Raw genomic sequence first — 127,943 nt, 5'->3', positions numbered from 1 at the left:
TCCTACTTTCCTCTACCCCAGACCCAGGCACAGGTAGATTTTCCCAGATTTAGTCAGTGCATCCATTCCAACCTGCTCTGGAAACTTTGAGATGATAGGCAGATGGTCAAACTTCTCATGGTTGACCAGCTGTTCCAATTGTCTCTTGCATCATCATAAAATTATAATGTTTTTGATTATATATTTCTGTTCACTACATTGACACATGGGATTACTTGATGCTCACACTTGAAGGTAGGTACTAAGAGAACTAAATGTGGCAGGAAGTAGTGGACAATGGGGTGGCAACCCCTGGAGGGAAGCAGCTAGATTCGGAAATTATTGTATTAATACTATATTATTGGTCCATATCGTTAGACCAGTTATTGGTGCTAATGACTTGGAGGGCCCCCGGTAACTGTTTTCCAACTTGCAATAAGGACACAGACCGGGACCAGCTATGTAATTTGCAAAGTCTGGCACAAAAGGAATATGCCAGGCGCTTTGACAAAAACAAACAAAAAAAGTAAGAATTTCAAGATGATATCAATAGAACAGTAAACCTTCTAAGTACAGGGCCCTGTGCAATGGCACAGGTCACATACCCATGAACTTGGTCTTGATAAGGCTGCACACAGAAAAGTCTAGAGGAGAGGTAGAATCATATTTCCTCCCCAAAATATCTCTACTATTTCCTGTTTCATTTCAAGCTACATATTCCTTGAGGGAAACTTGTCCTTGGATGTTTTCATGGTCAGCTAATTGCTTCTCCAGGTATTATGCTCAGGTACGCTGTTAAGTTCCCTAGAGGGAACAGGAGATGAGTTGACACAGAATCCATGGATGCCACAAGAAATCAGATGCGGGTCTCAAATGGTAACAGCCTTGTGATCATTGGTCAAAAAGGAGCATGTCCCATCCTGAGCCCTAAGTTAGGAGTGATCTCCTTCTACAAGATTCTGGATAGAAGCAGTGTAGCCCCATATCTGTATTGTTCACTTAGCCACGCTCCTGATCATTGAGGGCTTCCTTCCACTTGCACCTATGCTGTGAGCCACAGTCTGCTCCACCGCTTGTCTCCACCTGCAACCCTGGAAACACAACTTTCCACCCAGGATCTTGCTCCTTCCACATAGTCAGAAGCAGAGAGATAAATGTGGACATAGCCACAGCTTCCTTTTTTGTTTTCCTTTGATTCTTTCCATTTCACACACACACAGAAATGTGGATATAATGAATTTTCAAAAGGTGTGGGGTCATTAAGAGACATTCTTTGAATTCTATAGGAGTCTTCTTGTGGGGCTCAGGGTGTTTTCTGCTGCTCAGATCTAGATAATCTCAAAGCTCAACTTATTAAAATAGTGCAGAAATAATAACAGTAGTTTAAAAGAATCGTTCCTCCATTGTCCTGTTTCTTCTACATATCATCTTGGTAACGTTGGTGGATCCATTTCCTATTGCCTCCATAACAAATTCCCAAAACATTAGTAGCTGAAAACAATATAAACTTCGTCTCCTGCAGTTATGGAGGACAAGAGCATGGTATTAGTGTTATGGAGATAAAATCAAGGTCCTGCAGAGCTGTTCTTTCTGGAGGCTCCAGGAGAGATTCCATCCCTTGCCTCTTACATCTTCTAGAAGCTGCCAGCTGTCCTGGGCTTGTGACCACATCACACCAATCTCTGCTGCTTTCATCACATTGCCTTCTTGCCTCTCCTTAGAAGGACCTTTCTGATTACCTCTGGGGCCCACCCAGATAATCCGGAATAATCTCCCCATCTCAAAGTCATTAACTTAATCACACCTGCAAAGATGCTTATGGAATAAGGTAACATTCACAGGCTCTGGGGATTAGAGTGTGGCCATCCTTCGGGGGGCCACCATTCAGCCTGCCACATTTGGGTGAGTTAACCTCTCTGCAACTCACTCCCCTAATCTTTAAAATGGAATACCTTCTTCAGACGGTCATTGTGAAACCAGATAAATTTGTACACATGAAGTGGTACTCAAACCATAGTGATCAATAGGTATTAGTTAGAAGTAGTAATAGAACCCTCTATGCTAGTCTCATAGATTACCCTTCTAAGGTTCACCTACACATCAGAGATGCTGTCTTAATCAGCTTGCACAACCATAATACCACAGCCTGGGAGCAGGAACTACAGGAATCCATTTCTTACAGTTCTGGAGACTGGGCAGCCCAAGCCCAATGTGCCAGCCAACTTGTTTCCCTGGGGAAGGCTCACTTCCTGATTTCCGAATGGCACTGTCTCACCGTGTCCATACATGATGGACCAGGGAAGCAACTCTCTGCTATCTCTTCTTACAAGGGCACAAATCCCGTCAAGAGGACCCCAGATTCATGAACTCATGGAAACCCACTTACCTTATCCCCAAATACCATGATGTTGGGGGTTAAGGATTCTGGAGCCTTCTCTCTTGGTGCCAAATACTTCTACTTTCTTCTCTCTTGGTGCCAAACACTTCTACTTTGTAACAATCTCTTTTAAGTGGATATCACCCAAGGTTTACTGGTTTCTCCCCACTCACCCCACCCTAAAGGGCACTGCATGAAAACAAAGACTCAGCACCTCCACAGCCTGTCTACCAGGATAAGGGATCTGGATTATCTATACCCCTGCACTCACATGGCTTTAATGAAATTGTCTTCTGGCTCCACGGATGTGCAAGAAGAGCTGCCTCTTGCAGGCTAATGGCAGCCATGTCACAAAAGAGATATAGGTGTTAGGTGTGACAGTGCACTTGGGGCTGAATCCCTGAAAGGAAACATTGAACAAACCCTCATGAAATAAGGACCATGCCCCCCAAAGAGACTTTTACTGACTTCCACGATGTTATATTCAGTTATGAACCACAACCATTCAGTCCTGTTCTCAAACAGGTCTCTGCTTCCTCCTAAGGCTTCTCCGAAGATCTGCCAAAAGTGACCACTCAGAATTTGTGTCTTCACCAGAGGGTCACAGTCTTGGAGCTTCAGGGGAAAAAATGTAGGACGTACTCTGAACTACTGTTGCCTCAAAGAGACTCTTCAGAGCAGGTTTCCAAGATGGCAGCTCTGACTCAATGCTCAGACTGTGCCAGTGAGCAAAGCCAGGACTACTGGGACTGTCAGTCTGGAAGCATATGTACCTCGTGAAATCAGACGACTGTCTCAAGATCCAACAGAGTAAGAAGTAATGACATAGGACTGAGTGAACGGATTCAAGATGTGCCATTGTGGTTATTTGTTTGGAATATTGATGGCATTCTGTTTGATGTTCTACTTGTATGGCTATGTGTGGAAACCTTATTTCTTTCTCCTTAAATGAATTAGTAGACTGTGTATTTGTAAACCCACAACCACCATCTTTAAACGTTACCTCATCTTCACATACCGTCAAAATTGAGAAACAAATGCTTCTACTGAGTTTCATTCACTTTCATGATGATAGAACCATTTGCATAGGGTTAATAAAAATCTGTCCTCTTGTTTACAAAGATACCATTGGAAAAATCAATTCTGCAGCAAGGCCATATGTACAGTGTGATATCTGAGAGTGACTGTTGTTTAATCAAAGACCATCAGGCCACTGCTAAGGAGCAATTGTTGGTGTTACATGTGGAGCTAATGTCTCCAAAACCTTCATAAAAAACTAATATGATGTGTGGCTTCCAGGATCCCAGTCTCTCGGGTAATAAGGAAGTCCACTCCCAGGTAGTCCAGAAACCCAGGCAAATTTTGGAGACCTCAGGAAGAGGGAAATTCACTGAGATTTATGGGTACAGCATGCAAAGTTTATTGGAAAAAGTGTTTGGACGTTGGTTTCCTTCTCCTAGGATAGAAGAATGGCAGGGGCTTTGAAAAGTCTGATTCAAAACTCATTTTGAAAATTTCCAAAAGAAGTTTATCCTTTGGAATTGATAGTTGCTTAATATGATTAGGCTCTAGATTTCCCAAGCAAACTCAAGGAGGTTTTTCCGGTTAATTAAGATTCTTGCTGCATCTGTATAAATAATCAGGCCATGCATAGTAAAAACAATCTTCTAGGATCAACAATACTTGTCAGAGACTGTTTATGATCACAAAGTAGAGAACACTATGAAAATGATCCAAAACTTAGAAATAGGCAAGAGAGATTACTGGAGTGTTCTATTAGTCTGTGTGGTGCTGTGCTTGATGATCCGCTGTGATATTTTACAACACTTTAAGGACAGAGAGAATTTTTGCACATCTCTGCCTTGGAGATACTCAGCGAATTTTCTGTCTGGTGGAATATAGAACTCAAAAATTACATGTTACTACTCTCTTGAACACATCAACCCTTGATTTCAAATGAACTTTGTGTTTCTGTTTGTTTGTGTTTTTTGTTTTATTCTTTGCTTATTTGTTTGTTTTTAACTAGGTTTCACACCCAGCATGGAGCCCAAACTTAAGACCCTAACGTCAAGACCTGAGCTGAGATCAAGAGACAGATGCTTAACTGATTGAGCCACCCAAAGAAACTTTGAACCAATTATAGAATAAAACTGGATCTCTCCTTAAGCCATGAATTGAGCAAAATCGTTGATGTGTTTATACTTGCCCAGGAGTCATGAGTTTGCTTTTTTTGAAAACTGTGGATAAGAAAGAGAGGGAGAAACAGCTTGATCCAAGCCTTGGAGGTGGAAATAACACTCGACACAGGCAGAGAACAGCTAACAATTTGGAGTGCAGGAATCATTACCAGCCTTTACTGAGGGCCTACTGTGTGCCAGGCACTATATCATTATCACATTCATTCCTTACAAAAGTGTAAAACGGATATTAACGAGAACAATGATATCTAGAAGAATCTCATTCTTGGAAGAGGAGTTGAGACTGATTATAATGACTGTTGAATACCAGGCCAAGGAATGTGGATTCTAAGCCGTAGGCAGTAGAAGATTTCCAAGAAGCAGAGACCTAAGAAAACTATCCCAATGGGCTTAACCTGGTAACTGCAACTAGGACTGGAGAGGAAGAGATCAGGGGTACTGTACCCTCACTGCACACACTGTCCCTCTCTTACCATATCGTAGGTTGAATTGTGTCCCTCTAAAGAAGTCCTAACTCCTGGTACCTGAGAATGTGACCTTCTTTGGAGCACGCTCTCTGTGATGTCATGTCATGAAGTTAAGGTTGAGTCCTACTCTGATGCCTGGAATCGTTTTATTCACAGTGAGAGAAGTTTACACACAGATACACACAGAGAACACCATGTGACAAAAGAGGCAGAGATTGGAGCGAAGCACCTAGAAGGCAAAGAACAAAGCAGGCCAGCCAGCACCAGAAGCTAAGACGCAGCAAAGAAGGATACTTTCCCAGAGCCTTCATGGAGAGTATGGCCCTGGGAACGTCTCGGTTTGGCACTTGTAGCCTGTGCCAGAGAGACAGTAGCCATAACAATGAGACAGTAAGTTTCTGCTCTTTAAGCAACAGTTTGTGGTCATTTGTTACAGCAGCTCCTGGGGGAACTAATATAGATTTTAAGGCCAAGAAGTAGGGTCCTGCTCTGGTAATTACCAGTCGTTTTGAAATTGAGTAATGCATGGAGGCTCCAAGAATTCTGAGGTACGTGATAAAAAGAAAGGCCTAAGAGGATGTCGGTGGTAGGATGAACATCAAGGTCACTTTCTGGTGAGGTTCCTGAGAGAGGTGGGGACCACGCTGCTGGACATTGGAGGGACGATGGCACTTGCTATAAATGGCAGGGGGCAGGGAGGCAGGCTAAACTGAGGTGGGCTGCTGGGTGGAGAGTAGACCATGTAAGTGATGAACTTGAATATTTAGCTGAGGAGAATTCCGAGAACAGTGTGGAAGGTGCGGCCTGGTTTCTCCTTGCTGCTTCTAATGAAATGAGTGAGGAAAGAGAGTGGTGGCCTATCTCCAGCCAAAGAGCACCAAGATGGCCAGCTGCCAGCAGAGCCCAGGAAGAAGCAAGCAAGGTCCTCCCCTCAAGGCTTCAGAGAGCACACGCCTCTGCTGGCATCTTGACTTTGGACTCCAGGAGCTACCACACAATCCATGTCTCAGCTGTTTCATCTGCAGTTTGGCCGACCTGTTGTGCAGTGCTAGGCATCCAGTATGTCCCCTCCACCTTGCCCCTGCCTGCTTTCTTGTCCCATCCTCTGAGAAACCCAAAGGTCTCCCCTTCTGTGGCACGGTGTGAACAGGGCAAATCTTCTAGACTACGTTCTTCCTCATTCCCGCCACATTTCTGGCGCAGACGGACCCCAGGTCTCCATGATGAGAGAGAGCTTGTAGCTTTCTCAGAACTTAGATTTCAGTCCTCTGAAGAATTTTCTTTTTGGAAACAATTATACAACACCAAAACAAACCTAACAACTGTTTCTTTTAAAGAGACACACAGGAATTTAAGGCCTGGGAGTGGGGTTAAGGCCTCCTGAAATCTGAAGGCAAACAGGCAGACCTTCAGGGCTCCATGAGCTGGGGGGTCACAGGTAAAAGCAGGCCCCCGTCCCAGCAGCAACAATCAATCCCTCACTCTTACAGAATACCAACACCGCACAAAAAGACTATTTTCTCTTAATCAGTAAAAATGTCTCCTTAATATATGAAAATCAGTCACTGGAAAAGTCTGTGGGCCTGATTCTGCCACTATCAAGATCTATGGCTTGGAGAAAACCCAAACAGAAACAGACCCCAAAAAACCACAATCCCCATGTGCCCCAGTATCTTTATGGATAAGAAGTCCCAGATTGTCTCAATTCAATGCCTCCTACAGAACAGCATCATGTGAGACTATCTGGGCCTCTCGCAGTGAGGACGAATCCCAAGACTCTCCCCCCGTCATGATTCATTAGCCTGGGCCCATGTACCCACACAACTTCTCAGGTGTTGGTTGGCTCTAGTTATAAATCTCCAGGTGGAACAAGGGCCTGTGGCCGCCAAAGGGAGACCCTGAGGAGGACCCAGTCCCAAGACTCCTGGCTGGAGGACCCAGGTGTGAATACGAGTATGGACCTTCTTTCCCCAGGGATTTAGCATCCCTGGGCCATCAAAGTAATGGACACTTACAGATGGTTATGGACATCACCTTTATTTACCAGCCAGCACCAACAGCCATGAACACAAGAAGCAAAGGCACAGGCATGTTTCACCCCGAGTTCTCTGCTACTCTCCACACACACAGCATCCTTCCTCACTCATCTGCCTAGACTTTCCAGTCCCACGCCTCCAAACCCCACAGCCTTTGCTTGGATGGCCCCTGGATTCTTAGCCATTCCTAGGTACCAACGGTGGAAGAGTCGGTTCAGGAGAATGGGGGTCAGGGAAAGAACTCACAGGCTGCCAGGACCAGCCGACAGCATTCAGTGATCTGCCCTCTCTGGGATTTACAACAAAGTTGGCACGGTTTCTGCTGTTACCTTCGTTTCTTTCTTTTGGTTTCAACTTGACATCTTTTATTGCTTCACTCATATCTTTGTGGAGTGTCTCGAGTGCTTTATTACAAATGATAAACACGGTAAGTAAATCTTTAACGAGGGATGAAGGAAAGACTGTTATATTTATGGCACCATATCACAGCACAGTTTTTTCTGTTATTGTTTCCCACAGTCCCTTGCATTTTCAAGAAATGGGCAACAGGGTGATTTCTCGTAAATTCACTCATGCACAGAAAAACATACATCTTACTTCAGCCCCAGCAATTTCCTGCCTCACCTCTCCCGAGTCTGTCTTCCTCATCAGGCCACAAAGGTGAGGTCACAGGTTCATGTCTTCTCATTTGTGGCTGCTCTTGTGCTCAAAGGGACTGAGGCAGGAAGGCGGGGCCAAGGAGGAACCCCACCATGGAGGTCTCACTGGACTCTGCACAGGTAGCTTTTCCCATCTCTCCCCAGGCTGGTGCTGGCCTGAGGATGAGGTGGACGTCTTCCTGGGAATCTCCAACCAGGGCCCGTTCAAAGCAAGCACAGCAGCTAGATCTTTTGACCCTGACGTGGGCTGAACAAGTCAGTTCTGCTCTTTATTAGAACAGGTGCACACGGATGCAGCTATCTTCCAAATATTTGACCAATTTTTCTACTGGTTGTTTGTTCATTGAATGATTGATTGATTGATTGATTGAAATTTATTAATTTTGAGAGAGAGAGAGAGTGAGGAGGCGAGGGACAGATAAAGAGGCAGAGAGAGGATCCCAAGCACACTCTCTGCCAGCACAGAACCCGGCGCAGGGCTTGATTCAAGAACTGTGAGATCATCATTCTGAGGTGAAACCATGAGTTGGATGTTCAACCAAATGAGCCCCCCAGGTCCCCCCAACTTTTAAAAATTTTTCACTCAAAACATAAATAGCTAACAAACAGCCGAGCAGCTTTATTATTTTGACTATTATTTATTTATCAGGAAGATATAGAACGTGAAAGTTGCACTGAAATGACTCATGTCCAAGCTGTGAAAGAATATAAATGACTCTTTGGAAATACAGGGAGAGGCCAGCGTCTCTCACCCTCTGCAAGTTCACCATATCTGCAGTTAGTAGGACAGCGGGACTCCATATAAAGACGGCTGTCTGTAAGATGGTGGTAACTGCTGCCTGGCTCCCTTTTGACGCTGTTTCATTTAAATATAATAAGACACCTGAAGGGGAAGACAAAAGGAGGCAAACTCCAGGCAGCCAGCAGGAAAGAAGAAGAGGGGAGTTGGCATGTGACCAGAGTTTGACCCAAAACTAGGACAGGCTTCCATATGCCCTGGAGGAACCCTACAGACCTAGTACTGGTGGGACAGCCATAAGTGGTACAAGGTATAGATTTTCAAATGTATTCACTTACCATAAGCTGCTTCCTCCCTTCCAACACACACTCAGCTCCTCTGGAAGGAAACTGCATTCTGGCAGGTGTGGCCGAGAAGCTGGGGCTCCCTGTCCCCCAGCCTTCCAGCAAGAGAACAGTATCTTGGGAGGAATCAGCTGGAGATCAGTAGGTTTAACCGCCGGATATAGTATGGACAGACAGAGTGGTTAGGGAAAGACACACAGAGTGGGGCTAAGACTACTGTCAACCCCTGGGACTGTGCAGACCCAGGCTGCATCCTCTGAGGACAGACACCAGAGGTTTCACCCTGCAGGGGAAGCAGACTCACCGGGAGAGTCCAAACAAACATGCAAACCCCCTGCACAAAGTTGCAGTGAAGCGCCAGAGCAGATATCCTTGTCTTATCTCTGATCACAGGGGCAAAGCTCTCAGCCTTTCATCACGTATGGTACCAGTGGTGGGAGTTTTCACACTGATTTCCTTCAGTTCTTTCAACATGATTAGAATTCCTCTTTGGAAGCCCTGTCTCTGAATCCAACATCCAGGGCCTCTGCCAGGCAATTCCTGTGGCCTCAGTTTTTCCAGTATATGGGTCACACCTTCCTGTTTCGTTGTACATCTTACAGGTGTTGTCAAAAACTGGGTATTTTAGGGAACATGGTGTAGTGAATCTGGATACTATTCCCTTTCTGCCTTTCTAGGCCCTGATTTGCTGTTGTCTGTGTGTCCATAAGAATACAGAAATCGCTGTTTTAAACAACAAAATAGAAATTCTGCAGCGGAAAAGTATGACTGAAATGAACATTTTACTAGTGGAGCTCAACGATAGATTTGAATGGCTAGAACAAAGACTCAGTGAATTTGAAGACGTAATAATTATAAACACACATGAACTTGACAATTGAGCCCCAAAACACAGGAAGCAAAAAATTACAGACGTCAAGGAGAAATAGACACTTCAACAACAAGCTGTAGACTTCAATGTCCACATTGACCAACACGTACTACAGCTAATCAGAAGGTCAAAACAGAAACAGAAGATGTGACCCACAGATAAACCCAACTAGACCTAACACTAGAGCACCTTACCCAACGAAGTAGATTATGCATTCTGTTCAGGTACACAGAGAACTTTCTCCTAATATGACCAATAGGCCATAAAATGGGCCTCAATAAATCTAAGAGACTTGAAATCCTAGAGTATAACAGGGGGTAAGCTCCTTTACATCAGTCTTGGCAATAATTTTTTGGATTTGAACACAAAAGCAAAGGCAGCGACAGATAAAATGAACAAGTGAGATTACATCCAACTAATACGATTCTGCCTGGCAAAGGAAACCATCAACGATACTAAAAGGCAACCCACTGAATGGGAGAAAGTATTTGCAAATCATATATTTGATAAAGGGTTAATACCCAAAATACATAAAGAACTCATATAATTAATAGCAAAACCCCAGCAATTTATTTAAAAGGACAGAGGAGGGGCGCCTGGGTGGCGCAGTCGGTTAAGCGTCCGACTTCAGCCAGGTCACGATCTCGCGGTCCGTGAGTTCAAGCCCCGCGTCGGGCTCTGGGCTGATGGCTCAGAGCCTGGAGCCTGTTTCCGATTCTGTGTCTCCCTCTCTCTCTCTGTCCCTCCCCCGTTCATGCTCTGTCTCTCTCTGTCCCAAAAATAAAATAAAAAACGTTGAAAAAAAATTTTTTTAATAAAAAAAAATAAAAGGACAGAGGAACTAAACAGGCATTTTCCCAAAGAACATACAGGTGGCACATAGGTGCATGGAGATGTGCTCAGTATCACCATCATCAGGGGAAACGCAAATCAAAACCACAATGAGGTATCCCCTCACACCTGTTAGAATGGCTATCATCAAGAAGACAAGAGGTAACAAGTGTTAGGGAGGATGTGGAGAAAAGGGAAGCCTTGTGCTCTGTGCATGGGCGCAAATTGGTGCAGCCACAGTGGAAAACAGTATGGACGGTCCTCCAAAAATTATAGGTAGCATTACATTTGATCCGGCAATCCCACTTCTGGGTATTTATCCAAAAGAAATGCAAGCAAGATCTCAAAGAAAGATCTGCACTCACAAGCTCCAAGCAGCATTGCTCACAATACCCAAGTTGTGGAAGCAACCTAAGGGTCCATCTATGGGTATATATATATATTGTTCTGTGAAAAGAAGAGGAACATCTTGTCATTTGCAACAACAGGGTCGAACTTCAGGGCATTATCCTAAGCGAAACAGGTCGAACAGAGAAAAACAAATACTGTATGATATCACTTTTATGTGGAATTTTAAAAAGCCAAACTGATAGAAATGGAGAGTAGAACGGTGGTGACCAGGGGCTGGGGGATGGGGGGATGGGGAGAAATTGGTCAAAGAGTACAAAGTTCCAGTTATAAGATGATTAAGTTGTGGGGATCTGACGTGCAGCAGAGTGACTATAGTTCATCCCAGTGTATCATACCTTAATAGTTACAAGAGAGTAGATGATCTTAAATGTTCTCAGTCAGAAAGAGTAATGGTAAATATGTGATGTGATGCAGGTGTTAGCTAATAATACTGTGGTGGCAATTATTTTGCAATATAGAGGGTATCAAATCAACACATTGCACCCTTTAAAATTACAGTGTTGGGGCGCCTGGGTGGCGCAGTCGGTTAAGCGTCCGACTTCAGCCAGGTCACGATCTCGCGGTCCGGGAGTTCGAGCCCCGCGTCAGGCTCTGGGCTGATGGCTCAGAGCCTGGAGCCTGTTTCTGATTCTGTGTCTCCCTCTCTCTCTGCCCCTCCCCCATTCATGCTCTGTCTCTCTCTGTCCCAAAAATAAATAAACGTTGAAAAAAAAATTCTTTAAAATTACAGTGTTACATTTCAATTATATCTCAATAAAGCTGGATAGCATGTGGGGGATAAGGTAGGTATCTTCACTAGAGAGAATGAACTGGCAAGACTGGCTAAAAATCAGGCCCCAGAGCATTAGCTTCAGGTTAACTGAAAGCCCTCACTACACACGGGGAGAGGTGACTCCAGAAACTGTAAGTGAGTTGGGCAAGATCGCAGAGTTGATTCCAGAACAAACCAGGTCCAGGGCACATAGCACCATACGCTGTTGTAGCCTTCTCTCCACACAAAGTCTGGCTATTTTACTCACGGCTATTTTCCTCTCTCATGACCTCCTGACAGGAGAAACAGACACTTGGGCCAGAGATACCAACTTGAGGCTAGACTAAGTCTCCTATGAAAATTCCATCCTCTTCCTGCTGTCTGACCTTTAATAGCTGAAAAGACCTCTTTTTCTTTAGGAATGAGGAGATGGCAGAGAGGACCACATTGGTGGCCCTGTCCACACTGATGTCCAGTCAAGGATTCCTCCCTGATTCCTGGGGAAGGAGACTCTCAAGAGGCCATTTTCTAGGAAAACACCCGAAGAGCAAAAGGCAACTGGACATAAGAGTGGTGGGCAGAGGCCAAAACTGAGAACAGGCCTCAGAAGTCTAAACTGCCCTTCACTGAGGTTAAAGCCCCTCCCGGAAACAAGATGTGGTGCCACAGCGACCTTCGGAAAAGATCAGCACAGCCCCAAGCAGGGGGTGGGTTGCGCACTGGAAACAATGCAAAGGCACCCCTCGCTGGCCCATGTCCTGTCCCTTTAAATCAGCACCACTGGGCCCTCCCTCCCTGGGCTCTGAGACTTCCTCCCTGTGCTGTGCTGGCAGGAACAGCCTCTGTACTCACAACCCAAGGCACAGCACCAGGTCGCGGGCCTCTGCAGCCAACATAGAGCCTGTCACCACTTCTGCTGGAAGGTGAGCACACACGGGGAGGAAGGGAGCCACCTGGGGCAGGGGGGAGTGGACGAAGGGGGGGGGGGTAGGAGGGCTGTAAGGAATTCAGGGCCTGGTTGCAGCTCACTGAGTGGGCACCTGCATTCTACTACCTCCCAGGAAGGGGAGCGGATCTAGAAAGAATAACTTCACCCTTGCAGGCTTTTCAGGGAGCTCTGAGTTTCAGAACAAGCAAGGGAAGAAGAAAGGTAAGCATCTTCTCCAGCCCTGGAGTGCGCACACTTTTACTTGGGACTACATACTTCGTCCTGCCCTGCTCCTCGCCTGGTCAGAAAGGTGTTTGCTAGAAGCACTGCCAGGGCTGAGCACGCTGGAGAAGGCTGCAGACACTCCCTCTGAGGGCATGTGCAGCCAAGGAGAGAGACATTTCTGAGGACAAACAAGTGCGTCTAACCTCAGAACACATCGCAGAGTGGAAATCGTGTCTGTGAGCCAAGCCCCACTCACACCCTCCACCTCCTCAGCCCTGTGCACCCCCAGGGACTTGCAGGAGCCAGCAACAGTTATGAACATGGTCTTCAGACCTCTGCAGTACACGTGCTTGTGTGTCCTTGCACATCCCTTCCCCCGCCCAAGCTGCCCAGGGCTCTGTGGGCTGGAGCCCTCTTCATCCCCACACACTGACTATAAATGAAGGGCTTGGACAGGATGAATGGCCCAGAAACTCAGAGCAGGGACCCAATGCATTAGAATCAATCAGGGGGTTGGGGAGGGTGCCTCGGTGGCTTGGTCCATTAAGCTTTGAACCCTGGGATGGATTCTGTGCTGTCAGTTCAATGCCTGGAGCCTGCTTTGGATTCTTCGTCTGCCTCTCTCTTTCTGACTCTCCCCTGCTCGAGCTGTGTCTCACCGTCTCTCAAAAAAATAAGTAAACAGTAAAATAAAATTTTTTAATAAAAAAAATCCCTCAGGAGGAGGGGTGAGAGATACCAGTTTTTTAACGTTTATTTATTTATTATTTATTTATTTATTTGTTTTTTTATTTTTTAGACAGACATATGAGCAGGGGAGGCACACATGAAGAAGAAGGAGAGAGAATCCGAAGCAGGCTCTGTGCTGATAGCAGAGAGCTATCAGCACAGAGCTATCAGCACAGAGCCTGATGTGGGGCTCAAACCCACAAAACATAAGACCATGAGCTGAACCAAAATTAAGAGTCAAACACTTAACAGACTGAGCCACAAAGGCACCCCCTTTTTTCTTATTAAAGTACACATCTATGAAACAAAAGGTCAAATATATATTTTAAAGACTCCCATAAATACTTCCAAAAGACAGCAGGTTCAGGAAGCAGGGGACTACATAATATCTAATCGCATTTAAGATGCTAGGAGTCTCCATGTTCTACATCAGTCAATGACTCCAAGCCTCTAAACCCCAGATGTCAGCTCTCAGAAACTCTGGAAGAATTTTTCAAATCCCATCCCAAACCATCACAAACCTTGGGAAGTCCCATAGGGGCCAGGAGTCCAATGGATTTCCTAGAGCACACTTGGTCAGTTGCGTCATCGATAAGGACTTCTTGCTTTAGCTAAACTCTTGTTCTTTGCACTGAATCTTCCGGCTGTTTCTTCAGTTCTGCTGTGCAGTCAGTTATGGGAGTTTGCTAATTGTTACACACAAGATCACTACTCACCTGAGGCCTGTGGGATCAACTTTACCAAGGGCTTTGGGGAGCCGAAAGTGGCGTTACACAGAAGACAAACCTGTCATCTAACGGGTCAGAGACAAGTTATCAATCAACCCTTCCCTTTGCTTGTCCTTGTGTGTTGCCCATGGGACACAGCAGTAGCCAGGTGTTGCCATGAAGAGGTAGCATTTGAAATGGATGGCGGAGCACAGACAGGACCTAGACAGAAATGTGGGAGAGAATGAGTGGTCATGGGGGTGAGCGCACAGGCGGGCTGGAAAGGCCCTGAAACCTGTCCTCTGTGGAGCAGCTGACCCAGAAGGGGAGTGAGTGGGACACAGGGCTGGCGAAGCAGACAGAGCAGAACTGCGCCCTTGTGACCAGGTCCTGGTGAGATCAAGCAGACTCCATCACTGAGTGGCTAGCTGTAGTAAATCCTGCCGGACTTGGGGTCATCGCTTAGTTTCAGAGGCCTCAGATTCGGGGCAGGAACACCAGGAGCCGGAAGGGAGTGTCCCATCTCTCCAGCACACAGGTCATATTTCCACAAATGACACAAGCCAAATTCTTTGGTCTTCGGAGAGATCACAGGTTCTTCACATCAGCATGGGAGATAGGTATCTTTCCTAATTTTCAAAAGCAAACTGCAAACTCTCTTCTTGTCCTCCGCGCCCCCCCTCCCCGGCCCATCCCCGGCCAACCGCCCTAAGGTTGTTCCCCAAATCACTGAGCAGAATTTCTGATTCTCACGGTTTTCCAAAGTCTCCTCTGGCTGTGGAATCTTCTGGGAAAACTTTGTGCCTACAGTTAATGCCACTGACATAAATTACCTGGGAAATTCTCAGCTAAGGCTCACTCACTGACACAGAGGACGGGTTATCACTTCCCCTCTGTCATTTGCATTCAGGGTCCCTGAAAGGACCAACGAGGCTCACCAAAGATTCTCATGGTTTGGCTCCAACACCAACCAGGTCCTTCCAGGGTTCTTCCCCAAATTCTGATGTTCAGAGGACGGCAGGAAGCATGACCTTTCATTGGGATGTCACCAGCTCTTTGGACCTTGCCTGAGCCACCTTAGGTAGTTATACCTATTCGATAAACGAATGAGTGATTGAAGGAATGAAGGAACTAACAGTTTGTGTTTGGAACTCTTTCAGGCAGGCATGGGAGGACGCAAGATGGCCAGGGATGAAAAAAATGCCTGTGGTAAGAACTGATCTCAGTGTGTACTTGCCCCTAGGCGTCAGCTCTGGGTCCCAAGGCCATGGGCTAACTCAAGACTGAACAGAGACATTGGGGCACCTGGGTGGCTCAGTCGGTTGAGCGTCTGACTTCAGCTCAGATCATGACTTGCAGCTCGTGAGTTCGAGCCCCACATTGGGCTCTGTGCTGACAGCTCAGAGCCTGGAGCCTGTGTCAGATTCGTCTCCTTCTCTCTCTGTCCCAACCGACTCACATTCTGTCTCTGTCTCTCTCAAAAATAAATAAACATTAAAAAAAAAAAAAAAGACTGAACAGAGACAATCCTAGACATGTCCCCATGCTGGGGTGAAACAGCTAGAGCCCCAACTTTGTATTTTTGCTGGACCTCTGCCCCTGCCCTACTGTAGGATATTAAGTGCCTTGACTAGCCGTGCCTTGGGTCCCAAAGGGTACAATGAGGATAATACATCTACTCCGATCCCCACAGAAGATGTGGAGGGTTGAGATCATGGGCTAGAGGGAACACGGTTTACCAGGTAGACTGTGTCAGTGAACAAGGATGGAGGGTTAACTGTGTCTTACTGGAAGCAGGTTTCCTAGAGAGAAGAGCGAGGAGGAGGGGAAGTGGAGGAAGGGAAGAAGCAAAGAGATCCTGTCACCTAATACTCTGAGCAACCCTGGGAGACAAAACTCTCTGTCACCCCTCCCATTATGCAGAAGACGTTGAACGCTTAGACTAAACTGGCCCAAGGTTCCACAGCTGGCACATGCGGGGCTGTGATTCCAACCCGGGGTGTCTGGGACTCCAGACAGCCCTTCACTCCCAGGCCTTCTGTGCCCTCCCGCATCTCCTCACTGGGATGGCCCCTGGGAGAAGTCTGGCAGAGGCCTGGGAAGTCGTCAAGCACGGAGCAGCTCTGCACGGTGCGGACGACCACAGGTAATGTCAGTTGAAGTCATGGCCTGAGACCTTCGAGGGGGACCCTCCAGAGCAGTGGGCACCCGGTGCCGGAGCATGGATTGGGGGGCAGGTGCACGCACTGGAGCCAAAGATGGAAGAAAGGTGGCTAACGATGCCCCCGGAGTCGCACAAGCTCTAACCAGAGCGCCTGGGAAAGGCCTGGTTGGACAAGCAGAAGCGGGAGGCGTCGGTGCCCTCCTCCGTTCAGGAGGCAGCCCGGAGCCCCGGTGGAGCAGGACGCGCGCTCTCAGGCCGGCGGCCCACGCCTACTCTGTCCTCACAGGTTCCCAGGACCCAGACGACCAGCAGCCGCAGGCGCAGGAGCGCAAGCTCAGGCTCATCCTGGCCGGCAGGACCGGAGTGGGCAAGAGCGCCACGGGCAACAGCATCCTGGGCCACAGTCTCTTCCCGTCCAGGCTCGCGGCCACCCCGGTGACCAGAAGCTGCGCCCTGGGGAGCCGAAGCTGGGCCGGGTGGCGCGTGGAGGTCACCGACACCCCCGACCTCTTCACCGCCCAAGGCCGGCACGCGGACCCGGACTGCACCGAGCGGGCCAGCTGCTACCTGCTCTCGGCGCCCGGGCCGCACGCGCTGCTGCTGGTCACGCAGCTGGGCCGCTTCACCGCCCAGGACGAGGAGGCGGCGCGCGGCGTCCGCGAGCTGTTCGGCGCAGGCGTCTTGGCGCGCGCCGTGCTCGTCTTCACGCGCAGGGAGGACCTGGAGGGGGGCTCGCTGCACGACTACGTGCGCGCCACCGACAACCGCGCGCTGCGGGCCCTGGTGGCCGAGTGCGGCGGCCGCGTGTGCGCCCTGGACAACCGGGCGGAGGGCGCCGAGCGCGATGCGCAGGTGGGCGAGCTGCTGGGGCTGGTGGAGCGGCTGGCTCTGGAGCACGACGGCGCGCCCTTCACCGACGATGTGTACGGCCTGGCGTGGGCCCGGCGCCACGCGCGTCCCGAGGACACGCTCCGCCTGGTGGCCACGCGGCTGGTGTCCCGCGGTCCGGGGCGGGGGCGGCGCCGGCTGGAGGCCGGCGGTAGGGGTGGCAGCGGGCGCTCCAGCTCCTGGAGGGGGAGCTGTTACCTGTCCTGCTGCTTTTCCCGTGGGGGGGGGCCAGACCCAGATTGAAGGCGTTGCCCTTCCAAATGCGGGGAGCCTGCAAGGAGAGGAGGTGGGTACAAGGCGCCGAGAGAGACTTAAAACCAATTTCAAAGGAAACGTGGAGTTTCAGACTGCGAGTCTTAATGACGCAGGAAGCCTTGGACACTATATCGACTTTACAAAGGCTCAAGTTGACTTTTAGCGTTTAGATGTCACTTTTGACTATAAGTACACTATTCAAATAAATGTGGTTAACTTTCAAATGTCCTTAATTCATTTTAGTAGTTTGGATGCATTTTTCTTTCTTGAAAAAATAGTGAAATGACTGGTAGTGTTTTGTAGAAAGTGGATTCATGGCAAAGGGAAACAAACATTTTTGTGTGTGTGTGAGCATTTATCAAAACGTAGACACTGTCTTAGCTTGAGTTGCTATAAAAAAAAAAAAAACAATGGGAAAGCTCTCAGTTTTTCCCCATTGAGGATGATATTAGCTTTGGGCTTTTCATAAATGGCCTTTATGGTGTTTAAGTATGTTCCTTCTATCCCAACTTTCTCCAGGGTTTTTTTTTAAGAAAGGATGCTGAATTTTGTCAAATGGTTTTTCTGCATTGATGACAGGATCACATGGTTCTTTTCTTTTCTTTTATTAATGTGATGTAGCACATTGATTGATTTGCATATGTTTACCAGCCCTGCAGCCCAGGAATGAATCCCACTTGATCATGGTGAACAATTCTTTTTATATGCTGTTGATTTTGATTTGCTAGTATCTTACTGAGAATTTTTGCATCCATATTCATCAGGGATATTGGCCTTTAGTTCTCTTTTTTTTGTTGGGTATCTGTCTGGTTTAGGAATCAAAGTAATGCTTGCTTCATAGGATGAGTCTAGAAGTTTTCCTTCCCCTTGTATTTTTTGTAACAGCTTGAGAAGGATAAGTATTATCTCTGCTTTAAATGTCTGGTAGAATTCCCCAGGGAAACCATGTGGTACAGGACTCTTAGTTGTTGGGAGATTTTTGATAACTGATCAAATTTTCTATTTCTTCCCGTTTGAGTTTTGGAAGTGTGTGGGTGCTTAGGAATTTGTCCATTTCTTCCAGGTTGTCCAATTTGTTGGCATATAATTTTTCATAGTATTCCCTGAGAATTGCTTGTATTTCTGAGGGATTGACATCAGGATCACGACAGGGATGTCCACTCTCACCGCTGTGTTTGCCATGGTGTTGGAAGTTCTAACATCAGCAATCAGACAGCAAAAGGAAATCAAAGGCATCAAAACTGGCAAAGATGAAGTCAAGCTTTCACTTTTTGCAGATGTCATGATATTATACATGGAAAACCCGATAGACTCCACCCAAAGTCTGCTAGACCTGATACATGAATTCAGCAAAGTCGCAGGATACAAAATCAATGTACAGAATCAGTTGCGTTCTTATACACCAATAATGGAGCAACAGAAAGACAAAGAAACTGATCCCATTCACAATTGTACCAAGAAGCATAAAATACCTAGGAATAAACCTAACCAAAGACGTAAGATCTGGATGCTGAAAACTACAAAAAGCTTATGAAGGAAATTGAAGAAGATACAAAGAAATGGAAAAACATTCCATGCTCATGGATTGGAAGAATAAATATTGTTAAAATGTCAATACTACCCAAGGCTATCTACACATTCAATGCAATCCTAATCAAAATTGCGCCAGCATTCTTCTTGAAGCTAGAACAAGCAATCCTAAAATTTTTATGGATCCACAAAAGACCCTGAATAGCCAAAGTAATATTGAAGAAGAAGACCAAAGCAGGAGGCATCACAATCCCAGACTTTAGCCTCTACTACAAAACTGTAATCACCAAGACCGCATGGTATTGACCCCAAAATAGACACATAGACCAATGGAATAGAATAGAGACTCCAGAATTGGACCCACAAAAGTATGGCCAACTAATCTTTGACAAAGCAGGAAAGAATATCCAATGGAAAAAAGTCTCTTTAACAAATGATGCTGGGAGAACTGGACAGCAACATGCAGAAGAATGAAACGAGACCACTTTCTTACACCATTCACAAAAATAAACTCAAAATGGATAAATGACCAGAATGTGAGACAGGAAACCATCAAAACCCTAGAGGAGAAAGCAGGAAAAAACCTCTCTGACCTCAGCCACAGCAATTTCTTACGACACATCTCCAAAGGCAAGGGAATTAAAAGCAAAAATGAACTTTTGGGGCCTCATGAAGATAAAAAGCTTCTGCACTGCAAAGGAAACAAGCAACAAAACTAAAAGGCAACCAACAGAATGGGAAACGATATTTGCAAATGACATATGAGACAAAGGGCAAGTATCCAAAATCTATAAAGAACTCACCAAACTCCACACCTGAAAAACAAATAATCCAGTGAAGAAATGGGCAGAAAACATGAATAGACACTTCTCTAAAGAAGACATCCAGATGGCCAGCAGGCACATGAAAAGATGCTCAACATCACTCCTCATCAGGGAAATACAGATGAAAACCACACTGAGATACCGCCTCACACCATCAGAGTGGCTAAATGAACAAATCAGGAAGCTATAGATGCTGGAGAGGATGTGGAGAAACAGGAACCCTCTTGCACTGTTGGTGGGAACGCAAACTGGTGCAGCTGCTCCGGAAAACTGTGGAGGTTCCTCAAAAAATTAAAAATAGAACTACCCTATGACCCAGCAATAGCACTGCTAGGAATTTACCCAAGGGGTACAGGAGTGCTGATGCATAGCAGCACTTGTACCCAATATTTATAGCAGCACTCTCAACAATAGCCAAATTATGGAAAGAGCCTAAATGTCCATCAGCTGATGAATGGATAAAGAAATTGTGTCTCATATACACAATGGTATACTACTTGGCAATGAGAAAGAATGAAATATGGCCTTTTGTAGCAATGTGGATGGAACTGGAGAGTGTTATGCTAAGTGAAATAAGTCATACATACATATACATACATACATACATATGTTTTCACTCTTATCTGGATCCTGAGAAACTTAACAGAAGACCATGGGAGAGGGGAAGGAAAAAAAAAAACCATTAGAGAGGGAGGGAGCCAAACCAATAGAGACTTTTAAAAACTGAGAATAAACTGAGGGTTGATGTGGGGTGGGAGGGACGCAGGAGGTGATGGGCATTGAGGAGGGCACCTGAGCACTGGGTGTTGTACGGATGAGCACTGGGTGTTGGGATGAGCACTGGGTGTTGTATGGAAACCAATTTGACAATAAATTTCATATTAAAAAAATAAAAAATTAAATTAAAAAAAGCACAGACTGGGCCACTTCTAAATAGCAGAAACATTTTCTGCATGGTTCTAGAGGTTGGAGGTCCAAGATGGAGATGTGATTTCAGTCAGGATCTGGTGAGAGACCTCTCTGGGTTGCAGGCTGCTGACATCTGGCTGTGTCCTCACATGGTGGAAGGGATGAGTCAGCTTTCTGGGGCCTCTTGTAGAAGGGCACAGTTCTCCTTCATATGGGATCTACCCTCTTGACTGACTCAACTTCCAAAGGCCCCAGCTCCTGAAACCATCCTCTTGGGCACGAAATTTTCAATATATAAAACCTGTTGGGGGACACAAACATTCAGACCAAAGCAGACACTGACCCTCCTTAATACTGTCCTAGTTCTTATACCCGGCTAGATCTGGCCCTTTGTGACCCTTGGATGTTTTATTATCACCCGTGAAAGTGATGTCAGGGTCATACATATTAATGTTTACTTCTGATACATCGGTTTATTTCCTTTACAATAATTTACTGCCAAAAAAGAGAAATAACTATACTGAAAATAAAACAGTTCCCAAGTTTCTAACATTTATTATGGCTGATGTCTTTCCAAAGTGAGGTCGAAATTTGGGGAATGTCTTCATTGTGCTTCTCAAATGGATTACTATGCAAAAAAAAAAAAAAAACCCAAAACAAACAAAGAAAACAAAACAAAGCAAAACCCAGAGGTCGTCTCACACAATGGAGAAAGAGGGAGCCACAGGTGCACTGGGGGAAAGCTCCAGACCCCTGACATTCCACTGCTATGGTGGTACCATGGAGTTTAATGGGGGTAGGCTAGCCCATGAAAGTGCTTGACCGCCACATCACTAGAAAATCAGATGCCATCCTTAGGTTGTGTAACCAAACCCATAGGGTTTCCTTATTGCTCTGTCACAATGTGACAAAACACTTTCAAGGAAGTTAGCTCCTCTCTTCAAATCAGCCAAGCTCTAGTCCGGAGGTGTGGATGCAACAGGAGGCACCTACTCACCTGGCCCAGGGTCAGGGGCTGGAAGGAAGGTGGTGGTGGTGGGAGGAGGGGGGCAGCTCCATGTGGAGAAGGTGGTTGTTGGGGGGACCCCTAAGGCTATCCTAGTTCCACGTGGATTAAAAGGGCCCGCGCGCGCCTGTGCTTAGATGCCACTAGTTCCTGGGGCGCCAGAATGCGGGTGGCAGGTTGGACTTCGGGGTTGTGGTGAGCTGTGGTCAGGAGGCTGAGGGCCCCGGTGGCCCTTGCAGTGAGCTGGGCTCGGTGAAGTGCCGCTGGGCGGAAGTCCGCCATTAATCTCCGTCTTTAGGGTCCTCAGCAGCCCTGCGGGGCTCACATGGGGGCACTGAGCGATGAGGGATCCCTTTGGTAACCCGGCAACTCGGGAACCCGCGGGGCAGCAGGGAGGGGGCCGGGGTTGGGGGGACGGCCGCCGTCCCCAGCTCTGCCTCCAGGGCCGCGTGTGCACGAGCACGCACTGTGGGGCTGACTTTAACCCGTCATTCTTTCATTTCATGTTGTCTCGTGCACACGTGTCCACACACGCCCTCCAATTGTTGTTTGTTTCTGTCTTGTTTGCATATAGAAATGGGATTTAAAGTAAATATAAGTATTATGGCTTTTAAATTCGCATACAGAAATGTATGCTTGAATCAAAGGAAGGCTTCGACACCCACGGGTAAGAAGCCCTACTTGGGACATGGCGAGGGCGTGTTAGAAGGAGTAGCGGAGAGAGCAGGGTGTGGCACGTGGCCCCACACTTGTGTCTGTCTCAGAGCCATCCCCTATGCACCTGCTCCAAGAGGTGGGGCCGAAAGGGGTTCCGTTTCTTTATTAACATGATCACATGAATGTTCATCTTGATAGCTTTCATGTATGATGAAATAATATGATAAAACCACTTTGTAGGTTAAATTCCATAAAACTGTGATACAGAATCATCAAATCCAAGAGGAAACTTTTCGTAATAGTAAATACTCATAAATTTAAAAAAAGGATTTCATAAACAGATACATTTCACACTCATACATACTCCACAGGTATTATTCACAATAATAAATACTGCACATTATTGTGTGTATATTCCTGGGAGCTAGTGGAAGTATAAGGTAGGATATGATTACATGCCAGTTACAAAGTGCAAATGTGGAAAGATACCAATATCTATAGATACAGATATATATCTACATCGAGAGAGAGAGATAGGTATAGATATTGATATCTTTCCACCTGGTTCGGTTTCTCTTGAGAACCCTAGTACAGTCAGACCTACTGAGAAAGTCCAGGTCCCCAGGCCCAGGTGCACGGGCCATGCTTAGACTCAGGCTGGAACAGGACAACAGACATATGTGCTGCCCTGCCCCCACACGCCATAGGAGCAATGATTGATAAGCACCAGCCATCCATCACGGGCCTGGAGAGACTCTGGGAAGCAGAGTGTGTAGGGATGACTGGAAGCTGAAGGTAAACGAGATGAGAACACTGAGTAAAACCACATGGCATCTGAGTGCCCACACTAAGCTCAAGGCACCCTAGAGAAATATGGGGCCTTAGCTGCTCCATCGATAATTGTAGCAACAATCCCAACCGGTCCAACTCCCTGTGGGCTGACTCAAATCCCACCCTAACAGCCTGATGGAGGACAAGGGATTCTGTATCTAGGCATCAATATTATTTATTTCATTTGCTACTTTCCTCCTATGTCTACAATTTAATAAAATTATGAAACTTGTTTTAAAAGCAGGAGAACAAAAATAAAACACAATCAACAGGGTAGACTCACAAAAAGTCCAGAAACTGAACAGGGATTTTAAAATAACAACAAGGACTGAATGAAAACTGGACAACATGAAATAAAAGATGGGGAAATTTCAACAGACAGATGAAAACCATAAGAATCAAACATACATGGTAGAAGTCAAAAGCACTATCAGAGATGAAGTGTTCCCTAGCAGGTACATCAGTCAACACAGTTGACTCAACATGAGTCAGTGAATTTGAAGAAGAGAGAATAGAAATTCTTCAAATGAAAACAAAAGTTAAAAATGAGTGAGAAAAAGAAAAAGAGAAGAGAGTATCCGGAAGCTGCAAAGCAAATCAAACAGGTTAACACACATGTATCTGAAGTACCAGAAGAAGAAAAAAAGAGAATGAACAGAAGAAACATTTGAAGAGCTAATGGTTCAGACGTTTGTAAAAACAAGGGAAGACACCAAGACACAGATCCAAGAGTCCCAGAGAAGCTTGAGCAGGATAAATACAGAAACAAACAAATAAAAATCTAGACACTTCATACTCAAACTGCAAAAAAACAAAGATAAAGAGTAAGACTTAAAAATAACTGCGGTGTAAAAGGCACATTATATTAGAGGAATAAAGATTGTAATTACAGATGATTCCTTGTCAGAGCTTGCAATCCAGAAGACAATTGACTGACATCTTTATATTACTGAAAGAACAAAAGTGTCAGCCCAGAATTCTCTAAGCCATAAAAATAGCTTTCAAGAATGAAATATGGCCCTTTGTAGCATCATGGATGGAACTGGAGACTGTTATGCTAAGTGAAATAAGCCATACAGAGAAAGACAGATACCATATGCTTTCACTCTTATGTGGATCCTGAGAAACTTAACAGGAACCCATGGGGGAGGGGAAGGAAAAAAAAAAAGAGGTTAGAGTGGAAGAGAGCCAAAGATAAGAGACTCTTAAAAACTGAGAACAAACTGAGGGTTGATGGGGGGTGGGAGGGAGGAGAAGGTGGGTGATGGGTATTGAGGAGGGCACCTTTTGGGATGAGCACTGGGTGTTGTATGGAAACCAATTTGACAATAAATTTCATATATTAAAAAAAAATTTAAAAATAGCTTTCAAATATAAAAGTGAGCTAAAGCCTGCCTCACAGAAGCTGAGCAGATTCACTGTTGACTTACCTGTGCTACAACAAATATTGGAGGAAGTTCCTCATCCAGAAGGAATGAAGGTGATACCAGACAGAAATTTGTATTTACCTAAAGAAATAAAAAGCTCCAGAAATGGCAAAAAGGAAGATAATACAAAAGACATTTTGTAGCTTACATTTTATAGCTCTAAAAGATAATTGTCTAAAACAAAAATAGTAATAGTGTATGGAGGGACCTACAACGTATGTGAAAGTCAGGCATGACAACACCCAGGAGGCAGAAATTGTTAAGTACACTAGTGTAAGTTCCTTAAACGACATGTGAAGTGGTCTAATAGTACTTCCATGTAGACTGTGATGAATGGTCTAAACACCCCGGAATAAAAAGCAGGGACTGTAGGACTGGATTAAAAAGTAAGGCCAACCACATGCTATTTAAAAGAAACTCACTATAAATATAACAAGTGCATTACTTTTTTATCGGTGCCTAACAAATGACCTCCAACTTAGCAACCTGAAACAACATATGCATATTGGCTCCGTCTCTGGGGGTCTGGAGTCTAGGCAAGGCCTGATTGGATCCTGTGCTCAGAGTTGCTTGAAGCTTCAGTCAACGAGTCAGCTGCTCAGTGGTGTCCTCTGTGGAGTCCAGGGTTTTTTTCCAAATTCACTCAAGTTGTTGGCAGCATTGAGTTGCTTGTGGTTGTAGGACTGAGTTCCTCCTCCCAGAGGGTCACCCTGGCTGTCCCTCTTGATAGGCAGTTCTCAATACAGATATTCAACATGGATATTCTCTCCAGTGGGAGAATCTCTTGCTTTTAAATATTTTTTGATTAGGTCAGACCCACCTGGTATAATCCCACCTCCCTTTTTCCCCTAAAGTTTATTTATTATTTTGAGAGAGCCCGAGATAGCACAAACGGGAAGGGGCAGAGAGAGAAGGCTAGACAGAATCCCAAGCAGGCCTTCCACTGTCAGCATGGACCCCTACTCAGGACTCAGACTCAGGAAACCATGAGATCATGACCTCAGGCAAAGGAAACCAATAGTCAGATGCTTGACCAACTGAGCCACCCAGGCACCTCATTAGCATTTTTTTGAAAGACATAGAGAAGGATACAAAAGGTGACTCTCCTCTCTCTGGCTCAGAGGAGAAAGTGCTGATCCCTCCACCTTCACCCCAGGGAAGCAGAACCTCTGCTGCAAGCCCTTCATAAATGATCTCCTCATGAAAGAGTGATTGATCTGTTTCAGAATGTGAGAATGTTAGGATAGTTCAGTAGACCACTTTTTCCTGTTATGTTTTATTTTTTAAAAACATGAAACAGATGGTACTTTCTCTGTCTTAGCTTACTGGGGCCAGACGTGACCCACACTTTTGGTCCCTTATTCCATTCTGTATACACAGCAAAGATATTCTTTCTGGCAGGTCCCAGCTGAGTCACCTTCTTGGACAGTAAATCTGGTTGTCAGATGGCCCCAGGGTGTGCGACTAGCTCTGTTCCATTCAGGGAGAAGAATAAAGTTTTCCAGCTTTGGGTTTTGGCCCCTGCTCTGGTCTCCACTCCCTCTTTATTAGGGAGTCCTAGACTTTGGATAGAAATCTGGCATTTTGCCTTATTTGATTTAGTTCTTTGCATGTATACTTGAGAATCTTGGAGACGAGGAGTCTTCCGTATTCTGAATCTAGCTGGTAACATTTGGAACGAGGGAAATGCCTTGAATATGATTGAAATGACTTTGTCCCTTTCAAATGTGAGATGATTTGCTACTGGGTGGTCACTCTGAAGGTATGGTCCCAGAAGAGCAGCATGGGCAACACCTGCGAACAACACAACGTGTAGGGAATACAGATTCTCAAGCTCCACCCCGACCCTACTGAATCAGGCTTTGTACTTTAACAAGCCTTCCCAATGGCTCTGATACATGCTAATGCTTCACACAGTATAGAGAAAAACCTGAAGAAACAGCTTCTAGACTAAAAAAAGAAAAGAAAAAGAAAAAAGGATTTGTGAAAACATGACAGCCTTGTAATGCAGGGTGTTGGTGTTTCTTTACAAGGGATTGCCTATAGTCTAGCACTTGTCCAATTTACATGACAAAGCCCAGGGCTCCCTTGCTGCCCAATAGAATTTTATATGGTAGATGTCCAGATGACAGAAGTTGAGAACACTCTGTCTTCTTCTAGGGGAAAGAAAACAGAGAGGAAGAAAGAATAAACCAATGAGACATGTGTCCCAGATTCCACCTCTCCAGGTTCAGAAAGCAAGAGGTATATTGTCTTTTCCTCAGTTCATGGAGGAATGAAGAAGCATGAAGAATTGTATGAAAATTTGGTTGGGAGATTGTCAAGGGAATTCACCATGACGGTGAGAACGAGGTAGCTGTGCAGCATCTATGTTTAATTTTGCTATGTAGGCTGTTCCCCGTGTACTCCACACTGCTCCACAAGAAGCAATTGACTTAAAGTCTAAGGGACTCATTTCCATAAGCCTGCCCAAAGCATTTTTCCTACAAAAGCAACTATTAACTCAAGAGGAATTAAAAATAGAATTAAAATCTCCCTATCTCATTGTCCTTTCTCACAAATCTGTATCAGAGAATTGGTGCTTAAGAAAATGTGCACACCAATGAGAAAGAATGAAATCTGGCCCTTTGTAGCAACGTGGATGGAACTGGAGAGTGTGATGCTAAGTGAAATAAGCCATACAGAGAAAGGCAGATACCATATGTTTTCACTCTTATGTGGATCCTGAGAAACTTAACAGAAACCCATGGGGGAGGGGAAGGGAAAAAAAAAAAAGAGGTTAGAGTGGGAGAGAGCCAAAGCATAAGAGACTCTTAAAAACAGAGAACAAACTGAGGGTTGATGGGGTGTGGGAGGGAGGGGAGGGTCGGTGATGGGTATTGAAGAGGGCATCTTTTGGGATGAGCACTGGGTATTGTATGGAAACCAACTTGACAATAAATTTCATATATTAAAAAAAAGAGGGAAAAAATAAAAATAAAAAAAATAAAACAGGTCTTTTGGAAACAGCCTAAAGATGGATCTTGTTTTCTTATTCATTCTGTTAGCCTATGTCTTTTGACTAGAGCATTTAGTCCATTGACATGTAGAGTGAGTACTGAAAGATATGAATTTATTGCCATTGTGTTGCCTGTAGAGTTTGAGTTTCTGGTTGGGTTCTCTGGTCTTTGTTGCTTTTGTCTTTTTTGCTTTGGTTCACCTTTTCTCCCCTGAGAGAGTCCCCCACACAATTTCGTTCCAGGCTGGTTACTGGTCACAAACGTCTGTAGTTTTCCTGTGTCTGGGAAACACTTTATCTCCCTTTCTATTTTGAACGAGCAGCCTTGCTGAATGAAGAGCTTTGGGCTGCTTATTTTTCCAGTTCAGCACATTGAATATATCCCGCCACTCCTTTCTGTCCTGCCAATTTCTGTGGATAGGTCTGCTGAGAACCTGATCTGGTTGCACTTGTAGGGTAAGGGCTTTTTTCCTTTGCTGCTTTCATAATTCTTTCCTTGTCTCTTTATTTTGTGAATTTGAATATGAAATGATATGTTGATAGTTGGTTTTTTCTTGAATCTGATGGGAGTTCTCTGTGCTTCCTGGGTTTTGATGTCTGTCTTTCCTCAGGGTAGGAAAGTGTTCTGGTATGATTTCCTCACATAAACCTTCATCTCTGTGTTCTCTGTCTTCATTTTCTGGGACCCCTATTATTCAGATGTTGTTCCTTTTTAATGAGTCACCACATTCTCTAAATCTTATATCATGCCCTTTGCCTTAGTTTCCCTCTTTTTTTTTCCTGCTTCATTAACCCCCATAAGTTTGTCCTCTGCATCATCGATTCCCTGCTCTGCTGCATCCATCCTTGCCACCGTGGCAACCATATGAGATTGCATCTCAATTCTAGCATTTTTAATTTCATGATGGCAAATTTTACTTCTTTTATCTCCACAGAAAGGGAATCTATGCTTTTTTCAAACCCAGCTAATATTCGTATTATCGGGACTCTAAATTCTGGTTCAGACATTTTGCTTATTTGTTGGGAGCATTTCCTCCTGTCCTTTCTTTTCAGTGAATTCCTTCATTTTGGAAGAAGTAAAGGAATTATTTAAAAATTTTAAACAACACACAAAAAAATCAAATGAAGGATGCTAGATCCTAGGTGTGTTTTGGTCTGGTTGTTGAAAGAAGCTTGACAGAATAGAGAAAAAAGGGAAAGAAAGGGGGAAAAAAGGAAATAAAAAGTAGGAAAACATTTGATAATTAAAAACATGCAACCTTCCTTTGTCTCCAGCATCCATCCACTCCCCACTTCTACACTATCTGCGACCAAGCCATGAGGTGGCACCTCCTTTCTGAATTTCATCTCAGAAGGGGCTGTGTTTCCAAACCCCTCATTTCTGAGGTCCCTTAGTCGTGGACCCACTCCAACCCTCCGTGGGAGGGTCTTGCCAAGCAATGGCCAGGTGCTCGCCACCCCTAGGAACGCTCATGGGACCACCTGCTGCAGATGCCCAGAGCCTACAGCCAGGTACCAATGTGCCCCACAAGACTTTCACCCAGTCATGTAGCAGCAGCGTCTCAGGGATTGTGGTAAATCACAACACACATCTGGTGCCAGACTTCACTGCCCCATAATGCCTTTATTCTAAAACCAACAAACAGCTGTTCTCCAGGGTCCACTGGGACACTTACCTGTGGGGAGGCCACACGACCTCTACCAAATGTTCTCTTAGCAGGGGAACCGCTTCTCCCCACGTGGCCCTCGGAGCCCTCGGACCTCGCTCCTGGGGATTCACCCTTCCCACCAGATCACCACCAGGTAGCGAGGCACAGAGTTTCCAACTCTGGGCTCCCTTGTTTATAGGGCCCGTCTTCTTAATGGTATTGAAAATCTACTTTCTCCTTTCTTGCTTTCTTGTTCAGTCCCTTTTGGGTGTTTCCACTCTTTCTCTTTCTCTACAGTTGCCTTTTGGGGCAGTGTTTTCCTGTATTCTACCCCCTGTTTCTGTCCTATCTCCACAAGCAAAAACAACTCCCTATCCTCCATGGCTTCTCTCTCCCCCAAATCACCTCTCGTGCTGTGTACCTGCCAAGTTCTCTGGCTCAGGTTATGCAGATTGTTATGTTGATCCTCAGATAAATTTTCTAGTGTGAAAAATGCTTTTGTGCTGATCCGGCTGAATTTCAGGAATGAGAGAAGCAGAAAACTTCCATGCTACTCCATCGTCTTGGTCCCTTCTCCTGGAGAGAAGGGATTGTGAGGGATTGTGAGCTTCTTTGTGGTGTGCTTCCTTTATCCTCGAGATTAATTAAAAGTACAGTCTAAACTCATGGGTGTTTGAGGAAAACTGGGAGAGGTATATGTCCCTTTGGGCAAAATGGCTTTGAGCCTAGACAAGCCAATGTCAAGATGGCAGAGTGAGGAGAGTTGCCATAAGTCACATATGACCACCAGAACATATTGGTAGAACATGCAAATGTGCTTTGGGAAGCCTTCACATGGATTATGTGAGAAGTACCAAATAGAAAAGTAGAAAACAGATAGAGACACCTCCTACTCTTATCCATATATTAAAGGGGATTTTTGCTCCAGGAAAACCAGAAAGGTCTCTAAAGCCTTGGTTACACATAATTTCTATCAGTGCATAATGAATGAATCCAACGAGAAGGTGGTGTTTGACTGGCAGAGAGGTTGAGAATGTGGCTGGGAATTTCCAAGGAAAAGGAGGAGAGATGTGTTGAGGGTAGACCAAGACTAGCTCTGAAATCATCTTGAACTGTTACCAAAAAGTGAAACTCACACCTGTAGTCTTAGAAGAAGTGGCAAACGTAGGGCACCTGGGTGGCTCAGTCCGTTGAACATCCCACTCTCAGTTTCAGCTCAGGTCATGATCTCATGGTTTGTGGGTTTGAACCCTGCGTCAACTCTGCACTGATGTGTGGAGCCTGCTTGGGGTTCTCTCTATCACTGCCTCTCCCCTGCTCATGCCTCTAAATAAAAAAATAAATTTGAAATAAAAAAATAAAGAAAAAGAAATATCAAAGGTATTTTCCAAGAAGAAGTGGACTGAAAATTTATAGAAATATGACAGAACAGAAAACTTTTATTATAATACCAACTAGCAAGCAGTTCAGCTGGGAGAGGGTGGTATGTGCAGTAAGTTATGAAGGTCTGAGGTGGTGGAGGTGAAGTGGCAACAGTTAGTTTCACATGAGAAGGAGAGAACTGGTTATTCAGCAAATATGTTGCATTGAAGTCTGTCAAAGAGTTGCTGTAGATATATCTGAATACAGCAAACCGTTGTTGTCTTCTGTGTTGAATCTCCGTCTTTCAACTGCTCTTTCTGGCATTTCACTTAGTTGAGTTGTGAGAGGTCTATTTTCCAGACAACTCTTTGTTCTTCAGTGGGCAGCTGATAAGGAACAACTTGAGTCCCTCTGTAAAAATGTAACTAAATAAATTTCCATTCATCTGGAAAGAATTCTATAAGCATCTCCATCAATAGACTACCTAACACGAAGAACCAATCTTTGTAACAAACCATATGGGTAAGGTGATTGCCGGGTCCTCAAAGCAAAAATAAGTGAGTAGAAGCAACAAAGGGAGAGGATCCACCAATGTAAAAGGAATCTGGATTTCACTTGGGACAAATAGAGAAATTTTGGGGTCATCTTCTTAGAAGATCATCAATACCTTCTACTCTGGAGTTCCACAAATTGAGAATGCGTCCCTCCCCTGGTAAGTCAATCAAACATCTACCAATCACCACCAGTGAATCTGATTATACCCCTTCGTCCTGAGAGTCTGAGAGACAGAAGCAAGAGTGCTTCAAGGTTGGTGAATGAGTTCTGGGGTGAGGGGCTTGGCAGGGCCAGCGGAAAATGTGTAGCAAATCAGATCTTCTCATTCAGGTTAATCTTTCATAAACAGGTGAGAGAAGATAGGAAAAACCATCTGTACAGCTTTCATGATCAAGTCAACTATCTTATACTGATTATCATCTCTGTGTTTTTGCAGCTTTACGGCATATAATGCCTCTTTCTCAGCCAATTCCCTCTCCATTTGTTCCATTTGTTTCTGCTGCTCCAGTTTATCCTCCAGCTTTCTGATCTTGTCTTCAAACTCCTTTCTTATCTGCACTCTCTCTCTCTGGCTCTGGTGTGTAAAATTCTTGCATTTCTTGCATTTGTTTCTGAATCTCGTTGTCAGCCTTTTGGTACATCTTATTAGTGTAGCATCTTCCTTCATTCTCGGCGACAATGCGCTGGACCAGGGCGAGCAGCTGATTTCTCTGGGCCTCCTGCTCAGCTCCTGTCGCCTGATTGTTGAACATGCAGTAGCGATCACCAAACTTGCCCACCAACTCTAGGATACCTTTGGGTGCTTTCTGTAAGTAATCATGGAAATTGATGCCATCCAAGTCATCTTTCCGGGTGAATAAGAGAATCATGTATCTCCTAGCTCTGAGTCCAAATATTTGCAGGATCTTCTCCGTGGCCTTTCGCTCTTCCTGCGTGTACCGGCCCAGCAGGACCACCAGGAGCAGAGCATGAGGCCCTGGAGAGGTCAGGAAGATGCAGTGAGCAATCTCCTTGCAGGTGTCAGCATCCTGTGCCTCGGTGTCGAAAATGCCAGGCGTATCCACGACCACAATTTCTCTTCCCTGCCACCTGCTCTTCTGTTTCTTACAGGTCTTGGTGGCAGATGTTGCCGCAATGCTGGAATGAAACACTTTCTCTCCAAGGATGCTGTTGCCTGTGGCACTTTTCCCTCCTCCAGTCTTACCCACTAAGTCTAGTCTCAGCTGTGAATCTCTGCCATCTTGGTTTCTAAGCCCTGGGACATCAGGAAACAAAAGCCACAGCATTAGGATGGTAATCCAGCTGCTTCTCCTGCATGGCCCCCCATTTCCCCTCACACACATCCCTCCTCTGTAGCTGCACGGCCCTCCCCCCCATAAGTGACTGCGGCACTCCCAGAACTCTATAGAAGGCCCTTCTAGAGAAGCTTATTCGAAGCCTACAGAAAGCTTGACGTTCTCTTACAATACTTGGGGAATGCCCAAGTACTTTCCAGGATTTTCTGGAGCTTCTTACTCTTCCTTTTTGTAGCTAAGTAGCCCACAGAAGAGGAAACAAAATATTATAGTTTACAAAGAGAATTCTGAGCTGCTGCTGCTGGTAGCTATTCCTCATAAGAGCAATGCAGCAAGTAACACAAAATCTGACTTTGGGGCATCTCAGTGGGAGACTCCCCTCCCCATTTATATTCAAAATGGAACTTTGCTTCTTCCTATTAAGAAGCCAGCTAGGCAGGTTACACAAGCCAACTCACCCTTGTAGGGTACAAAATGGATGCCTGTGTGGAAAGACCAAGTGTCTTTTTCTATTTCATGTGTGCAACCATCCTGTCAGGGATTGTGACATGAGAGAACAGTATAATTTAACTTTAAAGTTTAAAAGCTTAGCTTAGAATCCAGTGAAGTTTTTATATTCTAAAATAAGGCATTACAGAATTATAGTCATAAATTACTGACATTTCTCCAAAGTTATTATAAAATCCCTTGATACTAAAAAAAATGAAAGAAAAAGAGCACCTGGGTGGCTCAATTGATTGAATGTTGGACTTTTGATATTCGCTCTGGTCATGATCCCAGAGTCGTGCGATTGAGTCCCACATAGGCTACACGCTGAGCATGGAGTCTGCTTAAGATTCTCTCTCTCTCCCTCTCTCTCTCTTTATCTCTCTCTCTCTGTCCCTATCCCTTTCTCTCTCTCTCTAAAAAAAATGAGGGGCTCCTGCGTGGCTCAGTCAGTTGAGCATCCAACTTCGCCTCAGGTCATGATCTCACAGTTCATGAGTTCGAGCATCAAATCAGGTTCTGTGCTGACATCTCAGAGCCTGGAGCCTGCTTGGGATTCTGTGTCTCTCTCTTTCTCTACCAAACCCCTGCTCTAGCTCTGTCTCTGTCTGACTCAAAAGTAAATAAGTATTAAAAATTTTATTAAAAACTTTTTTAAAAAAACGATCATATGTTTCAGTAATGCCACTTCTGGGTATTTATCCCAAGGAAAAAAACACTAACTGGAAAAGTTATCTGCATTCCCATCTTTAATGCAGCATTATCTACAATAGCCAGGATATGGAAACAATCTAAGTGTCCACTGATGGATAAATGGACCGAGAAATCATGGCATATATACACAATTGGATATTAGTCATCCATTAAAAAAAAACCCAAATCTTGCCATTTGCAACAGCATGGATGGATGTCAAGGGAATTATGCTCAGTGAAATAAGTCAGACAGAGAAAAACAAGTACTCTACGATCTCCCTTATATATGGAATCTAAAAAAGAAAAAACAAGACAAACTCACAGTTACAGAAAACAGGCTGCTGCTTCCCAGGTTGAGGGGATTGGTGAAACCGGGGAAGGGATCAAAAGATAAAAGATAAAATAAAATGAATATGTTATGACAACATACACATATATAGGCTAGTGGGAAATAGCAAGACTTGCTGGATGTATTATTCAATTGATGATTAAATCTACTTAAAGGAGATTAATTTTATTTTATGTAAATTAAAATTCAATAAAGCTGAAAAATTGCAGCATTTTAGTACAACTGGATGCATTTAGGATAATCCGTCATGGTAGATTTACATGATTTTTTTAAGTTATTCATTTACTTTGAGAGAGGGAGAGAGAGAGCATGAGCAGGAAGGGGCACAGAGAGGGAGAAAAGAATCTCAGTCTCCATGCTGTCGGTGCAGAGCCCAACACAGGGCTTGAACTCGCAACCCATCAGATCATGACCTGGACCAAAATCAAGAGTCTAAATTTAAACTCAAGACATCTAATGCACTGAGCCACCCTGACACCCCAACATGATTTACAATCACCTAAAACTGGCTACAAGCTGTCATCCTACCTGTGTCCGTGCCCCGTTACGATATGAATTTGTATCTTTTCTCATCCACAGATTGAGTCTATTTCTGCATCTTTTGGAGCTCAAAGCCTGAAAGGTTTTGCAGTTTGCCTTTTGACAATGTCTGCTTCTTTACACATTCTTGTTTCTGTTTTATAATTTGACACCTTTATTCAACCCATGTCCTCCCTCTCATGCATGTAAAAATATCTGTAACACTTTATTAGAAATGACATAGTAAAGAGAAGAAAGGATGATTCCTATGCACCTCACAGCTCAGTCCCCAGGAAGTCTGTAGTCTACAATCAACGTTGGCCCAGTTCCCAGAACCTTCTCACAAGAACAAGCACGGTTGTTGTCAATTTACCAGTGCACAGCCACACTTCTTTCTTGTCTTCACCGCAACCATTTCCTGCTGCATCTCCTTCTGTTTTTGTCTTCCGGTGACAAAGGGTTGTGAGCACCTCACAGCACACAAGGCTGAGGTGCAAGGTCCATGCCCCCTACCCAGCCCTGCAGTGGAAGCCTGTAGCATTTTGGTACAATTGGATGCAATTAGGATTATCAGTTGTGGTAGATTTACATGATTTTTCAAAGTTAATCATTTATTTTGAGAGAGAGAGAGAGAGAGAGAGGGAGATAGAGAGCGTGAGCAGGAAGGGGCAGAGAGAGCAATCTACAAACTGGGAGAAAATGTTTGCGAGTCACATATCGGATAAAGAAAGAACTTGTGTATATACTTGATAAAGATCTGACAAAGAATAGAATGTGTCAAGAACTCTGAAAATTCATTAATACAAAGACAGTCCAATTTAAAATAGAAAATACAAACATTTTTGACATAATTAAAGTATGTATACACCAGTGAAACCATCATAACAAGCAAGATAGCGAATGCATCCGTCAGCCACAAAAGTTCTTCATGCACCGCTCACCTGCCCATGTCCCTTAGGCACCATTTATGTGCTCTGCACAATATGCACAGCAAACTGTTCCTGATGTGAACATTTGAGTGGCCAGGCCTTGATTCAGAGCTTCAGGTCCTTAAGAAGAAGGTTTTCTTACCATCAATGCCACCTTCTGCAACATGGTCATTGTTGATCCCAAACCCCAGAGAATGCAGTCCAACTTAGGAAGAATTTCAGATAATCAATATACTTCTTAACAGGAAGAAAGAACTTCAGAACAATTGCCTCAGATATTCCATTTTGTATTTTTGTCCATAAACATAGACGAGGCCGAATATAAATAAATAAAATGAAATAAACATAGACAGACAACTGTTTTAAAAACTTACCAGAAATTATGCAACCTTACATCCCCATTCACAAATGATTACAAATGCACTCTGGGTTGTTGTTCATGGACTATGTGCACAGCACTTTGGCAAATGATCGCTGCCTCTGGAACATGCATCTTCAGGGCTCATCACTCGCAACGTCTCTGAAACTCTCTCAGCAGAGTCGTCTTCAGAGTTAAAGGCGACAATGGAAGACAAGTCTCTAATGTGTAGCTTCTTTTTGCTTCCAAACATTAGCATGCTTTGGTCACTCACCCTATTTACCAGATTGAGATTGTCAAAAATGAAATTCATTCTCAAAAGACCAAGTTGTGGTCTCTAAGTGTACTCAGAAATTTAGCCCCAGCCACGCCACAAGCTTGCCGGCAAAGTCACCCACACAGATGTAAAGATCATATCCATTTGCTGCTGTGCTCTTGACCGCCTGTCCTCTCCTCGGACTCAAGCATGTGGGCACTCCTTGGCACAGATTTTTAGCTGGTCAAGTCTTGGGTCTGATTGACCTTGAATAAGTAAGGCCCAGGGCACAGAGGGACCCTGACCCACCTGAGATATTGGAGGCCCTACTCCATCTCCCTGAATCTCTAGATTCTCTGTGATTTACATATAAATTTCCTTCCATGGTGGGATGTGGGAACTTCCTGTCAGTTCTCTGCACGAGCAAAGTGCCTGTCACCTGGATTCCCAGTGCTACACTCATAGGAAACACACCTCAGTTACAGGATTAGGATCGGCAAGATCTTGGGGTTCTTCTCTACTAGAATCTCCTCTCCATCAAAGTCCTCCTATGTGCAACTATGTGATTAAATAAGAGGGATGTCACAAGGACAGGGAGAGAAGACTCTTATTCTTTCCTCCCATCGGCCCTTCAAACTGGCTCCATCCGTGCCACCTGAAGGAAACCTTACACAGGTTCTGCCTTAAGCAGAAAACCTCTCCAATCACTATCGGTCACATTCATGTACTCAAATCCTCTAGTATAATAATCACACTCTCAATTTCACTGAGGGGTGGGGCGCCTGGGTGACTCAGCTGAGCGTCTGACTTCAGCTCAGGTCATGATCTCGAGGTCCATGGGTTTGAGCCCCACGTTGGGCTGTGTGCTGACAGTTTGGAGCCTGGAGACTGCTTCAGATTCTGTGTCTCCCTCTCTCTCTGCCCTGCCCCTGCTCATGCTCTCTCTCTCTCACACACAAATAAATAAACATTTGAAAATTTTTTCAGAAGGAGTTAACATGGCAGAGAAATAAGGGAATCTGAAGTTCCCTCTCCCTCAAACACAGAAATATTGAGGCAAGAAGGCTTGAAATTCCAGGAATCCAGGCTACAGAGTGACAGAAACATCTCCAGGGGCCCATGGGGACAATGGGATGGGCCATAGATGCGTGATTTCAAACTGGGAGAGATAGAAAAGGCAGCATAGGAACGGAGGGGAGGGATCCCCTTCTGCAGAAAGACAAAAGAAAGCAAAAGAGAGATTGCAGAAGTGGAAGGTTGTATTTGGACAAGAGAAAAAACATGGGTTGGGGAACAGAAAAAAATGGAGAAAGAACCAATTTTTAACTGCAGGCCTTTCTCCGGCCTCTTTGTGTACCTGGAGAGGAGGGGAGCCAGCCCAAGCTCTGTAGCCAGCTCCCAGGCACAGGTGGAGAGAGCAATCCCCTCCCTTGAGTGCTGTGGGAAGAAGGCAAATAGCCATTCCAAGGACAAAGGACACTGCAGGACCCCCCGCCACCCAGAGGCCCTTTGTGACCACACCCTAGAGAGACTGTGTGCCAGAACTGGGCACGTGGAGCAGGATCCTTTAAGACATTGGGGTTTGAATCCCAGCCAACTGCCTGGGAGACCCAGGATCCTGGAGCAGAACAGACTGCCCACTCTTGCTCCTTTGGCGCTGTGAGGACGACCTGAACAGAGTGGTCTGGGAAGCCTGGTCTGGGGAGGAGAGACTGGGGTGTCACCATTTTACTCCCCATCACCAACAAGGTGGGGCTTCAGGGAACGGACAATGGATCCACAGTGGAGGTGGACCTGCTCACACCAAAGCATGCCCCTCTGCACCTGGTAACTGTGTGTCTAACGGAGCAAAAACTCAACACTGACTGAACCAGACAGTCCCTCCTCCAGACCAGCACAGGCACTGGTTACAAGGCACCATCAGATATTGGTCCAGTAGTTTTGCATTCTCTGATTTGATTCTTGGTCAATTTTTATTTTAAGTATATATATACATATATATTTCTTCTTCTTCTTCTTCTTCTTCTTCTTCTTCTTCTTCTTCTTTCATCTTTTGTCTTTCTTCTTCTTCTTCCTCTTATTTCTTCCCTTCTCTAGGCTGGTTATTCTGGTTCTTGGTTTGTTTAAGCAGACATTTTTAATCTATTCTCTTTATGCCTCTTCTGTATCTCCTTTATTTTCCTCTCCATCTCTCTCTATGGAGTAAGCCATAAAGTTTCTCTGATCTCTGTTTGGTCAATTTTTTTTTCTTTTACTTTTCCCTGCCCCTGTCATTTCTCTCTTTCTATGGGATAAGGCCTCTTACACCACCACCACCCACATTAAATTTTTTTTTCCAGGGATACTTCAACAAACAAATCAATGCACTCCTGATGGAAGGTCCAAACCACCACTAGGATTAGGGAGATAAAGTAATCAGAGTCTCAACAACAGAGAGCACAAAACACACTCCAAAAATACCTCTTGAAGGGCCAGGCCCTGGACAACATTATGACCCCCTGTTTTAATATAATAGTCCTCACAGGAGCAAGACCCATAAGAAGCTATTAAAACACATAAGGGACAGAAAACTAGGCAAAATGATGCAACGGAAGAATTCTCCTCAAAAGAAATTCCAGGAGGAAATGACAGCTAGAGAATTGCTCAAAACAGATATAAGCAATATAACTGAGCAAGAATTTAGAATAATAGTCGTATTACTGGGCTTGAAAGAAGCATAGAAGACAGAAGAGAATCTATTGCCACAGAGATCAAGGAACTAAGAAATAGTCACAACGAATTAAGAAATGCTGTAAATGAGGTGCAAAATAAACTAGATGCAGTGACAGCAAGGATGACGGAGGCAAAGAGTAGATTAAGTGAAATAGAAGATAAAATTATGGAAAATGATGAAGCCAAGGAAAAGAGAGATAAGAACATACTAGACCCTGAGGGGAGAAATAGAGAACGAGGAGATTCAATGAAACATAATAATATCCATATCATAAGAGTTCCAGAAGAAGAAGAAGGAAAGAGAGAGAAAAAGGGAAGAAGGTTTACTTGAACAAATTATAGCTGTGAACTTCCCTTATCTGGGGAAGGAAATGGACATCCAAATCCAGGAGACAAAGAGAACTCCTTTCAGATTTAACAAGAATAGATCTTCTCCACAGAATATCATAGCAAAACTGGCAAAATACAAAGATAAGGAGAAAATTCTGAAAGCATCCAGGGACAAACGGGCCTTAACCTACAAGAGTAGACACATAAGGGTAGTAGCACACCTATCCACTGAAACTTGGCAGGCAAGAAGGGAGTGGCAGGAAATATTCAATGTGCTGAATAGGAAAAATATGCAGCCAAGAATCCTTTATCCAGCAAGGCTGTCATTCAGGATAGAAGGAAAGATAAAGGCTTTCCCAGACAAACAAAACCTGAAGGAATTCATGAACACTAAACAAGTTCTGCAAGAGATCCTTAGGGGGACTCTGTGAGTGGAATGCTGCAAAGACTACAAAGGACCAGAGACATCACCACAAGCATGAAACCTACAGGTAACACAATGTCACTAAATCCATATCTTTCAATAATCACTCTGAATGTAAATGGACTAAATGCCCCAATCAAACACATAACATATCAGAATGGATTAAAAAATAAATCAAGATCCATCTATATGCTGTCTACAAGAGGTCCATTTTAGACTTGAGGACACTTTCAGATTGAAAGTGAGGGGATGGAGAACCATCTATCATACTACTGGAAGTCAAAAGAAAGCTGGGGTAGCCATACTTATATCACACGAACTAGACTTTAATCTAAAGGCTGTAACAAGACATGAAGAAGGGCAATATATCATAATTACAGGGTCTATACATCAAGAAGAGCTAACAATTGTAAATGTTTATGCTCCCAACTTGATTGCACCCAAATACATAAATCAGTTAATCACAAACATAAGTGATCTTATCGATAGAAATTCTGTAATTGGAGGAAACTTTAATTCTCCACTTACAACAATGGACGGATCGTCTGGGCAAAAAAAAAATCAATGAAGAAACAATGGCTTTGAATGATGCAGTGGACCAGATGGACTTGACAGATATATCCAGAACTTTTCATCCTAAAGCAGCAGAATTTTTTTCGAGTGCACATGGAACATTCTCCAAAATAGATCAATCCTAGGACACAAAACAGCCCTCAACAAATGTAAAAGAACTGAGATCATACCATGCATATTTTCAGACAACAATGCTATGAAACTTGAGGTCAACCTCAAGAAAAAATTTGGAAAGCCTCCAAATGCATGGAGGTTAAAGAACATCCTACTAAAGAATGAATGGGTCAACCAGACACTTAAAGAAGAATTAAAACCTATATGGAAGCAAGTGAAAATGAAAACATGACAGTCCGAATCCTTTGGGATGCAGCAAAGGCAGTTCTAAGAGGAAAATACATTGCAATCCAGGCCTATCTCAAGAAATAAGAAAAATCCCAAATACAAAATCTAATAGCACACCTAAAGGAAGTAGAAGCAGAACAGCAAAGAAACCCCAAAGCCAGGCAGAACAGCAGAAGAAGAGAAATAATAAAGATTAGAGCAGAAATAAAAAATATAGAACGCCCCCGCCAAAAAAATACAGTAGAACAGATCAATGAATCTAATAGCTACTTTTTTTTCTTTTCTGGAAAAAACAAACAAAATTGATAAACCCCTAGTCGGGCTTCTCAAAAAGAAAAGAGAGAGGACCCAAATAGATAAAAAGCACAAATAAAAGTGGACAGATCACAACCAACATCACAGAAATACAATTGTCAAGGAATACTATGAAAAATTACATGCCAGCAAACTGGACAACCTGGAGGAAATGGACAAATTTCTAGACACCCACACGCTACCAAAACTCAAACAGGAAGAAATAGAAAATTTGAACACACCCATACCCAGTGAAGAAATTGAATCAGTTATCAAAAATCGAACAACAGATAAGAGCCCTGGGCCACATGGCTTCCTAGGGGAATTCTACCAGACATTTAAAACAGAGTTAATACTCATCCTTCTCAAGCAGTTCCAAAAAATAGACATGGAAGAAAACTTCTGGACTCATTCTGTGAAGCCACCATTATTTTGATTCCCAAACCAGACTGAGACCCCACTAAAAAGGAGAATTACAGACCAATATCCCTGATTAACATAAATGCAAAAATTCCCAACAAATTACTAGCAAATCAAATTCAACCACATCTCAAAAGAATTATTCACCACGATTAAGTGGGACTCATTTCTGGGCTGCATGGCTAGTTCAATATTCTCAAATCAATTAATGTGATACATCACATTAATAGAAGAAAGGATAAGAACCATATGATCCTGTCAATAGATGCAGAAAAAGCATTTGACAAAATATAGCATCCTTTCTTAATAAAAGCCCTCAAGAAAGTCGGGATAGAAGGAACCTACCTTAACTTCATAAGAGCCATATATTAAAAGCCCACAGCTAATACCATCCTCGTGGAAACAAAGTAACAGCTTTCCCCCAACATCAGGAACATGGCAGGGATGTCCACTCTCATGGCTGTTGTTTAACATCATGTTGGAAGTCCTAGCCTCAGCAAGCAGACAACAAAATGAAATAAAAGGCATCCAAATTGGCGAAGAAGTCAAACTTTCACGTTCCACAGATGACATGATACTCTACATGGAAAACCTGAAAGACTCCACCAAAAAGCTGCTAGAACTGATACATGAATTCAGCAAAGTCACAGGATACAAAACCAATGTACAGAAATCAGTTGCCTTTCTATATACCAACAATGAAGCAACAGACTACTTTCTTACACCATACACAAAGTTAAACTCAAAATTGACGAAAGACCTAAATGTGAGAGAGAAAACCATTAAAACCCTAGAGGAGAAAACAGGCAATAACCTCTTTGACCTGAGCCAAAGCAATTTCATGCTTGACCCGTCTCCGAAGGCAAGGGAAATAAAAGAAAAAATGAACTCTTGGGACCTCATCAAGATAAAAACCTTCTGCACTGCAAAGGAAACAATCAACAAAAGAAAAAGGCAACCAATGCAATGGGAGAAGATATTTAAAAATGACATATCAAATACAGGGTTAGTATACAAAATCTATAAAGAACTTACCAACCTCAACACCCAAAAAACAAATAACCCAGTGAAGAAATGGGCTGACAACATGAATAGACACTTTTCCAAAAAAGACATCCAAATGGCCAACAGACACATGCAAAGATGTTCAACGTCACTCATCATCATGGAAATACAAATCAAAACCACATGGAGATGCCACCTTACACCGGTCAGTGTGGCTAAAATTAACAACTCAGGAAACAAAAGATGTTGGCGAGGATGTGGAGAAACGGTAACTCTCTTGACTGTTGGTGGGAATGCAAACTGGTGCAGCCGCTCTGGAAAACATCATGGAGGTTCCTCAAAAAATTAAAATGGAACATCCCTACAACCCAGCAATAGCACTACTAAGAATTTATCCAAAGGATACAGGAGGGCTGATTCACAGGGGAACATGTACCCCAATATTTATAGTAGCACTTTCAACAATAGCCAAATTATGGAAAGAGCCCAAAAGTCCATCAACAGAAGAATGGATAAAGATGTGGTTTATATATACAATGGAATACTACTTGGCAATGAGAAAGAATGAAATCCTGCCTTTTGCAACAACATGGATGGAACTGGAGGGCATTATGCTAAGTGAAATAAGTCAGTCAGAGAAAGACAGATGTCATACGTTTTCACTCATATGTGGAGCTTAGGAAACTTAATAAAAGACCATGGGGGAAGGGAAGGGAAGAAATAATTTCAACCAGAGAGGGAGGCAAACCATAAGAGACTCTTCAATACAGAGAACGAACTGAGGGTTGATGGGGGTGGGGGAGGGGGGAAAATGGGTGATGGGCATTGAGGAGGGCACTTGTTGGGATGAGCACTGGATGCTGTATGTAAGTGGCAAATCATAGGAATCTGCCCCCAAAACCAAGAGGACACTGTATACACTGTATGTTAGCTAAGTTGGCAATTTATTGACAATAAATTGTCAAGTTAGCTATATATATATATATATATATATATATATATATATATATTTACAAAAACTTTTAAATATTACTGAAGGGTAAATCTTCTACTCTCCCTGGCATCCCTGGCATGTGCCTGCTCCCATAGAAGAACCTGCAGTGTAGACAGGGCTGCTTAGAGCTCTCCCCACGCTGCCATTCTCCTCCTGTCCTTGCCTTGGCTCTGATTCTTCATGGGCTGGAGGAGAAGAGGCAGAAACACTGAAGATGAGTCAAGTGTAGTCTGGCTTTGGTGGGGGTACAGTGGCAGCATTCTTAGTGGCTCTTTTCCCCGTGCAACACTGTTAATAGCCTTCAGAGTCTCCTCTGGGAATCTGAAATCATAAGCCCAACAGAAGGCCACTCTCTCCTCTCCCATCGCTTGTTTCAACGTCTGTTCCTAGTGCCGGACTTCCAGAACTCTGATGCACATACAAGCTGCTGGGATCCCTGCTGGGCCCCTGGGCAAGTCCCCTTCAAACTGGCTTTGGGTGCCTCCCTCCCATGTGGCCCCATTTGATATATGAAGAACACATACTTTTGCCCCCCTGTTAGTGAAAGTTCTGACTGCGTCCAAGACCTCCACCACCATGTGTACTCTGCTCCCTCCACAGAGCAAAGCAACAGCCTTCATGTATCCCATGACCACCAGGCAGCAAAGCCAAACTCCAAAGGACATACAACAAGTCTCTTAACGTACACCGTCCACACCCCTCTGGCAGTATCAAACTCCAGAGGCCGCCTCACTAGGTTTCAGGAGAGAGAGAACCTCCATCTCTCTGGACATGGCACGCAGAGACGACTCCCAGTGGGGCCTCCCTTACATAGTCACACGGTTACACCTGGGTCACCTTCTGCCCTGGGGAGACGATTCTGCCACAGATGGACTCCAAGAATTGACCAATACTAATTTGTCATTGTCCCTATAAATTAAATGTTCTAGTTTAAAAAGCCCTTTCCTCTTGGGATGCCTGGCTGGATCATTTGGAAGAGCATGTGACCCTTGATCTCATGGTCATGAGTTGGAGCCCCATGTTGGGTGTAGAGATTACTTAAATGCGTAAACCTACCAGAAAAGGTCCTTTCCTCTTGACTCCTTCAAATATCTATCAAATTAGTTGAAGGACTAAACCTCACAAAACTGGTTCTTGCTTCTTCCTTTGGAAATCCTATATGGATCTTCTAACATATAGCTTTGGACTGTGGGGTATTGGCAATTAGTAAAGATTCAACTGATATTAAGGTGAGATATTTATGTTACCCCGAGCCTTTCATATAGCCTTCTGACCCATTAACTTTTACGTCATTTACGTCATTTACATTGGACCCTACTTTGACATCTGATATTGAACTTGTCACAAACCTAACTGAACACTGTTGCTGCTGACTCTATCCTTCCCCTGAAAATCTTACCTGTCACCCTGCACTTTCCTGTTTCTGAATAGAAGTATGACCATCATACCCATCACCCACATGGACACATCCTACACATCCTTCACAGTAGACTTCATACCCTAAATCTTTCCTCAGGTCTTCCTCTATAAATCCTAGTGTAAATTCCCCATCATGAGTCATGACTATCACATATTTCAACAACAGGGATCATGCACACATTAAACACTGGAAATTCCACAGTCTTCAGCACTGAAATAGAACCACATTCAGAGAAAATTGGAATATAAAATATGTTAAGAGAAGTGAGTGAGCAATATTTCGATTGTGAAGTGAAGAGATAATGATTTATTTTATTTACTCGTTTTTTCTCTGGGTATGTCTTACCTTCCAAAAAAGAATCTAAGGTTGGGAGAAAAGAAATCAGCTTACATAAGCTGCACATTCAAATGGCCTGAACACAGGTTAATTGTATTAAGAATGTTTCTGCATATCTTGAGAGAAAATATCTTTTAAACGACTCTGAAATGAAAAGGACAGGGCAGGAATACTTTGCTCTTTAGACATACTATCACACAGATGAGTCACTTACAAGGAAGTACTTTTGAACATAAGTGCATGATGGCAAAGAGTACTTTGGTCTCACTTTGTCATTTGACACATGTTTTCTCATGAGAGGATTTTTCTTCTGTGTTGCTTTTACTGCATTCTGAATACTGGTGATGAATCTTAGAATGAGTGGGTATTTAGAATCTTCAATTTTCCAGACTTAATCTCTAATCCATCTCCCAAAAAGTCACTGATATGGTAAATACTCTCAGTCATGTTCACAGAAAAAAAAAGGACGAATAAAAATTCTAATAATTTGGATTTGGGATGTCTGCAATTCTTCTGAGTGACTGACAGTCACCCATCTAACTTTGAAGTTTCTCTATTATTTTAGCAAGACAGAACCTTTCATCTACTTACTGCAAATGTCACAGCATGGAAGGGTAAAGAGAGATTTTTCTGGTGTCAGGAAACAAGCACTAGAGGGAATGAAAAACCATCAACAACAATAAAAATGCTCTGATAGAGAACTGGGTACCGTAAGATTTATCAATCAGATTCTCACAGGAAAAAGATAGTCTGCTCTCATTAGGTACTTGGAGAAAGTGTAGAGAAGGGACCTCTTACACACTGTGGACACAGGGAATTTGGAAACCACAAGGACGGTGATAGTATCGATAAGAAAATTGAGGGGTGAAGAAAGACAGGAATGCAGAAGAAGAGTTGGGTAGAAAGGCCACCAAGGGAGGAGCTGTGACCTTTGGCGTAGGGTTGCAGTTAGTCAGAGATGGCCCTGCAGAGATAGAGGTGGGAGAATGGATACCCCAGCCATGCTTTTCTACCTCCACAGGGCCTCTGACTTGGACTTCCCATTGGCCAGCCAGGCAGAAGTCAGAGAGCAAGAGACCCCACCGATGTAGTGCAACTAGATCAGCCACAGGGGGCAACGAGCTAGGGTGAAGTGTGATTCTGCAGAGGCAAATGAAAACTATGTGACCCAGATGGGATTTTTCAGATACAATTGGAGACATTTTAAGTTACGATGGTCCCTAAAAAAGAAGTGAGAGAAACACAATAAGAGAATCCTGTGACTTTCAGATCTCCATGAACCACAGAACAATCTTTCCAAAGAAACCCGATACCTCCGTAACATAGTACTTGTGGCAATGCGGTGAAACGACGCATGTGCCCAGTGGTTCAGACACTTAACATGTGCAGGATTTCTGATTTGAATTTTCCTGAGTCTTTGAACTCTATATGCCATTGCCTGATTATGCCAACTTTGTGTGAAGAGGGACAGGTGGCAAGGGGAGGCGGTGGGGACTGAGAGCTGGGAAGACGCTTCATTCTGGTTAGTTCTCGCTGCATAACAAACCATTCTGAAGCTCACTGGTTAAAAACAAAAACCATCATTTATTTGTTCTCATAAAGCTGCCATTTGGGCAGGACTCAGTGGGAATGGATCATCTTTGCTTTCTGCAACTTCGCCTGAGATGGCGGGGCATCCGGAGGGCCCGCTTCCGGGACAGCCGGAGTTGCCTCATTTGCATGTCGGGAAAGTTGGTGTGAGTCACAAATGAAAGGTGAGCTGGGAAGTGGGCCAGTGACTTCAGGCCCTCTGCATGGGGGCCTCTCAAGAGGCAGCCTGGGCTTTCTCACAACATGACAGTCAAGTTCCAAGGGCAAGAACCCCAACAGGGCAAGGAAGCATTGCCCTTATGTAACCTTAGAGTCACAAGGTGCTGCTTCAACCATCTGCTATTAATTGAAATGGTCCCAGATCTGCCGAGCTCCAAGGTAGAAGACACAGGCCCCGCAACTCAGTGACAGGAGTAACAGGGTCAGGTTATAGGAAGAATAAGTAGAAGCTACTGTCACAGCTATCTATGGAAACTACAATCTACCACTATCGCAAATCATCGTAAATTCAGATGAAAAAATGAAATGGTCTTTACTACCAAAACATCTGCCATATTTTTGAAAGCACGCTCATAATCCCATTGGAACCATCTCTAAATAATCCCGTCTCAGCTTCTTCCCTGATATTTTTTATTTGTTCAGCATACTTCATCTTTAGCAATTTTATTTTTTCCTCCCGTTCTTCCGGTGATTTATCAGCATATTCCTTTTCTACTAGTTTAATTTCATTATTTAACTGATCGGTGTAGATCTTCTTCAGGTCTTCTTTCAGTTGCTTCAGCCTCTTCTCTGTGTCCTCGTAAACGGCATTGGTAAAGTAAGCCCCTCCATTGTTCTGCACCATCTCCTCTATCAGCTCCACCAGCTCCTGCACCTGAGCTTCCTTCTCCGCCTCTGAGGCTCTGTTGTTGAAGGCACAGTAGCGGTTCCCACACTCGCTGATGATGTTTCTTAGCTTCACATCTGAATCTGCCAAGAAGTCACTCAGGCTCTTCTCCTCTAAGTGATCTTTGCGAGTTAGCAACACGATCATGTGCTTCAAGGCTGGCTTCCCAAAGACAGCCTTGATCAATGCCACGGTCTTCTGCTCTTCATCCGTGTAGAAGCCCACCTCGAGGACCAAGATGATGGCGTGGGGCCCAGGGCAGGAGTAGAGGACACACCGGCTGATTTCCCTGCACGTGGTATTCAGGGTCTCCTTGGTGTCAAAGAGCCCTGGGGTGTCAACAACAACAAGTTTCCTCCCCTTCCATTCCTTGGATGCTTTTTGACACTTGGTGGTGACAGCACTGGGTGCAACTCTAGACTCAAAGACTCTACTCCCCAGGATGGTGTTTGCCGTTGCGCTCTTCCCACTTCCAACTTTCCCCACCAAAACAATCCTCAGACTGTTGTCTTGAGGGTCTTCCATGTCACTACCAGTGGCTGTGGGATGTAAAAAAGAGAAGGAGAAGAAAAAGAGTCAACGAAGGTAAGTGGAAACCATCACATTCCTCTTATCTCCTTTGTGTTTCTCCATGAAAACCTGCAGTAGTGTACTATCCATGTTGGTCTCATAAAGACGAAAAGATGAAACAATTCAATCACCATGGAAGAAACAATAAAGTAGTTAAAGAGTTCCCCTACAAAAGACTACCAGGTCCAGATGGCTTCATGGGGATCTCACTTAACCTTTCTTAAACTATTCCTGATGACTTAAAACAGAAAGAAATCTTTCCTGTTCTTTCTATGACATATGTATGATATTGATCCCAAAGGCTAACAAAGATTCCACCAATAAATAAAGCTACAGACATGTCTCATTTGCAAATACTAATGCAAAAATCCCAAATAAATTGTCAGACACTAAAAAGTAATACCCCACAATTAAATGTGATTTATTTCAGAAATAGTAGGGTGGTTCAATATGAGAAAATGGATTGTTACAACACATCCCCTTTAGTAGATTTAAGAAGAAAAATACCTTCATACAGGACAGACATTTCCCCAAATTCAACACTGTTTTAATAGATACTTCTTTAACCCGATTTTATAGAAATATAAATTTTAAAAAATTTGTCACCATTTTTTTCTCTGCAGCTAAAATAGTTGACCGTAAACTTCATTTGGATGAATGAAGAAAGGAAATTAGCCTGTACAGTCAAAAAAGAGAAGAACAATGAGGGAGGGCCAGCTCTACTAGATAGTAAAATATTTTATCCCCTATAATTAAGGCAGTAGGAAGTGTGTGTGAACAGAGACAAACCGAAAACAAAAACGGACAATTGAGAAATAGACCAAATTGGTCGACTATATTCATGAGTATCCAGTTCAATTGTATCGTGTTACATTTATCTTCCATAAGGCAGCATCTCACAGCAATGGGGAGACAGATGGACTAATAACCAGCATTGGGATAACTACAAAAACACACAGAAAAAGACAACACTGCACCCACATCTTCATGCCATTCACATGCTAAATACGTTAGAAAATACACACTAAAAATCAATCCACATAAATACTAGTAGAAATTCAGACAAAACCTTTGTAACCTAGGTGCAGGGCAACTCTCTAAGATTTGAAAGATTGTAAGGAAAAGGATTCATACATCTCAATACATAAAGATCTAGAATACAATGGGAGACAACGAACACCATAGACAATTAAAATACGAATGTCAGACTATATCAAAGAGGGTTAATTCTCCTCTTATACAAAGAATACATAAAGGTACAGAGATAAATGTCCAATAGCTCGACAGAAAATGGAGCAAGACATATGAATAAACAGTTCAAAGAAAAAAAAAGGAATGTCAATGCTCAACTATGTAAAAATATATGAACACTCACTTAAAGTAGAGAAATATAAACCCAACAAAGGAAAAGAAAAAACTAAATATAACAAATTAAAATTACACTGAGATACTATTTCTCCACTTACAGATTTGGCAAAAGTGCAAAAAATTTGCTGCTATAATCAGTTGGTAAAGGTTTAGAGGAAACAGGTTCTCTTCTCCATGGCTAATGAGAATAGAAAAACAGTCTAAACCTACAGGGGAGAAATTAGCGATATCATACAAATCACATATACATTTATTCTTGGATTGTGAGTCCCAATTTTAGGATTTATGCCTGTAGTAGTCAAGGGCAGGTCACCCCTAAACGTGCAACTTTGGCATACTATTTAATGTAAAAGTACCTTAAGACGCATCCTGTGTGGGAAGATTACTAAGACCCTCTTCTGTCCCCCTGCAAGCAGGAAACAAATCTCCCATGTAAAAGGTCCCCTTGCTGTCCAGGAGGTAAAGAGACACTCTCATGACAAGGGATGGGAGATTTAGAGCCAAGAAGACTGTATAAACAGCCCACTACTTTCTACTAATTTACTACCCCAGCCCAAAGTCTGTTTAGAATTCCTTCCTAACAGATGCTCCCAAAGTTTTCCTTCTTTTGTCAATCCCTCACAGATCCATCGTCTCTTTGCTAAAAAGTACAAAAACTGCCTGCCTTGGTCATCTCTCTTGGTCTTAGTTTCATTACTGAGCATCTGTGCACACTGCTTTTTTTTTTCTCTTATTAGTCTGCCTCAAGTGAATGTAATTCTTAGTGCAGCTGGAAGACGTTGAAGGGTAGAGGAAGAAGTTCCCCTTCCTTATATCCCAGAGCTATACTGACAAAAACACAGGAAAAGATTAGGCATATTTTATTCTCTGCATCACTATTTGTAATAATTAAAGACCAAAAATCTACCAAATGCCCACTAGTAGGGGTCTGATTGAATAAACCAAGGTACATACACACAGCGATGTACTATCCAACTGTAGAAAGGAATAAGAAATACCTCTCTATGCCGGGATGGAGAGATCCCCAGGATATTTCATTAAGCAAAAAAAAGGTAAAGTGAAGAAAATAATATTTAGTTTACTGTCATTTCTCTAATGGGGAGGAACATGAACTGTAGGTACAAAATACAACATATATTTCATGCACATGAAAAAGCAATGGCAGATCATCTGAACCGTCACCAAAGAAGTTACTGACAGAGGGATGGGAGAAATAAGGCGGGGGACAGGGTAGAAGCTGGAAACTACTTTGAATATACTTCGATTTCATAGATTTGTCTTGAAAGCATGTACTTCCTTCCTTTTGAGAGTTCAAATTACAGCTCTTTTCCTTTATGAAAGACCTACATGTGTACCTGCTGTTGCTGGCTGACATAAATTCAAAGAGGATTTTTCATTTGTGCAAAAAAAAAAAGCTGAACACGAATACAGCGTTCCGCATTTGTTTCACAGCCAGTTGAGCTAATAGAGAGGCCGAGTGGGCCGTTGTCCACGCCAGCTGCCAATCACCTTCCCCGGGAACCTCACACAGGGGTTCACCATCCAGCCACCAGAGCTGTGAGCCAGATGAGCATGTGGGCTTTCTCTCAATTGAATTTGTGCATCTGTTAACAAGTTGTGCCTAAAAGTATCAGAAACACATAAGGGAGGTTATTTGGGGGAGATCTGGGAATGCGCACCCTTTTTCCATGTACATTGATGGTAATTGCTGCTCTGCTTTATGTCATTTTGTTTCATAAAAGATTTCATAGGAACGTTCTGCTTGCAGATAGTGAGGAACATCTGTAAATAGCTTACATAATTATAAACAAAAACTATATTTTCAGATAACTAGTAAAAATCAAAAGCAAATGAAATACATAGTATTTGGTGTAATAGACAAACCACACAAAGAATTGGTCCAAGAAACTTGAAAATGCAGTTGCTTCATTGGCTATTGTCCTAATGGGATATAGTGTAAGGCCAAATAGGGGGAAAAACCGTCAAGAAAATCTTAAATTGCTTTCAGGAATCCTGTCCTATTCTTAGCTTTTTGTGCACATGTGTAGTTTTGAAGCCCAAGGACAAGCCCAGTGGCAATGAACACCCTTAGTGCCCATACTGTGCCCTTCAAATGCCATTTCCCACCAAAAACATTAGGACTCTTAGGAGAAGGTACCGAATCCATTTCTGGGCCAAGAAATGTGCAAGTGGATCCTAGACTATCCTAGTCACACTAAAAAGTGGGGATGCTATCAAAAACAACTCAGACCGTGGGACGCCGGGCTAGCTCTGTCAATACAGCATGCATCTCTTGATCCCACGTTCATGAGTTCTAGCCCCACATTGGGTGCAGAGATCACTTTCAAAAAAAAATGTTTGGATCTTACCGAAAGGACTACAGAACCAACTTGAAGAGGCTGACTGGACAGAGATGAGGTAATTTGAGTATCAATGAGAATAATAATTTCAATGGATTAAAATTCATCAAATATGTTGAAGTTCATGAATTCGTAACAATACCATCATCGTGAAAGAAGTGAAGTGTTCTCTTTGGGGTATGCTAGGAAATGATGTCATCAGTCTGAACATGGACAAAAAAGAATCAAGCATTCCTTTTGTCTTATTAACTACACCTTATGGAAATGAAAGTATGACTGAGGGGAACTTTCTCTTTAAAGGATTATGCCATCCAATAAATGAAGAAAGAATGATAGAATTATAATATTATAATTTGTGACCGTTAATGAAAGAAAGTTACTCTAAGCTATCATTACTGACTGCTACATTCCAGAAAGAGACAGAAGAATATATAAGGTGCCTTCTGATGGACGTTTACAACTGCACCTATGAAATATTGCAACCCAAATAACTAGGCAAGCCTTAATCTGATCAAGCCTCTCCTTAAATTTAAATTTATACAAAACACAGAAATTGGAAGAACATGTCATATGACGTCTTGAGGATTTAATGAGCAAAATGTACACTGTCCAATTATCTTGGAAAAAGGACCAACCATTTCTTAACCAAAAACATTTTACAAAAAGAAACAGGAAGGTGAAAACTTATTTATCAAATTAAATTTAAGAGATATGAAAGAATCAAAATTTATGAACCTTATTTGGAGCTGATTTCAATTTTAAATTCTAGGAGACGATCTGGGAATTGGAATACACCTGGTAATTTTTTGAAAATTTTAATTGCTTTCTAAACTCTGATTATGGTATATTTTAATGACCTTTATCTTCCAGACATACATATGTAAGTAATTACTGATGAAGTGATAAAATTTTTAGTATTCTAGTAATTTAGTACTTTTTAGTATTCTAATGTTTAAAGTGTATGTATGTATGTATGTATGTATGTATGTATGTATTTAACCTCTACACCCAGCATGAGGCTCAAACTCACAACCCTGAGATCGAGTCCCATGCTCTTCCCACTGAGCCACATAGGTGCCCCCACTCTGATTTTTGAAATGAGGAGATTGATGTGGCTCAGAAATGCTGAGAAAGTTGCCCAAGGTCACTGCGCTAATGGGCTTTGGGCAGAGAATGGATCCAATGCAAAGTATGTCTGACCCTACACTCATGCATAACCCTTGCACACTCTGGTCTCTTCTTGGTTCCTTCTCAGGTCCTTGATTCTACATTTCTGTTTACATTGGATCAGAAATAGATCCAGGGGAGGTAGATCACTCTCTGTCCAGAAACATGAACTGGGAGCAACCCTGGAAATAGGGAAGGCAACCAAAGGGATTCACACACAATGTTTTCTATAGAATAGCTCATTCTCTCCCCCATGGCACCCCTTCCTTACCTCCTCTGTTACACTGTAGATCACACAATTTCTCTGTTACATGTTGGAAAGGACACAGCCAGCTGAATTCTAGGCTTCCTGTGCCATTTGTGACCTGGGTACCCCGGGGAATTTAATAAAACCACACACAAACCGTCTGGGATTCAGATTTTCTTTCAGGAAAAAAGAGGGATTGGGACAGACTGCTCTCTAAATTGCCTTCCAGGTCTAAAGACCTGCCTTGAGGACACTAGTTTCCCACTAAGGGAAATGGATGGGGTGTCAGGCAGCACTCACTCTATCATGACAACAACTGATGGAAGATATGCTGTTTAGCAAGTTTGTCCTGCTAAATAGGAGATGTGTGGACATGGAGCAATCAAACTCCTTACTCCCACTCTTCCTCCCCCGGGACCCTGTGGCAGCGTCCTGTTTGCTGGGCTGCTGGCACAGTACTTGGTCCCCTCTCAGACCAGAACCCACACCCATGCACACCCCTGTGTCCTGCTGCCCCTCACGGCTCCATTGCTCTGAGGCTAGGCTCACCTTCTTTTGAAGGAGCTGAGTTCCCCATTGTTCTCCAAAGAATCTGTTTGAGCTGCTGCTCTTGCTTTCACTGTGAGGAAAATGTGTTTCATCCTTTAAACCTCTGAGGCAGGAAGCTCAGATTGGGTGGAGCTAGTGAAGAAACTATTTGGCTTTAAAGAGACAGAAATATTGCCCTATAATTGGAGGAGTGCTTTAGCTTTACCAAGGTGTAAGCTTTTTCTCCATGTGCCTGCTGTCACACCAAATTTTCCAAACCTATATTTGTTGTTTGGGGTTACACTGGAGGGTCCCAAAGGCCCTTATTACATGACACAAATCATGCACACAGAGCCAGGCATGGTGTTGGATCATCTTCCCTGCATGGCGTGGGAGACTCTGGGGTGATTCTAGGAAGAAGAAACTCAAATGCGTGGCTAGATGTGTCCAAATTTAGAGCCTGGGACACTTCCCAGTGATTGTGTCATAAGGGTTTTCATGAGAGTCTTTCATGAAGGTCTCAAGTTACTCATTAAAAATTTACCAGCCTTCAGGTACAAAGCCAAGAGTCTAAAGCATTGGGAGCCAAGAGGAAAAAAAGGAAGATGTGGCCTGGAAAAGTTTTCCAATGACCATACACCTTCTCTAGTTTTCTTCATATGGTTCTTTCAAGCCCCAAAATATGCATGACCTAACAACAAAAGATGCACCCAGGGAGGAGATCAAACTTTCACCTACAACCTTCCTACTTTCCTCTACCCCAGACCCAGGCACAGGTAGATTTTCCCAGATTTAGCCAGTGCATCCACTCCAACCTGCTCTGGAAACTGTGAGATGATAGGCAGGTGGTCAAACTTCTCATGGTTGACCAGCTGTTCCAATTTTCTGTTGCATCATCATAAAATTATAATGTTTTTGATTATATATTTTTGTTCACGACATTGAGACATGGGATTGCTTGATGCTCACACTTGAAGGTGGGTACTAAGAGAACTAAATGTGGCAGGAAGTAGTGGACAATGGGGTGGCAACCCATGGAGGGAAGCAGCTAGATTCGGAAATTATTGTATTAATACTATATTATTGGTCCATATTGTTAGACCAGTTATTGGTGCTAATGACTTGGAGGGCCCCAGGTAACTGTTTTCCAACTTGCAATAAAGACACAGACCAGGACCAGCTATGTAATTTGCAAAGTCTGGCACAAAAGGAATATGCCAGGCGCTTTGTCAAAAACAAAAAAAATTAACAATTTCAAGATGACATCAATAGAATAGTAAACTCTTCAAAGTACAGGGCCCTGTGCAACTGCACAGGTCACATACCCATGAACTTGGTCTTGATGAGGCTGCATACATAAAAGTCTAGAGGAGAGCTAGAATCATATTTCCTCCCCAAAATATCTCTACCATTTCCTAGTTTCATTTCAAGCTACATATTCCTTGAGTGAAACTTGTCCTTGGATGTTTTCATGGTCAGCTAATTGCTTCTCCAGGTATTATGCTCAGGTACGCTGTTAAGTTCCCTAGAGGGAACAGGAGATGAGTTGACACAGAATCCATGGGTGTCACAAGAAATCAGATGCGGGTCTCAAATGGTAACAGCCTTGTGATCATTGGTCAAAAAGGAGCATGTGGCCCCCATCAGTCCCATCCTGAGCCCTAAGTTAGGAGTGATCTCCTTCTACAAGATTCTGGATAGAAGCAGTGTAGCCCCATATCTGTATTGTTCACTTAGCCATGCTCCTGATCATTGAGGGCTTCCTTCCATTTGCACCTATGCTGTGAGCCACAGGCCTCTCCACCGTTTGTCTCCACCTGCAGTCCCTGAAACAGAACTTTCCACCCAGGATCTTGCTCTTTCCACATAGTCAGAAGCAGAGAGATAAATGTGGACAAAGCCACAGCTTTCTTTTTTCTGTTTTCCTTTGATTCTTTCCATTTCACACACACACAGAAATGTGGATATAATGAATTTTCAAAAGGTGTGGGGTCATTAAGAGACATTCTTTGAATTCTATAGGAGTCTTCTTGTGGGGCTCAGGGTGTTTTCTGCTGCTCAGATCTAGATAATCTCAAAGCTCAACTTATTACAATAGTGCAGAAATAATAACAGTAGTTTAAAAGAATCGTTCCCCCATTGTCCTGTTTCTTCTACATATCGTCTTTGGAACCTTGGTGGATCCATTTCCTATTGCCTCCATAACAATTTTCAAAACATTAATAGCTTAAAACAATATAAACTTCATCTTCTGCAGTTATGGAGGACAAGAGCATGGAATTAGTTTTATGGAGATAAAATCAAGGTCTTGCAGAGCTGGTTCTTTCTGGAGGCTCTAGGAGAGAATCCATCCCTTGCCTCTTACATCTTCTAGAAGCTGCCAGATGTCCTGGGCTTGGGGCCACATCACACCAATCTCTGCTGCCTTTATCACATTGCCTACATGCCTCTCCTTAGAAGGACCTTTCTGATTACATCTGGGGCCCACCCAGATAATCCGGAATAATCTCCCCATCTCAAAGTCATTAACTTAATCACACCTGCAAAGATGCTTATGGAATAAGGTAACATTCACAGGCTCTGGGGATTAGAGTGTGGCCATCTTTCGGGGGCCACCATTCAGCTTGCCACATTTGGGTGAGTTAACCTCTCTGCAACTCACTTCCCTAATCTTTAAAATGGAATACTTTCTTCAGACGGTCATTGTGAAACCAGATAAATTTGTACACATGAAGTGGTACTCAAACCATAGTGATCAATAGGTATTAGTTAGAAGTAGTAATAGAACCCTCTATGCTAGTCTCATGGATTACCCTTCTAAGGCTCACCTACACATCAGAGATGCTGTCTTAATCAGCTTGCATAACCATAATACCACAGCCTGGGAGCAGGAACAACAGGAATTCATTTCTCACAGTTCTGGAGACTGGGCAGCCCAAGTCCAATGTGCCAGCCAACTTGTTTCCCTGGGGAAGGCTCACTTCCTGATTTGCACATGGCACTGTCTCACCGTGTCCATACATGATGGAGCGAGGAAGCAACTCTCTGCTATCTCTTCTTACAAGGGCACTAATCCCGTCAAGAGGACCCCATATTCATGAACTCATGGAAACCCACTTACGTTACCCCCAAATACCATCATGTTGGGGGTTAGGGATTCTGGAGACTTCTCTCTTGGTGCCAAGTAAATCTAGTCACTTCTACATTGTAACAATCTCTTTAAAGTGGATATCACTCAAGGTTTCCTGGTTTCTCCCCACTCACTCTACCCCCAAGGGCACTGCATGAAAACGAAGACTCAGCACCTCCACAGCCTGTCTACCAGGATAAGGGATCTGGATTAACTATACCTCTGCACTCACATGTCTTCAATGAAATTGTCTTCTGGCTCCACGGATGTGCAAGAAGAGCTGCCACTTGCAGGATAATGGCAGCGGTGTCACAAAAGAGATATAGGAGTTAGGTGTGACAGTGCACTTGGGGCTGAATCCCTCAAAGGAAACATTGACCAAACCCTCATGAAATAAGGACCATGCCCCCAAAGAGCCTTTTACTGACTTCCACGATGTTATATTAGGTTATGAACCACAACCATTCAGTCCTCGTCTCAAACAGGTCTCTGCTTCCTCCTAAGGCTTCTCCGAAGATCTGCCAAAAGTGACCACTCAGAATTTGTGTCTTCACCAGAGGGTCACAATCTTGGAGCTTCAGGGAAAAACTGTAGGACGTGCTCTGAACTACTGTTGCCTCAAAGAGACTCTTCAGAGCAGGTTTCCAAGATGGCAGCACTGACTCAATGCTCAGACTGTGCCAGTGAGCAAAGCCAGGACTACTGGGACTCTCAGTCTGGAAGCATATGTACCTCATGAAATCAGACAACTGACTCAAGATCCAGCAGAGTGAGAAGTAATGACATAAGATTGAGTGAACGGATTCAAGATGTGCCATTGTGGTTATTTGTTTGGAATATTGATGGTGCTCTGTTTGATGTTCTACTTGTATGGCTATGTGTGGAAACCTTATTTCTTTCTCCTTAAACGAATTAGTAGACTGTGTATTGTAAACCCACAACAACCATCTTTAAACATTACCTCATCTTCATCTACCCTCAAAATTGAGAAACAAATGCTTCTATTGAGTTTCATTCAATTTCATCATGATAGAACCATTTGCATAGGTTTAATAAAAATCTGTTCTCTTGTTTACAAAGATACCATTGGAAAAATCGATTCTGCAGCAAAGCCATATGTACAGGGTGATATATGAGAGTGACTGTTGTTTAATCAAAGACCAGCAGACCACTGCTAAGGAGCAATTATTGGTGTTACATGTGGAGCTAATGTCTCCAAAACCTTCATAAGAAATCTAATATGATGTCTGGCTTCCAGGATCCCAATCTCTGGGAGTAAGGAAGTCCACTCCCAGGTAGTCCAGAAACCCAGGCAAATTTTGGAGACCTCAGGAAGAGGGAAATTCACTGAGATTTATGGGTACAGCATGCAAAGTTTACTGGAGCAAGTGTTTGGATGTTGGTTTCCTACTCCTAGGATAGAAGAATGGCAGGGGCTTTGAAAAGTCTGATTCAAAAATCATTTTGATAATTTCCAAAAGAAGTTTATCCTTTGGAATTGATAGTTGCTTAATATGATTAGGCTCTAGATTTCCCGAGCAAACTCAAGGAGGCTTTTCCAGTTAATTAAGATTCTTGCTGCATCTGTATAAATAATCAGGCCATGCATAATAAAAACAATCTTCTAGGATCAACAATACTTCTTGGAGACTGTTTATGATCACAAAGTAGAGAATGCTATGAAAATGATCCAAAACTTAGAAATAGGCAAGAGAGATTACTGGAGTGTTCTATATTTCTGTGTCGTGCTGTGGTTGATGATCCGCTGTGATATTTTACAACACTTTAAGGACAGAGAATTTTTGCACATCTCTGCCTTGGAGACACTCAGTGAATTTTCTGTCTGGTGGAATATAGAACTCAAAAATTCCATATTACTACTCTCTTGAACACATCAACCCTTGATTTCAAATGGACTTTGTGTTTCTGTTTGTTTGTGTTTTTTGTTTTATTCTTTGCTTCTTTGTTTGTTTTTAACTAGGTTTCACACCCAGCATGGAGCCCAAACTCAAGACCCTAAGGTCAAGACCTGAGCTGAGATCAAGAGTCAGACGCTTAACTGATTGAGCCACCCAAAGGAACTTTGATACAATTATACTATCATACTGGTTCTCTAGTTAAGCCATGAGTTGAGCAAAATCTTTGATGTGTTTATACTTGACCAGGAGTCATGAGTTTGCTTTTTTTGAAAACTGCAGATTAGAAAGAGAGGCAGAAATAGCATGATCCAAGCCTTGGAGGTGGAAATACCACTGGACACAGGCAGAGAACAGCTAACAATTTGGAGTGCAGGAATCATTACCAGCCTTTACTGAGGGCCTACCATGTCCCAGGCACTGACGTCTATATCATTATCACCTTCGTTCCATACAAAAGTGTAAAACGGATATTAACGGGAACAATGATATCTGGAAGAATCTCATTCTTGAAAGAGGAGTTGAGACTGATTATAATGACTGTTGAATACCAGGCCAAGGAATGTGGATTCTAAGCCGTAGGCAGTAGAAGATTTCCAAGAAGCAGAGACCTAAGAAAACTATCCCAATGGGCTTAACCTGGTAACTGCAACTAGGACTGGAGAGGAAGAGATCAGGGGTACTGTACCCTCACTGCACACACTGTCCCTCTCTTACCATATCGTAGGTTGAATTGTGTCCCTCTAAAGAAGTCCTAACTCCTGGTACCTCACAATGTGACCTTCTTTGGAGCACGCTCTCTGTGATGTCATGTCATGAAGTTAAGGTTGAGTCCTACTCTGATGCCTGGAATCGTTTTATTCACAGTGAGAGAAGTTTACACACAGATACACACAGAGAACACCATGTGACAAAAGAGGCAGAGATTGGAGCGAAGCACCTAGAAGGCAAAGAACAAAGCAGGCCAGCCAGCACCAGAAGCTAAGACGCAGCAAAGAAGGATACTTTCCCAGAGCCTTCATGGAGAGTATGGCCCTGGGAACGTCTCGGTTTGGCACTTGTAGCCTGTGCCAGTGAGACAGTAGCCATAACAATGAGACAGTAAGTTTCTGCTCTTTAAGCAACAGTTTGTGGTCATTTGTTACAGCAGCTCCTGGGGGAACTAATATAGATTTTAAGGCCAAGAAGTAGGGTCCTGCTCTGGTAATTACCGGTCGTTTTGAAATTGAGTAATGCATGGAGGCTCGAAGAATTCTGAGGTACGTGATAAAAAGAAAGGCCTAAGAGGATGTCAGTGGTAGGATGAGCATCCAGGTCACTTTCTGGTGAGGTCCCAGGGAGAGGTGGGGACCACGCTGCTGGACATAGGAGGGACAATGGCACTTGCTATAAATGGCAGGGAGCAAGGGGGCAGGGGGCAGGGAGGCAGGCTAAACTGAGGTGGGCTGCTGGGTGGTGAGTAGACCATGTAAGTGATGAACTTGAATATTTAGCTGAGGAGAATTCCGAGAACAGTGTGGAAGGTGCGGCCTGGTTTCTCCTTGCTGCTTCTAATGAAATGCGTGAGGAGAGAGAGTCGTAGCCTGTCTCCAGCCAAGGAGCACCAAGATGGCCAGCTGCCAGCAGAGCCCAGGAAGAAGCAAGTAAATTCTCCCCCTTGAGGCTTCACAGAGCGCACGCCTCTGCTGGCATCTTGACTTTGGACTCCAGGAACTACAACACAATCCATGGCTCAGCTGTTTCAACTGAAGTGTGGATGACCTGTCATGCAGTGCTAGGCATCCAGTATGTCCCCTCCACCTTGCCCCTGCCTGCTTTCTTGTCCCATCCTCTGAGAAACCCAAAGGTCTCCCCTTCTGTGGCACGGTGTGAACAAGGCAAATCTTCTAGACTACATTCTTCCTCATTCCCGCCACATTTCTGGCCCAGATAGACCCCGGGTCTCCCTGATGAGAGAGAGCTTGGGGCTTTCTCAGAATTTACATTTCAGTCCTCTAAAGAATTCTCTTTTGGGAAACAATTATACAACACCAAAACAAAATCTAACAATTGTTTCTTTTAAAGAGACACACAGGAATTTAAGGCCTGGGAGTGGGGTTAAGGCCTCCTGAACTCTGAAGGCAAACAGGCAGACTGTCAGGGCGCCATGAGCTGGGGGTCAGAGGTAAAAGCAGGCCCCAGTCCCAGCAGCAACAATCAATCCCTCACTCTTACAGAATAGCAACACGGCACAAAAGGACTATTTTCTCTTAATCAGCAAAAATGTCTCCTTAATATATGAAAATCAGTCAGTGGAAAAGTGTGTGGGCCTGATTCTGCCACGATCAAGATCTATGGCTTGGAGAAAACCCAAACACAAACAGACCCCAAAAAACCACAATCCCCATGTGCCCCAGTATCTTTATGGATAAGAAGTCCTAGATTGTCTCAATTCAATGCCTCCTACAGAACAGCATCATGCGAGACTATCTGGGCCTCTCCCATTAAGGATGAATCCCAAGACGCTCCCCACTGGCATGATTCATGAGCCTGGGCCCACTTACCCACACAACTTCTCAGGTGTTGGTTGGCTCTAGTTATAAATCTCCAGGTGGAACAGGGGCCTGTGGTCCCCAAAGGGAGACCTTGAGGAGGGCCCAGTCCCAAGACTCCTGGCTGGAGGACCCAGGTGTGAATATGAGTATGTGCCTTCTTTCCCCAGGGCTTTGATGTCCCAAGGGCCATCAGAGTAATGGACACTTACAGATGGTTATGGACATCACCTTTATTTACCAGCCAGCACCAACAGCCATGAACACAAGAAGCAAAGGCACAGGCATGTTTCTCCCCGAGTTCTCTGCTACTCTCCACACACACAGCATCCTTCCTCACTCATCTGCCTAGACTTTCCAGACCCAACTTCCAAACCCCACAGCCTTTGCTTGGATGGCCCCTGGGTTCTTAGCCATTCCTCGGTACCAACGGTGGAAGTGGCAGTTTGGGAGAATGGGGGTCAGGGAAAGAACTCACAGGCTGCCAGGACCAGCCGACAGCATTCAGTGATCTGCCCTCTCTGGGACTTACAACAAAGTTGGCACGGTTTCTGCTGTTACCTTCATTTCTTTCTTTTGGTTTCAACTTGACATCTTTTATTGCTTCACTCATATCTTTGTGGAGTGTCTCGAGTGCTTTATTACAAATGATAAACACGGTAAGTAAATCTTTAACGAGGGATGAAGGAAAGACTGTTATATTTATGGCACCATATCACAGCACAGTTTTTTCTGTTATTGTTTCCCACAGTCCCTTGCATTTTCAAGAAATGGGCAACAGGGTGATTTCTCGTAAATTCACTCGTGCACAGAAAAACATACATCTTACTTCAGCCCCAGCAATTTCCTGCCTCACCTCTCCCGAGTCTGTCTTCCTCATCAGGCCACAAAGGCAAGGTCACAGGTTCATGTCTTCTCATTTGTGGCTGCTCTTGTGCTCAAAAGGGACTGGGGCAGGAAGGCGGGGCCAAGGAAGAACCCCACCATGGAGGTCTCACTGGCCTCTGCACAGGATACTTTTCCCATCTCTCCCCAGGCTGGTGCTGGCCTGAAGATGAGGTGGACGTCTTCCTGGGAATCTCCAACCAGGACCCGTTCAAAGCAAGCACAGCAGCTAGATCTTTTGACCCTGACGTGGGCTGAACAAGTCAGTTCTGCTCTTTATTAGAACAGGTGCACACGGATGCTGCTACCTTCCAAAATTTTGACCAATTTTTCTACTGGTTGTTTGTTCATTGAATGATTGATTGATTGATTGATTGAAATTTATTTATTTTGAGAGAGAGAGAGAGAGAGTGAGGACGCGAGGGACAGATAAAGAGGCAGAGAGAGGATCCCAAGCACACTCCTTGCCAGCACAGAGCCCGACGCAGGGCTTGAATTCACAAACAGTGAGATCATGACCTGAACTGAAACCAGGAGTCAGATGCTCAAGCAAATAGCCCCTCACGTCCCCCCAAGTTTTAAAAATATTTCACTCAAAACATAAATAGCTAACAAACAGCCAAGCAGCTTTATTATTTTTCACTATTATTTATTTATCCGGAAGAAATAGAACTTGAAAGTTGCACTGAAATGACTCATGTCCAAGCTGTGAAAGAATATAAACCACTCTTTGGAAATACAGGGAGAGGCCAGCGTCTCTCTCACCCTTTGCAAGTTCACCATATCTGCAGTTAGTAGGACAGCGGGACTCCTTATAAAGATGGCTGTCGGTAAATCGGTGGTAACTGCTGCCTGGCTCCCTTTTGACGCTCTTTCGTTTAACTATAATAAATAAGACACCACAAGGGGAAGACAAAACGAGGCAAACTCCAGGCAGCCAGCAGGAAGGAAGAAGGGGAGGGTTGGCAATGTGGCCAGAGTTTGACCCAAAACTAGGACAGGCTTCCATATGCCCTGGAGGAACCCTACAGACCTAGTACTGGTGGGACAGCCATAAGTGGTGCAACGTATATATTTTTAAAAATATATTAAAGTCTCTTAAAGTTGTTCTAAGATCATTCAGCAAAGGAAGAAACACCTATTAAAAAAAAAAAGTCTAGGGGTGCCTGGGTGACGCAGTCGGTTAAGCGTCCGACTTCAGCCAGGTCACGATCTCGCGGTCCGTGGTTTCGAGCCCCGCGTCGGGCTCTGGGCTGATGGCTCAGAGCCTGGAGCCTGTTTCTGATTCTGTGTCTCCCTCTCTCTCTGCCCCGCCCCCGTTCATGCTCTGTCTGTCTCTGTCCCAAAAAAAAATAAATAAACGTTTAAAAAAAAAAAGTCTACTAAATAGTAGTAAGAACAGTGAGTCTGTGACACTTACCATATGCTGCTTCTTCCCTTCCAACACACACTCACCTCCTCTGGAAGGAAACTGCATTTTGGGAGGTGTGGCCAAGAAGCTGGGGCTCCCTGTCCCCTCAGCCTTCCAGCAAGAGAACAGTATCTTGGGAGGAATCAGCTGATGGTCAGTAGGTTTAACCACTGGGTATAGCACGGACAGGCAGAGTGGTTACGGAAAGACGCAGAGTGGCGCTAAGACAACTGTCACCTCCCGGGACTGTGCAGGCCCTGGCTGCACCCTCTCAGGAGAGACACCAGAGGTTTCACCCTGCAGGGGAAGTAGACTTCACCAGGAGAGTCTAGCCAAACACGCAAACCCCCTGCACAAAGTTGCAGTGAAGCGACCAGAGCAGATATCCTTGTCTTATCTCTGATCACAGGGGCAAAGCTCTCAGCCTTTCATCAAGTATGGTACCAGTGGTGGGAGTTTTCACACTGATTTCCTTCAGTTCTTTCAACATGCTTAGAACTGCTCTTTGGAAGCCCTGTCTTTGAATCCAACATCCAGGGCCTCTGCCAGGCAATTCCTGTGGCCTCAGTTTTTCCAGTATATGGGTCATACCTTCCTGTTTCATTGTACATCTTACAGGTGTTGTCAAAAACTGGGTATTTTAGGGAACATGGTGTAGTGAATCTGGATACTATTCCCTTTCTGCCTTTCTAGGCCCTGATTTGCTGTTGTCTGTGTGTCCATAAGAATACAGAAATCGCTGTTTTAAACAACAAAATAGAAATTCTGCATCTGAAAAATATAATAACAAATGAAAATTTGACTAGTGGGGCTCAACAATAGATTTGAATGGCTAGAACAACAATTCAGTGAATTTGAAAATGTAATAATTATAAACACACATGAACTTCACAATTGAGCCCCAAAACACAGGAAGCAAAAAATAACAGGCGTCAAGGAGAAATAGACACTTCAACAACAAGCTGTAGACTTCAATGTCCACTTTGAACACCGCGTACCACAGCTAATCAGAAGGTCAAAACAGAAAGAGATGTGACCCAGAGATAAACCAACTAGACCTAACACTAGAGCACTTTACCCAATGAAGTAGATTATGCATTCTGTTCAGGTACACAGAGAACGTTCTCCTAAATATGACCAATAGGCCATAAAATGAGCCTCAATAAATCTCAGAGACTTGAAATCCTAGAGTATAACAGGGGGTAAGCTCCTTTACATCAGTCTTGGCAATAATTTTTTGGATTTGACCACAAAAGCAAAGGCAGCGACAGATAAAATGAACAAGTGAGATTACATCCAACTAATACGCTTCTGCCTGGCAAAGGAAACCATCAACGATACTAAAAGGCAGCCCACTGAATGGGAGAAAGTATTTGCAAATCGTATATTTCATAAAGGGTTAATACCCAAAATACATAAAGAACTCATAAAATTAATAACAAAACCCGAGCAATTTATTTAAAAAGGACAGAGGAACTAAACAGGCATTTTCCCAAATAGGACATCCAGGTGGCACATAGGTGCATGAAGATGTGCTCAGTATCACCATCACCAGGGGAAACGCAATCAACACCACAATGAGGTATCGCCTCACACCTGTTAGAATGGCTATCATCAAGAAGACAAGAGGTAACAAGTGTTAGGGAAGATGTGGAGAAAAGGGAAGCCTTGTGCACTGTGCACGGGACGCAAATTGGAGCAGCCACTGTGGAAAACAGTATGGATGGTCCTCCAAAAATTATAGGTAGCATTACATTTGATCCAGCAATCCCACTTCTGGGTATTTATCCAAAAGAAATGCAAGCAAGATCTCAAAGAAAGATCTGCACTCACAAGCTCCCTACAGCATTGCTCACAATACCCAAGATGTGGAAGCAACCTAAGGGTCCATCTATGGGTATATATATATATATAGTTCTGTGAAAAGAAAGAGGAACATCTTGTCATTTGCAACAACAGGGTCGAACTTGAGGGCATTATCATAAGCGAAACATGTCGAACAGAGAAAAACAAATACTGTATGATATCACTTTTATGTGGAATTTTAAAAAGCCAAACTGATAGAAATGGAGAGTAGAACGGTGGTGACCAGGGGCTGGGGGATGGGGGGATGGGGAGACATTGGTCAAAGACTACAAAGTTTCAGTTATAAGATGAATACGTTCTGGGGATCTAATGGGCAGCACAGTGATTATAGCTCATACCACTGTATCATACCTTAAGTGTTACTACGAGAATAGATGATCTTAAATGTTCTCACTCAAAAGAAGAGTAATGGTAAATGTGTGATGTGATGCAGGTGTTACCTAATACTATTATGGTGGCAACTATTTTGCAATATAGAGTGTATCAAATGAACACATTGCACCCTTTAAAATTACAGTGTTATATTTCAATTATATCTCAATAAAGCTGGATAGCATGTGGGGGGATAAGGTAGGTATCTTCACTAGACAGAATGAACTGGCAAGACTGGCTAAAAATCAGGCCCCAGAGCATTAGCTTCAGGTTAACTGAAAGCCCTCACTACACACGGGGAGAGGTGACTCCAGAAACTGTAAGTGAGTTGGGCAAGATCGCAGAGTTGATTCCAGAACAAACCAGGTCCAGGGCACATAGCACCATACGCTGTTGTAGCCTTCTCTCCACACAAAGTCTGGCTATTTTACTCACGGCTATTTTCCTCTCTCATGACCTCCTGACAGGAGAAACAGACACTTGGGCCAGAGATACCAACTTGAGGCTAGACTAAGTCTCCTATGAAAATTCCATCCTCTTCCTGCTGTCTGATCTTTAATAGCTGAAAAGACCTCTTTTTCTTTAGGAATGAGGAGATGGCAGGACCACATTGGTGGCCCTGTCCACACTGATGTCCAGTCAAGGATTCCTCCCTGATTCCTGGGGAAGGAGACTCTCAAGAGGCCATTTTCTAGGAAAACACCCGAAGAGCAAAAGGCAACTGGACATAAGAGTGGTGGGCAGAGGCCAAAACTTTGAACAGACCTCAGAAGTCTAAACTGTCCCTCACTGAGGTTACAGCCCCTCCCGGGAACAAGATGTGGTGCCACAGCGACCTTCGGAAAAGATCAGCACAGCCCCAAGCAGGGGGTGGGTTGCGCAGTGGAAACAACGCAAAGGCACCACTCCCTGGCCCACCCGGCCCATGTCCTGTCCCTTTAAATCAGCACCACTGGGCCCTCCCTCCCTGGGCTCTGAGACTTCCTCCCTGTGCTGTGCTGGCAGGAACAGCCTCTGTACTCACAACCCAAGGCACAGCACCAGGTCGCGGGTTTCTGCAGCCAACATAGAGCCTGTCACCACTTCTGCTGGAAGGTGAGCACACACGGGGAGGAAGGGAGCCACCTGGGGCAGGGGGGAGTGGACGAAGGGGGGGGGGGTAGGAGGGCTGTAAGGAATTCAGGGCCTGGTTGCAGCTCACTGAGTGGGCACCTGCATTCTACTACCTCCCAGGAAGGGGAGCGGATCTAGAAAGAATAACTTCACCCTTACAGGCTTTTCAGGGAGCTCTGAGTTTCAGAACAAGCAAGGGAAGAAGAAAGGTAAGCATCTTCTCCAGCCCTGGAGTGCGCACACTTTTACTTGGGACTACATACTTCGTCCTGCCCTGCTCCTCGCCTGGTCAGAAAGGTGTTTGCTAGAAGCACTGCCAGGGCTGAGCACGCTGGAGAAGGCTGCAGACACTCCCTCTGAGGGCATGTGCAGCCAAGGAGAGAGACATTTCTGAGGACAAACAAGTGAGTCTAACCTCAGAACACATCGCAGAGTGGAAATCGTGTCTGTGAGCCAAACCCCACTCACACCCTCCACCTCCTCAGCCCTGTGCACCCCCAGGGACTTGCAGGAGCCAGCAACAGTTATGAACATGGTCTTCAGACCTCTGCAGTACACGTGCTTGTGTGTCCTTGCACATCCCTTCCCCCGCCCAAGCTGCCCAGGGCTCTGTGGGCTGGAGCCCTCTTCACCCCACACACTGGCTATAAATGAAGGACTTGGACAGGATGAATGGCCCAGAAACTCAGAGCAGGGACCCAATGCATTAGAATCACTCAGGGGGTTGGGGTGGGTACCTCGGTGGCTTGGTCCATTAAGCTTTGAGCCCTGCGATGGTTTCTGTGCTGTCAGTTCAATGCCTGGAGCCTGCTTGGGATTCTTCGTCTCCCTCTCTCTCTCTCTGACCCTCCCTTGCTCATGCTCTGTCTCACCGTCTCTCAAAGAAATAAGTAAACAGAAAAATAAATTTTTTTATAAAAAAAATCCCTCAGGAGGAGGGGTGAGAGATACTGGTTTTTAACGTTTATTTATATATTATTTATTTATTTGTTTGTTTGTTTATTTTTGAGACAGACATGTGACAGGGGAGGCACACATGAAGAAGAAGGAGAGAGAATCCGAAGAAGGAGAGAGAATCCAAACCCACAAACCATGAGATCATGAGCTGAACCAAAATTAAGAGTCAAACACTTAACAGACTGAGCCACAAAGGCACCCCCTTTTTTCTTATTAAAGTACACATCTATGAAACAAAAGGTCAAATATATATTTTAAAGACTCCCATAAATACTTCCAAAAGGCAGCAGGTTCAGGAAGCTGGAGAATACATAATATCCAATCACATTTAAGATGCTAGGCGTCTCCATGTTCTACATCAGTCAGTGACTCCAAGCCTCTAAACCTCAGATGTCAGCTCTCAGAAACTCTGGAAGAATTTTTCAAATCCCATCCCAAACCATCACAAACCTTGGGAAGTCCCATAGGGGCCAGGAGTCCGGTGCATTTCCTAGAGCACACTTGGTCAATTCCGTCATCGATAAGGACTTCTTGCTTTAGCTAAATTCTTGTTCTTTGCACTGAATCTTCTGGCTGTTTCTTCAGTTCTGCTGTGCAGTCAGTTATGGGAGTTTGCTAATTTTTACACACAAGATCACTACTCACCTGAGGCCTGTGGGATCAACTTTACCAAGGGCTTTGGGGAGCTGAAAGGGGCATTACACAGAAGACAAACCTGTCATCTAACGGGTCAGAGACAAGTTATCAATCAACCCTTCCCTTTGCTTGTCCTTGTGTGTTGCCCATGGGACACAGCAGTAGCCAGGTGTTGCCATGAAGAGGTAGCATTTGAAATGGATGGCGGAGCACAGACAGGACCTAGACAGAAATGTGGGAGAGAAGGAGTGGTCATGGGGGTGAGCACACAGGCGGGCTGGAAAGGCCCTGAAACCTGTCCTCTGCGGAGCAGCTGACCCAGAAGGGGAGTGAGTGGGACACAGGGCTGGCGAAGCAGACAGAGCAGAACTGCGCCCTTGTGACCAGGTCCTGGTGAGATCAAGCAGACTCCATCACTGAGTGGCTAGCTGTAGTAAATCCTGCCGGACTTGGGGTCATCGCTTAGTTTCAGAGGCCTCAGATTCGGGGCAGGAACACCAGGAGCCGGAAGGGAGTGTCCCATCTCTCCAGCACACAGGTCATATTTACACAAATGACACAAGCCAAATTCTTTGGTCTTCGGAGAGATCACAGGTTCTTCACATCAGCATGGGAGATAGGTATCTTTCCTAATTTTCAAAAGCAAACTGCAAACTCTCTTCTTGTCCTCCGCGCCCCCCCTCCCCGGCCCATCCCCGGCCAACCGCCCTAAGGTTGTTCCCCAAATCACTGAGCAGAATTTCTGATTCTCACGGTTTTCCAAAGTCTCCCCTGGCTGTGGAATCTTCTGGGAAAACTTTGTGCCTACAGTCAATGCCACTGACATAAATTACCTGGGAAATTCTCAGCTAAGGCTCACTCACTGACACAGAGGACTGGTTATCACCACCACTCTGTCATTTGCATTCAGGGTCCCTGAAAGGACCAACGAGGCTCACCAAAGATTCTCACGGTTTGGTTCCAATACCAACCAGGTCCTTCCAGCGTTCTTCCCCAAATTCTGATGTTCAGAGGAGGGCAGGAAGCATGACCTTTCATTGGGATGTCACCAGCTCTTTGGACCTTGCCTGAGCCACCTTAGGTAGTTATACCTATTCGATAAACGAATGAGTGATTGAAGGAATGAAGGAACTAACAGTTTGTGTTTGGAACTCTTTCAGGTGGGCATGGGAGGACGCAAGATGGCCAGAGATGAAGAAAATGCCTACGGTAAGAACTGATCTCAGTGTGTACTTGCCCCTAGGCGTCAGCTCTGGGTCCCAAGGCCATGGGCTAACTCAAGACTGAACAGAGACATTGGGGCACCTGGGTGGCTCAGTTGGTTGAGCATCTGACTTCAGCTCAGGTCATGATCTCGCAGCTCGTGAGTTCGAGCCCCACGTTGGGCTCTGTGCTGACAGCTCAGAGCCTAAAGCCTGTTTCAGATTCGTCTCCTTCTCTCTCTGTCCCAACCCACTCGCATTCTGTCTCTGTCTCTCTCAAAAATAAATAAACATTAAAAAGAAAAAAAAGACTGAACAGAGACAATCCTAGACATGTCCCCATGCTGGGGTGAAACAGCTAGAGCCCCAGCTTTGTATTTTTGCTGGACCTCTGCCCCTGCCCTACTGTAGGATATTAAATGCCTTGACTAGCCTGTGCCTTGGGTCCCAAAGGGTACAAGGAGGATAATAAATCTACTCCGATCCCCGCAGAAGATGTGGAGGGTTGAGATCATGGGCTAGAGGGAACACGGTTTACCAGGTAGACTGTGTCCGTGAACAAGGATGGAGGGTTAACTGTGTCTTACTGGAAGCAGGTTTCCTAGAGAGAAGAGGGAGGAGGAGGGGAAGTGGAGGAAGGGAAGAAGCAAAGAGATCCTGTCATCTAATACTCAGAGCAACCCTGGGAGACACAACTCTCTGTCACCCCTCCCATTATGCAGAAGACGTTGAACGCTTAGACTAAACTTGCACAGGGTTCCACAGCTGGCACATGCGGGGGTGTGATTCCAACCCAGGGTGTCTGGGACTCCAGACAGCCCTTCACTCCCAGGCCTTCTATGCCCTCCCGCATCTCCTCGCTGGGATGGCCCCTGGGAGAAGTCTGGCAGAGGCCTGGGAAGTCGTCGAGCACGGAGTAGCTCTGCAAGGTGCGGACGACCAGAGGCAATGTCAGTTGAAGTCATGGCCTGCGACCTTCGAGGGGGACCCTCCAGAACAGTGTGCACCCGGTGGCAGAGCATGGACTGGGGGCAGGTGCACGCACTGGAGCCAAAGATGGAAGAAAGGTGGCTAACGATGCCCCCGGAGTCGCACAAGCTCTAACCAGAGCGCCTGGGAAAGGCCTGGTTGGACAAGCAGAAGCGGGAGGCGTCGGTGCCCTCCTCCGTTCAGGAGGCACCCCGGAGCCCAGGTGGAGCTGGACGCGCGCTCTCAGGCCGGCGGCCCACGCCTACTCTGTCCTCACAGGTTCCCAGGACCCGGACGACCAGCAGCAGCCGCTGGCGCAGGAGCGCAGGCTCAGGCTCATCCTGGCCGGCAGGACCGGAGTGGGCAAGAGCGCCACGGGCAACAGCATCCTGGGCCACAGGCTCTTCCCGTCCAGGCTCGCGGCCACCCCGGTGACCAGAAGCTGCGCCCTGGGGAGCCGAAGCTGGGCCGGGTGGCGCGTGGAGGTCACCGACACCCCCGACCTCTTCACCGCCCAAGGCCGGCACGCGGACCCGGACTGCACCGAGCGGGCCAGCTGCTACCTGCTCTCGGCGCCCGGGCCGCACGCGCTGCTGTTGGTCACGCAGCTGGGCCGCTTCACCACCCAGGACGAGGAGGCGGCGCGCGGCGTCCGCGAGCTGTTCGGCGCAGGCGTCTTGGCGCGCGCCGTGCTCGTCTTCACGCGCAGGGAGGACCTGGAGGGGGGCTCGCTGCACGACTACGTGCGCGCCACCGACAACCGCGCGCTGCGGGCCCTGGTGGCCGAGTGCGGCGGCCGCGTGTGCGCCCTGGACAACCGGGCGGCGGGCGCCGAGCGCGATGCGCAGGTGGGCGAGCTGCTAGCGCTGGTGGAGCGGCTGGCTCTGGAGCACGACGGCGCGCCCTTCACCGACGACGTGTACGGCCTGGCGTGGGCCCGGCGCCACGCGCGTCCCGAGGACACGCTCCGCCTGGTGGCCGCGCGGCTGGCGGCCCGCGGTCTGGGGCGGGGGTGGAGGCGGGAGTGGGGGCGGGGGCGGCGCTGGCTGGAGGCCGCGAGGCGGAGGTGGCCGCTGGCGCTCCTGCTACTGGGGGGCGCACTGTTACTCCTCCTGCTGCTTCTCCAGCGGGGGGCTCCAGGCCCAGATTGAAGGCTCTGCCCTTCCAAATGCGGGGAGCCTGGAGGATAAAGGGGCTGGGTCAAGGCGCTGAGGGGAATTTAAACCCAATTTCAAAGGAAACCTGGAGTTTCAGACTGGGAGTCTTAATGACTCAGACGCCTTGGACACTGTATCGACTTTGCAAAGGCTCAAGTTCACTTTTAGCATTCAAATGTCACTTTTGACTATATGTAAACTATTCAAATAAATGTGGTTAACTTTCAAATGTCCTTAATTCATTTTAGTAGTTTGGATGTATTTTTCCTTCTTGAAAAAATAGTGCATTGACTGGTAGTGTTTTGTAGAAAGTGGATTCATGGCAAAGGGAAACAAACATTTTTGTGTGTGTGTGAGCATTTATCAAAACGTAGACACTGTCTTAGTCCGCTTGAGTTGCTATTAAAAAAAAAAACAATGGGAAAGCTCTCAGTTTTTCCCCATTGAGGATGATATTAGTTGTGGGCTTTTCATAAATGGCCTTTATGGTGTTTAAGTATGTTCCTTCTATCCCAACTTTCTCCAGGGTTTTTTTTTAAGAAAGGATGCTGAATTTTGTCAAATGGTTTTTCTGCATTGATTGACAGGATCGCATGGTTCTTTTCTTTTCTTTTATTAATGTGATGTAGCACACTGATTGATTTGCATGTGTTGCACCAGCCCTGCAGCCCAGAAATGAATCCCACTTGAAAATGGTAAATAACTCTTTTTATATGCTGTTGAATTTGACTTGCTAGTATCTTACTGAGAATTTTTGCATCCATATTCATCAGGGATATTGGCCTGTAGTTCTCTTTTTTTAGCTGGGTAGCTGTCTGGTTTAGGAATCAAACTAATGCTGGGTCATAGGATGAGTCTAGAAGTTTTCCTTCCCCTTCTGTGTTTTGGAACAGCTTGAGAAGGATAGGTATTATCTCTGCTTTAAATGTCTGGTAGAATTCCCCAGGGAAACCATGTGGTACAGGACTCTTATTTGTTGAGAGATTTTTGATAACTGATTGAATTTTTTATTTCTTCCCGTTTGAGTTTTGGAAGTGTGTGGGTGCTTAGGAATTTGTCCGTTTCTTCCAGGTTGTCCAATTTGTTGGCATATAATTTTTCATGGTATTCCCTGAGAATTGCTTGTATTTCTGAGGGATTGAGATCAGGATCACGACAGGGATGTCCACTCTCAGCGCTGTGTTTACCGTGATGTTGGAAGGTCTAGCATCAGCAATCAGGGCGGCGGGCGCCAAGCGCGATGCGCAGGTGGGCGAGCTGCTGCCGCTGGTGGAGCGGCTGGCGCTGGAGCACGACGGCGCGCCCTTCACCCACGACGACGTGTACGGCCTGGCGTGGGCCCGGCGCCACGCGCGTCCCGATGACATGCTCCGCCTGGTGGCCGCGCGGCTGGTGGCCCGCGGCCTGGAGCGGGGATGGAGGCTGGAGGGGGACGGGGGCGGCGCTGGCTGGAGGCCGCGCGACGGAGGTGGCTGCTGGTGCTTCTGCTGCTGGGGGGGCGTGCTGCTGCTGGGCCTGGTGTTCCCGCGTGGGCCCCTGGCCTTGCCTGAGGGCCGTCCTGAGTGACCCTGTTAGAAGGACTTTGACCCATCAACTGAAGATCACGTTCCCCTGCTGGTGTTGTGAGTCTCTAGGGCCTACAAGCTCTTCCTTCCTCCCTCCTATTCAGAGCCCTGCCTTAGGCCAACTCCTACAATACCTTCCCAGAGGTCAAGGGCTTCCCTGAGCTCTCTCTCCCTTGAGTGAAGACGAACAACCAGCGTTTCTTTGGTCTGTTTTCCACCGATCAGACTGCCTCTCCCGTCCTTGAACTGTCTCCACTCCTGTCTTTGCCTTCCTGTCCTGGACTCCCCTCAGGTTAGGGTGAAAGCCAACAATGATCAGAGCCTCCGGCCATACTCGTTTATTTGAGTTATCTGAATTGAATAAATAAACACACTAAATCACATTGTGTTTTCTTTAAATATAATTGTCAAATTGGCTTCTATTCAACACCCAGTGCTCATCCCGACAAGTGCCCTCCTCAATGCCCATCCTTCAGCTGGTAGATGATTTTTCTGCTTTATCTGCCCATTGAATAGACACTATGTCATTCCTAGCCCAGTCTGCAAAAGCCAGATACCTCATGCTTGCGCGTGCGTACACACACACACACACACACACTCAAGCACCTAATCATAAGAACAGAATACACTGGAATAGAACTGTCCATCTGTACCAGCAAGGGAATGTATCCCTGGGCATGGCCATTCCCACCCCTCTGCAGCTTGCAAGCAGACGTTCTACAAGTCCCAGGAGAATAAGACTAGAGACGCCGTTCCCTAGGGGCCATTGAGACCCTGAAGAAAGTCCACTTCCAAAGAGGAGTTTTTTTCACTGGCTCACACACTCACAGGGCGAGGATACACTTTTCAACTCAGGGATAAATAACATTTAAGAGGTTTGTAAATTTTTCTTTTATTTCAATCTCAAAAAAAGGCCGGGTGGGTAGGGGGGCAAACAGATTTGTGGGCCAACTAGTGAGATGATGTGAGGTGCAGAATCATCTCCTTCTGTCCCATGCATCTCTGGAAGGATCATCTCTCTGGTCCAGGTCAAATGAGCCAGGTTAGCCTCTATTGTCCATCCTAACTGTGCTTCCTTAGCTCTCCACCCACACTTGCTTTGTCTCCAACATCTCTACCCTCACACGCAAAGTCAAGCCCCTCTCTGATACTACGGTGCAACTCCATGTCTCTTCCCTCCAGCATCCTCTGCCAGGCTGTCCTCACAGCCAGGGATTCTCAGGTTGCTGATGACCTCAGATTTCTAATGAAATGCATAAAAAGGGGAAATTGTCTGCAACAGCTGAGCACACATCGCAAAGAAAAGCCCACCAGCCTGCATGCAAGCCATGCATACATGAACAGGGACACAGATGCCACACGCTAAGACCTGAAATTCCCTCAACTGCAAAAGTTATTCTGGCTTAAGGGGTTGTGTATGGTTCTAGCAGAAGCCCTGATAAGGAATCTTGATTTGGGTCTTGTTCACTTCTCAAACAGAAAGAAAGAAAAAAAATAAAACAAAACTCTGGCGCTGTCACTTTGCTGAGAAAGGGGATGGTCCCTGGCAAAAATAAATGTGAGAAAAGAATAACAAGGTGTCCAGCGTGAACAACGGAAACTTTTAACTCATGACCCAAATAGTGAGAAATATTGGCTTCTTGCTCTTTAGTTGGGGAGGTTGAGAGCCCAGGGAACTCCCAAGGAGCAGTGTTTGAGCTGATGGGAATATGGGAAGGAACATTCCGGGGGTCCTAGAGGGCCAGCATGTCCCACTAAGGCTGCGATCCAGGACATATTGAGAAGAGAGTGTGTTTGTGGGCAGTGTGTTAGAAGCTATCTATACATGTAGGATATATGTGAAAGTATAGAGCATGCCAGGAAAAAATGTCTGAAACAGGGGTGCCTGGGGCACTCAGTTGGTTAAGTGTCCAACTCTTGATTTCAGCTCAGGTCATGATCTCACTCACGGTTCATGAGATGGAGCCCCACGTTGGGCTCTGTGCTGACAGTGCAGAGCCTGCTTGGAATTCTCTCTCCCTCTCTTTCTGCCCCTTCCCCCTCTCAAAATAAATAAACTTAAAAGAAAACCTATAAAACTCTGAAAACACAGTGTAAATCTTTACAACCGTAAGTTAGGCAATAGTTTCTAATATATGACACCAAAATCAGAAGCAACCAAAGAAAATAGATGTACTGGATTTCGTCAAAATTTAAAATTTTTGCATATCATGGAACACCGTCAAAAATGAAAAGACGACCCACAGAATGGGAGAAAATATTTGCAAATTACATATCTGACAAAGATCTAGTACCAGACTATATAAAGAACTCTTACAACTCCACAATAAAAAGACAAATCACTCAGTTTTTAAAGAGATAAAAAAAAATGGATTAGACATTTCTCCAAAGAAGATACACAAATAATCAACAAACACATGAAAAGATGCTCAACATCATTAGTCACTAGGGAAATGCAAATCACAGAATGAGAAACCACTTCACATTCATGGAGTGGTTATAATTTTAAAAAAAGAAAAAGAAAAACTAACAAACACTAGTGAGGATGTAGAGAGATTGAACCTTTATACATTGCTGCTCAGGGTGTAAAATGGTGCTGCCACTGTGGAAGATAGTCTGGCAATTCCTCAAAAAGTTAATCATGGAGTTGTCATGTGACTCAGTAATTCCATTCCTAGGTATATACCCAAGAGAACTGAAAACATGTTCACACAAAAACTTGTACATGGATGTTCATAGCATTATTCATTATAGCCAAAAAAGTGGAAGCAACCCAAATGTATATCAACTGATAAATGGATAAACATTTATCCATTTATGGATATGATATATCTAGACAATAGAATATCATTTAGCCATAAAAAGAAATGGAGTACAGATCCATGTTACAACCTTAATGAACCTTAAAAGCATTATGCCAAGTGAAAGAAGCCAGACACCAAAAAATCACATAAAGGTATGGTTCCATTTATATGGAATGTCCAGAAACTTGAGTGGGCTCATGAGAACGTCCTTAAGAGGGTTTTAACTTTAGTTCTTTGTACTCTGTTAACATTTATATTCAGTTTCACTTTTTAAGCTTTTCTCCCCACTAATGGGTTGAATTGTACTATCCCAAAAAAGATATGTTCAAGTCCTAAACCCCAGTACCTATGAATGTGACCTTATTTAGAAATAAGGTCTTTGAAAATTTAATTGTTAAGAAAAAGCTATTAGACTTCAAACTGTATTACAAAGCTGTAATCATCAAGACAGTATGGTACTGGCACAAAAACAGATACATAGATCAACGGACCAGAATAGAAAAGCCAGAAATGGAAACACAAATATATGGCCAACTAATCTTTGACAAAGCAGGAAAGAATATCCAATGGAAAAAAATACCGTCTCTTCAGCAAATGTTGGGAAAACCGGACAAACAACATGCAAAAGAATTAAACTGTACCACTTTCTTATAACATACACAAAAATAAATTCAAAATGGATGAGGGGCGCCTGGGTGGCGCAGTCAGTTAAGCGTCCGACTTCAGCCAGGTCACGATCTCGCGGTCCGTGAGTTTGAGCCCCGCGTCAGGCTCTGGGCTGATGGCTCAGAGCCTGGAGCCTGTTTCTGATTCTGTGTCTCCCTCTCTCTCTGCCCCTCCCCCGTTCATGCTCTGTCTCTCTCTGTCCCAAAAATAAATAAACGTTGAAAAAAAATGGATGAAAGACCTAAATGTAAGACAGGGAACCATCAAAATCCTACAGAACACAGACAGTAACCTCTTTAACCTCGGTCACAGCAACTTCTTGCTATACATGTCTCCAGAGGCAAGGGAAACACAAAAGCAAAAATAAACTATTGGGACTTCATCAAAATAAAAAGCATCTGCACAGCAAAGGAAACAATCAACAAAACTAAAAGGCAGCCAGCCTATAGAATGGGAAAAAATATTTGCAAATGACATATCTGATAAAGGGTTAGTATCCAAAATCTGTAAGGAACTTATAAACTCAACAACCAAAAAACAAATAATCCAGTGAATGGGCAGAAGACATGAATAGACACTTTTGCAAAGAAGGCATCCAGATGGCTAAGAGACACATGAAAAAATACTCAACATCGCTCATCATCAGGGAATTGCAAATCAAAACCGCACATCTGTCAGAATGGCTAAAATTAACAACTCAGGCAACAACAGATGTGGGTGCGGATGTGCAAAAAAGGGAACCCTTTTGCACTGTTGGTGGGAATGCAAACTGGTGCAGCCACTCTGGAAAACAGTGTCGAGGTTCCTCAAAAAATTAAAAATAGAACTACCCTACAACCCAGCAATTGCACTACTAGGTATTTATCCAAAAGATAATAGGAGTGTTGATTCGAAGGGGAGCATGCACCCAAATGTTTATAGCAGCACCATCAACAATAGCCAGACTATGGAAAGAATCCAAATGTCCATCAACTGATGAAGGGATAAATAAGATATGACATATATATATATATATATATATATATATATATGCCACTCCTATGTGGAATTTAAGAAACAAAACAGATGAACATAGGGGAAGGGAAGGAAAAATAAAATAAGATAAAAAAGAGAGAGGGAAGTAAACCATAAGAGACTCCTAAGTATAGAGAACAAACTGAGGGTTGGCAGAGGGAGGTGGGTGGGGGATGGGCTAGATGGGTGATGGGCATTAAGGAAGACACTTGTTGGGATGAGCACTGGGTATTGTATACAAGTAATGAATCACTGAATTCTACTCCTGAAACCAATACTACACCATATGGTAACTAACTTGAATTTAAATTTAAAAAAAGATAAGGCCATTAGGGTACACCTTAATCCACATGACTTGTATCCTTATCAGAAAAGGGAAAGTGGACACAGACACATACAAAGGGAAGACAGGCATGTAAAGATGGAGGCAGAGGTGGGAATCATGTTGCCAAGGAACATCTGGAGCCATCAGAAGCTCGGAGAGACAAGGAAGGATCCTCCCCTTCAGTCTTCAGAGGGAGCCTAGCCACGCCTACACTTTTATTGTGGATTTCCGGCTTCCAGAACTGTGAGAAATTAAATGTCTGTCATTATAAGCCACCCAGGGTGTGGCACTTTATTACAGAAGCCCTAGAAAACTAATATGGTTGACCTTTGAACATGGGGGTTAGGAGTGATGACCTCCCCACCTCCTGACAACTGAAAATCTGAGTATAACTTTGGACTCCTCCCCAAACTTTACTAATAATGTAAGTGGTTGATTAGCACATGTTTCGATTTTTTTATTTGGGAGAGACAGAGAGAGAGAGAGAGAGAGAGAGAGAGAGAGAGAATCTCAAGCAGGCTCCATGCTCAGCACAGAGACCGATGTGGGGTTCGATCCCACAACCCTGGGATAACGATCTGAGCCAAAATCAAGAGTCAGACACTCAACCTACAGAACCACCCAGGCGCCCCGACACATACTTTGTATGGTATACGCTGTATTCTTGCAATAAACTAGAGAAAAGAAAATGTTACTATGAAAATCATAAGGAGAAAAAATACATTTACAGTACTGTACAGTATTTTTTAAAGATTTTATTTTAAAGTAATCTCTACACCTAACATGGTTCTCCAGCCCACACCCCTGAGATCAGGAGTCACGTGCTCCACCGACTAAGCCAGCCAGGTGCCCCATACAGTACTGAACAGTATCTATTGAAAAAAAAACCCATGTGTAAGTGGACCCACCGAGTTCACATTCACGTTGTCCAAGGGCCAACTGAACATCCTTCATGTTGTGATTCCTTCTAGTTAACCCTGGTCAATGTACATTAATTATATGTTTGTGCCATTAAAGGAGATCACAATCGATGTGAGGAGACAGGGCAGTAAGGAAGTGTAGGCTGCCCCCACATCACCCTGCTCTGAGAATGGTCCCGTAGTAGCAGTAATGACTAGGGAAGACGTCAGTCCTGAAGGGGCAGCTATTGATCCAAACCAAAACAAGCTGAGACCCACTGTGACACTGAGTGAAATTCAAGCACAAGGTGATCATGGAGTAGCTGATACATAAAGACAAACTGGAAGTGCCTGACCCTAAATACACGGTGGGATAAGGGCAGGGATCCTGAATCCTACTGTTCTGTAGACAGGGGATATAGAAGTGACAGGCTCTGGAGAACTAGCCTATGATGCAGCAATTGCACTACTAGGTATTTATCCAAAGAAAACAAAAATATGAATGCAAAGGGATGCATGAACCCCAATGTTTATAGCAGCATTATCAACAATAGCCAAATTATGAAAAGAGCCCAAATATCCACTGACTGATGAGTGGATAAAGAAGATGTGATACACACACACACACACACACACACACACACACACACACACACACAGTAAAACCTTGGATTGTGAGTAACTTGTTCTGCGAGTGTTCCACAGGATGAGCAAACATTTCTAATAAATTTTAACATAATAAATGAGTGATGTCTTGCAATACAAATAGTACATGATGCCAAACTCACATGATCACAACAGAGCCAATGGTTCATCTCTCTCTCTCTCTCTCTCTCTCTCTCTCTCTCTCTCTCTCTCTTCCTCTCTCTCACTGAGGGATTGTGAATGATCATCTCCCATGCTCCAATGCTGGTTTCAGGCCACGGCATTTGGCAGAAATCAGTGATTTTTTTTTTTCAGAACGTTGGGAGGTACCTACAACTGGCACTAGTGTATTTTTTGTCACTTCAAAGCACCTATGGACAGTCCTTTGCTTTTCCATACAAGAATAAGCCTAGGAAAGCTTTGCTTCTATTCTAGGTCAGGCTGCCTGCAGATAGAGACCCTTTCCTCTGCTGTCTTATTGCCAGTTACATTAAATACAGTATATGACAAGAGTTTATTAATTCTGTACTGTAGTCAACATCCATGCCACTGTATGCAATGGCCCCCATGCAGAAAAAGGTTGAAAAGAAAGGCAGTAAGGAGAAGGAGATGATTACAGTGGAAGCTAAGAAGGAAATCATCAAGAAGTACAAACAAGGTATGCAAGTGGCAGAAATTGCAAGATTTTATGACAAGTCTACATCTGCATCTCATCTGCAGAGGAGGAGAAAAAGGCGGAGGAAGAGAATGGAGGAGGAAGAGAATGGAAGAGAGGAAGGAATCTCACTTCAAATGAGATTAGAGAGATGTGTAAAACGTGAGAAGCAGTGCAAAATTCTGTAGAAAATCACCACCCGAATAAGGCTGTAGCAGTGTAGTGATAAATCTGTTTAACAACAATGCAATGTCACATTTCTGCAAAATCCTCAAAAGGAGGCAAAATAAAGTGTCATGGGACAGGTTCCATGTTAAAGTTGCATGAAAAGAAAAAGATTCCATTGAGCCAATAGATAGCAGTAATTCCATTAGCGATAGTGAATGTTGTCCTATACAATAACCCTCCTCTCTCACGTCTCCCTCACACCAGCCATGAAGGTTTTCAAAGGGAAGTGTAGGTTGATTTGCTTATTTTTCTTTATATTTTGTATTTGATTTATTATTTTGTATTACATTACAGTATTTTAATTCATTTTATATGAAAATTTGGGGGCTGGGAATGAATCATCTGAGTTTCCATTATTTCTTATGGGAAAACTTGCTTTGATATACAAGAGCTTTGGATTGCAAACATGTTTCCAGAATGAATTATACTCGCAAACCAAGGTTTGACTGTGTGTGTGTGTGTGTGTGTGTGTGTGTGTGTGTGTGATGGAATATTACGCAGCCATGAAAAAGAATGAAATCTTGCCATTTGCAACAATTTGGATGGAGCCAGAGTATAATGCTAAGTCAAATAAGTCAGTCAGAGAAGGACAAATACCATATGATTTCACTCATATGTAGAATTTAAGAAACAAAACAAACAACCACAGGGGTGAAAAAGAGAGAGGAAAATCAAAAAACAGACTCTTTACTGTAGAGAACACACTGATGGTTACAGGAGAGGAGGTGGGTAGGGGCATAAGTGGGGATTGAGGATGATGAGCACTGAGTGTGGTATGGAAGTGTGGAATCACTAAGCTGTACACGGGAAACTCACTGTGTATTAACTAACTGGAATTTAAATAAAAACTAACATACACACACACACACACACAACCAATAAATAAATAAATAAATAAATAAATAAATAAATAAACAAACTATATTAAAATCAAAATAGGATTATAAAATTGTTCAAGTATCCCACAGGAATGTAGAGGGGAAAATAGAGAAGTGAAAACTGGAGAGAACAAAGGAAAAAAAATAAAATAAAATAAAAATGGCAGACTTATGCCCTAACACCTCAATAATTAATTACATTAAATGTAGGGATCTGAATACACCAATCAAAAGATAGAAATGGGAAGGTAGATTAAACCACATGACCCAACTATATGCTGCTTATAAGAAAATCATTTCAGATATTACGGTAGAAACAGGTTGAAAATAAAAGGATGAGAAATGATAGTGCAAATAGCAACCATGCAAAGGAAAGAAGGAATGGCTATATTAATATCAAAGTAGATTTCAGAGCAAAGAAAATCATCAAAACCAGAGAGTGATGTTATACAGTGATGAAAAGGTCAGTCCATCAAGAAGACAAAGCAATTCTAAATGTATTTTCCCAAAAACAGAACTGCAAAATGTGTGAAGCAAAACCTTAAAGAATTGAAAGGAGAACTGATGAAGACACAATTCTATTCGAAGACTCCATACCTCTCTCTCAACCATCGATAGAGCAACTTTTAGAAAATGAGCAAGCACATAGGAGAAATGACCCAATAACACCATCAACCAGCAGGATGTAATTGATATTGACAGAAACAACCACAGCAGACACATCCATTTCAAGTACACATGGGACATATACCAAGACAGACCACATCCTGGGCTATAAGACAAATCTCAACAAATTTAAGAGTTGAAACCAAATGGAGTATATTCTCCAACCACAATAGAATCCAGTTAGAAATCAAATAACAGAAAGACAACAGAAATATCTTCTGGACTGCCCTATAGGCAGCATCATGACTCCCTCAACAATTACCAGAATCTGAACAAAGGCTTTGTTGATGGTCTTCCGATGTCAAATTCTAAGGCTGAAAAGGGACTTTTCTGGGCTTGGAAAACACTCAAGACTGTCACCGAAGGATGGAAAAGTAAGTGGTAAATAGCCATTTCTTCTTTTTTTTTCTACCCATTACTAAAGCCAACTTCTTTGCCATTGAAGAGAAGAGGGAATTATATGTTCCCTACTGCATGTCTGTCCCCTGTCCCAACGTTTACTCGTTTTTCACTTTGAGTGCAGATGACTTTACTCAAGAATGGACAAACCCGATGTCTACTCACCCTTGGCCAGCTTCTGCCCACCAGTCATGGCCTAGCCAACCCTCTGGGCACAATCAACTCAACTATGTAATTTAGCCCATAGGTGAGAATGCTGAGAGCACTTCCTGGTCAGGGACAGACACCTTCCAGCCTATGCTGAGAATAGGTCTAACAGGATGCTGGGAACACCACGGCTCCCATCCCTGGTGCACTGTGAACAGCCTCCTCCATGCACTCACAGGGATCTCAGGGATTCCAACTTTACTCACCCAAGAGAAAGATGACTCTTTTTCTTTTTTTTGACAAAAGAGAAAACTGAAGCCTGGAAAGCTTAGATAGCATATACCAAGCCCCTCTTTGTGCAAGATCTGGAACTAATTGAAATCTGACAGTTCATCTCCTCTCTGTCCCTCCACACACCTCACAAGACCCCACACCATCCACTCAATGATTAGACTGATAGTGGTAAGAAATGTGGAAATGAAACCACAAGTCAGAGTTTTATGGGAAGAAATCTGAATTATGAAACAATATTTCTTCCCTTGTCTATGCTCAGTCTTGAGAAGAAAATGTATGCTGTTGAGAAAGGAGTGTTGAAATCTCCAGTTCTATGGATTTGTCTATTTCTCCACTCATTGTTTTCAGTTTCACTTCTTCAGTTTTGAAGTTCTCTTGGTTTTTTGGTTTGGTTTTGTTTTGGGTTTTTTTTTTTTTTTTTTGCAGCTCTGTTACTAATGAGGTACATGTACATTCAATATGATTGTGTCTTCTCGATGAATTAACCTATTTATTACTATGAGGGTCCTTCTTTATCCCTGGTGTACAGATGGCATTGTTCTGAAGCTTACTTTGTCTGATACCAATATAGCCACTACAGGTTTTATAGACTTTATGTACGTTATATCATTTTCAGTTCTTCAATTTGAACCTATCTGTGACTATATTTTTATCTTTTATTTTGAGAGAGAGAGAGAGAGAGAAGCTTAAGCAGGTTCCATGCTCAGCTGGAGCCCAACACAGGGCTTGATCCTACAACCCTGGGATTATGACCTGAACTGAAATCAAGAGTTGGAGGTTCAGCCAAGTGAGGCACCCAGGCACACCCCCCTTTTAAATTAATTAATTTATTTTTTAATAAATCTGTGACTTAATATGTAAACCCAGACCTTTGGGGTTTCTATGGAGGCTTTGCTGCATAGTCATGATTGACTAAATCATTGGCCATTGACTGATCCAACCTCCAGTCCTCACCTCTCCCATCCTGGGAGGTCTGGGGGTGGAACTGAAAGCTCCAATGCTCTATAATCACCTTGCTGGTCCTCCAGGCAATCAGTACTGGCCCTGACTTGGGTGGATCCTTCATTAACATAACAAAGACACCTTTATCATCCATATCACAGGAAATTTCAAGGGTCTTAGAAGCTGAGCCATGAGCCATAGACAAAGACCAAATACATATGAGAAATATATTTTGATCATTTGACAAAATAAATATTGCTTTTTTTTTTTTAGTTTATTTATTTATTTTGAGAAAGAGAGAGAAAGTGAACAGGGGAGAGACAAAGAGAGGGAGAATCCCAAGGACTCAATCTCATGACTGTGAGATCATGACCTGATCCGAAATCAAGAGTCAGACACTTAACTGACTGAGCCATCCAGGCACCCCAAATATGTATTTCTTATAAATCACAGTATCACAGGATGGATGATAAATAATAACCTTGGTTATTCCATCATGGCCTGAAACAGAAGACCCCCACCCCCTGTCTTCTTTTGCAAAGTGCTTATCCAAGACATTAGACATTTGTACAGTTAATTTTCCCACATTCTGAATTTTTCTTTTTTCACCCTCACAATGTCTTTTAGTACGTTCCTCTGTCTCAAACATTTTTGTAAGCTGGCACTTAGCTGTGATTGGATTGATTGGACAGATCAGAATTAAGTTCAATTTTTTTTTTGACAATGTTACTTATAAATGGTGCCCTATGTTTCCATCAGGGGGGATGTAGTGTATTTTTTCATCTCTTTTTATGTTAACAGTCATTGATGATCACTGTGGAGATCTATTATTTAAATAAGTATTGCAGGTGTGCCTGGGTGTTTCAGTCGGTTGAGCATCAAACTCTTGGTTTCAACTCAGGTTATGATCTCATGGTTTGTGAATTCGAGCCCCACATCAGGCTCTGCACTGACAGTGCGGAGCCTGCTTGGGATTCCCTCTCACCCTCTCTCCCTGCCCCTTCCCTGCTCACTCTCTCTCTCTCAAAACAAATAAACTAAAAAATATTTAAATAAGTATTGCAAAATGATTTTCTATTCTAATATTTCTTTTCCATTATGCAGCTAGAATATTTGTACTAGGATATTCTTTCCCTCTTCACTTACTTAGTAACCTGAAGTACAGTTGATGATAGAAAGGCAAGATAAACGCTTGATAAACACCAGGATAAATTACACATGAATAAAAGATTTAAATGTTAGCAAAAAGGAAATCAAAAAAGTTCTAGAAGGAAACATAGAAGTATGCATGTGGAAAGTCTTTCTAACTATGACTCAAAAGCCAGAGCACATAAATTTATTGATTCATTTGCCTACAATAACAGTGATACACAACTACATTTTTTAAAAAGTAAAATATGAATAACAAACTAGAAAATAATATTTTTAACCTATATAATAGACAAATCACTAAGCTGTCTAATACGTAAAGATTCTAGGAAATTGAAAGGGAAGAGACCAACAACCCATTGTAAAAATGGACAAAAGAAAACTCAAGAGTTGCCAGAAAAACAAACTGATTCTAAACATACAAAAAAGATCCTTCATCTCACTCATGTGGAAAGAAATGCATATCAAACGGTGTCGTAGACTCTGGGTCTAGAGTTCTTTCTTGCCCAGCAAGAAAGCGGGATGCAGGATTAAAATGCAAGAGATGGCTAATGTCCAGGAGAATACAAGAACCCCGATTAAGGGTACTTGCTCCATTTTTATTAGAATCAGAAGGCTTACAAACATGATGATGGACGTGCACAAAGAGACAATAAATCTGTGAACATTAACTCATGGGCATGAGGGAAAGGCGTTTTTGAAGATATGTGGTGTTAGGGGTTTAGGTCAATATAAAACAAAATCCTGGCGCCTGGCAGATGGATGTTAATGGCAGACATGAGATGCCACATCTATTCATCTTAGCTAGCCTAGGGGATAAGACAGATCAAGCATGCTACCTGAGGATCAACAAAGCACCTTTCTTTTGCTAATTAGCTCTGCTCGGGGCAGCTTCACCCCGAAGAGTCTATAGCCCTATTTACCTGTTTACCTAATTTGGTCCTTCCTTCCATGAAAGCAGCTTTTTGCTATAGTACTAAATTAGAGGGCGTTTTCGCCCTGAATACTTAATCTTGTTTACCTCACATACCTTTGTATTGGGACCTTTGCCCTGCCTTGTCTATACTGGGGCCTTTTCCCTGCCCTCTCTATACCCATTTACCTAATCTTGTTTACCCAAACTTGGGTGTGAGCATCCTATGGCTTCACAATTCCTTCTGCCTTGTTAACCCATCAGTGCAGCTCAGGGAATTCCTAAGCTTATTCCTCACAAAATGGCACTCAGGTATGACTCCTCCCCTACCAGGTTTTCAAAACGAAAAGTATGCCTCTGATAGATTTTAGCCACGTTCATGTGCTTAGAAAGACAAAAGAGTAAGCCTGTTAATAATTTTTGAACTGCTATTCTCATTCCGGATGCTATTGTTTCCATTCAGAGTGACAAGGAGCCTCTTCTTTCCTCCAGAGTTCTGAATAATAGCACATACACACAAAGAATGGAGTCATTTGGGCAAACTATCACCTTTTCATCCAAAGTACAGAGCCCCCTAGTAAGTTAGGGTAAAGAATGTAGCAGGAATCTAGGTTAAAATGGAGCTCTCCTAACCTTCTGGACTCAATGGAAGACTTGCAGGGCCCAGAGTGAGCCTCTACTCACCTCACCCCACACCACACTGAGAAAGGTAAACCTGAAGAGGAAGACCCACCTGAGTCAGCCAGAGACAGACCTTCTGTGGTTAGATTAGACCATGGAGACCAGAAACCCTAGGCAGGACCCTAGGACATGGGTCCAGGGAGATCCAGGAACTGAAGAGAGGGGACATGGAACCTATTTCCTGGTTTGAGGCAAAGAAACCCTACTCCATTTTTCTGGACACAATGGATGTCAGGCTTTCCCCCAAGTTCTTTCCCCCAAATTACTTCTGGTTCTATGAGAAGGAGTGAATATTATTCTCTTCCCAGGGAGTGGAATTCAAGTATTCTCTCCTTTGGAAACTGAGGAGCAAGAGATTCTCTATGAAAAGAGTAGGGAGCTCATGGAACACTGCTCTTTGAACAGTCCCTCTCAGAACCCAGCCACCATGTTCTGCAAAGCTCAGACTGGAGCAGAAGACCACATGTGGGCACTGCAGTTGACAGGCCCAGCTGGGCTCCCAGCCAAAGCCAGCATCCACTACCAGCCTATGAGTGAAGCATCTAGTACAAGTATCTAGTGAAGCATCTAACTGGGACCCCAGGTGATTGCAACTCCTGCCGATGTCACACAAGGAAGAACCATCTGACAAGCTCAGTCAACCCACAGGTTTCTGGGAGATAATGAAATGTAGGAAATGTTATAAATACATAATGACTATATTAGATCATATAGTGCATATAAATTAATTAGCAAAAAAGATCAATGCTTTTATATTATCCCCAGGACCTCAGCCATACAACTGGGTGTATATATTCCTGAAAATCAGGGTGTACCTTCTTTAATGGAAATAAATGTGTACCTCATTTTTGGTAGATATCATGAAATTTTAGCCACAAAAGTATCTAAGGCCAAGAAAGATTCAGAGCTATGGAATCTAAAAGCTTCAGGTGAGTTGACAATAGTTTAGTACAGATGTCAACAAAGCAATTTCCTCCTCTGGGTAAGAAACATTGGTCTACACTGCACAAATGCAGGAAGAGCTACAGTGCAACTACCTGAAAATGACCGTATTTATGATGAGATTGGCTTTCTAGTCAAACTCCTGTCAAAGTAACAATTTGCTTGTTGCTATTTGCTGTACAGTTGTAAATTTCACTTTGGAGGCCATTCTCATGGCTCAGCCTCCCTCAGTTTTCACACAGCCATCTCAGTACTGTCTGGGTTTTGAAGACAAGGAGATAAATGGAGCTTGGTGTGTTTAAAAATGCAAACTTGGGGCGCCTGGGTGGCGCAGTCGGTTAAGCGTCCGACTTCAGCCAGGTCACGATCTTGCAGTCCGTGAGTTCAAGCCCCGCGTCGGGCTCTGGGCTGATGGCTCAGAGCCTGGAGCCTGTTTCCAATTCTGTGTCTCCCTCTCTCTCTGCCCCTCCCCTGTTCATGCTCTGTCTCTCTCTGTCCCAAAAATAAATAAACGTTGAAAAAAAATATTTAAAAAAAAAAATAAATAAATAAATAAATAAATAAATAAATAAAAATGCAAACTTATCTCCAAACCAGTGGCCTCTAATTTAACATAGAGTAAATCCTTGATTTGCAAGCATAATTCATTCTGGAGCCATACTTGTAATCCAAAGCACTTGTATATCAAAGCAAATTGCCCTGTAAGAAATAATGGAAACTCAGATGATTCGTTTCACACCCCAAAATAGTCATATAAAAAGGATTACAATAATGTAATATAATACAAAATAATAAAGAAAATACAAAATATAAAGAAAAATAAAGAAATTCACCTGCACTTCCTTTTGAAAACCTTTGTGGCTGGTGTGAGGGAGACAAGAGAGAGGAGGATTATTGTGTAGGATGATTTCCACTATCACTAATGGAATCACTGCTATCTATTGGCTCAGTGGAATCTTTTTCTGCACCAGGGCCATTGTATATGCTCACACGGATGTTGACTACACTACAGAATTAATAAACTCTTGTCATAGACTGTATTTAATGTAACTGGCAATGAGGCAGCAAAGGAAAGGGTCTCTATCTGCAGGCGGCCTGACCTAAAATGAAGGAAAGCCTTCTTTAGCTTACTCTTAGGTGGAAAAGCAAAGGCCTGTCCATAGGTGCATTGAAGTGACAAAAAATACACTAGTGCCAGTTGTGGTCACCTTCCAACGTTCTGAAAAAATCACTAATTTCTGCCAAACGTAATGGCCTGGGACCAGCATCCAAGCATGGGAGAAGATCACCCACAATCCCACAGTGAGAGAGAGAAAGAGAGGGAAGAACCATTGGCTCACTTGTGATCATGTGACATTGGGCATCATGTACTACTCATATTGCAAGACATCACTTGTTTTTCAAGTTAAAATTTATTAGACATGTTTGCTCATCTTGCAGAACACTCGCAGAACAAATCATTCGCAATGCAAGGTTTTACTGTACTTTGTTTGGTGCTCCGATGAGGGAGGAGCACAGCTTAACTGGTACATGTGCTAAGAATGGGTGCAAGATTTTGCATTTTACTAGCGCTTTCCTGCCTAAGAATAATGTGCTATCAAATGCAGAAAAACAGCTGCTCTCTTAGCAGAAATCTTTTGACATAGTATTTCCAATGAAATCTGTAACATATGAAGCAGTTCTAAGCAAAGTACCCAATGAGAAGCCAATATTGAAATGACTTTTAGAACTCCAGGTATAAGAAACCAACAAGTCACTGTTCTCAACCTGCATGAGGAAACACCCAAGAACATGGAACCACAGGAGCAAAGTAATAAGCCATAATCAAAAACAGCTCCTACAATATGTAAAGGAAGAACAAGGCCAAAAGCTGAAAAACAAGCACACCACAAAATATCTTCCCTCAAGCAACATCATGAGACCCTGGGAAAGAGGGGGAAAATCAAGAGCCTATAGAAGGAACTGGCAGTGATCTGGTAACGGAAATAACAAGCAGCAGGCAGTAAACAGTTGAAAAAAAAAACCGTTGGAGAACATTCAAAAAGAGACAGCCTTTCTCTAGGTGCTAGAAGATTTACAGTGGAGTCTTTCAGCTATTCACAGAACACAAGCAGGATACCAAAAATAAGTACAAATAGATCTTCTCACTGAGCCTGACGGAATACCTTGAACATTTTCTTTAATGTTTTTATTTTATTTCTTAGAGAGAGAGACAGAGCGTGAACAGGGGAGGGGCAGAGAGAGGGAGACACAGAATCCAAAGCAGGCTCCAGGCTCTGAGCCATCAGCACAGAGCCCAATGCGGGGCTCGAACTCATGAACTGCAAGATCATGACCTGAGCCTAAGTCAGATGCTTAACCGACTGAGTCACCCAGATGCCCCAATATTTTTTGGTCCACACTTGATGTTTATCATTCCTCTACACAATGTTCTTAATATGTGGGAAATTTTTAAATTTTAAATGAAGTGTATTAAATTGACTTTTCTTCCCTTTCAATACAATGCAGGGGAGGGTGCTTGGGGAGTGAGGGGCTTTTTACACCAAAGCTTGACAGACTGAAAGAGAAATGTCATCATTGTCCACGAAGGGACAGGATCTCATATACATGAGTAAAATCATCTGAAAAATTGTTTAAAAGAGAAGAGAGCGAAGAGAAGAGAGTGATCAAAATGAAAGAGGAAGCTGTGGGCTGACTCGTGTGCTCTGCGCAAATCTCTGGTAACGTTTCTAAAATTAAAAAAAGAAAGAAAAGGCTGAATATTAACAATTGTGTGTGCATACCAGTTTAAATAAAAACTGTAAAAGCACTGCATTTTGGACTTTCACAGACATAGGCTGAAACTGAAACAGTGCATAATTTCATAGGAAAGAGAAAATGGAGAAAAGGCTGAGGAAGAGCACAGAGCTCTTAGAAATGGGAAGGAGGACTTCAAGCTCTCACATACTGTGTAACAATGGATTGGACCAAATTTAACCAATTCATCAGAGTAAGGGATACTCAACTGACATTTGAGTGACAAATTCAAAACTGAGGAGGGCCTTGGGGGTGCCTGGGTGGCTCAGTGATTTAAGCGTTGAACACTTAATTTCAGCCCAGGTCATGACCTCATGGTGGTGGGATGGAGCCTTGAGTCAGGCTCCAAGCTGGGCACAGGGTCTGCTTGGGATTCTCTCTCTGCCTTTCCCTCTGCCCCTCTCGTATGTTCTCTCTCTGTCTCTAAATACATACATACATACATACACACATTCATACATAATAAATAATAAATAAATAAAAATAAAAACTGAGGGCCTTGGACATATCAAATATTGGGATATAACTTAACAACAAGGAGTTTCTGTCACCAAGGATTTTACAACGTACTTGGGTATATAGACAAGATAGTAAGCACTTGATCTGAGTGTCATATAGGACAGACACTTAAGCCAACCTTGGGTGGATCAGAAAACTTTCCTTAAGAATATAAGCTATAAGGGTGCCTGGGTGGCTCAGTCCTTAAGCATCTGACTTTGGCTCAGGTCATGATCTCGTAGTTCATGAGTTCAAATCCCGCATTCAGTGAGCACGAGCCAGGCTTTGGGTAAAACGTGAATCCCAGGTGAGCCCCGCCTCTCTCTCTCTCTGACTCTCTCTCTGCTCCTCCCTCACTTGTGCCCTCTTTCTCTATAAATAAATAAATAAATAAATAAATAAATAAGAATATGAGCTGTAAGATGAATCCTTAAGTCTAAGCAATGAGTTGGCACAGTCATCCACAGCATGCGTGTGTCTGGGGAGGTGACAGGGGACTGCTGCAGGAAGCACTGTGGGCAGGAGGGCAGCACCCTGGGGTATGACTACAGAAGTAAGAATTGTGAGTGGAGAGTTACAAGGAGGCCACAATTGAACAGCTTTGCCTAAAATACCAAGGAGTTGGGACAGCTGTGAAGCACATCGTGATTATATTTCTTCCCAGTTTCCCAAGTATTTTATCATAAAGGGGTGTTGGATCTTGCCAAATGTTTTTTCTGCATCTTTTGAGATAATATGTGATTTCTATCCTTTATTCTCTTAATAGGCTGATATATTGAATGAGGGTTAAATCCCAGGTAGATATATTTTTAGGTGGTACATACTTCTCATCGTCTACTCTTCTTTTTATAAGTTGTTGTATTCAATTTGCTAGTATTTTTTTCACCTTTATATGTATTTTTTTAAATATAATTTATTGTCAAGTTAGCTAACATATAGTGTATACAGTGTGTCCTTGGCTTCAGGGATAGATTCCCACGATTCATTGCTTACATACAACACCCAGTGCTCATACCAACAAGTGCCCTCCTCAGTGCCCACCACCCATTTTCCCCTCCCTGCCCATCAACCCTCAGTGAGTCTCTTATAGTTTGCCTCCCTCTCTGTTTGAAACTATTTTTTCCCCTTCCCTTCCCCCATGGTCTTCTGTTAAGTGTCTCAAATTCCACATATGAGTGAAAACATGATACCTGTCTTTCTCTGACTGACTTATAATTTGCTAGTGTTTTGTTGAGGATTTTTGCCTAAGTCAAGGTTTTTGGCATGGGCATCTGTGGAGTGTCACCATTTCCATTGTAGGTAACCCAGGGAGGAAGGGGATGAGTGACCAACGGAGCCAACAGTGGTGCCCATGAGAACCTCATTGCCCAATGGAAGCAGATGGTTAGAAGAAATAACAGGGGTGTTTAGCGAAAACTCCAGTCTCCAGTAGACCTGGCAATGTGGAGAACCTGGCTGACCAATGAGATTGAGAGTTATACTTGATGATCAATAGTGCCTTCTAGGCAGTACCCAGCAGAGGATTCATATCAGAGAAAGAAGAAAAACATGGTAATACCACATGGCAGGTCACAGGTTTTCAGGAGCTAATGGGATTCATCCTTTGGGGAACCTCAAAAATATATCCAAGGAAAACCAGAACTTGTGGGGCTCTGGAGGGCTGCACCAGCAGGAAGAGTGAAAGCTGGGAAAACATTCATAATGTCTAAATGACCTCATTTTGAACTTACTAGCCTTATTACAGACAAATTACAAATCTATTTCCAGAGGCTCATTTGAGCATAACACTTCTTGGCACAGGCTTGACCCCTTTTCATCTAGCCCACACACCATCCTCTAATCTGGGAAAACACAGAACCACCACACTACCACCACCTAATACATATGAAGAAGCATTAGGTGAAAAGCAATAAACAGGAAATGTTTGCAGCCGAAGATCAAAATGTGTCATGTTTTTCACAGGTAGATTTCACACCAATCTGGTAAGTATATCCTGTGTCTATTCTCAGAAATAAACACAAGGATTAAGACCACAAAGTTTTCCTGTTAGCATCACATTGCTTCTGCTGGTAAAATACAAGATGAGATATGCTGATGCCTAAGTCTGTTAGGGAGGAGGACAATATGGCAGCGGGGAAGGCTGGGCCAATGGGTCCACGGTACAAACAATTGTAATGATGGGACAGGAAGATGAGGGTTGGGGTGTGTTTGCGGTTTTTTTTTTTTTTTTCAGATTTTCTGCCTTTTTGCATCAGCAAACTGTTGTTTTTTTTAACTCTTAAAAAGTAAACTCACCACAAAAGCCATATTCTGAGCAATGCCTTTCTCAGGGCAGGAAGAGAGAGAACAGGAAGTGAAGGGGAGGCTGTAGGGGGGAGTCGGGGGGCACTTGATGATCCAATGTGACAAATAGGTACACACGCAGTGCATTAGCAAAACAGAAACACTGTGAATAAGGAAAAAACACTTCCTTCGAAGCTACTTCTCCCACTCTCTAATCCAAACACAGCTGGTGTGTCTGGACACCCTTCAATCCATCGCATTGGGGTCTCTCACCCTCAATACTATCAACATATGGGGCCATACAGGGACTGTCCTGTGTATTGCAGGATGTTTAGCAGCATCCCTGACCTCTACCTACTACATTCCACTAGCATCCCCCTACTGTGACAACCCAAAATGGCTCCAGGGATTGCCAAGTCTACTTGTGGGGCAAAATCATTCCCAGTTGGGAACCACCATGTGACATCCATGATATCTCACTCAACAGGCAGGATGAGCAGTTCATGGCCAGCATTTAGTGGCCTTGTTAAGACACATACACTTGAGAGAGTCTTGAGGTCTTACCAGGGTCTTAGATCCTTCAGGAATAAAGGTTTAGGTCACACAACAGGCAAACACTGACATGAACATCAATGAGAGCTGAGTGTGAGGGAAAGGAAGATGCACGGTGGAGGAGGAAGACTGAGCACTGGCTGTAGCCCAAGATTGAATGCAATGACAAGGACTGCAGTTCAGCCTAGAAATTTTCCTCTTTAGGTCGCCTTGCAGGAAAAGAGACCCTGTGGAACCCCATAGGAACCGATCTCCAAACATACATGGAGAAGTGGATCTGTATGGAGGACAGCAGAGGATGTGACAGCCTTGAAGGTGCACCAGTCTTGAAGGTCTCCCTTCAAGCAAATGTATTAGTCAACTGGGGCACATAGGTGGCTCAGTCAGTTAAGCGTCCAACTTCAGGTTATGATCTCACGGTTTGTGAGTTTGGGCCCTGCATCAGGCTCTCTGCTGTTAGTGCAGAGCCTGCTTCAGATCCTCTGTCCTGCCTCTCCTCTCTGCCCCTCCCCAGCTTGCTCACTCTCTCAAAAATAAATAAACATTGGGGCACCTGGGTGGCCCAGTCATTTAAGCATCCAACTTTGGCTCAGGTCACGATCCATGGTTCGTAAGCTCAAGCCCCTGCTTCAGACTCCATGCTGACCATGCAGAGCCTGCTTGAAATTCTCTCTCTCTGTTCCTTGCTCACCAGCACCCTCTCTTTTCAAAAATAAATAAAAAATAAATAAATAAAAATTTAAAAACAAACACATAAATAAACATTTTTTAAAAAAGAAAAGAGGGAATTGTGGGAAGATGGCAGCGTAGGAGGATACTGGGCTCACTGCGTCCTGCGGATCACTTAGATTCCACCCACACCTGCCTAAATAACCCAGAAAACCACCAGAAGACTAGCAGAATGGATTCTCTGAAGCCAAGCACAGACGAGAGGCCCATAGAAGAGGGTAGGAAGGGTGGAGAGGCGGTGCGTGCCACACAAACTGGCAGGAAGGCGCCGGGGCAGAGGGGCAGCCCGCTGGCAAAGCAAAGCCCTCGAGTCTGGCTTGTAAAAACAGAGGGGTGGGATGGAGTGTGTTTGGAAAGCAAGCGGGACTTAACATCTGGAAGGTTATAAGTTAACAGCTCTGCTCGAGAGCAGGAGGGCTGGAGGACAACAGAAGGGAAAGTTGTTGAGCCCTGGACAACAGAGCATAGCTTGGCGGGGAACAAAGGTGCTCTCCAGCGCCATCTCCCTCGCCCATCCCCCAGCCAAAATCCCAAAGGGAACCAGTTCCTTCCAGGGAACTTGCTTGCACCGCGTAAACACCCAATGCTGTGCTTCTGCGGATCCATCCCTCCAGTGGCAGGTCTGACTCCCTCCCGGTGCTGCAGAGCCCCTTCCAAAGTGGATCACTGAAGGAAAAGTGAGCTGAGCCTGCCCCTCCCGCCCCTGTGCACCTTGCTGATCCACCCCAGCTAATACGCCAGATACCCAGCACCACAAGCCTGGCAGTGTGCAAGTAACCCAGACAGGCCACGTGACCGCACAGTGAATCCCACCCCTAGGAGAGGGGAAGAGAAGGTACACACCAGTCTGACTGTGGCCTCAGCAGTGGGCTGGGGGCAGACATCAGGTCTGACTGCGGCCTTGCCCACCAACACAAGTTATTCAAGACAGCACAGGGGAAGTGCCCTGCAGTTCCCCATCACTCCAGGGACTATCCAAAATGATGAAACGGAAGAATTCCCCCTCAAAAAAACCTCCAGGAAATAACGACAGCTAATGAACTGATCAAAAACGATTTAAACAATATCACAGAAAATGAATTTAGAGTAATAGTCATAAAATTTATCGCTGGGCTTGAAAACAGTATAAAGGACAGCAGATAATCTATTGCTACAGAGATCAAGGGACTAAGGAACAGCCAAGAGGAGCCTAAAAATGCCATTAATGAGATGCAAAATAAAATGGAGATGACGACAGCTCGGATTGAAGAGGCAGAAGAGAGAATAGGTGAATTAGAAGATAAAATTATGGAAAAAGAAGAAGCTGAGGAAAAGAGAGATAAAAAAAATCCAGGAGTAGGAGGGGAAAATTAGAGAACTAAGTGATGCACTAAAGAGAAAAAATCTACACATAATTGGTATTCCAGAGGAGAAAGAGAGAGGGAAAGGTTCTGAAGGTGTACTTGAAGAAATAATAGCTGAGAACTTCCCAGCTCTGGGGAAGGAAAAAGGCACTGAAATCCAAGAGGCACAGAGAACTCCCTTCAGACGGAACTTGAATCAATCTTCTGCACAACATATCATAGTGAAACTGGCAAAATACAAGGATAAAGAGAAAATTCTGAAAGCAGCTAGGGATAAACGTGCTCTAACATATAAAGGGAGACTGATAAGACTAGTGATGTATCTCTCTACTGAAACTTGGCAGGCCAGAAAGGAATGGCAGGATATCTTCAATGTGATGAACAGAAAAAATATGCAGCCGAGAATCCTCTATCCAGCAAATTTGTCATTTAGAATAGAAGGAGAGATAAAGGTCTTCCCAAACAAACAAAAACTGAAGGAATTCGTCACCACTAAACCAGCCCTACAAGAGATCCTAAAGGGGGATCCTGTGAGACAAAGTACCAGAGATATCGCTACAAGCATGAAACCTACAGACATCACAATGACTCTAAACCCATATCTTTCTATAATAACACTGAATGTAAATGGACTAAATGCGCCAACCAAAAGACATAGGGTATCAGAATGGATAAAAAAAAAACAAGACCCATCTATTTTCTGTCTATAAGAGACTCATTTTAGACCTGAGGACACTTTCAGATTGAAAGTGAGGGGATGGAGAACTATCTATCATGCTACTGGAAGTCAAAAGAAAGCTGGAGTAGCCATACTTATATCAGACAAACCAGACTTTAAATTAAAGGCTGACACAAGAGATGAAGAAGGGCATTATATAATAATTACAGCGTCTATCCATCAAGAAGAACTAACAATTATAAATGTCTATACGCCAAATATGGGAGCGCCCAAATATATAAAACAATTACTCACAAACATAAGCAACCTTATTGACAAGAATGTGGTAATTGCAGGGGACATTAATACCCCATTTACAACAATGGATAGATCATCTAGACACATGGTCAATAAAGAAACAAGAGCCGTGAATGATACATTGGATCAGATGGACTTGACACATATATTTAGAACTCTGCATCCCAAAGCAACAGGATATACTTTCTTCTCGAGTGCACATGGAACCTTCTCCAAGATAGATCACATACTGGGTCACAAAACAGCCCTTCATAAATATACAAGAATTGAGATCATACCATGCATACTTTCAGACCACAATGCTAGGAAGCTTGAAATCAACCACAGAAAAAAGTCTGGAAAACCTCCAAAAGCATGGAGGTTAAAGAACACCCTACTAAAGAATGAATGGGTCAACCAGGCAGTTAGAGAAGAAATTTAAAAAATATACGGAAACAAACGAAAATGAAAATACAACAATCCAAACGCTTTGGGATGTAGCGAAGGCAGTCCTGAGAGGAAAATACATTGCAATCCAGGCCTATCTCAAGAAACAAGAAAAATCCCAAATACAAAATCTAACAGCACACCTAAAGGAACGAGAAGCAGAACAGCAAAGGCAGCCTAAACCCAGCAGAAGAAGAGAAATAATAAAGATCAGAGCAGAAATAAACAATATAGAATCTAAAAAAACTAGAGCAGATCAATGAAACCAAGAGTGGGTTTTCTGAAAAAATAAACAAAATGATAAACCTCTAGCCAGGCTTCTCAAAAAGAAAAGGGAGATGACCCACATAGATAAAATCATGAATGAAAATGGAATTATTACAACCAATCCCTCAGAGATACAAGCAATTATCAGGGAGTACTATGAAAAATTATATGCCAACAAACTGGACAACCTGGAAGAAATGGACAAATTCCTAAACACCCACACACTTCCAAAACTCAAACTGGAGGGAGTAGAAAGCTTGAACAGACCCATAACCAGCGAAGAAATTGAATCATATCAAAAATCTCCCAACAAATAAGAGTCCAAGACCAGATGGCTTCCCTGGGGAATTCTAGCAGACATTTAAAGCAGAGATAATACCTACCCTTCTCAAGCTATTCCAAAAAATAGAAAGGGAAGGAAAACTTCCAGACTCATTCTATGAAGCCAGCATTACTTTGATTCCTAAACCAGACAGAGACCCAGTAAAAAAAAAAAAAAGAGAACTACAGGCCAATATCCCTGATGAATATGGATGCAAAAATTCTCAATAAGATACTAGCAAATCGAACTCAACATCATATAAAAAGAATTATTCACCATGATCAACTGGGATTCATTCCTGGGCTGCAGGGCTGGTTCAACATTTGCAAATCAATCAACGTGACACATCACATTAATAAAAGAAAAGATAAGAAGCATATGATCCTGTCAATCGATGCAGAAAAAGCATTTGACAAAATTCAGCATCGTTTCTTAATAAAAACCCTCGAGAAAGTCGTGATAGAAGGAACATACTTAAACATCATAAAAGCCATTTATGAAAAGCCCACAGCTAATATCATCCTCAATGGGGAAAAACTGAGAGCTTTTTCCCTGAGATCAGGAACACGACAAGGATGCCCACTCTCACCGCTGCTGTTTAACATAGTGCTGGAAGTTCTAGCATCAGCAATCAGACAACAAAAGGAAATCAAAGGCATCAAAACTGGCAAAGATGAAGTCAAGCTTTCACCTTTTGCAGATGACATATTATACATGGAAAATCCAATAGACTCCACCAAAAGTCTGCTAGAACTGATACATGAATTCAGCAAAGTTGCAGGATACAAAATCAATGTACAGAAATCAGTTGCATTCTTATACACTAATAATGAAGCAACAGAAAGACAAAGAAACTGATCCCATTCACAATTGCACCAAGAAGCATAAAATACCTAGGAATAACCTAACCAAAGATGTAAAAGATCTGGATGCTGAAAACTATAGAAATCTTATGAGGGAAATTGAAGAAGACATAAAGAAATGGAAAAACATTCTGTGCTCATGGGTTTGGAAGAATAAATATTGTTAAAATGCCAATACTACCCAAGGCTATCTACACATTCAATGCAATCCCAATCAAAATTGTACCAGCATTCTTCTCGAAACTAGAACAAGCAATCCTAAAATTCATATGGAACCACAAAAGGCCCCGAATAGCCAAAGTAATTTTGAAGAAGAAGACCAAAGCAGGAGTCATCACAATCCCAGACTTTAGCCTCTACTACAAATCTGTAATCATCAAGACAGCATGGTATTGGCACAAAAACAGACACATAGACCAATGTAATAGAATAGAAACCCTAGAACTAGACCCACAAACGTATGGCCAACTAATCTTTGACAAAGCAGGAAAGAATGTCCAATGGAAAAAGACAGTCTCTTTAACACATGGTGCTGGGAGAACTGGACAGCAACATGCAGAAGAATGAAACTAGACCACTTTCTTACACCATTCACAAAAACAAACTCAAAATGGATAAAGGATCTGAATGTGAGACAGGAAACCATCAAGACCCTAGAGGAGAAAGCAGGAAAAAACCTCTCTGACCTCAGCCACAGCAATTTCTTACTTGACACATCCCCAAAGGCAAGGGAATTAAAAGCAAAATTAACTATTGGGACCTCATGAAGGTAAACAGCAAAGGAAACAATCAACAAAACTAAAAGGCAACCAATGGATTGGGAAAAGATATTTGCAAATGACATATCGGACAAAGGGCTAGTATCCAAAATCTATAAAGAACTCACCAAACTCCACACCCGAAAAACAAATAACCCAGTGAAGAAATGGGCAGAAAACATGAATAGACACTTCTCTAAAGAAGACATCCAGATGGCCAGCAGGCACATGAAAAGATGCTCAACATCACTCCTCATCAGGGAAATACAAATCAAAACCACACTCAGATATCACCTCACACCAGTCAGAGTGGCCAAAATGAACAAATCAGGAGACTATAGATGCTGGAGAGGATGTGGAGAAACAGGAACCCTCTTGCACTGTTGGTGGGAATGCAAACTGGTGCAGCCACTCTGGAAAACAGTGTGGAGGTTCCTCAGAAAATTAAAAATAGGCCTACCCTATGACCCAGCAGCAGCACTGCTAGGAATTTACCCACGGGATACAGAGGTACTAATGCGTAGGGGCACTTGTACCCCAATATTTATAGCAGCACTCTCAACAATAGCCAAATTGTGGAAAGAGCCTAAATGTCCATCAACTGATGAATGGATAAAGAAATTGTGGTTTATATACACAATGGAGTACTACATGGCAATGAGAAAGAATGAAATATGGCCCTTTGTAGCAACGTGGATGGAACTGGAGAGTGTTATGCTAAGTGAAATAAGCCATACAGAGAAAGACAGACATCATATGTTTTCACTCTTATGTGGATCCTGAGAAACTTAACAGAAACCCATGGGGGAGGTGAAGAAAAAATAAAGAGGTTAGAGTGGGAGAGAGCCAAAGCATAAGAGACCCTTAAAAACTGAGAACAAACTGAGGGTTGATAGAGGGTGGGAGGGAGGGGAGGGTCGGTGATGGGTATTGAAGAGGGCATCTTTTGGGATGAGCACTGGGTGTTGTATGGAAACCAACTTGACAATAAATTTCATATATTAAAAAAATAAATAAATAAAATAAAATAAATAAAATAAAATTTAATCAACTAATCTTTGACAAGGAATCCAAAAGTACTCAATGGGAAAAGGATAGTCTCTTCAATAAACGATATTGGGACATTGTATATCCACATGCAAAAGAATGAAACTGGACTTGAGTCCATTATTAGAGTCTATTATTAGAAAATTAGCTCAAAGTGAATTAAAGATGTAAGTTTAAGACCTGAAATGGTAAAACTACCAGAAGAAAATTCAGGGAAAATACTTCTTGAGATTGGTCTTGGCAATAATTTTTTTGCACAGAGAACAAAAGCAAATATTGGCAAGAGGGATAACCTTAAAGGAAAAAGCTTCTGCACAGCAAGAGAAACAATTAACAAATTGAAAAAGCAATGTACAGAATGGGAGACGATATTTGCAAATGATATATCTGATAAGGAGTTAATATCCAAAATATATAAGGAACTCATGCAATGCAATAGCAAAAAAAAAAAAAGAAGAAGAAGAAGAACTGATTATTAAAACATGGGCAAACCACCTAAACAGATACTTTTCCAAAGAAGACATACAAATGGGCAGCAAAAACCATGAAAAGGTGCTCAGCAGCATTCAGCGTCAAGGAAATGCAAATCGAAACCACAACAGGAGAGAGGTATGCCTAGGTGGTCCAGTAGGTTAAGCATCAGACTTCAGCTCAGGTCATGATCTCAGGTTCATGAGTTTGAGCCCCACGTTGGGCTCGGTGCTGACAGCAAGAAGCCTGCTTGGGATTCTCTCTCCCTCTCTCTCTGCCCCTACCCCACTCATGCTCCCTTGCTCTTTCTCGCTCTCTCTCTCTCTCTCTCTCTCTCTCTCTCAAAATAAATAAAGAAATAAACTTAAAAAAAAAGAAATAACAAATGTTGGTGAGAATGTGAAGAAAAGGAACCCTGTACACTGTTGGTTGGAATGTAAATTGGTGAAGCCACTTTGGAAAACAGTGTAGAAGTTCCTCAAGGAATTAAAAATAGGGATGCCTGGCTGGCTCAGTTGGTGGGGTGTGTGACCCTTAATCTTGGTGTTGTGAGCTCAAGCCCCATGCTGGGTGTAGAGATTACTTAAGAATAAAATCGAAGAAGAAGAAGAAGAAGAAGAAGAAGAAGAAGAAGAAGAAGAAGAAGAAGAAGAAATTAAACAAATAGAATCACCATATGATTCATCAATCCCACATCACATCTGGGTGTATATCCAAAGAAAATGAAATCAGGATCTTGATGGATACCTGCACCCCCATGTTCATTTCAGCATTATTCATAATAGCCAAGATATGGACACAGTCTAAGTGTCCATCAATAGATGAATGGATAGGGGCACCTGGGTGACTCAGTCGGTTAAGCATCTGACTTCAGGTCAGGTCATGATCTCGTGGTTCATGAGTTCGAGCCCCGCATCGGGCTCTGTGCTGACAGCTCAGAGCCTGGAGCCTGCTTCATATTCTCTCTCTCTCTCTCTCTCTCTCTCTCTCTCTTTCTGCCCCTCCCGTGCTTGTTCTCTGTATTTCTCTGTCTCTGTCTCTCTCTCACACACAAAAATAATAAACATTAAAAAAAATTAAAAGAAAAAAAAAAAAAAAGAACAGAAGAGGAGAGGAAGGAAGGGGAGGAGAGGGGAGGAAACTTCCATTCTGCTCCAAAGACAGCAGTTAGCTGGCAGGCTCCAACTATGACACTTTCAGGACCCACTTCAGGTTTGAGCCAAAGCCATGCCCTTCCCAGACAGTCCCTAGCCAAAGGCTGCCAGTGCCCAATGCAGGATATCATCACTATGGGTCAGTCTTTGCCCTAGAACCCACTATTCAGATGTGCAGCTCTCCCTACCCAAGCAGCGCCTCCCCTATTTCCTCCTGCATGTATCAGACCTGCATCACAGTGTGGAAGCTCTCTCAGACCAATTCTGCTTCCTCTTTATTTTTTTGAAAGGGTTTTACGTTTATTTCTTTATTTTGAGAGAGACAGAGACAGAGCGAGCAGGGGAGGGGCAGAGAGAGGGAGAGAGAGAGAGAGAATCCCAGAAGCAGGGCTTGAACTCAGGAAACCACGAGGTCATGACCTGGGCCAAAAAACAAGAGTCAAACGCTTAACCGTCTGAATCACCGAGGCAGCCCTCTGCTGCCTCTTTAGTCTTTAACAGCCTTGGCATACCCCTGTGCCCCGTAAGCCTCTGGCACTCCTAATTCTCAGCACGTGCCTCTCGGAGGAACCCACATGGCAGTACTGTTGCATGTCTCAAGCGTGGTCCTAAAGGAAAGTGGAGACGGATGTTAGGTCTTGCCTGGGAGAAGATGCCACATTGCTTAGCCCACCCATCCCCCACCTCATGCAGCTCCAATGTCACCTGCTCAACCTAGGGTGGCACACTGGGGTTTGTGTCTGCCTTCAAACAGAAGAGAAGCTCTGGGAAGAGGCACAAAATGCCTTCTAGGCTTTATTCCTTCCATGCTCTTGGTTCTAATTTATTTGTCCTTGCTCTAGTGAAATGCCCAGAGTGGAAGATTCCTGAGCTGGCAGAGGCCTCGTGAAATGGCTGTCACCCACTCTAAGGTCCTCATGCACGCAAGATGCAAAAACCTCACCAGAGTCAAGGTGTCTAAACATCTGCATAGCCTCTTCATGGAGGCATGGTCTGCCCCGGAGTCAGAAAAATAGAAATCAGGAGGACGTGAATTTATAATATAATTCATCTTTATTATTTCACTCAATTGAATATACTTATACATACATTTTCCAGAATGTGTCATTTTCAGGGTTATGCAGAGTACAACAGTATTGATGGTGACGGTCCATGCTCTGATAAGTGGGTTAATCTTGAAGGCAACTGATAACTTTCCAAAAATAAAAGCATATGGATGATGTAGATCCTGTCCTCAAAGCATATATAAAACAGTTAATACTGACAGCATCTGACTACACCTACCTGGAAGAAAACCCCATGGTTCTCATCTCAAATATTGCCCGCACAGGCACCCCTCAACATAACCTGCTCAAATGTCAGGGAACACCACCATCCTGGAATGGAGAAGCAACTTTAAGTGTGGAGGCCACATTCCACACCAGCCTCAGACTGCCTACCCTCAGACTTCCTGACGTGAGACACAACAAGCCCCTAGTGTGTTTGAGACTATTATTTGAATCCTCTGAGCTTTACCCTAATTCCTAACCCATGGGGATCCAAAAAAGAGAGAGAGAGAAAAGTGCAAAGGAATTTTCAACTTGTCTGGAGGCAATCTAGAATTCTACATAGAATTTTGGAACTTTGCAATGTTGTCTCATGTTGGCAGTTTTACCACATTTTGGACTTTTGTTCTACTGTCTTTCACTGTGATGGTTAGCAATAAAATCTTTGGAAACCTCACAGACTCATGATCATTTCCTAAGGAACAATAAAGAAGAGTAGACTGGGGCCCACTTTCCATTCAGGCTTGGAATGAAGACAGCACTAAAGAATATCCACCCCAGGAAGAAAAGAATGTGCTGGCCCCGAGTTCTGCCCAATGGCGACAAGGCAGCTCAGGAGACCAGCATGCCTGACAAGCAGCCCTGGGCACCCAGAGGCCCACGGGATCCAGCTTGTCCACTCTGCCACACCAGGAGTTGGCTGGACACTGCTCATTACTCTACCCTCGTGTGTCTGGATCCCCTGGTTCATGGGTATTTGTCTGTATTCTGACCCCGGGCTGGCCTTGGTCACCGTGTCTGTCCTGACTCCACTCTATGTCCACAGGTGAGGTGATTCTTGTGATTTAATTCTGACCCTCAATGGCCACTCAATCTCAGGAGCCTCTTTCAAGATTTCCCCACCTAATTTCTCCTTTCTCCTTTCTAATCCCCTGCCCCAGCCTGACAATTTATTCACCTAATAAGAGCTGAAGCATTGCAAGGTGGCCAGCATGTGCCCTTCAAGCCCTCTAAGACATGGACCCTCCTCCCCTCCCACCAGCCCTACCTCACACCCATCCCCAACTGAGGGTGTCTCTAACTTAAAGACACCCCACGTGCATCAGTTACCGATGATACCATATCTTTCAAATTTTTCAGTAAGCTTTTGGGCTTGTCCTTTTCCTGGTTATTTCTAATGATTTTGTTGACATTCTCCCATTCATGGGGATAACCATGCCCTCCGTGGCTCTTTATCAGATCGACGGCCATTGTCAAAAGAAGACTTGCCTGGTTTTCCCTGGCTTGGCCAGTTTCTTTGTTATTAAAAGCACACACTCGCTCCTCACACCTCTTAGTTATGTTCTTAAGAGCTTTGTTATCTGTCTCCTGGAGGTAAACTTTGAGGTCCCCCCCTTCTAGGTCTTCCTTCCGAGTGAACAGCACAATCGTGTACTTCAAAACATCCTCCCCAAAGATGGTCTCTAGATTCTTCACTGTCTTTTTATCCTCCTCAGTGAAGCGTCCCAGCTGGAACACCAGGACCAGAACTATGTTCCCTCCCTCACAGCAGGACAAACAGTGTTTGACCTCCTCCTCCAGCCCAGATGGACACCTCTCAGTGCTGGCCGTCAGGCAGAGCAAGGGACTGTCCACAACCACAACCCTCCACCCTTCCCACATCCTCCTGCTGCTCTGGCTCTTCCCGGTGATCAGCTGTGCTCGGAGCTGGTCGAGGAAGTCACGCCTCCCAAGAATGGTGTTCCCCGTGGCGCTCTTCCCGGTGCCGCTGTCCCCCACGAGGACAATGCTCAGCGTGTCTGTCAAAAGGAAAGCAGGAAAGATTCATGACCATGGGCAGATCTGTGTGCAACTTTCAAAGTGATGCCAGACATCACAGCAGAGGGTGCTCAGAGAGCACTGTGGCCACCCCCTCACCCGGCAGCTCCATCCCCAAGTATGGGGGTGGGGGGGAGGCTTCTTCCAGCCAAGCACCCTGTGAACCCACAAGCACGACTTGGACCACCGTCTCGGCCCAGTGCTCACCCATGACATGGCCACTGTCCTTATCTCTGAACTTGCTCCCTCTTTCTGGTACCTTCTCTGACTCCTGTGGGTGTTACTGGCTGTATGACCCATCACCTACTCAGATACATCCGGGCTATACATCTCATCTCTTGGGCTTCTGTTCCTGCTGCAACTATGGCTTCCTGTTGCCAACCTAGTGCTGTCACTGCAGCAAAATCTCCTTGATGTATTTGAAATTTTATGCCATAGAACTGACTTTTCATGAAAAAGCAACTACATATATTATCAACAGATTACTAATTCTTTCATTCGGATCATGCTACAATTCACGTCTCATTAAAACCACATTAAACTGAACTGTGTCTTTCTTTCATCAAGGAGTCAAAAAGTACCTACAGGTTATAACAGTGAACACGCCCTCCCCTGTTCTGTGGGGCGATGATGGAGAACAGATGTTCCTCTAGATGGAATGACAGATGTACAGAGCCCTTGCAGAGTGTGCTAGTGGGGACTCCTTGTGACTCTGAACTTGTCCTGTGGTCTTTCTCTTCCACGCTGCCTTTTTCCACAGTTCTCAATTATGCATCGTTGGCCAAGTTACCAATATCCACCCAGAAACAAAGAGTGAGGGAAGCCTACCCTGTGCTGTTCCCCCAGGGGAAATTATTGAACTGCTCATCCTGAACCCACAATCTCATAGTTATGCATAAAGGATGAAAAAGAGATTAATCCTCCCACATTCCCACATTTGTCACAGGCTTCAGTCCCTGCTCCCATACCCTCAGAAGTTGGCTCCCAAGAACCTCCATGATCTCCCACTTCATGTAGAGGCACAAACCCTCCATTTCCATCATTGTTCCAGATTTCTAGTGTGCCCTCTGCGATGTCTTCCAGCTTTCTGCCAGCCATCCAAACTCTGCCCATTTTCTAAAGCCCATTTTAAACTGGGCTTTCTCCACACAGCCTCTCCTGACATTCCCACATATCTATGCTTCTTCAGGAGGCTCCCCAGCACCTGGGGCTCCATGGCAAATATGAAAGGGCTCTTTTGAGTCTGTGTTCTTCCCAGGTGAGGACATTTGCCATGGGACAGAATGGGATGACTCATACTGGCCTGGAAGAATCTCAGTTCAGGGCAATAGAGCATGTAGCACAGAGTGCATGGGGACTTCTGCTAAAGAAGCAGGTAGTGTGGCTGGACTGAGAAACCCATCTAGCTGGGGCACCTGGTTGGTTCAATCTTTTGAGCATCTGACTTCAGCTCAGGTAATGCTCTTGTGGTTCATGGGTTCAAGCCCCACATCAGACTCTGCTGTCAGCATGGAGCCCACTTTAGATCTTCTCTCTCCTTCTCTCTCCCTCCCTCAAAAATAAATTATTAAGCTTAAAAAAAAGAGGGGTGCCTAGGTGGCTCACTTGGTTAAGCATCCAACTCTTGATTTCAGCTTAAGTCATGATCTCAGGATTTGTGGGTTCAAGTCCTGCATCAGACTCTACACTGACAGTGTGGAGCCTGCTCGGGATTCTCAACTCCCTCCCTCTCTCTCTCTCTCTCTCTGCCCCTCCCCTGCTTTCTCTCTCTCTCTCTCTCTCTCTCTCTCTCTCTCTCTCTCTCTCAAAATAAATAAATAAACTTTTTAAAAAAAAGAACCAAGAAGTTAAGAGAGGGAAAGAGAGAGAGATGGAGTGGGCTTAAGAGAAAGAGAAGAGCAAACCAATGGTTCAGAACTATCTCATCACCAGCGCTGAGTCCTGAGCCCCAAACCACAGATACACTGTGGGGAAAACGGGAGATTAGAAAAAGCTCAACTCCTTCCCTTAAGTCCTTCACCATCCCCTTGGAGAGATGGGATAAGGATCAGGAAGGAAAAATCAAAGAGTTCGAGGTGTGGACAGTGTGCAGGGGGAAGGCTCATTACCTTAGGAACATTTGAGAAAGGAAGGAGAAAGAGAAAAGCTCATCAAGAGCCTGGACCTGTCCTTTTTAGCTTCTCTCTGCCCTTCAGAAAATAGAAAGCTCTTGCACATGTCACATCTGGCTGTCAAAAGCATATATAAAATGTATTTTACACAATATGTACCTTCCTGGCTGATGACGCATGGCTTGGCCCTGTTCTGCAGCACCAGGTCCACGATCTTTTGTAGGAGCTCGTCCACCTGGCACTGCTCCTCTGCCCCCGTCAGTCTGTAGTTGAAGGCGCTGTACCGGTCTTTGCATTTCTTAATGAGCTGGTAGAGAGCTTCATTATTGCTTTTCAAGAACATCTCTAGATCCTGGTCCCCTAGATCTTCCTTCCTGGTGAGGAGGACGATCATGTACTCAATGAATTTCTCTCCAAAAATGCTTCGGATGGTGTCCAGCACAGCCTCATCCGTCTTGGTGAAAGAGCCCAGCGGGGTCACCAGCAGGAAGGCATGGAGGCCTTGAGGGGCATGTCTCTGAAGCTCAGCTTTAATGTCCTTTGAAGATGCAATGTCCGGAGTATCAATGACCCAAATTTTCCTCCCTCTCCAGGTTCTGCTCACAGACGCAAACATCTGGGTTACCGACTTTTCACTGAATTTGGTCTCAAAGACTCCCTTCCCCAGAAGGCTGTTCCCGGCGGCACTTTTTCCAGCTCCACGCTTCCCCACAAGCAGGATCCTCAGTTCCAACAACTCAGGGCTCGGTTCACATCCTGTGGCCTGCAGCTGCTTCTCCCCTGGCCCTGTGGGACAAAAGGGCAGATTCAGAGTCTCTTCTTGAGGCCGAATATGGAGATGTGGACAGGTTTTATGATTTCTCTTCCTTGCCAGTTTTTACAGAGAATGAAAGTAATGCTCTGAACAGCAGGACTATAGTCCCGGGTCAGAAGTCACTCACCCATTCAAGTAAAAACCACAAAGGCGGCCACGAATAAATTAGGAGATGTGTAGAAAGCTCAAGACCTCCCAGAAACATGAAAATCAGTTAAACTTGGCCTTTACAGGTCTTCGTCCTTAGATTTCCTTTCATTTGCTACCAAAGTCCATGAAGTCCATGGGCTGAGGCAGGACAAGGGAGAATCTGAGTTTAAAATGCCCCTTGGTGGCATATTCATAAAATGTTAGACTACTCAGCAACCAAAAACAAAAACAAAACAAAACAAAAAAGAATGAATAAATGAACTATTGATATGCAACACGCATGGATCTTCTAAACATGCTAAATGAAAGAAGCCGGACACGAAACCACATGCTATCTGATTCCGCTATATGAAGTTCAAGAACAGACAAAATTAATCTATGTGGATAGAAATCTGGGTTGCAGTTCCCTTTGGGGAGAGGCAGCAGGAACTTAGGTAAGGTGACGGAAATGCTCAAGATCTTTATCTAGAGGATGGTCACTATGGGTAGATACGTAAAGTCACTGAGCTCTATACTTAAGATCTGTGCATTTCACTCTACGTTCATTATGCCTCAATACATGACTGTAGAAACTTGGACCACAAAACCGTCTCTGCACACGTGCCCTGTCCCCATCACTTCTCCTTGATCCAAGGTCAACACCAGACCTCCATGCTGAGCAAAGGGCAGAGTCAGCAATACAGAGAATATTCAGAGTTTGAGGCATCCTGGGCGCTAAGGGTATGGATTGTCACTTGGTGTCAGAGCCGCCAAGTCTGGGAGGTGGAATGAACGCGGCATTTAAAGAAAGCCACTGAAATGCTAGTGACACCACGTCCTTGTTATGTTGCCTTGGGAAAGCTCCTACTTTCTTCCAAATCACTTCATACAAGTCTACATCATATAAAAGGTCACTTCCAACTTTTTGAGCCACCCCGTGGCTACCCGTGGTGTGCTATTTCCTCACCACCACGAGGCAAAATTTGGGGCCATAACAGGTAAGTTCCTTCAGGTCTTGACAGAAGGGCATCCGGAGAATTTTAAATCCCTACTTCTGCCTAAGCTCACATCTTTCTGGCTAAGTTTACTCATCTGTCAATGAGACTAATGATAATACCACCCTCTTCCTAGGGCTGTCATGAGGAATATACTTTAGGGTTGTTAAGAATATATGGTTGTTCTGAGAATTATATTTATACGCTAGGAGGATTGAATTATTTCTATATATTTTTCCAGCACATAATGTCAACTGCAATTATTATCATTATTAAAATTGAAATAATAATAAAAGAATAATTATTTTATTTAATAAATAAAAATGCTATAAACATTCTAGTTAATTAAAAGTATTATTATTATTATTATTATTTTATTGTTATTATTTGGGGGAGTTCTATGGGGACAGAGATCTCACCTACCTTATTCATTGCTGAATATTCTGTGCTTGCACAGAGCTGGCCCAGAAATAACGTGAGAGTCCATCAATAAAGGGATAGTTGGGGGCGCCTGGGTAGCTCAGTCAGTTAAGCTTACAACTTCAGCTCAGGTCATGATCTCACAGTTCATGAGTTCGAGCCCCACATCGGGCTCTGTGCTGATGGTGCAGAGACTGCTTGGGATTCTCTTTCCCTCTCTCTGCCCCTTCTGTGCTCTCTTACTCTCTCTCTCTCTCAAAATAAATAAGTAAACTTAAAAAAAAATTTTGTAAAGCCTGATTTAAAAAAAATAATAAAAAAAAAAAGGAAGGAAAGAAGGAAGGGAGGAAGGAAGGGATGGTTGAATTAGGCGTGTACGCCCTTACCGTGAACAAAACTGCATCTACTAAACAGAGCGAGGTAGATCTATATGTATCGATTTGTGCAGTGTGCAGGATGAATCATTAACGGCAATCACTACATGGATACTGAACTCCATTATAGAATCCTATAACTTAGTGCTCCCCAAGAAGGTAATTTCTGCTTTCCCAGTAGGAGTCAACATTGTATAGTCTTGGATCCAGGGCCAGGAAGACAAGGCTGAGTCACAAAAAAAGCCACAAAAGACAAGCCCACCTCCACAGCATTTCAGAGAAAGCCAGGGACACCCACTCCATGTCCACCACCTTTGCTGCTGCCATACCTACTCCCAAGTGTTAGGAGTTTCCTGGGGGACAGGTTGTGGACACCAACCTGAGCAAGGTCCCCATAGCGCATCTTTGTTTCTAATTATCTATTTTTTCCACTTCATTTTGATGCATAACGCATTCAAAAGAATATAGATATGAGCTTAACTTTTTTTTAATTTTTAAGTTTTTATTTATTCATTTTGAGAGAGCACGAGCAGGGTTGGGGGACACAGAGAGAGGAAGAATCCCAAGCAGGATCCACACTATCACCACAGAGCCAGATGCAGGGCTCAAACTCACAAGCTGTGAGATCATGATCTGAGTCGAAATGAAGAGCTGGATGCCCAATCAACCACCCAGGCACCCCTGAGCTTAACATTTTTAAGGATCATCTTACCATGTGGATTTTCCCCCTTCTGAGATGTGGCTTCATTCACATGATCCTAGAAAATAAAGGGGGAAATGATACTCAGAGACCCAAAATCTCATCTTTTCACAAAGCAAAGAAATGGAGACACAAGTATATAATTCAGAGTAATTTGATGATTGGGATGTGGTCAAATTCAGGCCGTGGTCCTATTCCTTGTTGGCTTCTGTAGACCCATCCATAATGACAGTCGATCCTGAAACCCCATTGTTGCCACCACAACAGGCTTCCCAGAAATATGAAGATGGGTCTTGTTCTCACTGAGGTGAGTCCCACAAATGCCATCTAACCAAGGTATTTGTCCTAAAGCTCTAACTTTCCTTCTCCCCAGTCCCCAGTGGTAGCAATCCCTTCCAAAGTCTTCCAGAGTTTTTTCTGTTCCTGGAGAAAATCCAGAGGCTTAAAGACAGCTTCTGGATTCCCCAGAAGAAGAAACTAGCCCAGTGATGTTTGTGAGGTGCATCTGAGGGACCAGGGGAAGGGAGGAGATTGGGAGTCACGCTCCCCTCACATCTCTGGTGCCTTCTCCCTGCACCACACCCCCAGTACAGAGATGATCCTTCTTCTGACATGAGAGCCAGGAAAATTTGGAACCTTCTCCATCCAGGTGGGCAAATGGAGACAACAGAGGATGGAAGGCCAAACACACAGTTGGTATTCCCTTCCCCTGCCTGGCCAAGCCATACAGTCACACCCCAAACTTAAATTGTCATGAAATCAAAAGAGAAGGTGAAAACAACGATACACAATGTGGATGAATCTGCTATTCTTAGAAACTCCCAATACTTTATTTTAACCTTATCTTTGTTAAATTTCCATGCTAGCCAAGGAAATTTTCCCTCTGCTTTCTTACTTGGCCTTACCCCAAACCATTGATACCTTCCACCATCTCCCTCCCTGGGTCTTCTCCATTCAGCTCTGATTATCACACTTCTTTCTTCTTACCTGGCACAACTCAAGGTCTTTCATGTTCTTTAAATGGAAAACATTTTTACAATGCAAATGTGTATGATCTAAAAATTAGTAATGTTTTTAATGTTTATTTATTCTTGAGAGAGACAGAGCACAAGCAGGGGAGGGGCAGAGAGGGAGGGAGACACAGAATCCTATGCAGGCTCCAGGCTCCAAGCTGTGAGCACAGAGCATGACACGGGGCTCGGACCCACAATCCATGAGATCACGACGTGAGCCAACTAACCCACCCAGATGCCCCTAAAAATTACTAATTTTTAAATTCCCAATCCACTACCAAAGGAACAATAGCTAATTCACATACATCCTTCTATGTTTTTCTAAGTTTATACACACACACACAAGCATATATGAACACATCGGGAGAACTTGGCTAGGTTTCAATCTGCTTAATACTATGTCCTGTACATCTGTACAAATCAGTACATATCGATCAACCCAATTTTTCTAGAAGATGCTATTTACTCCACAGCATGGATATGGAAAATTCCATACTAATGTAACGATTCCTGTATTTTTTTAAAGATTTTATTTTAAGTAATCTCTACACCCAACATGGGGCTTGAACTTAACAATCTCGAGATGAGGAGTCATATGCTCTACTGACCGAGCCAAATGATTCCTTTATTGATAGATCATAAGCTTATTTCTGGATTTACTATTTGAAAAGATGCAATGATAAATATCCTTATATATACATCTTTATATGTGCAAATGTTTTCCTTTCTTGGTAACAGGGTCCTAAAAGTGGGAATCTTGCTCAGTCTCTGGGTTGTTAAAGTCCTTAATGTCTCCATAACTTACGTGAAACTTATACACATCCATGATAATAACAGTAATAATAATGGCAACTATGGAGCGCCTGGGTGACTCAGTCAGTTGGGCGTCTGACTTAGGCTCAGGTCATAATCTCATGGTTCATGGGTTTGAGGCCCATGTCGGGCTCTGTGCTGACAGCTTCAGATTCTGTCTCCATCTCTCTCTGCCCCTTCCCTGTGTGTGCTCTCTCTCTCTCAAGAATAAACATTAAAAAATTAAATAATAGTAATAATAATGGCAGCTAATAATTACTGAATGCTTGCATTTCAAGTATTTGCAAATAATTTTGTCAGCATTTCATTAAACCCTGAGATACATAGTATTATCCCTTTTTACACAAGACAGAAAAATAAGATACTGTGGCCAACAAAAAGGATAGGAGTTCCGTCCCTCAGGGAGTCTGTGGGGAGGCAACCATTGAAAGCACATACACAGCAACCACTTGACTGGCTGATGGCCATGAGGAGGAGAAGCGCCCTGAGGGAAGGGGGGCTGTAGGAGCTCATCCCAGGGGCCCACAGGGAAGACTCTCTGAGCAAAGGAGCTCTAGGAGAGGCAGACCTGGAACGGGGTGGGATGGGAGAGGGGAAGTGTCCAGGTGGAGAAAATTCCAAGTTCAAAGCTCTAGAGCACACATGAGTATAAGTCAAGGACCCCACAGGGAAGGCCGGTGGGACCAACACATAAAGAGCAAGTTAGAGGGTGAGGGGCCAGCTCAGGTCAGGGATTCCAAACTTGATCTGAAGATCAACGTACAATCACTGCAGAATTTTACAGAACAGGGGGTTGTGTTCTGGGTACACTGTGGACAGTTCATTCTGTGCCCCTTATCCTCTCTGCTGGCATCCCTGTTCCATACAGCCTTCAGGGGAGAGACACAGGCTATAAAGGAGAGAGAGAGGGAGGTCAGGGCTAGGAGATAAGAGAGTGACAAGTTCTCCTGAGCCTCAGGGTCCTCGTCGTACATTGAGTAGGTGTGAAGATTTGATCAGTCTGGGGGTCTGGGACTTAGCAGGTGCTCAGTAAATATTGCCTTCCTTCTCATTTCCATCATGTTTGGGTTTAACACTCACCAGTTCTCAGAAGATTCACTCTGACCAAAACTGCCCCCACGTTGGATTTTTGCTTTGCTTTACATCCATGGACACTTGCATTTAAAGACTCCTCTGTACCAACATTCACTTACTTACACTGAATCGGGAACTGCTTCGTGTCTTATGCATGAGTCACTCAAACAGAAGCGTGAGGTCCTCGAAAACAAAACCCTGGATTTTTGTATCTTCCTTCATTACAAATATATTTTCCACTCAAGTCTAGAAATTAAATAAAATACCACTCTGGCTGTCGTGTAGAAAATAGATTGAGGGGTAAGGCACAAGAACGAATGAGGGGAAGGTTGTTTGTAAAACAGTACAGGCAAGAACGGAGGCTGGCTTGGAGCAGAGGGGGGGCAGTGGAGATGGACAGAAATGCATGGATTCCAGGCACACCGATCACACAAGACCTAAGGACTTCTCAAATATCAGCTGCCAGCTAGTAGTAGCAAAGCCGACCTCTGGGTTTAGGTTCAAGGAGCATCACCACCATTTACCCAGTTGAGAGAAAACTGAAGTCTCATACATCTCAGAGGGAAAGCCAAAAGTGTAACCTTGTGAAGCCTGAGATCCCATAGGAGAGCCAAGTGGAGACATCAGACGGCAACTGGATAAGGGAGCAGGATTCAGAGGAGAGGCCTGGACAGGAGTGACAAATCTGGAAACCATTAGCGATCAACGGAGCTCAAAGCTGGAGGGCAGAGAATTGAGGAAAGCCTAGAACCACACCCTGAAGATCTCAACTTTTAGAGGCCATGTGAAGAGAACTCAACAATCTCCAGAGGAGCCAGAAAGAGTAGGAGGAAAAAAACCAAAAAGAGTATAGCTGTATTGAAACCAAGGGAAGAAAGAGTCTATTTGTGTGTCCAATACTGTGAGGGAAAAACTTAAGTAAGGACTTAACTGTATCCCTTAATTTGCCAATAAATTTCAAAGTCCAAAGGGTAATCCTCAAAACAACCTACCATCTGGTGCCTCATCTTTCCAGATCATAGATAAACACCTCCTAAACAAAGCCTAGGTTCCACCACACAATGTGACAGGTCACTTATCCGTGCTTCTCTTCAACCCACTAGCTCTCACCACAAAGATCCTTGAGGACCTTCAGCATTTCTTACCAGTAATCCACTGCCTTCGTTTCTGAGATTCATGATATATGGTCCTCCGTTTTCATCCACCAAACGCTGGACCATGCAGAGGAGCTCTCTCACCTGGACATCCCGCTCATCCTCACTTGCCTTGTTGTTAAAAGCGCAGTATCGGCCTCCACAGTTTTCAACCAACTCCCTAAGGGAGTTCTCATCTTCAATGCAATCTTTCAGTGAGTCATTCTCCAAATCATCCTTCCGAGTGAAGACAATAATGATGTGCCTCCTGGAGTTAGCTCCAAACACCTCCTGGATCCCCTTGACTGTCTCTATGTCCTCGACCTTATAAAAGCTGATGGGGATTACCAGAAGCAGGACGTGGAGGCTGGGAGCAGAGAGCTCGAAGCAGTGTTCAATGTTACGTTGCTTGTCTTTGGCACAAGACTTTGAGGAGAAAAGGTCAGGGGTGTCAATGACCACAACCCTTCTCTCTTTTGTGAACCCACTCTCTCTCTGGCATGTTTTAGTCACCATCTGGTCACTGAATTTGGACACGAATGCAGCTTTGCCCAGAATAGTGTTTCCTGTGGCACTTTTTCCTGCACCACTTTTGCCTAAGAGGAGAAGCCTCAGTTCTGGCATGGAGCACTCTGGCTCCAGTTTCCTCTCCTGACACAGGCTCTGGTTGGTTCTGCTGGGACAAAAAGCAACACATCAGTGTTCAACCCATGCAAGAGTGGATAGAGGAGCAGCAAGAAAAATGCCTTCTTTTTGGTTTTTCCCAAAGGATGTGGCCTACTGAAGTCAACTCAGACTAGATTGGGATAAGAAATCCTGTTTCCCACAATCTTCTCTGTGCTCTTGTCTCTGAAATAAATCCACACTGGTAAGATGCCCGGCACTGTAGGGGCACCTGAGTAGCTCGATCGGTTGTGTCCAACGCTTGATCTCAGCTCAGGTCATGATCTCACGGTTTGTGGGATCGAGCCCCACATGGGGTTCTGTGAGAACAGCACAGACCCTGCTTGGGATTCTCTTCTCTCTCTCTCTCTCTCTCTCTCTCTCTCTGCCCCTCCCTTGCTCGCTTGCTCTTGTTCTCTCTCTCTCTCTCTCAAAATAAATAAACACTTAAAAAAAAGACATTCAACACTGTTGACTGACTAAACCAACAACCCCCTTCTCTGTATTCATCACCCATTATACATGCTGGGGGAAACTGTGATAGACAGAATAATGCCCCCCCACCAGATGTCCATGTGCTAATCCCTGGAATCTGTGATTGTGTTATTTTACATGGCAAAATGGACGTTGCCAATGTGATTAAGGCTCTTGAGACGGAGAGATAAGAGGATCCTAGAGGATCATCCAGGTGGATCCATTATAATCACACTAAAAGAGGTCCTTCCAAGAGGAAGATAGGAAAGTCAGAGTAAGAAAAAGGAGATGTGAGGACAAAAGCAGAGGTCAGAGAGTGAGAAAGATTTGAAAATGCTACACGATTGGTTTTAAAAATGGAATAAGGAGCCACCAGCCAAAGGCAATGCAGGCAGCTTCTAGAAGCTGGGAAAGGCAAGGAAATGGCTTCTGCTACACAGCCTCCTCCAGAAGAATCCTGCCCAACACTGATTTTAGGACTTCTGACCTCCAGACTGTAAAATAATAGCTTGGTGGGTTTTTAGCAACTAACTTTGCGGCAATTTGTTACAGCAGCAACAGGAAATTAATACGTTCTCTCTCCCAGCTTCCTTTCCACCAGGGGTGGCCATGTGACCCAGTTCAACCTGATGACAGTTGAGGGAATATTTGCCTGGGCCTTTTAGGAATGTTATTGTTTTCTTGATGATAGAGGCAGACTCAAGTAGAGAGCTCCTGTTCTCACCTCCTCCCCCTTCTTCTTTTTCTTTTTTCTTTTTCTTTTTTTTTTTAAGTTTTTTAAAGCTTATTTATTTGTGAGAAAGACAGAGCATGAATGGGGGAGGGGCAGAGACAGAGAGAGACACTGAATCTCAAATAGGGTCCAGGCTCTGAGCTGTCAGCAGAGCTTGAACTCGGGAACAGTGAGATCATGACCTGAGCTGAAGTCGGACTGATGCTTAACCAACTGAGCCACCTAGGCGCCCCTCCTCCCCCTTCTTCTTATTTGACATTTAAATGTGACATCTGGAATGACAGCTGATATCATGAGGCAATGAGCTAACAAATAAGAGAACAAATGTTGCTGAAGGACCCCAGAGCAGAAAGATAAAAGGATCCCCGATGACATCACTGAGCTACCAAAACATCCTTGAGATTGCCCTTTTGCTAAGTAAACAGCTGATATTCTAATGATTTAAGCTGCTGCTACTCAGAGTGTGGTTCACAAACAAGCGATATTGCCAATAACTGAGATCATGTTAGAAATACAACATCTTGGGGCGCCTGAGTGGCGCAGTCGGTTAAGCGTCCGACTTCAGCCAGGTCACGATCTCGCGGTCCGTGAGTTCGAGCCCCGCGTCGGGCTCTGGGCTGATGGCTCAGAGCCTGGAGCCTGTTTCCGATTCTGTGTCTCCCTCTCTCTCTGCCCCTTGCCCGTTCATGCTCTGTATCTCTCTGTCCGAAAAATAAATAAACGTTGAAAAACAAAAAAAAATTAAAAAAAAAAAAAAAAAGAAATACAACATCTCAGCCCCACACCAGACTTGCTGAATGAGAATTCTTCATTTGACAAGTTCCAGGTGATTCTCATGAGCATTCAAGTTTGAGAAGCACTGGTGTTAAGCCACCATTGGTTAAAGATTAGCATTCCTAACTGAATCAGAAACCACTGGAAGAGCCAAGTTTCCCAGCACTCTTTCTTTTTTTTTTTTTTTTTCATGTTTATTCATTTTTGAGCTAGAGAGACAGAGAACATAAGTGGGTGAGGGGCAGAGAGAGAGAGAGAGAGAGGGAGACACAGAACTTGAAGCAGGCTCCAGGCTCTGAGCTGTCAGCACAGAGCCCGATGCAGGGCTCAAACCCACGAACTGCGAGATCATGCCCTGAACTGAAGTCGGACGCTCAGCCAACTGAGTCACCCAGGCGCCCCTCCCAGAACTATTTCTTCAACAGTCCCTTTTCCAAATGATTCTGTCAGATACCAGGGGCCCATGTTTCCATGAGTCTTTCCCTAGGTTGTCTGTTTTGTCCACTGGACACTCAATCTATTCCTGAACCAGAAAGCCTTAATTACTAAAACCAAGATGACTTAATGTTATTCTACTAAAAATATAACTCTAAAATGAGGCTTCATTATGTAATGGAGCAGGTTCCAACACCTTGCTATTGTTCAAAACTGTCACGGTATTCTTGGCTTTTTAATCCCCTGTAGAACTTTGAAAATCAGTTGTCATTGTCTTCAGGAAACCCTGTTGAAATCTAGAGTGTCGTTGCATTGAATTTGTAGCTTACTTTTATTTTTTTATTAAGTATTTATTTATTTTGAGAGAGAGACAGAGAGAGAGCACATGCACAGATCACAAGGGGGCAGAGACAAAGGAGAGAGAGAATCCCAACATGGGACTCGATCTCACAGACTGCGAGATCATGACCTGAGCTGAGGTCAACAGTTGGAGGCCCAACCGACGGAGCTACCCAGGCGTCCCTGCAGCTTAGCTTTAGAAGAATGGACATCCGCATAGAGTTGTTCTCCCCACTCCTTTATTTAGTCAGTTTTAAATATGTTCTAATTTCAATCATTTCTTTTTGATCCATAAATTAAGAGAAGTAATTACAAAATTTAAAAATGAGTGGCACCTGGATGGCTCATTTGGTTGAGTGTCCGACTTTGGCTCAGGTCATGATCTCACAGTTCGAGCCCCACTTAGCTGAAGTCAGCTGGGGTCAAGCCTTTCATGGTTTTTCCAGACTGAACTGATCATCAACTCTTCTCTGGACTTCTGCAATAACAGAATCACTGATTCCCCCTGCTTCTACCCTTCTAGAGGCTATGGTCTGTAGACAGTCAGTGTGCTCCTGCACAAACAGGAGACAGATAATGTCATTCATCAGTCCAAAGTCCCCCCGTGGCTTCCCCCTGACTTGAAATAACAAGCAAAGCCTTTACAGTGGTCGACAAGACCCTACCCATCTGGACTCTAGCTGTCTCTCTGATCTCATCTCCCACCCCTCTCCACCTTGTTTTGTCTCCTGTAGTCACATGGACCTCCCTGCTGTTCCCCAAATGTGCAACCTTGGGCCTTGGTGCTGGTCGTTCACCTGAGCTAGAACACTCTTCCCCTGGACTCGGGCAAGGCGCATTCACCTCCTTTAGATCTTTACCGCATTGGCCCTTTGGGACAGATGGGCTTCTTCATCCTACATTTAACAGCAATCTGCCTTACTGCATCCCAACAGCATTCTGCGTCCCCCACATGCCTGTTCTGTACACCCAGCAACCACTGCAACCACCTTTCACATTGTGCATTTACTTGCTTATCGCTTTCTTTTGTCTCCCCACGGCTAAGAGGTAAGTCCCATGAGAAGGAGGACCTGCTTTATCTTGTTCACCATCGCATCTATGACCCAGAGAAGGCATTCGATAAGCACCAGCTGATAGTATTTACTTCATCTAACTTTGAAATTCTCTCTACCACCCTTGGTATGAAACTCTGTAAGAGCAGAGACCATGCCTGTCTTGTCCTGTGTCCCTAGTCGCTGATACCGTGCCTGGTGTATAGTATAGGCTTAATGAGTGGTGTTAAATGAATGATCATGGGGTAAAGGGGTGAGGAAAGGAAGAAAAACAGTTTTTAGAAATGAAGAGAGTGACTGAAGTGATGCCACTTTGAATTAAAAAAAAGAGAAGTAACTTCACACTGTATCCCAAGCCAATGAAGTGATATTTTTTGGTACATTAATTTTTTTAAAAAAAGACACTAGTGGGCAAATAGCTGAAGGAAGCAGAGACCTCCAGCAGGTCTGAAGAAGAAAGGAATTGATTTCCCAAGTAAGCTCCACTGCTCACATGATTACCCATCATAGTGTGTGTAAATTAATGAGCCTTTGCTAAACTGTGTGTTATATTGAATCAGGGACCCACCCAACCTACGCCCTCGCCTTGCGAACTTTTCTCTGGAGCAGAGGGGGTGCCTAGGTGGCTCAGTGGTTGAGCCGCTGACTTTGGCTCAGGTCATGATCTCAAGGTTCATGGGTTGGACCCCCATGTGGGGCTTTCACTGACAGCGCTAAGCCTGCTTCGGATTCTGTCTCCATCTCTCTCTCTCTCTCTCTCTCTCTCTCTCTCTCTGCCCCTCCCCTGCTTGTTCGTTCTCTCTCTCTCTCAAAAAAAAATATTAAAAAAAAAAAAAAAGAAAAAAAATTCGGACAAAAGGTAACCAAAACTCCCCCTCCCTCACTCTCTCCTTTACCCACACTCCCCTCTGACCATCTCCCAGCCCCTCTGGAGACCCCAGCAGGGCAAGGAGAGAGAGAAAAGGAGAGCTTTCACTCCAGAACTATAGTGACACTCTCCAGCAACCTGTACTTGTTCTCGGGGTATAGCTGGAGGGCGATGTGGGTTCAGCCGTCCAAGCAAAGCTCCCAATGGTCTGGGGAATCTGCCCTGCACCCGGGAAGTTCAAGCCCACAGAAAGAGATGGCCAGAGAAGCTTCCAGAGCCTAGCCTGGGGAGGACGCACTCCCAGCCCCGCAGGTCAGGCAGTCATCAGGAGGACAGAAAAGCATTCAACGGCGACAGCCCAGGGGGCTCAAATGTAGGCAAAATCATAAGTCTTGTTTGGGGCAACCACCGGCCACCCCGAGGGCTCAGTTAAGGGGGCCCGACAGCGCACGGGGTGGGGAACAAAAGCGAGCGTGGACGGGGCGGATCCGTGGCTACCAGCCTCCTCCTCCAGCCCTGCCATCGGCCCCTCGCCGCCGAGCCTCCTCGGGGAAGGCGAGGAGCCCGCTTCCCTCCCCCCTCCCCCGCTCCCCCCCTCCCCCCCTCCCCCGCTCCCCCCCTCCCCCCCTCCCCGCGGCCCGCCCGGCCTCGGGCCCCCCCCGCCCCCGCTCCCGCGCGGATGCGGAGGCACCTCGGCTCCGGCTCAGGGCGCGTCGTGGGCTCCATGGCTCCGGAGAGTGGCCGAGAGCCCCGCAGCAGCCGGCCCAGGGCGGGAGGAGGGAGGCGCGGAGAGAAAGCAGGGGCGGGCCCTCAGAGGCGGTGAGGGTGGAGGGGAGAGTTGGGGCTGGTGCCAGGTCGCGGGGTGCAGACGAGGGACAGGCACGCCTCCTCCCCCCCCCCCCCCGCCGCCCCCTTCTGGGGACACGAAGGGCAGGACTCGAGAGCGGAAGCTGGGCCTGGGGCTGCGGCGCCCCCGAGGGTTCCCCCGGAGAGGGTCATAGTGCGGGGTGCTCCCGTCCCTGGGACCGAAGTCCGTGGAGCCTGAAGAGGCTGAACCTGGCCGGTGCGGGGACGGCGCCCAGTAGGTGGTGCTTCTCCAGCTGGTGTCCGCCACCCTGGGCACCTGAGACCCCTTCCCGAGACTGAGGAAACTGAGAAGACGCCGGTTTCCTTCTCCCACCCCCACCCTCTAGCAACTCCTCACACCCCTCCTGGGGGACCCTCCAACCCGACCTGGGGAACGCACTGCTTGCCAGGCTAAAGGGTTCCTTCTTAGAGCCCGGCTAACATGGAAATGCTGGAACTTCTATGCTTTCCAACGGCTTATAAATGAAACCCTTTTTGTGCGTGATGATAGTATCCGGAAGCTTCCTACGACAGGAGCCGGACTCTGAGAAAGACTATTATTTTATTATGGTTTTTATTTATTTTATTTTTGTAATGCCTTTTCAGTTTTGAAAGAGAGACAGAGCGTGAGCAGGGGAAGGGCAGAGAGAGAGAGGGAGACACAGAAGCAGGCTCCAGGCTCCCAGCTGTCAGCACAGAGGCTAGAACCCATGAAGTGAGGCATCTAGAACCCATGAACTGAAAGATCATGACCTGAGCGGAAGTCTGAGCTTAACCAGCTGAGCCACCCAGATGCCTGATTATGGATTTTTAAAAAAACAACAACACACCAACATCATAGAATTTTACCATCTTACCGATTTTTTTAAAGTTTATTTTTGAGAGGGAGAGAGAGAGAATCCCAAGCAGGCTCTGCACTATCAGTGGGGTTTGAACTCCAGGATCCTGGGATCAAACTCACGAACTGTGAGATTAGGACCCGAGCAGAAATCAAGAGTCCTAGGCTCTACTGAGCCACCCAGGCACCTCCCCATCTTAGCCATTTTTAAGTGCACAGTGCAGGAGCATTAAGTACCTTCCTTGTGCAAGAGCTGGAGAACTTTGCCACCCTGCAACAATAAAACTCTGTACTCGTTAGCCCTTAATGCCCCTCCCCTCCCCCAGCCCCTGATAACGACTTCTCTACTTTCTGTTTCTGTGATTTTTAAGGGCTTTAGATACTTCATGTACCTGGAACCAGACAGTGTTTGCCCTTTGTGACTAGCATTTTTTTCTTTTAGGGGAGTGTCCTCAAGGTCCCTCTGCGTGACCGCACTTTTCATGGGAATGCAGAAGCTGATGAATGGCCTTGAGCTCACGCTGTCCCACCAGGCTTGGTCTTTGAAATGTGTCAGGTGGTGCTAGACTTCCAGAGATCCTGCAAAAAGGAGGAGTAGTGGGGGCCCTGACCAGGTTTTGGGGGCTGCTCTGTCCCAAAGGGTCCAGCTCCCCTCTGGGCTGGTCATGCCCATCTTGTTAGGAAGCCAGAGAAAACCTAGGGATCCTGGCACTGCCCACCAAGGGCTCAGGTCTACACAGACTACCTCTTGGTGAGAAGAGTCTCTCCCATTCCCCACCCCATTTACTCCCCTGGCAAGGAAGACCCCATCTAGAAACAATCCCCACCCTCTTTGGGGGCACTAGGTCAATTCCATGAAAATCAATTCATTGAAGTAATTAGACAGAAGCCTTCAATCCCACCCTGTGATGATCCCAACTGTGTTGTTCCCAGAAGTGGAGGTCAGTTCAGGGGCAGAGAGTCACAGCCCGGTGGAGTATCATTTCCCCAAAATAGAGAAAACAGTAAATGGAGAAAAGGCTCCCTTGTTCTGAAATATTAAGCATTTGGAGAGCATTCTGAGTAAAACCGCAGCTTCAAATAACTCCTCATTGATTTAGCAAGTTGATTGTTTGCTGAGTTGACCATTTTTCAGGAAAAAAAAAAAACCCGATCTTTCAGTACATTGGCTTGTGGGGAATTGATTTCTGTGGGGAAGGCTGGGTGCGCTCAGGTCTGGGGAAGGATGGGGGTTCCCTGCCCCCTAGTGGCTTTGTAGCTAGCACTTACTCTCCCTTCTCCCTTCCTCTCAAAGGGGGTGAAGAGAGGGCTGGAGTTCCAGAAATCATATAAGCCTGGAAGGCACAAACTATGCAAACAAGGAGGAATCCACCAGGCTAGGCACCATATGAGACACAGGGGCCTAAAGACCTGCCAGACAAATCTCCATTCAAGGAGCTCAGTCAAATGAGGAGACTGAACCCTATGGTCATGGACCAATAGAACACGTGTTGTCACAGAGATGTGTTCAGGGGAGCGAAGAAGAAGGGCTGTAAGTCCTACGAGATGCAGAAACAGGGCGCCTGGGTGGTTCAGTCGGTTAAGCACCCAACTCCTGAGGTCAGCTCAGGTCATTGTCTCACAGTTCATGGGATCCAGCCCCGAGTTGGGCTCTGCACAGACAGTGCAGAGCCTGCTTGGGATTTTCTCTCTCTCTCTCTCTCTCTCTCTGTCCCTCCCCCACTCATGCTCTCTCTCAAAATAAATAATTTTTTTAAAAATTATTGAAAATATGGAGACACAGCCAAGTGGGGAAACAAACTTACAAATAAATCCATAAACCATTCATTCTCTGTGGCAGGTACTCTCATGGAGGACATTACAAGACACACTGGAGGAGGAAGCTGCCACACAGGGGAGCTTACGCCTACCCTGAGTCATGAAGGGCATGTAGAAATCTCCCTGCAAAGGACATTCAGGCAGAGGGATTATGGCAAACCCCACAGGCATTCGGAGTGCTGAGAGCAGCTTGGGCACGTGGGGAAATGGCATCAGGCTGGAGGTAGAAGTGATGAGGGAGCATAAGGCAGGTTGAGGGCAAAGTACAGGCTAACAGCTCTTCTTCCCCGCCCGGGTGGGACATGTGTGATATTCCTCGGACACTCCTGGCTGCCCAAGAACAAGGGAAAGGAAGGAAAGCAAATGTTTGACTGATAGAGACCACAGTCCTGCAGGGCAGGAGTCTCCTTCAGTGTACAGATAACTTAGTAAACTGCAAGAAAAAGGCAATATTATCCATAGCCTAATTTCCAGAAACCTATAGACTCCATTTCCTAGAGTCCTAATAGCACCCTCATCAAGATGTAAGGGAGTTTAGGGGCGCCTGGGTGGCGCAGTCGGTTAAGCGTCCGACTTCAGCCAGGTCACGATCTCGCGGTCCGTGAGTTCGAGCCCCGCATCAGGCTCTGGGCTGATGGCTTGGAGCCTGGAGCCTGTTTCCGATTCTGTGTCTCCCTCTCTCTCTGCCCCTCCCCCGTTCATGCTCTGTCTCTCTCTGTCCCAAAAAAAAAAGTTTAAAAAAAATTTTTTTTTTAAAAAGATGTAAGGGAGTTTAAGTGCTTGCCATGGTGATGTGGGAAACTAAGGCAGATGAAAAATTAAATTCCCTTACTGCCTACAGCCCATTGACAAGTCCTTGAAACAGGCAGAGTGACCTCCCTCTAGAAGCTCAGCTGCCTTGATGGTGACACTTTGTTAGGGGGCAAAAGGGAATCTTGGCTTAACATTATCCTGACCCCCCCAGGATCCTGCGAGTCTCCTTAAACACATAAAAATTTGCAAACCTCCTTTATCTTAGCCCCCAAGTGTATGTTGGCAATTATACTCTAAGCATATGGCCCCTGATATACATCTGAAGGGTCTCATGACTGAAGTTTTACTAAGCTGTAATAAATGATGGTTTCCTAACAACGGCTAGCCCCTCAAGGTCCTGGAAACCTTGATTCCAAAATTCCTTAGACTTACTCCTTCCCTAACCCCCTCCCAACCTAATGGTATATATATAATCAGTCACACTTCACAATCCCAGTGCAGCTCTTTCTGCCCACGGGTCCTGTCCCCATGCTGTAATAAAATCCCCTTTTGCACCAAAGGTATCTTCAAGAATTATTTCTTGGCCATCGGCTCTGAACCCCACCATCACTTCAAACCCCATCAGAAAAACCTAGAGGCTACCAGCTAGAGGCTACTGCAATAGTCCAAGCTAGATGGACAGTGGAAAAAGGAACAGACTGATGATCTATTTAAGAGATAGATGGGTGCCTGGGTGGCTCAGTTGGTTAAGCATCTGACTCTTGATTTAGGCTCAGGTCACGATTTCATGGTTTGTGAGTTTGAGCCCCACCTCGGGCTCCGAGCTGACAACATGGAGCCTGCTTGGGATTCTCTCTCTCCCTCTCTCTCTGCCCCTCCCCTGCTCACACACGTTCTCTCTCTCTCTCTCTCTCTCTCTCTCTCAAAATAAAAAAACCTTAAAAAAAGAGAGAGAGAGAAACAACAAAATCATTTTTAAGCAGACTAATTCAGGGTTGCTATTACAAGGATTCAGGCACCACATTAAAGAGAGGGCTCTTCACAGTATAGACATTTCCTTATTTCAAAAAATGTTGTTATATGTTGTTTAACTTCATAGATGGGAAATGTATGTTTCCTACAATGTTGGCAGATGGCTGTAAAGTCTCTTGCAACTAGATTTGTATATTTTGGCAGTTTTCTGATGGAATCAAATGTCTTACTCAAACAGAGTCCTTGTGTGTTACAGTAATGTTTAAGAAATAATATGCTTATTGGGGCGCCTGGGTGGCACAGTCAGTTAAGCATCCGACTTCAGCCAGGTCACGATCTCGCAGTCCGTGAGTTCGAGCCCCGCGTCGGGCTCTGGGCTGATGGCTCGGAGCCTGGAGCCTGTTTCCGATTCTGTGTCTCCCTCTCTCTCTGCCCCTCCCCCGTTCATGCTCTGTCTCTCTCTGTCCCAAAAATAAATAAAAACGTTGAAAAAAAAATTAAAAAAAAAAAAGAAATAATATGCTTATTTATAAGTATTTAACTTAGAAGAGACACCATTGTCTCATTCACATAGAGGCTAGTGGTCACCTCAGGCCAATTGGCTGTGGAACGCCTGGGGTCACAGCACTTCTGGTGGCCTCAGTGAAAGCAGAACTGTGAGAGGCCCATGTTCCAGGGTGGGGTGGGGGGAGAGATGATCACGTCAGCTCCGGGATACTGGGTCTCAGGCACCAGAGACAGGGCAGGCAGAGAAGTCCGAAACGTCATGACTGATTCCTCTTTCCCGTGTTATTCGTACCAAGCCTCCCACTGGAAACAGTTAGAAGTAAACAGATGTGGGGCACCTGGATGGCTCAGTCAGTTAAGCGTCCGACTTTGGCTCAGGTCGTGATCTCACCATTCCTGAGTTTGAGCCCCATGTGGGGCTCTGCGCTGACAGCTCAGAGCCTGGAGCCTGCTTCGGGTTCTGTGTCTCCCTCTCTCTCTGCTCCTCCCCCTCTCTCTCTCTCTCGAAAAAAAATAATAAACATTAAAAAAAAAAACTTTTTTAATTAAACAGGGTAAAAATGTTTACACCTTCTCAAAAGCATCCAGGAAGCAATAAAGCTACAAAGAACTACAGGCCCCAGCAAGGACCAAGACCTGGAGATACACGAACGCTCACCCTGGGGGCACGTGACCACCCGGAAGGAGGAGACCCCCTTGCATACTGGTCAATGTGCTTAGGCCAGTGTGTCTGCTGAGTGGTGCCCACATCAAAGTTAGGCTTCTACCCTCCCACAGACAGACTGGGGAGATCGGACTGCCTCCTGGGGGTGGGTGCCCACGTCCCTGAGAAAGCCGGCTCTGGGTTGGGAAACTGGCAACAGGTTTTTTAAATATTTCCATCTCAAAGGGGCAAAGAATTTGCAATGACAAGTTTTCTAAAGGAAGTTCTCTAAGAAAGGGGAGGTCGGGGCCCAGAGTCAGAACACAGTCGTCTAAAGCTTAGTCAAGCTGGGGGACACAAACATACCTGGCCACACCAGCACCTGCACGGTAGGAATGGCTGGCGGGGAGCACACGGACTCTTCACATTCTTGATTCCTGTCCCCGACCGGCTCTGAATCCTGGCCATCACCCTCTGTGTGGAAGACAGTCACTCCCCACTGCCCTGGTCAGCTACCTCCGGCTTCTGGCTTCTAGCACTCCCACCCCTCCCCACCCCCACTCAGTGGATGACCTGGCTTCTTCTTTCTTTGGGAAAACGGAAACAGTGGGTCCCACCCGCCACCCGCCCCCCCCCCCACCTCTGCCCACCACCTCAGGCCAGGCAAGGGATTCCACCTGCCTTCCCGTTACTGTGACCGACCTGCCCAGACGCCGGCCTCAGCCCAGCTCCTCGGACTGTATGTCAACCCCCATTCTCTACTGCTCGCAGACTTCACTCTGGCGAGTGCCCCCTGCCCTGGGCCATCAGCAACCCCCTCTCTCCTGGACCACTGCTGTAGCATCTAAATGGGGAGTTTCTCCATCGGATGGGGGCCCCCAAATGTGGGGCGGCGATCAGGTGGAAGGTGAAAGAATTCACCTGAGGCAGAACAAAGGAGACAGAAGTTTACTGATTACACAGTGCAGTGGCCGGTGGCCCGTGGCCCGTGGCCCATGGCTGGCAGCAAAGGAGACGCTGTCTGCTGCGAGGCAGTGGGTGGAGGCTGTTGTTAAAGGGGGAAGATGAAGCAGTATGGCCACAGATGGAATCTTCCCCCTTATTGGTACTGGCCTGTCTGTATTCAGCCCAGTGGTCACTGTGGGCCCTTTCAACATTCCCCTGCTCAAGCCCGTTTGCCTCAAAGCAGCCTCTACAACTGCCATCAGCATACGACCATGCCATGTTCTCCCACCTTTAAAAAAGAAAATTCCTGGGGGCACCTGGATGGCTCAGTGGGTTAAGCATCCGACTTCGGCTCAGGTCATGATCTCGCGGTTTGTGAGTTCAAGTCCCACGTCGGGCTCTGTGTGGACAGCTCAGAGCCTGG

General features: G+C 44.5%; 5 protein-coding genes across 13 annotated transcripts; 2 read left to right on the top strand and 3 right to left on the bottom strand.

The window, feature by feature from the left end:
- The first annotated feature begins 7,809 nt into the window (after positions 1-7,809).
- Positions 7,810-17,783, top strand: LOC109496699 (GTPase IMAP family member 1-like). The gene is made up of 4 exons (XM_045052649.1): positions 7,810-7,971; positions 9,477-9,644; positions 16,194-16,398; positions 16,703-17,783. The coding sequence occupies exons 1-4, from the start codon at positions 7,810-7,812 to the stop codon at positions 17,545-17,547; spliced, it is 1,380 nt and encodes a 459-aa protein (XP_044908584.1). The 3' UTR covers positions 17,548-17,783.
- On the top strand, positions 12,435-72,132 carry LOC123384082 (GTPase IMAP family member 1-like). Of its 5 annotated transcripts, none has more exons than XM_045053007.1 (4): positions 12,435-12,586; positions 12,766-12,813; positions 69,736-69,784; positions 71,026-72,132. In XM_045053007.1, the coding sequence occupies exons 3-4, from the start codon at positions 69,742-69,744 to the stop codon at positions 71,895-71,897; spliced, it is 915 nt and encodes a 304-aa protein (XP_044908942.1). In that variant the 5' UTR covers positions 12,435-12,586; positions 12,766-12,813; positions 69,736-69,741; the 3' UTR covers positions 71,898-72,132. The 5 variants fall into 5 exon arrangements, with proteins under 5 accessions (XP_044908942.1, XP_044908939.1, XP_044908941.1 ...); XM_045053006.1 differs by lacking the exons at positions 12,435-12,586; positions 12,766-12,813 and adding exons at positions 66,821-66,964; positions 67,144-67,386; XM_045053005.1 differs by lacking the exons at positions 12,435-12,586; positions 12,766-12,813 and adding exons at positions 66,822-66,964; positions 67,144-67,191.
- Positions 31,482-33,468, bottom strand: LOC123384079 (GTPase IMAP family member 4-like). The gene is given in 2 exon segments (XM_045052984.1): positions 31,482-31,861; positions 31,863-33,468. Coding segments are annotated over 2 exon segments (1,011 nt in total). The 5' UTR covers positions 32,651-33,468; the 3' UTR covers positions 31,482-31,638.
- Positions 46,607-63,930, bottom strand: LOC123384080 (GTPase IMAP family member 7-like). 4 transcript variants are annotated; one of them, XM_045052987.1, is made up of 3 exons: positions 53,780-53,815; positions 53,255-53,348; positions 46,607-48,057 (listed from the first exon to the last, which is right to left on the bottom strand). In XM_045052987.1, exon 3 carries the CDS (start codon positions 48,041-48,043, stop codon positions 47,168-47,170), a length of 876 nt encoding a protein of 291 aa, XP_044908922.1. In that variant the 5' UTR covers positions 48,044-48,057; positions 53,255-53,348; positions 53,780-53,815; the 3' UTR covers positions 46,607-47,167. The 4 variants fall into 4 exon arrangements, with proteins under 4 accessions (XP_044908922.1, XP_044908923.1, XP_044908921.1 ...); XM_045052988.1 differs by lacking the exons at positions 53,255-53,348; positions 53,780-53,815 and adding an exon at positions 63,641-63,930; XM_045052986.1 differs by lacking the exon at positions 53,255-53,348 and having other exon boundaries at positions 53,780-53,918.
- Positions 72,133-103,234: 31,102 nt separating the features above from the next.
- Positions 103,235-121,045, bottom strand: GIMAP8 (GTPase, IMAP family member 8). 2 transcript variants are annotated; one of them, XM_023250723.2, is made up of 5 exons: positions 120,889-121,045; positions 114,872-115,532; positions 110,839-110,884; positions 107,554-108,180; positions 103,235-105,264 (listed from the first exon to the last, which is right to left on the bottom strand). In XM_023250723.2, the coding sequence occupies exons 1-5, from the start codon at positions 120,921-120,923 to the stop codon at positions 104,543-104,545; spliced, it is 2,091 nt and encodes a 696-aa protein (XP_023106491.1). In that variant the 5' UTR covers positions 120,924-121,045; the 3' UTR covers positions 103,235-104,542. The 2 variants fall into 2 exon arrangements, with proteins under 2 accessions (XP_023106491.1, XP_044908918.1); XM_045052983.1 differs by having other exon boundaries at positions 114,872-115,535; positions 120,889-121,025.
- Positions 121,046-127,943: the final 6,898 nt, after the last annotated feature.

The sequence above is a fragment of the Felis catus genome, chromosome A2 (genome assembly GCF_018350175.1).
Source record: "Felis catus isolate Fca126 chromosome A2, F.catus_Fca126_mat1.0, whole genome shotgun sequence".
Taxonomy (NCBI): Eukaryota; Metazoa; Chordata; class Mammalia; order Carnivora; family Felidae; genus Felis; species Felis catus.
The sequence above is the reverse complement of the archived record's forward strand: the minus strand, read 5'-3'. Positions and strand labels throughout refer to the sequence as shown.

Bases quoted from the DNA above. Each gene is read 5' to 3' on its own strand.
- LOC123384080 (XM_045052985.1), bottom strand. From the start codon at position 48,737: ATGAAGTTTACGGTCAACTATTTTAGCTGCAGAGAAAAAAATG. The intron at 48,058-48,694 runs GTGACAAATTTT...TACATCCCACAG, and splicing joins TAGCTGCAGAGAAAAAAATG to CCACTGGTAGTGACATGGAA.
- LOC109496699 (XM_045052649.1), top strand. From the start codon at position 7,810: ATGGAGGTCTCACTGGACTCTGCACAGGTAGCTTTTCCCATCTCTCCC. The intron at 7,972-9,476 runs GTCAGTTCTGCT...CTGCCTTTCTAG, and splicing joins CCCTGACGTGGGCTGAACAA to GCCCTGATTTGCTGTTGTCT. The intron at 16,399-16,702 runs GTAATGTCAGTT...CTGTCCTCACAG, and splicing joins CACGGTGCGGACGACCACAG to GTTCCCAGGACCCAGACGAC.
- LOC123384082 (XM_045053007.1), top strand. From the start codon at position 69,742: ATGGGAGGACGCAAGATGGCCAGAGATGAAGAAAATGCCTACG. The intron at 69,785-71,025 runs GTAAGAACTGAT...CTGTCCTCACAG, and splicing joins AGATGAAGAAAATGCCTACG to GTTCCCAGGACCCGGACGAC.
- GIMAP8 (XM_045052983.1), bottom strand. From the start codon at position 120,923: ATGGAGCCCACGACGCGCCCTGAGCCGGAGCCGAG. The intron at 115,536-120,888 runs GTGCCTCCGCAT...TTTTTGTCCCAG, and splicing joins CGCCCTGAGCCGGAGCCGAG to CAGAACCAACCAGAGCCTGT. The intron at 108,181-110,838 runs GTAAGATGATCC...TTTGTCCCACAG, and splicing joins GAAGGGGGAAAATCCACATG to GGCCAGGGGAGAAGCAGCTG.